The sequence below is a fragment of the Archocentrus centrarchus genome, chromosome 14 (assembly GCF_007364275.1).
Source record: "Archocentrus centrarchus isolate MPI-CPG fArcCen1 chromosome 14, fArcCen1, whole genome shotgun sequence".
Lineage (NCBI taxonomy): Eukaryota > Metazoa > Chordata > Actinopteri > Cichliformes > Cichlidae > Archocentrus > Archocentrus centrarchus.
In genome coordinates, this window is record NC_044359.1 from 16,825,359 (window position 1) to 16,969,176 (window position 143,818).

The following is a 143,818-nucleotide window of genomic DNA, read 5'->3' on the forward strand; positions in this document are numbered from 1 at the left end:
ACAAAATGGAGGCCTAAGCTTTCCTACTGTGTACAAATCAAATTCCCTATACAGACAACAGCAGTGGCCTCACTTTTCTGATAAAGAAAACAAAGACAAGAAGAAAAGGAATAAAACAATCAAACACATTCACAATATTACAACACGACTAAACTCTATACCCTCAATAAAGTTAATCTGAACAGTGTTTTACAGCAAAACAGTACATAACACTTCACATCATAACACCAGGGAATAGTCGGTGACTTACTCTGACTCCAGTGGTCAGCCTGTGCTATAACACACCACCTCAGCCTATCACTGGATTTCTCCCCTCTGAAACCAGCAAGAGCAAACATAAGCTCAGTCTCTGAAAATAGCGCACACACCATGCACGCTGGATCACACGTATATGTTGTGCCTTTGGTCACTTACGCTGCTTCACTGCTCTGGCTTTTCCACACCGTGCGGCAAACAATCGGTTTCTCAAGCAGCTTTGCGGCGATCTGATGGCGTACGGGACATTAGTCTGGCCTCTAGCCTCGATCTGAAATCTCGCGGGATTTCCGCATTCTCGCGAGACTAACCAGCTTCAGTGAGAATGACAACAATGCTCCACCAGGTGGGGCTGTTTAACCCTCTATTTAATCGCTTCCAATTTCACCTGGCTACATTAAAAACACCAGGTAGATAACCTTTCAACTCTCAACTAGACCGTTCAGTAACATAATTGGAGTAAAAGCAAAGAGGCTGAGTCTTATACAGACGATGACCAAGATATGTACCAGGACCATGACATGTTGTGTTGTGGTCCTGGGCCCTTTGCTCCATGTTTGGTGTTTTTCTGTGAGGCTCTGTTTTTTTGTTGTATTTTTGCTGTGTTCCAGGGTTTGTTTTCATTGTTCTCCCTGGATGTTTCCACTCTTCCCTTGTTGCTCATGTGTATATATTGTGTGTGTCTAGTTATGTTCCTTCTTGTCTTGTTGTTTATTGTAAGCTATGTGCATTCTAGTTTTTGTGTTTCCCTTCTGGTTCCCAAGGCTTTCAAATTATTCTGCCCTGGGTTGAGATTTTGTATTCTGAATTGAGCATTTTTATTTTCTGCAAGAGCCTCCAGTATTAAAAGCTACTTTAGAATTAAGCTCAGTCAGTGGCGGCTCTAGAAATATTTTTCTTGAGGTGCTAAGGGGAGGTTAAGCATTTTACTGAGGGTGCTATGAAGGATCATTTGTTCTCTCAGTTCTCAACACACAGACACAAGCTATTTTCTTGGGGGTGCTATGGGGGTGCTATGACTTTTCCAGGGGGAGCTATAGCACCCCCTGGCACCACCACTGAGCTCAGTTCTCACATGTCTTGCTATTGGGTCCAATCCTGCGTGCCACACAGCGTGCACATGACGTGTTGCATGAACTGGAAAAGCTTGTCAACTACAGCATGCATATTTGTACTACAGTTTCTTGTTACTTGCCTCTCAAAATAGTACACATTTGAATGTGATATTTTTCTGTGTAAGTAATCTATTTGAAATACTTTATGTCTTTGGAGCCTCTGAGATATTCAGTAAGAAAACTGAGAAAACATAATAACTGAACTGGTTTAGTTAAGATTAGTTTAAGGCAAAGCATCTGGGAAAATTCAAATTCTTTGTATCTGCATTTAAAATCTTCCCCTCTAATTTCCACAAGTCATCATCAAAACTCGCCTTTTTTCAAGCGCCAGAGTCCAACCTGTAGAATTTGTACAATAGAAATAACAAGCAACCACTCCATAAGTCCATGTGACAGCAGATCAAATCAAACGTTTCTACTCTCTGAGAACAAGGATTTCAGGTATTTATTGCTTTATAGCTAGTATTAACACCAACCAGTATGAAAATACTCCTTATGTGTGGTTACATATATATCACATTTTAGAGCAAGTTTTGGATGTGTCATAGATGAAGTAATAGCACTAAAAGTGAGTGCTCCACAGTTGAGTGCTCTGATTGCTTGAAATTGTGTTTTTCTTGATGGGCCAGTTTGCAGCCAAGTTATCCCCATTGTTGTTTACAGATGTGTTGCTTGTTATTTTGTTTGTATCATTTTCCCTATTACACTGTAAATCAAAACACTCAAAAATGCTCAGTCCTCTTTGTTCTGTACAGCTCTCATCCTTCTCTGGGTCCTCGCAGTTCTGCCCCCATTTATCTCTTCTCTCAGTGTTTTCAGTAATGCCCTCCAGTGATGTAATTGGAGTATTATTTCTTTTAAAAATGCACCCTAGAAGAAAAAAAACAAGGACTGGATTTAAATGCTCACACAAAAAAACATTGCTTCAGGAATGGCTGAAACTGAAAGTAAGATGGTTGACATGATAGTAAGATGATAGCAGCTGCAGATATATTTACCGTTCTCTTGCCTGCACCATGAGGTCAGTCTGCTGATGAGGTCATCCAGGGGTTGCAATGATGTCATCCAAGGAGGTAGAAAGTCCCAGTTTCGTAGTCTAAGTGGCAAACAATCAGGTCTGCGTACCTGAAGAATGTTAACTGCTGCAACAGATATAATCACCATAATGACTGGAACACCAATACCAGTCATCACCTTCCAGCCAGCCATGGAGAGAGCAAACACGAGGGTTGGGAGTAGCACAAAGCAGAGAAGGAGATACGCGACAGCAAACCAGCGGTACCTGTATAGGTGTGTTATTTGGTTTTTGATTTTCCATTAAATTAGCTGCTATCAGATATTTTGTTTTTTGTGGAAAAAAAAATACCTGGCAGTGCATTTGCCAAGGGCACAGGCCATACGTATGGGTAGGCGAGTAACTGGAATGGGATACCACAGCAGGATACCAAGGAGGTTAAAGAAAAAATGACACAAAGAAACCTAGAATAAAGATATGAGAATAAAAGATGCAACTGAAAGACTGCAGACAGAGACAAATTACAGGAAAAATATCAAACATACAAAACCTGTGTGAATGAAACAACATGAGACATTTTCTCGGGAAAATGTGACAAGAAAAGCTTTTTTTCCACATCTCACACCTCCACAGGGGCCTGTCTGAAGGTTAAAACTTGCTTCTTTATTCTTTTTCAAGAGGGAGGATTAAATATTTAGTTTTAACAGTTAGGGCTAGGTTAAGGGGCTATGCAATATTCCCAGGAGTGAACTTAAAAAGATCAAAATACACATAAAAATATGTGTGTGCGTGCGTGCGTGCGTGTGTGTGTGTGTATATACATGTACCTGTGTAGCAGCAGCTAGCTTATCTCCCGGACTAGCTAGGGCTGCTAGTATAGCTGTTGTAGTGGTGCCAATGTTGGACCCCAGAGTCAAAGGGTAGGCTCTTTCAATGCTAATCACACCAATCCCTGAGAGGTTACAGTATGATAATTCTGCATTTAATATAATCAGCAAATGTAAGCAAAATTAAATTGCAAAGCACTAAAATAATAAACGGTACCAGTCAAAAGTCTGGACACGTTCACCCTGTGAGTCCAAACTATTGACTGGTAGTGTACATCAGTAAAGGACGTAGGAAATGTAGCTTTAAGATCTGAGTAATAGAGACAAAAACTAAGTAATCCGTCAGGTTGTGCATAGACAGAGAGGAGTAAAACATCACTTCAATCACTAGACCAAAATATATAACAAAAAATAAAAATAAAAGTTTATACAATACATGAATCTGACTACATTGGTTATAGACGTGTCTGATATGGCACAAATATACAAATGGATACCTTTTTACAAATGTGCTTAAACATGATCTCATGCATTCTCCTGTGGTGGTAGGTTATCATCAGTGAAGTCGATGGCAAACAAAATGAGAATGTTGCTACGATTTAAAGTTACAAGTAGCTTCTTTTATAATAATTATCAGGCGGGGAAATACATTGTGTGAGTAAACACCTTTAGTAAGCCACAATATATATATTAAAATGAAATTCCACAGGTAAGTATAATGTCACTGTTTTGTGTCTATTACCTATTAGTGGAGTGATGGCTGATGTGAAGACAGAACTACTCTGTACCAAAAAGGTCATTCCTGCTCCCACGAACAGAGCCAAATAACCTGCCAGCCAAGTGAAAGGGTAGGGAAACTCTGCAGGACACACAGTGGGGGTGAGGTATCCCTGAAACCATGCTACTTCATGTATTTGTATTTATTACGGTTATTCCCTGGTTTAGGTTTTCATAAAGTAAGGAATGTGGTTAAATCTTGGATAGATTTTAGGTCAGGATAACTGACGAGCTGTGTTATTACCTGTGTTAACAACATTGTTAATGGCACTGGCCACCTGGCCCTTCAGGAGGGAGTTGAGTAGTTTAACCAGCAATATCAGGCAACTGCACAGGACCAACAGCGAGGAAGCCAGGAGGATCAGACCTATGGCTAAATCTGACAAAGAGCAGTCCACAAAGAGATGCCTGCCTGAACGGAAAGAAAGTGATAAGAAACTAAAGAATCACTACTATCTCAGAACAACTGACCAAAAGTTAAATGTAATCAATGCTTAAACAGCAATTCTCAATTACTGATACTTGAGTAATTAAGTACAGTCTAGGAAAATATATGTACAGCAAAGGGGTTGTGCTGAGCCAAAAATAATAAGCCAAAAAGCAACAAAAAAAAATCAGTGCCTCACACACTTTTTGGCACTACTTCTGTTAATCAGACCATCAGGTCTTAAATGGCACATCTTTTGTAATAGAATAAACAGGCCAAATTGGAGCCCCTCAGGTATGAGCCTTCAAAGGTAGCAGCTGAAACAGAAAAATATCAGAGGAAAAAGTACTTTAAAGGCAGCTTAAAAAGACAGAAATACTGAAAAAGTGGCATACATTTTTGTGTTTGTTCTGAAAGGTTGTGTGTTCCCCAGGAAGTTTCATTGACCTGTTAACAATAATAAACAGGCAGAGCACAGATGGGCACTTGAGAGCTGATTAGATAGTTCACTAATTTGACATAGTTTTCAAAATCAGTTTAAGTATACTTTTGGTTTTACAAAATACATAAGAAGCTACTTTTAAAATTATTGTAGTGTCTTTACCCTATTATCTTTACCTTGTTTTCTGAATAACTAGCCTAAATATAGCATGCATAACTTTAAAATGTAAAGTTTCTTAGATCCTATCCTGAGTAAATAAGAAGCCCGGTAGTACATTTTATGAGCATCAATATTGTTGCTGTACCTTCATGGCTGTGGTTTGACACCAGTGCTTCACCAGACTCTTGTTTCTCGCACTCTGGTCTCCTGTAGCAATTGCTGTAATGACTGACCGATCCAACTAAACAAAGAAAAACATTATTTTAACAGTCTTATTGACATGATTACAGTGTGTTTGATAATGTTTAAGATTATCACTTCCATCCATTTTTTTTTCTTTTCTTTTCTTAGTTTGAGCTAGGGCATTGTGTAAAGACATTTGTGTCACTTAATGAGAAATATACAGTGTCATACACAATCTGTCAAGTTCCTGGGTCAGTTTATTCAGTGTTTTGAGTTGTTTTGGACTTTGAGGTTTTGTTTATTTGTTTTTAAGGCCACAGAGAAAAAAAGTCTGACAGGTACCCCAGCCATGCAGCATGAACAGGCAGGAAACTGGAAAAAAAAAACAATCATTTATGCTATCTGCTACAGGCTGGGATATCTTTTGTTTGGTAGCGTTTTAATACATCATTGGCCCCTTTTTGTGTGTGTGTGTGTGTGTGTGTGTGTGTGTGTGCTCATGCGTGGATGTCCCTGTGCACATACGTGCCCATGTTCATGCACTTGTGAAGACATGCATGTGACCCCTTCCAAATTTAACATAGTGAGCCCAACTCATAAGATTTTCTTTTTCTTCAACTTAACAAAAAACCCCAAAAAAACCCACAAGAATAAAAGCACCTCAGTGACGACCAGCATCCAGACCCCTAAACAAGGACAAAGAGAGTATCAGAAACCAAATCAGTCAGTGTGGTGAGTCCAAACATCACAACACAGGATGACAACAAGAACCCAAAGTTCCGCAACCTACATTAAAGACCAAGAAGCAGTGGAAACCCCCGTGCCAGGGCAGAAACATGCAGGAAGGTCTACATCAGTGTCTGAGGCCCAATGCAAAGCCAACAGAGGCCGAGAGCACAACTCGGTCCCACCCAGGCAGCACAGGCACCCAGAAAAGGAGCCCAAAGCACCATACGAGCTGAGGGACAGTGAACAGACCCAAGGCCCAGGAGGCACAACAGCCAGAACAACCCGGGCGCCCAGACACAGCCTCAGCAGCACAGGACAACTCAGCCCACAGGAGGCCCACCCAAGCACCCCCACACCCACCGCCCCCGCCACCCCCCGACAGAGCAAAAGGCGCCCACCCCGCCCCCAGAGAGCCAGGCAAAGGGGCAGGGCACCAGGCCAGCAGGGCAGACGACAAGCCCGCACCACACGGGCACACGCGGTGAGGGGGAGGGGAGCAGATAAACGGAGAGATTGTGGGGCAGGGGAGGGAGAGATTGTGGGGCAGGGGAGGGAAAGAGGAGGAGCCACATAGCCCAGTCAGCAAGACCTATCAACCCCAACCCATCCTCGAGCCGCACCGCCCCCAACGCCCGCATCACCCCCACCCCGCCCACAGATGCAAAAACAGAGCCCCCACACAGATCCTTCCTCCCAGCAGCTGTAAGACTTTATAACCATCACTGCTCCCAACAAAACCACAATCAATAGTATGTAAATATTGTATGGTAATATATAAAGTATATTGTAAATAGTCTGTCCTGTTCAACGTTCAACACACAGGCACACCATGTACATTTTTCAAGTGAATCCATAACTGGTTGTATTTCTGTACAGTATATATTATTATTATCAGTAGTAGTATTATTAGTATTAGTGTTATTATTGTTAATCTTTTTACATATTTTTTTCAACAATGTATATTTATATCTGAGGCTGCTGTTACACCTAAATTTCCCCTGTTTCTCTTTCTTCTTCTTCTTCTTCTTCTTCTTCTTCTTCTTCTTCTTCTTCTTCTTCTATTTCCTCCCTCTGTGTTCCCTTCCTCCTGTGTTGAGTATCTAATGTGTAGTTCATTCATGTGTCTTTTGGTAATCTCACTCTGCCTCTGCGTGTCTGCATTTGGGTCCTCAACGCAACATCCATTCTGCACATCCTGCAGATCATGACACAATCTCCATTAAAGGCTAGAGGTGCCAGTTTTCAAATTAAACTTCACGGCTTTAGAACAAGTTTCTGTTTTTTGTTGTATTTTTTTTTTATCCATTCTTCTCAAACTGCTGTGGAATAATAATACATCACTTTAATAGGTAACCTTTTAAAAGCAAATTCTGTTTAATAGGTGATGCTTTCACCTTTTGGGAGGTCTTTTTTTTGTCATTGGTTGATGTATGCTATTTCCATTTTATGCCAGTTTTTAAATGTAAATAAATGCTGTAATATTTACTAGGAATGTCCATTTATATTAACTATTACAGAGCTGCAATATTATTATTTACAAACAGCAAAAATAGCATTTGTACTCTATCCCTAAACGAATTTATTGAATTTGCTTCTGTTTAATTTCAGATTAGTACAAGAAAAGGCTGGAATATTTATAAAAGTTCACAGGTGCACTGACCTGAATTATCATTTTAGTCAGTGGCTCAGTTAGAACTTTAAGAAGTTCAGGAGCTTCTTCACCACTGCTGAGCTGTAGTGTGTCAACCATAGCCTTTGAGATTTGTCTAAGCAACCCAATCGCAGCTTCCAGAGGGAGAAGCACCAACACAGACAACCAGTTAAAACAGTCATGGACTGTAGCGCCAGCAAATGCCCTAGAACAAACACAATGTTAGGTGTTATTAAAGATAAACATATATATATAAACATATGGCACATAACACACAGCTGTACCTTTCAAACTCTTCTCTCTCCCCAGCCTGCATTAGAGCAACAAAGGTATTAGTCACTGATGTTCCAATATTAGAGCCCATGATGACAGGAATGGCTGACTGCACGTCCAGCACTAAACAAAAACATTGCAATATTGGGAAAAATTGATAATCAGAAGAGATTGGTTGTTCATTGACCATGTGAATTGGTGGTGTTTAATTGACTTTAACTCACAACCAGAAGAAACAAGACTGACAACAATGGAGGTTGAGGTGGAGGAGCTCTGGACTAACACTGTCACCATTATCCCCACCACCAGCCCTGCCACAGGGTTAGAAAGGATAGCATTTTCCTGGACAATATCCCCTGCTATCCTGCCTTTAATGAAACCAAAGAGGCACAGATGGGTCAACAGCTTTGAAATTCTAGATAAAGTGTTGCTTATGTTTATACAGTAACTAAACTATGTGCTTACCTCCAACTAGCTGGAAAGCAGAGCTTAGAATATCCAGAGAGCACACAAAGAAGTACAGAAGCAGGAGAAGGAGGGGAATTTTGCAGAGATTACATGCCACCGTTTTCATTCTCTGTAGTCTTGATAGAGTTCCCATTATCAGATCTTGGAGGGCATCCATAATGGGAAACTGGGCAAGAAAAATGATGGTTAGTGCCTTTATTAATAGTTCTGGAATTACAGTAAATAAACAGTAGAACTTCTAATTGTAATTTTACTTTAAGTAGCAGTAATAACAGTGGAAGTAAATGTAATCTGATTTGTAATTTAGTGATTCATACTACCATTATCAAAATGAAAAGAGTCCAAGAGTCCACAGGTTACAGCAATTTGTATTAAAATAAATGAGTAAAGTAAACTAAACATACCTGTGTTTTGCTGATAGACGCCCCTGGTTCACAAAGTTGATGTTTTGATTAAAAAAGAAACACAAAGAGCATTTTTAATGAAAATAAAAGACATAAACCCGACAAAATGACATGGATGAGAAAGGAAAGCAAGCAAGGACAGAAAGCTACAAAAAGAAAGGGAGGTGCTACTGTGGAGTGTAGATTAACTTTTAGTAAATCATGGATGACTGCTGGGATACTGAAAAGCTCACTTCCTTATTCTTTCTTCATCACTTCACCTGTAAACTATCTGTGTTTTATTGTCTCAGTTTGATATTAAGAATTATGCATAACTATTTGATCTTTCAGCCTGTGAAATCACACACTATTAAACTCATCTTTATTGTGTATGTGTGTCAAAAGACAAAATTGTCCCAATAGTCCCAATTAATACTGCTATATAAAGGTACTATTAAGAAGAAAAAAAATTAAACAGTTGTGCTACTGACCATAGCATCATAAGCATTACCGCAATTTTTCACATGAAAATACAAGAGGACTGCACTTAAACTGTTTTGTTTGTATAAGTTATATTAGAGTTTAGTTCTAACAACCTGATTTATCACACGTTCATCTATAAAGCTCAAGGAAGCAGCTTATGGTAACTTTAGTCATTGCTAGAAACACAGTAGCTTGTGATAGTCATAATGATACTGATAGCAGTAAAATAAATATAAATAAAGGCTTAGAATGCTATTTTTAACAGAACAAAAGAGGAAACAGAAGCAAGGAACTGTGTTTGTTTGGGTGGAGTACGTGTAAGCACAGTCTGGATAAGAAGGTGTAGCATCTATGACTTAGCAGCTTACCTAAAAAGAGGAGAATTACTTAACTATGAAAGATTATGCTGATACCATTGCTTTTCTGGGTCAGTGGGGATGAGAGTCCCCAACTCTAAAGCCTATCTTCAGAACTACAGGTGTACATGAAGAGGAGAAAAGATAAAAAGCTACATGTTCATGATGATTACCAGAGTCTACTAAGTGAAGCAGCTAGTGCGGTGAGTAATGGTGGCTAGTTTCATCTGCATTCACTGCTGTGGTAGTAATAGGTGTCGCGAGAGGTTGTCCAGGAATATATATAGTTGTGCAGCAAGAGCAGAATCTAACAGATTTGCTCTACCGCGCAGTCTATCAGGGCCTGAAAGGGATTCGAATCATTATTGAAACAAAGCATGGCAGGAAGTATGAGACGGGGAGTTACTGACTGCGACAGACTACCCACCAATATTTGGCCATGCAGGGCAGGTCACAACAAAGTGGCCAGACTGCCTGCAGTAGTTACACAACCTAGCCTTCATTCGCCTTTGCCGCTCCTCTGATGTTAGCCGGGCTCATCCAATCTGATTGGGCTCAAGATTGTTGTCACCGGGTGAGAGTGTTGGGCTGCAACTAGTTATCGAATCTCAATGCCAATGAAACCAATTCCTCAAATGAGCCTGGTTCATCATGAGAAACTAGTTGGTCTTTCATTTGGTCATTTATTGAATTTAGAAAAACTCCCTGAAGCACACTTGTGGACTACCCTGCCCCTGCTTCTAAGATGCGGCACTCTATCGCATGCTTGTCCACAGTTTTATTCTCCTGTTTAAGGTTTAATAGTCTCTTAGAAGGCGTGCCCTCGCTAAATGGATGATTGAATATTTTCTTTAATTCTTCAATGAATACATCATGAGTGCAGGTTGAGATCAGAGTCGATATAAAAAAGGCTTCCACCCAAGTGAGGGAAATACCTCAGAGGTATGCCACCACATGAGACAATTTCGATGCATCATCAGGGAAGGAGCGTGGTGATCATGATATTGCCAACGCACAGGAGTAAAGTTCCACAGCACCTAACCTCCCCCGCAAACGGCTCCTGAGAGGGAGTTGTGGCATCTTGGGTTGGCAGTTGGTACAGCCGGAGCCTCCACCATTGAAGCAGGGAGCCAAAGCGGGGTTTGAATGTGCCAGGGTGTCTGTGGGAAGAACTGGAGGAGCATATCCAGTAATAGCTTCAACCAAGATGTTGGTTAGTGAGACCATGCTGCAAGGAAAAGACAGGAGGTTGAAGTGAAGGTCGCAGATTTGAAGACGCCAAGACTTGTCATTGGAAGTGACCAGGAGGGGCCAGGATCAGAAATGAGTATATCAGAGGGACAGCTCAGGTTGAGCAATTTTGGATAGAAAGTAAGAGAAGCAAGTTTTAGGGATAGATGGTTTGAACATGTGTGGATAATGGAATTAAGTGAACTTTCACTTAAGCTAACACAGCTATTATTTGCAAGAAAATGACAGTTGGAGTATGGTTAGGCCAAATAAATAAAAGTTTCAAATAAGAAAATAATTTTATATTTGACATGACCTGTCTGTGTGGTTTGCTTTTTCTCCCAGTGTTTGCATGGGTTTTCTCTGAGTACTCTGGATTCCTCCCACAGTCCAAAGACATACAGTTAGTGGGGTTAGGTTAACTGGTGATTCTAAATTACCCATAGGTGTGAGTGTGAATGGCTGTCTGTCTGTCTGTGTTATACTGGTGACCTGTCCAGGGTATACTCTGCCTCTTGCCCCATGACAGCTGGGATAGGCTCCAGCCCCCCTGCAACCCTGAATTGGAAAGTGAAAAATAAATGGATTTCCAGTAAAACCCCAAAGAACAGACTTAAAACTAAGCCATTACTGTTTTTTCATATTCAAACTGGTTTTTCAGTTTTTTTTTTCAGTTTTCTAGGTAGAAGGGCAAAAAAGCATGAACCTTTTAGGGTTCACTGCTCAGTGTGCACTGTGATGTAATCATTTATATTTTCCTGTTTTACACATGAGCTAACATCACTCTAGAGGTCAGCAGACAGACACTGAAGGATGTGACTTGTTAACTATTGAAGTTTGCATATTCTCCCCATGTTTGCGTGGGTTTTCTTTGGATATTCCGGATTCCTCCCACAGCCCAAAGACATGTAGTTAGTGGGGTTTGGTTAATCAGTCATTCTAAATTGTCCATAGGTGTGAGTGTTAATGATTGTCTGTCTGTCTGTATTACCCATGCAACAGGCTGGAGACCTGTACAGGGTGTACCCTGCGTCTCGCCCTTTGACAGATGGGACAGGCTCCAGCACCCCACCTCAGTGAGCCTGAAAAGGATAAGCGGAAGAGAATGGCTGGATGGACATGACACTCCATTATTAGCCATTGCCATGGTAGTGAAGACAGGTTGATACACAGAGCTTACAAAGACTTACTTAAACAGATAAAATAACAAAACGAGGAGTAAATTCTCAAAACTTGTTTCAGGTAATTGAAAAAAAAAAGAAGAAGAAAGAAAACAGTGAAAGTGATACAGTAGAACCATGTTCATACATTTGTATGTGGTGTGTACAGCACTCTCCTGCACATTATTTGCTCACTAATGAAGGAAAACCAGTTTCCAAAAAATTGCTGAAATGCCTTAAAAACTTGATCAGGTTTGTAATTAACCTTTTGGAACAATACAGTAACTATTTCAATAAAAATACAAAGTCAGATCTTTATGACAAGGGCCATTTCCCACACTCTTGGGTCTACATATCCCTCCTTCTGATGAATAATTTTTATCCCCCAGTGGGGACAAAAATTATAGCCTCCACTAAATGGATTTCAGTAATGCAACTTAAATACTATAGTGCAAGCAGTAAAATCAGGCCTCTGTTCCTATTCCAAATCTACTATAAACCAAGCATAACTTTGCAGCAGTCCCCTTCGCAGGAAAGAAAAAGTGAAGGCGAGTCTATAAAAGCAGACTTTTTTCTTAATCTGACAAGTAGGAAATACTGTTGTGGCCAATTTATTTATTCATTCATTCTGGTCGACAGCAGGTTGTGCTGTTGCACTCTGAAATTATTTCATATCAAATACTGAATTAGCTGACCTGGTTGAGTAGCACTGTATGAGTGTGTAAGTGGGATTTTTTATTTTTATTTATTTATTTTTTTGTAGCAGGTTCATTTGTTACATTATGTTTGATCATGTGCACAAGAGGAAAGGACTAATTACCTACGCCAAGGAGGTTATGTTTTCGGTCGTGTTGGTTTGTTTATTTGTCTGTTTGTCTGTCTGTCTGTTTGTTTGTCAGCAGGATTACTCCAAAAGTTATGAACGGATTTCCATGAAATTTTTGTGGAGTGGTTGGAAATGACAAGAGGAAGAAGTGAGTAAATTTTGGCGGTGATCCGGATCACCATCTGGATCCAGTAATATTATTAATGATTCTTCACTATTGCGGGATAGGGGGTTGGCCTTGGTGGAGGTTTGCGCTCTCTGTGTGCTTCTGGTTAATTAATTTAATTTTAAAAAGAGATATTAAATTATTCTTGCAAATGCAGTGGTTAAGTTGAAGTTGATTAGTTCATAGTTTATAAGAACACTGTGGCTGAATTATTTTCATGATTAAAGACTTTTCAGAAACCACAAACGTCTAATTATTTTTCACAAATCACACCCCGCTGACACCCATATTGGTGTGCTGTGCACACTGTAAGTGTATAATTATGTTTCCTTTAACCTTAAATGCCTCTTGTGTAAATATATAAATTTTTCCTAAAAGTGCACATCCACTTAAAAGGAGATATTGCCGTATATCCCAAAATTAACTCTGCTGCCACCTAGTGGTCGGATGTTTTTTGTCGCTTGAAGGAAGGCCCTCAACCAACATACAGAAAATAAGTGTTTAGCCATGTTACATCTTACATGAACAAGATCCTGGGTCTAATCACAGGCATTTTCCTTGTTTTTGTTAGTTTGCAATAGTATAAAACATGTGCCTGGGGAAACAAGGTAGTACTGTGGTGATAATGAAGTTGATCACAAAAAAAGAAAAATCTTTTTTGTCTTTTCTCTTTATAACAGGATGAAGTGCCCATACCTCACTAGAAATAAGACCCTGGTGCCGTTGGACAGTCCACTATGATTATCTTTTCTGGTCAAAGTAGATGTTACTGCCAATAGATACCATTACTATTGTTTACAGTCCATAAGATGTTTTGTTGTCTAAATAGTTAAAGTTGTTTTATACATAAAGTTTTATAATGAAGACAAAACCTATAGTTTTCCCTTTTTTTGTCTCATTTTAATATTTTCTATAAAATGCACAATTTACTACAATTTACACTGTTTTTCATCTTAATTTGCAAATTTTCATGTAAAATATTGACTTGAAAGTTGTCAATAAAAGTTACAAAATGAGTTGTCATTATAACCACCATTAAATATATGCTTACACTGATCCTGTTCATGCTTTCACTGTATCAGCTGGATAACTGTGTTATCCTTTGTGTAAACACACTCATAAATCCTCGGTAGATGGTAATAAATGTTTAAACAATTGTGCGCAGGTCAGAAGGCTTCCAAATTTCTTGGAAGCTGATTATGCCACGTGACAGTCAAAGCGCAAGATCAGAAAATTTTAACTTTTTATTACCTGAGTATAAAAAGTCAAATGTGGAATTGAATAACTTTAAGAATGTATATAACTTAAAAGCCCTGCTGAGTTTCTGGAATTCTCAGTGGCCTTCAGAGGATCACTTCATTATTTTTTAAAATTCTGGAAACCCTGCGAGTCATTTTTGCTTTGAAGGCTCTTTTTTTCCCCCCCTTTTACAACAGAGAAAGCAAGGATTTAAAGAGATAGGATTCTGAGAGTATGCAGGACTATGATGAAGTCACAGCGTTTCTTGGTCAGTGGGGACATTTCCAACAGACTGTTTTCTTTCTACTCTGTTCCAGCGTGCTGCCAAATGGATTTGCTTTTTCTCTTGTCTTCCTCACTGACATTCCGAATCATCACTGCCTGGTTCCCGATATCAACGTGACGCAAGATTGGCACCAAGCTATCATTCCAGTGGAGGTAAATAAGTTTATAAATTCAAGAGCAGAGGTGCATGTTTGCCAGTTTGATCGATTATCTTAACCACATCTGTACAGCTAAGCCACTCATGCAATCAACACCTCTCTGAATCTATTATTTTCCCCCCAAAAATTTGTTTGTGTTTTTCTTCTTTTTCTTTTCTTCTTTTCAATGTGTGTTCTTCTGAGTTATTACGAAATGTAAGGCAGTGAAATGCAGGCTTTTTTCTTTTTCACTTTGCATTTTCCAATCTGAACTATCAGCAAGAAATGGGAGTTATGAAGCACATAACTGAAAGACAAAGAAAACCCTTCAGATAAAGCAGGATTTGCAGGAAAACTTTAGCTGAAAGACAAAATAGTGTTTCCACTCTGCAGTTTTAATACACAAACTGCAACATCATAACAAAAGTCTGGCATCTGCAAGATAACATCTGCACCCTAGGTCACCAATAGCGCTTAAATGAAAAAAAAATATGAAAAGTTTCCCCTTTTCTTCTTTTTCCTTAACTACACTAAACATGTCGACAACCTCACAAAATATGAACTGTAACCCTTCTGTTCTCTCTATCTGTTCTCTTATGTCTTCAGACTTCTGCATTTTGCCTCTTTGTGGACTTTCAAACATGCATTCTCAACTTTGGTCTGAACAAATTACTTGATTGGCTGGGTAGCTTCATGTGGGATGAGTTACAATGCACGCCACCAGTCTGTGTATTTCCTGTGTGGACTCACTGACTACTGTAAAGACAAAAGGAAAAGCTGAGCAGATTAAATGGCCTCTAGAACAGCATCTGGGTCTGGATTTAGACTGTGGTCCACCTATTGGTGACCTAGGGTCTAAGTGGTTATTATGAGGACTGAGGTGTCAAAATGGTGTCACAGTCCTGGAATTTGAACCCCAGGATTTGTGTTTTTAGACTTTGAATTCTTTTTTATTTTTAAGCATTCTCTATTTTGGTTATGATTTTGAGTTTTGTTGAGTTTGTTGAAAGTTCTTCGTTTATAGCTTTAAGGTTTCTCTTTATCACAGTAATGCCTCCTCTCGTTAGTTATTGCTACTTTGGTATTTTGAATCATTGGTTTTTTGATCTGGCCTTTGCAGTGTCCTCCCGTATCTTGTAAAGTCTTTGTCTCTGTAAAATGATTCCCTGCTGGGTTACTTCCTGTTTGACTCTGGTTGTCTTTTGTCTTGTATTTAGTGTTATTTCTTCCTTTGTCATTATTTCCAGCTGTTTTCTGTTGCCCAGGTATTCCTCTTCCCTTGATTCTTCTCAGTGTGTCTGTGTGTTTATATATAGCCTTAGTTTCTTTTTGTCCTTTCTCAGATTGACTGTTTGTCTCCCTGGTTTGTTCTGCTCATCTGCCTGTATTTTTTGCTTTAGATTTCCTTTGCTTCTGTGTGCTGGACGAATGCTTTTTACTTGTTTTGTTTCTTTTGTTTTTGACTTATTCCTTGACCTGAAAAAAGGTTAGCCTTTCATTATCTTGCCTGCCTCTGAGTCTGCTTTTGGGTTCTTTAAACCTAATCATGGCAAACAGTCTTAAAGTTTAGACCCACAGTTGCAAAGTTTTGAAGCATTTCCTTCACACTATGGTCATTAACACAAAGATGACTTCACTGAAAAATAAGCTACTAATTAAATAAATGCATTGATGTAACTGTGAGGTGGTAAATGGGAAGCTGGAGCTAAGCAGATGCAGCAGATACAGGCTGGATGTGGTCAGAAATCTGTCGGCTTAGAGATATATTCCAGGCCAGGATCATGGAGGCTTGTATGGATGGGTGGAGCTACAGTAAAGGTATCTACCAGTCTACTATAGTCTCTGAGATAAGTGTGTTTGCATTTGCTGATATAGTTTAAAGTGTAGTATGGAAGTACAGTACAAAATGTGAACCATGAAAATTGATTACCTCAGCATCAATAAGTCAGTCATTCAGTCACACAAAAGCTCTGCTGAGTTTCTGGAGTTCTCAGTGGCCTTCAGAGGATCACTTCATTATTTTTTAAAATTCTGGAAACCCTGCGAGTCATTTTTGCTTTGAAGACTCTTTTTTTCTTTTACAACAGAGAAAGCAAGGATTTAAAGAGATAGGATTCTGAGAGTATGCAGGACTATGATGAAGTCACAGCATTTCTTGGTCAGTGGGGACATTTCCAACAGAGTGTTTTTGTTCTACTCTGTGCCAGCGTGCTGCCAAATGGATTTGGTGCTTTTTCTCTCATCTTCCTCACTGACGTTCCCAGTCATCACTGCCTGGTTCCCAATATTAACATGACAGAAGATTGGCACCAAGCTATCATTCCAGTGGAGGTAAATAAATTTATAAATTCAACAGCAGAGGTGCATGTTTGCCAGTTTGATTGATAATCTTGGCAACACCAGTACAGCTAAGCTACACATGCAATCAAAAGCTCTCTAAATCAAATATTTTCCCCAAAGGTATTTAGTGCGTTTTTCTTGTGCAGTTAACTGAGGCAGTGAAATGCAGGCTATTTTTTTCTCGCACTGCATTTTCTAGTCTGAACTATCAGCATGAAATTTGAGTTATGAAGCACATAACTGAAAAACAAAGAAAACCTTCAGATAAAGCAGGATTTGCAGGAAAAATTAGCTGAAAGACAAAATACAATTTCCACTCTGCAGCTTTGATGCACAAATTGCAACATCATAACAAAAGTCTGGCATCTGCAAGGTAACATCTAGGTCACCAATAGGTGGACCACAGTCCAGATCTGGTCTCAGATGCCATGTTGTGCAGACCAATGTCACCATTATGGATGGACCTCTGGGGTTCAGGCCTGCCCAGTAAAGCCACTGGGCCCCTTCGGCTGAATGCTACTGATACAGTTCAACTATAAGTTAAATTAATTCATAGAGTTTGATAATAAAAAACATAAACACCCATATTGCAGGTAAGTTACTGCAGTGCTAACTCAGTTTACTTATTCGGTTCACAGAAGTTTCGTGCTTCTGCAGCAACTCTGGTAACCAGCATGACTGAGGAGGGCACTAAGCAGATGGCTCGATGCAGGTCAGACTTTGCGATGTACCCCTCATGTCTATATTTTAAAACTAAAAATATGTCATTCATCTGATTGTGCTGCTAGCTTTAAAACAAGACTCTCATTGAAAATTGCAAAACAAATGAAAATGTGTTGAGGATATTGTGCACTCACAGTCAACTGTCTGTATGGTGGTATCTCTCTTCCCTTGAATCCCCTCAGTGTGTCTGTATGTTTATATTTAGCCTTAGTTTCTTTTAATTCTTTGTCAGATTGTCTGTCTCCCTGGTTTGTCCTGCTCATCTGCCTGTATTTTTTGCTTTGGATTTTCCTTTGCTTCTGTGCGCTGGACAAATGTGTTTGATTTGTTTGTTCTTTTGTTTGTTTGTTTTGTTTTGGACTTATTCTTTGACTTGGATAAATGGTCAGCTTTTCTTTATCTTGCCTGCACATAGATTAATAATAACAAATGATTAAATGCAGAGTGGTGTATGAACACAAAGAGTGAAAAGTGGTGAATGAAAATGTCATTTGTCATATCTAAAGATGACTTCACTGAAAAATAAGTTACTAATTAAATAAATGCATTGATGTAACTGTGAGGTGGTCAATGGGAAGCTGGAGCTAAGCAGATGCAGGAGATACAGGCTGGATGTGGTCAGAAATCTGTCTGCTCAGGGATATGTTCCAGGCCAGGATATTAATCTCACCAACCTGGAGCAAGAGCAATGTGTGGATGGGTGGAGCTACAGTAAAGACGTCTACCACTCTACTATAGTCTCTGAGGTAAGTGTGTTAGCATTTGTTGATATAGTTTAAAGTGTAGTATGGAGGTAGACTACAAAATGTAAACCATAAAAATTGATTACTTCAGCTTAGCATCAATAAGTCAGTCATTTCAGTCCAAGCATTATATGATCAAAACATGGACATGGAGTCTCTTTGGTCTTTGTATTTTTCTATTTAACTGTTTATGCATGGATATTTCAGTTTGACTTGGTATGCACTGAAGAGTGGAAGCAGCCATTCACTTCCACCATTTACTTCCTGGGAGTTTTAGTTGGATCCTTCTTTTCTGGACAGCTGTCAGACAGGTAAAGCTGAAAACAATACTTTTTTGTCTATTCATTTTAAGATCTGCAGCACGGTGGCGCAGTGGTTAGCACTGCTGCCTCACAGATAGAATACCATCTGGAAGGCCTGGGTTCGATTCCACCTTGGCCCAGGCCTCTCCCTCTGTGTGGAGTTTGCATGTTCTCCCAGTGCTTGCGTGGGTTTCCTCCGGGTACTCCGGTTTCCTCCCACATTCCAAAGACATGCACTTACTGGGGTTAGGTTAATTGGCTACTCTAAATTGCCCATAGGTGTGAATGAGAGTGTGAAAGTGAGTGTAAAAGGTTGTTCGTCTCTCTGTGTTGGCCCTGTGACAGGCTGGCGACCTGTTCAGGGTGTACCCTGCCTCTCGCCCTATGACACCTGGGATAGGCTCCAGCCCCCCCGCGACCCTGAACAGGATAAGTGGAAGCGAATGGATGGATGGATGGATTTTAAGATCTTTTAAATCAGTCATTACATATGAAATGTGTTTGGGGTTTTTTGTAGATGTAGATGTAGTAGATGTTTATTTGTTTTACACTTTATTTCATCAATTGACTTCTCACTGTAGATTTGGAAGAAAGCCTGTTCTCTTTGTAACCATGGCCATTCAGACTGTTTTCACCTTTGCTCAAATCTTCTCACCATCTTGGGCGGTGTTCTGCATCCTACTTTTCATCAGCGGTTTGGGACAAATCTCTAACTATGTTTCTGCTTTTGTGCTAGGTAAATATATAAATGTTTTGTTCTTCAGTTGCTACAACAATATGTCTATATATTATCATTGACCCGTTGGTTTCTGTTGGCTTTCTCTTTTTGCGTAGGCACTGAAATCTTCACTGGCAATGTGCGGGTCCTATTCTCATCTATGGGTGTATGTCTTGCCTTTGCCTTTGGCTTTATGATGCTTCCTCTCTTTGCCTACTTTTTAAGGGACTGGAAATCTCTCCTGCTGGGTTTATCTGTGCCTGGCCTACTTTACATTCCTCTCTGGTGGTAGGTTGTTCTCGAAAAAAATATCATAAAAAATATAAAATATCAATTCTTAATATATAACCTCTTGCTAGGGGTCAAAGACAATATAGGCAATAAAATGTTATAACTTTTGTTCAGCCTGATCCAAGTTAAACCTTTTTGTTTCTTTGTGTTGAATACTGATGCAGGTTGATCCCAGAGTCTCCTCGATGGTTGCTGTCACAGGGAAGAGTGGAGGAGGCAGAGGACATAGTGAAATATGCTGCTAAGAAGAACAAAGTGGAGCCTCCCCAGGTTATCTTTGAGGATTTCAACTTACCAGTAAGTTGGCTTTGACTTAAATCGTGTACATCCATAAAAAGGATCTGTGCAAGCAACATAAATGTCTCTCTCACAGTACACAAAAAATATCCAAGTAGTTATCAGAAAAAAAAAAAATCTGCTGTTACCAAAAACCAACCCTGAAGCAACAGGTATTACTATTCGAAGAGGTCTAATAAAGCTAAAAATTAAAAAATAAATGAATAAATAAATAAAGCAACTGAGACTTGGGTTTTGTATCTTTTAGGCAGATAAGACTCAGGCTAAGGAGCTCCACAGTATCTTCAGCCTGCTAAGAACTACAAACATCAGAAACACATCTTTCATTCTGTGCCTTGTCTGGTAAGTGTTAAATCAAAGCAGTTAGAGTTTAGGTACTAATAACATCCACTGTGTATGATTTCCCATGAATGGTAAGAGGGCAGAAAAAAAGCTAATTTAGTTAAGAAGAGTAGCGTGTATTGCTGTAAACTGACAAACCCTCGATGTCTTATGTCCTGTTCACTGCTATCCCAAAAGTCTCCCAGAAAAGCTCCTCACTGCTAAGTCAAAAGAAGTAATTGGGAAGTGTTGGAACGTTCGATTTACCGGTCGATCTACGTTCCTACCCTCACCTATGGTCACGAGCTTTGGGTAGTGACCGAAAGAATAAGATCGCGAATACAAGCGGCAGAAATGAGTTTCCTTCGAAGGGTGGCTGGCCTCTCCCTTAGAGATAAGGTGAGGAGTGCTGCCATCCAGGAGGGGCTCAGAGTAGAGCCGCTGCTCCTCCACATCGAAAGGAGCCAGTTGAGGTGGCTCGGGCATCTGATTAGGATGCCTCCTGGCCGCCTCCTGGGTGAGGTGTTCCGGGCATGTCCCACCGGGAAGAGGCCCCGTGGTAGACCCAGGACACGCTGGAGAGATTATGTATCTCGGCTGGCCTGGGAACGCCTTGGGGTCCCTCCGGATGAGCTGGAGGAGGTGGCTGGGGAGAGGGAAGCCTGGGCTTCTCTGCTTGGGCTTCTGCCCCCGCGACCCGGCCCCGGATAAGCGGAAGAAAATGGATGGATGGATGGATGGGAAGTGTTGGACTGTAATGTATGGTAATCTAGCACATTACAGAGATTTGATTATTTGTTCTGGTAGTGAGGAGTGTAGTAGTAGTAGTAGTAGTTTTAGTAGTAAAGTCTACTATGACTACTTAAAAGCAGATTCCTTATCAGCCCTACTACCATGTTTTACTTGGCATGTGTTTTCAGGTTCAGTCTCAGTACTGGCTACTTTGGCCTGTCCCTAAATACATCCAGACTCCATGCTGATCCCTTTATCAGCTGTTTCATCTCAGCAGCTGTGGAGGTTCCAGCATATATTTCCAGCTGGCTGGCTTTGCGGTACCTTCGGCGACAACTCTCTGTTATCTGCGTCTTGCTTCTTGGAGGAGTATCACTGTATTTCATTCAACTGGTGCCTCGTGGTAAGCAGAAAAAAGTGCTCCAGATTGTGAGTGTCTGAGGTTTTTCAGGCACAAAGAGTTTTGGCACCATAATAGCTCCTGTATCAAATACCAGCACTAGAAATAGGTGCTGAAGGAATGATGCCAATTAGTATACAGTCTTACAAAAACCTTACACATCTTATACAAAACTTTTTGTTTTTCCCCTTTAGGTCTATCTTATCTGTCTATTGCTCTAGAGATGCTGGGCAAATTTGGTATTACCACTGGTACAGCCCTGATGTTTGCATACACAGCAGAGCTTTACCCAACAGTGGTCAGAAACACTGCAACAGGAATGTGTACTACCGTATCCAGAGTGGGAAGCTGTATTGCACCATTTTTGTTAAAGCTGGGTGAGTAAAGACATTTTTCTCCAATACTGTAAGCATTTTCAACTATATGTAGACAAAGTACAGACCACAAATTCATGTACTGCATACGCTGCGCACAGAGAGGGCCCAGAGCTTACTCTCATCCTCATTTCCCTGTCTTTGTGCAGGTGAATACTTTAAGTACCTGCCTTACATTATACTGGGGACGCTTGCTGTTGTGTCTGCTTTTGCTGCCGTCTTCCTACCAGAGAGTTTTGGACAGCCTCTGCCTCAAACTATTGAACAGATGCATAAAAGAGAAAGGTGAGAACAGTTGGGAAAACACATGTATTTATTGTATGTGAAGCTTGTCGTAAAATACAAATGATTATCCCATATGTGTTTGTTTCCAAAGCCCTCATTGAAACTTTCTATCTGATAACGTAGTAGCCCCACATTAAAAACATCTTTACTTTAAACTAAGAATTTTATAAGCAACACAATGACCATAAATAAGTTGGCTGACTGATAGTCAGTGTAATGCAGTAAACACACGATGCTGGTGATAATTGTTGGTCACACTGAAAAAAACAGCCATTGCATTTTTTATAGACTTCCTTTCTACAAGAACCAAATGATGTTTTCTTTCTCTTTTGTTCCCCACAGAATTAAATGTTCATTCATCACTAGAAAAGGACATTCGAAACCTGTGACGCTTTTTGAAAGTCAACTCTGATTGTTTGCAACTTTAATAACATCATTCCCAAATAAATATTCTGCCTCACTGCTATATTTTGCTGTTCTTTACCTTATAGTTTAATAAACCTGCTGTGGCAACCCCCTGATGCAAAGGTGCTCCTGAAAGTAGCTTAATAACATGGTAATAAAGATGAAGTAATACCATATAATTACAAAATTTTAAACTACAGACAATGGCTTGGTTTTAACAGTGGTTAAAACCAAAGTGGCATTTATGTAGGGGAATAGGTCCTGAAAAATGTATGTTAAAAATGGCTGTGGCCATCATGAAGAAATCCATTTGTTTGTGGATAATCATTGGTTTGAAGATTAGTATTTTGGCTGTCACCGGTTGACCTGTGGAGTGATCAGCAGCTCCTGTTAGTAACAACCTCACTTGGGTTGCAAGATGCATCTGTAATTCACTGTGCTGTTTAACTTAAGATTATTTTTTGCTAGCAAAACGTGGCTGAAAATGTTTGCTAAATTATATATATCAACAGTTTTCAGAGTATAGTGAAGTGAAAAATAAAGACAGAACTGGATATTAATACTGTGTCTGAAATCCCACTTCTAACTGTAAGCAGTACCTATTGGAAAAATAAAAATGTTTATCTTGATGTTACATGAAAAATTCTGACCTTAAAACAGTGTTTTGGCTTCGTGTCTATAGATGATAAACCTTTGTTTTCTGCGCAGTAACAACATCCTTGTTGGTTTACAGAACAGGCCTCTGGCTATTTTGATGTAACGGAGTATATTTCATTTCAAAATCAGTATTTTATTGCATGGCATTTCTTTAATATACAATACTTTGTTTCAAGGGGACACATTTGACAAAATAATTACTTTAAGAAGAATTTTCTATAACTTGCCAGTACACAGTTTTCCCATTATTGTGTTATACTGAAATTATAATTTGAAAAGACCTTTTAGTGAATTTGACATGATGACAGGCTGGAGGATACAAGTCAAGTGCGTAAAGACTGAGTAATGTAGTAATGATTCACTAATGATAAAAACGTTCTCTGTCCTTGCTCCTTTCTCCATTTCTTATGCTACAGTCACACTAGGCCAAACAGTGGTTGAAGACCGCGGCACCAACAAAATTATTGCAACCATGTGCAATGAACTTGCAGTCTTGTTGCCTTTGGTTTACGACTGCTTGTGGTTAGTTGCCATCTTCAGAGTGACTTTGGTGCATTGCGTTTGTGTTTGAGATTGAATGGGGTCAAGTCGGCAATTACATGCAATCTGTTTGTGATAACACGAACTGTCAAAAATGACAAATCCGTTGCTGTTTATTGCAAAACCTAGTTACACTCATCCTCTTACAATATTCTGTTGCTATGAAAGAGAAAATATCTTCAGTTTTGTGGAGAAATTGCATTACAACAGTTATCCAGTCCTCTTGAACTCACATAATTTTATACATCCAGTGACAACATAGCAATAATTTTACCTATTTCTGTAAAGAGGCTCCTTAGTAGAAATGTGTTATGATCAAGTCAGATTTGCATTTTCCTCGTTATTTATGGAGTCTTTCTTTCAGCAGTGTTTTCCTGTTCTTTGCTGCTTGGGAGACTGTAAGGGTTTTTCTGACAGCATCTACAGAGAAAAACAGATACAGAAATTCACAGAAAACATAGTCATACCCACCCTGCTCTTTTTTTTTTTGGTCAGTTTCTGTAGGTTTAAAAGTTAAGCAAAAAGAGTTTTTTAACAATATTAGAAAGATAACATACTGTAATGCAAGAAAACAGAAATTAAACTATTTGAAACTGAAAACATAAGCTTCGTATTCTTATTCTTGTAGCACTGGAAAGTCAAGCTGCCAAACCCAGACTGACAGTAAATTAAAAAGTATGCTGATATAAGATCAAAATATTCTTTTTTTTACCTGTACAAAATGTAAACTAATTAATAATCTCAGTCTATAATAATGTTTGTTTTTTTGTTTGTTTTTTACCCGGGAAAGTACTGCATTTGATCAATGGTCTCAGGCAAAGGCATTCCAAAGCTCTCGGGCAGCAGGAGACTCAGCAACCCTGCTAAAGTTGTAAGGCTTCCCATAAGGATGTAAGGCAGTGAAACAGAATAGCTTCCTGTGGCAACACATCAAAGGGAGGGAAGAAAGTGAAAAACAACCTTGTCTACAATGGCATCAAAGAGTGGTTACAAAGAAAAAGGACAAAAATCCACTAAAGGGTAAGAAACTTGTAAATTTTAACTGAAGGCTGCTCCTTTCTGATTGCTAGCCTTCTATTATCCTTCAGCTAGTGGTGTTTCTTGTTATTTAGTCCTAGTTGGGGCTTTTCTACATTATATTGTTCTCCTTGCATGTGTGATCTGGCTTCCTTCAGGAGTACAAGTTAGTTTAACAACAAACCCCAAATTGCCAAGAAATGTGACTTTGAATATCTAAGTGACAGAAACAAACCCTATGACAGAGTAGCTGGTGCTCCCCAACCCCGGATAGGGTAAATTATTTACGTAATAGATGAAAACACCTGCATACACACAGCTTCATTTAGTATTGTAAGAAACTCAAAACAAACTAGATGTCACAGCAGAATTCTTAGTGTATGTTCAGCTGAGCATGACCATGTGTTTCTTTTTCATGCTTGTGACCAGTGATCAATACTACATGCATTGTTAAGGCGAACAAAACAACTTCAGGGAGAGGACACTTACTTAAGTAAATGAAGAATGGAGCAATGATGCTGCCTATCCTGGCGGCCATGGAACAGGTGCCAAGAGCTGTATTCCTCAGCACAGTTGGGTAGAGCTCAGCTGTGAAGGCATACACCAAAGAAAACGCTGTCGACACGGCAAACTTTCCAATCATCTCCAGTGTTATCGCCACAGAAAACATGTCTACAGGGAATAAAATATTCAATTGTTCAAGTTATTTGTTCAAACAGCTGAACAGTTTTGCAAAAGATTCAGACTGATTTGACTTAGTTGATATGAGAATGACATACAAAAAGGGAACATGTTAGTATAATATGTAATGATGTAAAAAAATAAAAATGAAAGAATGCCAGAAATTGAGCCGGTAATAAAGCAGTTTTAAAACATTGTCAAGTGAAGCGCCGTACATGCTGGTATGAGCTGAATCAGCAGTAGAAACAACCCTCCTGTGCACAAAGATGAGGACAGACTCAGCCGTCTGGAACACCAGCGAAACATAATCCATGACAAAATGTAGGCTGGTATCTCTACTACAGCTGAGAGGAAGCAGTTGAGGTGCACATTCCCATGAAGGTTTGCCGTGTTCAGGGAAAGACCAAGATAGGCAATGGTCAAGGTGTTCCTGTGAAGACATAAGGTGTCATTTTTGTATCCTTATTTTGTACATCTCAATAGTGTGACACAAAAATTCTTTTGTGTTTTTTTTATCCAGAATTATGTGGTGTATTATTGCTGGGTCTTTACTTTAAACTATAAAGCACCTTGAGGCAACTGGTGCTGTGATTTTCACTATATAAATAAAATAAAATAATTAGATTAAATAAATTAAGGGGTGCCCCTGTGGCTAGCACTGCTGCCTCAGTGGTTAGAACTGTTGCCTCACAGCAAGAAGGTCCTGGGTTTGAATCGACCACCACCTTTCTGTGTGGAGTTTGCATGTCCTCCCCGGTTTCCTCCCACCATCCAAAGACATGCAGTTAGTGGGGATACAGTAGGTTAATTGGCGATTTTAAATTAGATGGATGGATAAATTAAGATTAAGACCCTTCAGGTCACGTCAGCTTTGCGGAGCTTCATAATGTTTTTGTTTTCAGACCATCCATTTTAAAGTTTTGTTTAACTGTCAAAAGTGCAGACAGACACAGTTAATGAGTGACTAGCTGAGTGGCATCCTCAAGTGCTGAAAAATGAAGCCAAAACGAAGTGCCAAATGGCCAGGTGAGACTGGCACCAAGAGCATTTAAATAACCAGCTTTACAGCAGAAATTTCCATATAACCCAAAAAAATAAAATTACAAAAGAAAAAGTCTATAGTTCAAAGATGGATGGAGTGACTGTTATGTCATCCAGCAGTTTCTGAAATCCTGTTTTGAAGTCTCTAGATTAGCATTTTCATCTGAATGAATGTGACAAAAGAGGGCACAGTAGTGAAACTGAAACTGTGAAACCAATATGCATCCCATGAATAAGCCACCATTTTGAAACACGGTATGACAATTATTTACAAATTAGACTTTTTATCGAGTATGGCCTGAAATGAATGACTGAGCCCATAAAATCATTAGTTTAGCGTTTGCAGAGGTCAAGTCAAAAAACCAATTTTCCACTAAATTTTTATAGGACCGGAAGTCTTTATGCACTCACAGCTATCTGGTGGCCTCCAGAAAGAATGGAGGTTTAATTCGCTTCTGCATTGTCTTTATTTTTAGGTTGCAAACTGACTGTGGTGAGAAATACTTGCTGACTAGACTGCCAGCTAATTTAAGTCACTGAACTGTAAATCAAGACATATTTGCAGTCTTGGTGTCTTTACTATAGCTCGCTGCATTATTTGTCTGCTTTAATTTTGGTGAGGGATTTTGTTTTTTTTGTATGTCAGCACTAACTAGCAGGTACCTCTGTGCATGCAATGCGCCCATATTGAATTTGGATACACTTTGCTGACCAAGCTAGTTAGCAGTACGTGATACTGTACCACATCTGGATAAAAGGAATAACAAGACTGCAACTGCTAAAATCACAACTTTAAAGCCAAACTAAAGAAGCTATTCATGATGGCTTTGTCCTTCTTTTAGTTTATTGGTGTCTTTGTGAAAGACAAAGACACCAATTCCCACTATGAAAACCCTAAAGCATTTTAAGCAGAAGAAGCAGAAATAAAAAAATTGAGAGTTTTATAATTCAGTTAATTGTAAGAAATATTAAAGGTATGATTGCAGATAAATTCAGACAATATTTTATATGTTTTTTTCTTTAACTGCGAATATTACGAAAAATACCATCTTATCGACTTGCTAAGACCGACTCTGCAATACTAAAATCGAACAGTTTTTTTGATGAAAGAAAAATCCAGCTGCATCTGTTTTCAGACACAGCAAGAAAGCATGCACAGGACACATACAGGCATACTGTGCAGTTACGCAAAACCTGATTTTGATCTTAGTTGCAGGCTTCACAGCACCCGACAGGTCATTATTTGTTGTTAGTGAAACAGGCTGACATGTGGTCGAAGTACTGCATGAACAGGTTAAAACTGTGTATGTGAATGTGAGTAATGGTGTGCGTTCCTCCCTACATGTGTGTGCTCGGATGTGTGTAGCTGTGCGTGTAGGGTCACTGTACCGAATGTGAGGGTCAGGTGGGACAGCAGGGACTCACCAGATCAGCCACAGCATGACAGAGATCCAGCGGATGTTTCGAGAACGAAGCAGGTCACAGATGTGGGCCCTTCTCTTCTCAGGCTTAAGTTCTTCCTGTGGGGCATAAAAGCATGTGGAACAACAAACACTTAACAAGCAGAACTATCAGTCTGGAAACAATGTAACTGCAGAGAGGCCATATTACATATATACATTATATTCAAACATGAGGATTTTAAATTAAAAGGAGGTGAAATGTAGTGTCTCATAATAAAGTCAGGGGCAAAATGTATCTTTATCCCTCGACCACATATAATACTGCTATTAAAGCCCTGCTAATATTTGCTGTAATATCATATTTGTAAGATATACATATCCCCGTGAATTGCTTGTGACAGATGTTTACAATTAGAAAGAGACAGCAGCCAAGTGTTCGGCTTTTTATTCATGAAGAAAAATTACCAGTCCCACAAAAAAATTACTTCGGTCTGCTTCTGTTTGCAGAAATGAGGCCAAATAAATGTTACATACTTAAAAGTTTTAGTAGATCTATATGCAAAAAGAATACAAACCCAAGTCTCCATAATAACATGGGACATTAACATTCTTATTTTTTATTGTATTCCTGTCAGTACCTTCTGTTGGTTTCATCATCATTGTTTATTCTTGTTTGTCACATTTCTAAGTGTCACTGAGTCCTAGCTCCTTGTTTCAGTTTCTGGTTATTTTCAGGAGTATTCTGCCTTAGTTTGTTTTCTCAGTCTCCCCCTTGTGACCCACTGTATCATGTTTGTATGTTTGAGTCTGTTGTCATCTTTTTAGTTGCTTCCTGTTTTATTTTGGTAGTCTGCCACCTCTGCTTTATATGAAGTTATTCTTCCCTTGTCTCATTATCCCTGATCTGTTTCCCCTGTGTACCCCACCTGTTTCCCCTAGCCTCATTACCTTTTGTATTTATTGCATCAGTCTCCCCATTGTCCTTTGTCGAGTAATTAAACATAACTCGACTAGTCTTTCCTAATATTTCCATGCCTAATATAATTATTCCTCATGGATCCTGGTTTTTGCTTTTTGTTTTTGGACTGTGTTTTCCTTTCATTGTTCCTGTATTGGGTATGCAAACAACAACTCCTTTCCACATTGCTGATTTTGACATTTGATTGACTGAGGAAAAACATTTTCTGGCCCATGCTAAGGGTCTTTTATCTCCAAGGAGGACATAGTGTCTGCACAGGACAAAGTTCATGAATGTGCTAATGTGGCTTCTTGAATAAAGTTCACAAGTTAAAAAAACAAAAAACAAATAAATAGTACACAGAGTTCATCTGGATGGAGGAATAGGTTGTGGGAAAGTGCAATAAACGGCTGGATTTATTTCATTTTTCAATCTTAGAAATTTTCAATACCTGATAGCACTACATACACTAAATCCTCTTTAAACTTATTTTCAGTTAATATTGAGTAAGCTGTAGTGTTCACAGGCTCTTTTATAACCTTGCCTTTATTTGCAAGTATAGGTTTAATCACTGTGGTTAAAGTGTAGGCCTCATAGGTTCTGTCTAACCATACAGATATGATTACCTAACCTGTCTAACTTACGCATAGGAACAGTGCACATGAAAAAATGAATTTAAAGTTAAAGCTGAGTGAACATAGTAAACAGCAATAGAACAGAGCTTGGTGTTCTTTCCAGCACAGTGAAGACAACTGAAATAGACTTTCTTCAATAGTTAACAGGACACATTCTTCAGTACAAGAACGGAAGGTGTTGATTAAATCTTGCTGGGCTCTAAGTAATGTTCACTCATGTGGAAAACACGAAAGGATTACATCACAGTGCACACTGAGCAGTGAACCCTAAAAGGGTCATGCTTTTTTGCCCTTCTACCTAGAAAACTGAAAAAAAAAAAAATGAAAAACCAGTTTGAATATGAAAACACAGTGCTTTGTGGTTTTACTGGAAGTCCAGCCATCCATTTTCCACCTATCCAGTTCAGGGTTGCTGGAGCCTATCTCAGCTGCCATGGGGCAAGAGGCAAGGCACACCCTGGACAGGTCACCAGTGTGTCACACTGCTAACACAGAGAGACGATTCACACTCACAGTCACACCTATGGGCAATTTAGAATCACCAATTGACCTAACCTCACTAAGTGCACGAGGAAGCCAGAGTACCTGGAGAAAACCCACGCAGACATGTGGAGAATATTCAAACTTCACACAGAAAGGTCTCAGCCAGATGGCGGGTTTCAACCCAGGACCTTCTTCCAGTAAGGTAAGAGTGCTAACACCGCCCTGTCTCATTTTACTAGAAGTGAAAAAAATATTTGCTCTCTCACTGTCCACTTCATTGCCATTATAGTAGCTAGCTGATTCTTAGAAGAGTAGTTTTCTTTCCAATCATTTATTTAGTGACAGTTACAGATTTTACTCTCCGCTCCCCTGATTATCAGAGCTTTTGAGGATGGCTGAGCTTAATTTGAAAATATTCAGTAAAGTGATGCATAATTTTTATGCATAATCTTTCAGGAGAGCTGTGACAGGTATGGATGAACACCAGAGGTGGGAAGTAACGAAGTACAAATACTTCGTTACTGTACTTAAGTAGATTTTTCAGGTATCTGTACTTTACTTAAGTATTTATTTTTCTGACTACTTTTTACTTTTACTCCCTACATTTTTACACAAGTATCTGTACTTTCTACTTCTTACATTTTCAAACAGACTCGTTACTTTTTAACACGTCAGGGAGAAGTTTGCATTTCCGGTCAGTGCGCCGTCAAACATCAAGCAATCTGAGCCTAAATGGAGGAATAATAACACATAAGAGACAATCGTACTGGCGTATCCTCCATCACCGGTGCTTATCTCGTGCAAAGGGATTAAATACGCAAACCCATATAATTAATGTATCATTTATAGCGCTATAATCAGGGGTTACAGCGGGCCAGACCGAGTCCGTAAGTTGCGCTGCGGCACATAAACAGCTTAGCTAACGCTACTGAAGAGGAGCGAGCATGAAGGGAGTAACATGTGGCAGGTAAATGCAACGTTTCTAAATGCTCAACAAATATCAGCAAACACACAAAGTGTGTGCAGTTTGTCACACAGTGTGTCTGCTAGCTAAAAGAAGAGCTGCTGTATTTCAGGGAGAGCAAAGAGAGAGAAGTTCACTCAGAGATGGAGAAAGAGGACAGGAGAGGAAGAAGAGAGGTTAGAATTAAAGGTAAGGACTGGAAAATAAACTGAAGTATGCTGACTTTGTGTAATTCAAAGATTCTATGAAAATACTGCAGTTTAGTGTGTGATAAATAGGTCAGCTTGTTGTACTGTATTTACAGTAAAGCTCTGTGTTGGTGCACAGTAGGGTTTAATCCCGGGATCCGGGATTCCCGGGAAATGCGATCAGAACCATTTCCCGTTTCCCGGGAAACGTTAGACGGGAAACCGGGAAAAAAGTCGCGCGCGTCGATTTGACTTTCAGAAAGAAAAGAAAGCTTCAGAATGTTAAATTTAAGGAAATATTGAGAGAAGGGTTCGTTTAATGCGAAAAGCATTACTCTTCATTTCAGGCACGTTCAGCCTCCGTTTAAGGCTTCAGCTTCATCTCAAGCGTTTTAATAGAGGTATTACACAGTTGTGCTTTTTTCCTCTTTAATTTGTTGAAATCGTAGGCAATGTGTTTACCCTAAGGTATTTTGTATTATATAATTTTATATTATATATTGTTATATTGCATTATATAGCCTATAAAATATGCCTGCCCTGAACAATAAAGAAATATCTGTTTAATTTCGAGTGTTTCTTTTCCTCGTTTGCAGCCGCTTACTAACAATCATGAATTAGGATACGGGCCTAATGTGTGAAGAAATTATCATGAAATAGATTGCTTTAACATATTTCGCTTTTAAAATGGAGTTGAGTAAAATGTATATTTTTTAGGCTATAAGGATCGGCCAGTTTTTCAAAAGACGATTCACAGCGAACCTACTTTAACCCTCAGACACGGTGTTGTAAATTTGCTGTTGCCAGAATGGCAATGACCAAGTCGTAGTGCATTACTCAAGGCCCTGTGTTATGTCATATTAGTGTAGTACGGTAGTTAACTTTTCAATGACTATTACAGCGTTCCACTGGTGGAGATATAGTGCAACAGATGTCGCCACGACAGCGTGGCTGAGCCTTTATCAATGCTGTGTGGAGATGAACCGTATTGTTTTGCACCAGCAGTTGTAAAATAGCTTGTTATAATTCCATGTACAATGGAGGAATATTCGAATTATATTTGTTAAGGGAGTGTTGAGGAACGATACAACACCGCATAGCTCGAGCACTCCAATGTACAGATGTAGGTTTTATTGTGTTAATCAAGCCGACGTTACCCCCTACTGGGCATAACAGGACATAGCTGGAAAGCTACCTCTACAATATCACAATAGGTTAAGGCCGACACAGGCTACAGAAGGCCTAATTAAAAATAAAAAAATAAATAAACTTTTTCCCGGGATTCCCGGGAAATGGCTCGTCATTTCCCGGGATTTGATTCATGTCATTTTCGGGAAAAATATTAAACCCTAGTGCACAGAGGCTGTGTTCATGGTCAGAGTTACAGGTTACATCAGTGCAGCAAAGATGAGTTTGAATCAAAGCTGCTGATGCTGAGATTCATTCACTGAATCCAACATTTCTACAGCCTGTATGCTGTCAGTGTAGGGGATGGAGATCAGCTCAGACACCTGTGAAATACTGGGTTACATCTTTGTGAGTTCAGTTCATCCACACAGAGCAGTAAACCTCAGAGCAGCAGCAGCAGGTCAGCTGATCACAGCCTGCACACCAACATCATTTACTGCAGCTCACAATAGAAAGCTGTGATTCTTCTCCCCATGCAGAGCCACTACAGCTGATCTTAGGGTTCCTCCACCTTCTGAATCCCACTGTAACCCCTGAGTATCCTCATGTTGGTGTTTAGGTGGAGGCACAGTCACCCTCTACTATGGAGGACACAGAGAATAGAGCTGTGTTTAAATTCCCCTTCACAGTTTGTGTCCTACAGAACAGATTCAAGCTGAGTGTATTCATTAGGATTAAAATTTAGATTGGAATAACGTTTGTATTCTCATGTAATATTATTTTATATTATTACAATAATATATAATGAGGTTCGGTTAGTTTTACACAAAAACAGCAGGTAGAAACGTCCTCCAAAGAACTACTTTTACTTTCTTACTTTGAGTACATTTCAGAGCCTGTACCTTTTTACTTTTACTTAAGTAAAGAAGTTGAACCAGTACTTCGACTTTTACTAAAGTATTTTTTAACAAAAGTACTTGTACTTCTACTTAAGTACAGAATGTCAGTACTTTTGCCACCTCTGATGAACACAACCTAGTGAAGGAACAGGAACACGCTGTAAAAAGAAGCATGTTTGTATTCCATAAGTATTTTAAAAGAACTGACAAACTAAAATCTTAGCTTAGCACAGCACTCAGTCTCACCTGCAAGGGACTGAAGATGACTGACGGAGGCTCAATCTTGTTCTTTTTAGCCGCATCTCTGATTATGGCTTCAGCTTCTTCTACCCTTCCTTGAGTGAGCAGCCAGCGAGGAGACTCTGGGATAAACCTTTCTCATTAAACAACAGAGGTGACAAACAGAAGTTCAGTCCTTTGAAACCAAAGAAAGCAGAGTCCAGACAGCATATAAAAGTCTTTTTAAAACTATTACTTAACTACCGATTAGGTGCAAATGAGAAAATAATATTTTCGCCCCATCACATTTAACAAACTTCATCAAACTTCATCAAAAGGAATGTCTTAAAAATAATTTGCTTACACTAGAAATGCTAACTGTATACAGATGTGTATTATCAGTTACCATAAAAACAGCTCCAGTCACACACAAACACACACCTACCTACCACCAGAAAGGCACGAGGAGGAAGCCAGGCAGGGCCAAGCCTAGGAGGAGCATCCTCCAGTCCCTGATGAAGAAACCAAAGAGGGGCAAAAGCGTGTAGCCCCCAGCAAAAAACAGATTCACACCCGCCGTGGTAAAAATAGCCCGCACATATGAGCTTAATATCTCTGCTCCTTAGAAAAAGAAAAAAAAGAGTTGAAACACAAGTTAAATTATATCCATATATAAGTAAAACACACACACACACACACACACACACACACACACACGAGAACTGAGTAGTAGTAGTACCTAATACAAATGCAGCCACATAGTTGGAAATATGTCCCACCCCGACAACAAAGAACAGAGCGCAGAACACGGTCCAAGATGGAGAGAAGACTTGGATCAATGTGAACAATGTCTGAATTGCCAGGGTAGCAAACAACACTATTTTTCTCCCATACCTGAAATTGATATACAGCATAGGTAACTGAGTAAAGCAGCATGTTTTATAAAATGGGAGGGTCAATCAAATTCATGCCAACACTAATGTCTCATACATGCTCATGTTTTCTCTCCATGTAGGGCCATGAGAGGACGTGCACTTAATGACTAATGACGCTACAAAGAAATACTACTTTACTGATACTGCATCACTTACTACATCTTTTGGCTTCTTTTTATTTACATTTCTGTTTTGCAGCAACTTTACTGTATAGTTCAGCCTCACCACTGTCAATAGCTTCAGTCCAGTTCAAATGGAATAGGTTGAAATCTTGCAGTTGTTACTGTTGCTGCAAGTATTAACTGTTAATTGTTAGTACAATATAAAGCTCCTTACAATATAAAATGCCCTGAGGTGACTGCTGTTGTGATTTGGCACTATATAAAGAAAACTGAATTGAATTGAATACTGTGTCTTCTAGTCCTGTTTTGTGCCTTTAGACTCAAAGGAGTAATATCTATGAATTTCCCCTTTAACCTACTTGGTTTCTGAGTAGTGCTGGAAATCTGTCTGGACTGCACAACCCTTTTTAAGAGGGGTTATGCAAGAATCTGGGTTAAACTGTCAAAACAAAATACAATAACTTGTGAATCATCACACTATGTTTTAGTTTTGAGCCAGCAGCATGTATTAAACGTTGTGGGGCCTACTGACAAGAATTAATCTGGATGTTGCTCCAAAATGTTTGCATATTTTTTGTATATTGAATTGGAGGAACTGGCAAGTTAAAAAGACCCTTTAGAAGTTTACCATATTTACCATTTAGTGACTGACTGAGAAAAAACATTTGGGCTGAAGAGTATAATTAACTTGGGCTGCTATACTGATAAGCTTACTGTATCAAACTGACTTTGTTTGATGGCTCACTTCTCTAGCAGCAGATATGAACATTTATTTTGATTTTATATCTAAATTATAAATGGCATAGCTTAAATTATTAAACTGTTCTTCAGTAAATATTCAAGTAGATGCATTAAGTCATATTTCACCTATTTTTCAGTAACTCAACAGTAGTCTAGCTCAACTGATTTGGTTCAGGCCCTTGGTTGTGAATGGTTGCGTTATAAATACTGAATTAAACTATCTTGTCCATAACCTGTCAGAGAGCTGTCCTGAAATGAAGGAACCAGTGAGAGCTCCACAGAAGAAGAAAGAAGAAGTCAGTGGGTTCTTCCAGCTTTCATCACAAACCAGGTCCCACTGCAAAAACACATAGCGAATAAATATATATATATATATATATATATATATATATATATATATATATATATATATATATATATATATATATATATATATATATATATATATATATATATATATATATATATATATATATATATATATATGCAGTGCAGCTCACACTGAAAGTAAAGAGGGCAAAATATTTGAATTCCTAAGTTGTATTTTCTCAGCAAGAAAAAAAAAAAAAGTCGTGCAATGTGTTCCAGTCTAAAGCATAAAAAAGCATTGTTCCTGTAAGTCACACAGCCTGTGAAATCTTTCTACAAATTACAGCGATAACTCCAAATACTGGTTTTGTGTTATTTGGGGAATTGTTGCCGCATCAATTCTGACGTCGTGATGAATTCCAATGACAAAGGGAGTTTATCCAACATACTTTATGTATACCATAACGTGTAGCCTGTATACAGTCGCTTAGTTGTACCTAACGTAAAACCAGAAGCAGCGTCCTCTAGATTTAGGAAAAGGCGTGTACAGACCTCAGATACGATAGTAGAAATGTAGATGCTCTGGTCATACTCCCATCCGTCCAAGCAGCCTTCTTTCGGCACATTAGACAGATTCACGTCAACGCCGGGCAGCAAGCCTTTCTCAGAGAAACTCAGTATATCATCCAGTTTGTATCTGGAACACCTGCTGCGCACCAACGCGTCACCTTGGCTGCTCTCTTTCTCCAGCGGGATGCTGCTGTTCTTCCATGCGGGGGTGAGGTTGAGGTGCGCGGGTATGAGGCAGTGGTGGGACGGCGTGTCGGCGAGGAACACAGTGGACAGGGCGGTAAAACCGTTAGGGATTATGGTCAGAGAGAGGAGGAAAAACACCTGCTGCTGGAAACGACCCCATTCTCCGAGGAAAGCCGTTGAAGCTTCGTAGTCGGTCATGCTACTGGTTTCTGCTCAGGGTACACACAGTGGACCAGTGTTAAGAAAAATGAACTGGTGACTGGAGTGGGCATTTCTTAAGCAGATGTTTTGTTTCAACTACTAAACCATCCCTCCCACCTCGCGTTGTTTTAATTATTGGCTAGGTTTACCAAATTAACTTGTCTTTAAAGGGACAATCCGTGATGTAAACTACATTAAGACAGTTATAGCAGGTCTATATAACATTACTGATTAATTAATTTTAAAATGATGACAGTAAAATACTTAGTTATATTTAGTCAAATTTCCTTCTGTATGCTTGGATATGAGATCAGTTGGCAGCTATGCCAGTTTGACTCATTGACATGCGGAAGATGTGAAAGATTTATTTTCAAGAAACCAGCAGACACTACAGGAAGTTACTGCTCCCAACCAAGAAAAAATACACTTTAATCGCCTTAAAATGAGAAAATGTCATATTATTTTCCTAAACATTATGACAGCAATATCAATTTTCTCATACAGCTTCATTAACAGTTTATTCATTTAACAAACAGGGGCCTCATTAGCATGTGGAAGAACCATACACAGCCACAACAGCCTGGCACCTCCTCCTCATGCTGGTCACCAGCTTGGTAACACAGTGCTGCAGGATGGCATCCCATTTTTCAGCCTGCATTTGTTGCAAGTTAGCCAATCTTATCTCAATATCTCTGCACTGAGATTGTCTACAATGATGACAAGCCTTGTTGTCAGCACCTGGGGTACCAGAAGCTCAAAACAAGAGTCAATAGCAGAATAAGCTGTTTGGCACTGGCAGATTTGGCCAGTTTTTTATGGGTGCAGCCTACATACTCAACTCTGCTACTCAAACCACAAATGCATTTTCCTTACAAATGTGGCTCCACTTAGAGGGAAATAAACAGGGTTTCCAACAGCGTGATACTTACTGCCAAGTATCATTGTTACAACAAAGAAATAATCAACCAAACACAAATTTCCTTTTTTTTTTTTTATGTTTTTAACCTCACATTAACTGATTTTGTGAAACTTTGACAGTTTCATGCAAATTATATTTGCTGTGTGTGTGCACGCATGCATGTGTAATATAGTATTGCGCTTTCAGATAGAGTGTCTGTAATGTTCCCTCTGCACAAAGAATGGGGTAACCTTATTGCCATATCTTATCTTTATACAAACCATTATCATGAAAGAACAGTCAGTAAAGTTGTCACGTCGCACACAGGTAATCCAGGCCTCTGCAGTCTTTGTGTAAATCTGCAGCTAAAGCTTTGGCTAATGATTGTGCTGATTGCGTTACACCTTTGCTGTAAAGTCGAGGGTGTGCTGTTTTTCACACTAACATGAACAAGGAAATTAGGCAAGCAGACAATGGAGACATATATTCTTCATTATACATAACATCAGCAGTAGTGTTAGTTATTTATTAAATAAATTAGAAAAGCAGGCAGTATATTCACCATCATAAATGCACGATACATGTCTTAAAAGATGTATTTAATCTGTAATAAGTGTTTGTGTTTTCCTGACTTTATTAGGTAGGAAGTGCATTTCACGTGTATGTTGTGTATACTCATGTATACTCAGATGAGCATACATGTGTCACCCGAGGAGCTGTAAGTCCCTTTGTTAAAGAGCTGTTAAGACACTTTATTCCAACTGTTGGACTGTCACGTGACTGTTACAACTTGATAAGTTGTTAAAGGTCATTATGCACTTATGAGAAACTCTGTCTGAATACAGTAAATTACTTGCATTTTAAATTGTCATCTATATATGAGTGTCTTCATTTTGGGTTTATGAGTTTGTCACACAGTTCATCTGTGTACTTTTGATTAGTTTTTTGTGACAAATAAAGACAACAAGCAACCTGCATTCAAATACAGACAGACATGATTAAAAGACTAAGACAAATCATGTTAAAAACAAACACCACATATAAGAACAAATGGAATAATAAAAACAAAACACGATGAGACATAAAACATAGTAAAAAAAACACAGCAAGGCGTTAAAATTTGTTAAAACCTATGGCCGTAGGAACAAAACTGCTTTTAAAATGCTTGGTTTTACATTTGGTCATTTTATATCTGCGTCCTGACGGGAGAAGCTGGAACTCACAGTGCAAAGAGTGAGAAGTGTCCTTTAAGATTGATCTAGAAATCCTCTGTACCTGCCCAGAGTACAGAGACTCTACATTTAATTGCAGCTCTCCCGTCAGTTTACTGCACCACTTTACTATATGGTTCAGGTAATTCTTATTTTTAAGAGACAGATTACCAAACCATATCACAAGCAAAAGGATAAAAACAATTCAATAAAAGCACGATAAAGCATGGTCAGCAGTGTTTTATCATTATTAAAAGACAACAAGTCCTCAACAACTGGACCGTGGTGAGTTTCATTGCCCATCAGCAGACTAACAATAACTGAATCATTTGCATACTTTAAAATGAATCTATCCTCCCTGCTGCTACGGCACATGTTTATATAAAGAATGAACAGGAGAGGTGACAGAACACGTCCTTGTGGGGAACCAGTGGAGGAACAGACAAATAACAAGGCTGTTTATTCCACGCCAATACAAAGATGGTTAATTTGATGATAATCTGATGAGTTCTCATAGAGGTTATATAACTCAAGGTCTAACTGAAGTGTGTGTAGCCTATAAACTAAAATAAATTTAACATCTCATATATCTAAAGCAATGTTAGAGCCTCTGAAGGCTGCATATACACTCACTGGCCACTTTGTTATACAGTATACACCTAACCCAGTATAACCCAGTACTGGGTTGGACCCCCTTTTGCATTCATAACTGACTTATTTTCTAAATATATAGATTCAACAAGGTGCTGGAAACATTCCTCAGAGATTGGATATTTGGATATTTTCTCTTTTTAGGACAATTCTTTGAAATTCCTAGAGATGGTCGGTTGGGAAAATCCCAGTAGAGCTGCAGTTTCTAAAATACTCAGACCAGCCTGTCTACTACTGACAACCATGTCATGTTCAAAGCAACATAAATCACCATTTTTCCCCATTTTGATGCTCAGTTTTTAACATCAGCGTGTCCTTGTTTACGTGCCTGAATGCATTCAGTTGATGCTGTAATTGGCAAATTAGAAAATTGCACAGTCAAACAAGTGTACCTAAAGTACCTAAAGTGACTGGTGAGTTTAGATTAGTCATCGCGTGCAGGAGGAAAAACAGTATTATGATCTCTAAAATGAATGACACTGGTGCTAACGATGCAATCCTTAGATGAGCTTGCCATTAAAATTTTTAAAAAAAAGTAAAATAAAATTTTAATAAACCAAAGACAGTGAAAGAAACAGACAAAATTAATTACTGAAAAAAATATTTAAAAAGAAAAAGCACTCTGCCATTAGTGAGTATAATATCAGGCTTGTTGTTCATACATTACACAGAATCTGCCTGGAGATTTTGTATGGTTTTATTATATGTCTTTCTCTTTTTTCCTTTATTCATTTGGTTCTAGTAAAGAATGTGACTGCACAAAAACATTTCAGGTTTTTCTTGTTTTTAGTGTTTTGTATTTAATAGAGTAAAATAGTCATACAAAGAAAAATGTTTGAACTTTTGCTGGACTTAACATAAAGTTATGTTTGCCTCCACTGAGTATCTTAAAATAGTCCAACTAGAGCCCTAATACTACTTAGCAACATTTAGAGTGCAGGCACGTGGAGGTCTTTGGAGTATTTAATAGTGTGGAATGTTGTTTAGAGGAAATTTCCACAGTAGTGAGGGGGTTGGGTGAGGGGGATGGGTAACTATGAAGCTTCTGGTTATTTTTACTTACAGTAAATCAAATCCAGTCAAAATTACTGAGTGAGCTGTCTGTCATTCCTTAATATCGGATTGCTTTTCTCTCTTGTCAGCTTATAAGAATATGGATCAACAAGAAGTTTCATGTTGAGATGAAAATTTGCCCGTTAGAAAGGAGGTTTAAAACTCTCAGCACTTTAAAGTAAAGTTTTTTCAGTTGTAACTCCGTCCCACCAAGAGACCGGCTCATTCTGCCTGACAGAGAGCTCAACTCCAACACTCTGATACTAAGCTGAAGTGATTAAGAAGAAAACCAATGGGAGACTATGATGAAGATACAGCATTCCTTGGACAAAGTGGTCCTTACTTCTGGACCACATTCTTTCTCCTGAATGCTCTTTTTGTGTCAACTGGATTTAATGGGCTTTACATTGTCTTTGTTGGAGCAGCCCCGAAACACTCCTGTCTGATTCCAGAAGTCAACCTAACTGAGGAGTGGAGAAATGCCATCATTCCCATTACAATAGTGGATGGTGAAGAAGTTCAGAGCCAGTGCAGCAGATATAAGTTGGATGTGGTCAGAAATCTCTCTGCAGAAGGATATATTCCTGGAAGGGATGTTAATCTGACAAACCTGGAGCAGGAGGGATGCTTAAATGGATGGAACTACAGCAAAGATATTTACCAATCCACCATAGTCACCGAGGTCAGTACTGTTATTATTATTGTTGCTGTGGTTATTGTAAAATTTCAGTTTTTAAAGCTTTAAGTTGTAATTTTTTCTCTTTGATATAAACATTGTTCACAGTGGGATCTTGTTTGTGACAACCAATGGAAAGTTCCATTTGCATCCTCGACTCTCTTTGTGGGATACCTTGTTGGGTCGCTAATCTCAGGACAGCTTTCAGACAGGTATTTTACCTTAATTATCCTAAATTTACCTAATTACCTTGAATCCACCCTGTATAATGATACTTAAATTCACTCAATTACAGGACATTTTCTGTCATTTACAATATACTGCAGGTCTGTTAGTTTCTCTAAAACAAGTCTGTTCCTAAAATTCTGGTGACAGCAGTGCTTGAAAAACAAATAAATAGCTTTAGTAACGGTTCAAACACTGCAGCCAATGTTACATAGTGGAATTAATGACAGCAGCCCCATCTACTGTTATAATGGGGATGGTACTAACACTGGGGTATTATAGTTTCACTTTTGACATTTATTTTTATTTCCATTCTATTTCCAAAAGAAAACAAAGGGCATGAATTTCTAAATGTTGAGTATCTCTCAATAAATACCAATTATATGAAATTCCTTTCTAATCAGGTTTGGGAGGAAAAAGGTTGTTTTTATGTCTCTTGGGGTCCAGTGTCTCTCCGTCCTGCTTCAGTCCTTTTCTCATTCATGGAGGATGTTCTGCATCATGTACCTCTGGGTTGGAGCCTCTCAGATATCCCTCTACATTTCTGCATTTGTACTAGGTTTGCAATATAATTTAAACACATATTTGGACTTTTACACAGAAGTTTTCAGTATGATTTTACTGCCTGCTGTCTCATTATATTTTCAGTAACATGCTTGTCACTAAAGATTTATGATTTTATTTTGGATAGGAACTGAGGTTTTGAGTAAAACTATGCGTGTGCTGTTCACAACTCTCGGAGCCTTCCTTTTCTATTGCATTGGTTACATGATACTTCCTTGGATTGCATACGGCATCAGAGAATGGAGAACTCTGCTTGCAGTTCTGTCAGCAACTCCTCTGATGAACATTCCCCTGTGGTGGTATGTCTTTTTTTTTTTATAATGTTCACTGATTTCTTCTCTGAAATTCCTGCATAAATGCAAAGCTGCTATTGCTGCCACAGTAAAGAAAACAGTCTGTTCTGTTGACCTTCAGCAAATCTGTGTTGGTTGGGCAGGTTCATCCCGGAGTCTCCTCGATGGCTGATCACTCAGGGGAGAGTGAAAGAGGCAGAGGCCATTGTCAGACATGCTGCAATTAAAAATAAAATTGAAGCACCACCTGTAATCTTTAAAGAATCTGAGGTGAGGCTCATTAATTGTCATAATAATAGTATTAATATATATGTATGCACTTTTCCAACTTTCAGGTCAACAATTGGTAATTTTTAAATATGGAAAAAAAAATTTAGGGTTACATTTCTGGAAATCTGACAGAATGACAGAATGAGCCACAACATTAAAACCACTGACAGGTGAAATGAACAGCATTTGTCTTTCCAATGCATTATTCTGCTGGAAAACCTTGGGTCTTGGCATTCTTGTGCATGTTGCTTTAACATGTATCACCCACCTAAACACTGTTGCAGACCCACTCCCCACATCGTAGCAACATTCTCCGACGGCAGCGGCCTCCCTCCGCAGGACAGTGCACCCTGCCACACTGCAAAACCTGCTTAGGAACGGCTCGGGGGGGCACCACAAAGAGCCCAAAGTGTTGACCCAGCCTCCAGTCTCACCAGATCTGAGTCTGATCAGGCATCTGTGGAATGCAGCGGAACAAGCCAGATCTACTGATGTCCAAGCCTGGAACCCAAAGGATCCACTGCTAGCATCCCAGTGTCAGACATCACATCCGGGCCTTGAAGGGACAGAGCTGTTTTGTTGGCATGAGGGGCACCTGCGCAATGCTACACAGGTGGTTTCAATGTTGTGGCTGACAGGTGTATTCTGGTAGTTTTAATATTCACAAACCAAATGTAAAAATGTGACTCCAGAGGCCACACTGGATATATTACAGATTTTTTTTCTGCCCCTGGGGAGGGCAAGTGGGGAAGTTCAGACTTTATGTTTTGTCTTGCTGGGGGTTTCCTCTTCCAGTACATGTCTGTCTTTTTTTCTTCTACATAGTCCGAGTAAAAGACTGAGTAAAAGCCAGATTATAGTGATAGTCAGATCCATTATTTCATCATTTCTGTTTTTTAATGTTCTATTGCAAATTGCTTCTTAAATAGAAAACTAATGCCAGCATTTTATAATAATTCCTGAGATTATTATAAAAATTATGGTAAATACAATCTGACTCATTCATATCTGCATGATTTTTTTTTTCCTTCAACAAAGCAAAACTAGAATCTGCTTAAATGTACTGACAATATTCTGTGTACAAGTGTAGAATCACAAGAATCCTCTTCTGTCTCCATTTAATGTCCAGGACTTGCCTGTCTGCAAGACATATACCATGCTTGATATTCTGAAATCCAAGAACCTGAGATGTATCACACTGATGTGTCTCCTTTTATGGTAAGCTTTATGGTTGTTTCCCCACGCCCCAACCCCACCCTTCAGACATTTTAAGGTCTTGTAATCCAACAATTGTGCAAAAAAAATGAACTTTACAAGTCAATGTGCACATATGCCTCTCGACATTCATATTATAATCAAAATAATGGTAATTACTTTTAATTTTTATATTTTCAGGATGGCAATAAACATTGGGTATTTTGGTTTATCACTGAACACCTCCAACCTCAGTGGCAACCCCTTTGTGAACTGTTTTTTATCTGCTACAACTGAAGTTCCTGCCTACATTGTTTCTACATGGCTGCTTAAAGCATGTCCGAGAAGAGCGCTTCTTTCATTGTTCCTCATCATTGGAGGAGGAGTTCTCCTGCTCATCCAGTTCATCCCTGACAGTAAGATTTGTAGCATGTTGTAACATGTAGAATGTGGTTTGGCATTATCTTGCTGAAATAAGCAAAGCCCTCCCTGAAAAAGACTTCATTTGGATAGCATCATATGTTGTTACAAAACCTGCATATATTATTCACCATTATTGTGGTCTTCACAGATGTGCAAGTTACACATTCTAAGCGCACTATCGCATCCCATACCAGAAATGAAATTGGCATTACAACTTTAAAATAATTTTTCAACACTGACAAAGTAAAAGACGAAACCACTTCCACCATTTATTCGTATATTTAAACATATTTCTCTCTCTTTCTCCTCTCCTCAGCCTTTCACCATGTTGCTCTGGCATTGGAAATGACTGGAAAGTTTGGCTTCACCATGGCCTTCAGCATTGTGTACATCTACACTGCTGAGATTTACCCCACTGTACTCAGGAACATTGGCATGGGGATGTGCTCCTCAGCTGCACGTGTTGGCAGTATCACAGCACCTTATGTCATTTTTTTAGGTACATGGATATTAGATATCTCATAAAGATCTTGCACTGTGCACAGTGTGTCATTTTCAGCATCACAGCACCGAAACCTTTCAGATTTGTAGATGCTGAATATCTCATGAACACATACTATACTCATATGCAGGAAAACTGAGAGTATCTAAAAGTGTCATTTTCTAACATTGGCCTTTGATCCTTTGTTGTCTACAGGTACGTATAATAAAGTTCTGCCTTATATTTTAATGGGAAGTCTCACAATCGCCTCCTCCGTGGTCAACTTCTTCCTTCCAGAGACCCTCCATAAAGATCTTCCAGAAACTGTCGAGCAGATGCAAGAATGTCAGAGGTGAGTGTAGTTCACATTAGACTAGATGAGATGAAAGATCCAATCCGCTTACATGTGGTCTGTAGAGCACTTTAGAAGATGACTTTAGTACATGTCCATGTATACTTACTGACAAAGATTTTGTTGGTTGCCTTATTGATGTCTATGTTGCAAGGAGACTCATTTTCTCTATTTCTCATTCTCTGGTTGTCTTTGTCCTTGCAGGTTTTGCAGTGGGCCAAAAAAGAAGAAACATGTAAAAAATGGAGCAATGGCTAACCTGCCCATACCATGTGAGGCCCATTCTGATGGGCAAACTCTCACGCTTTAGTTTCTTTGACATTAAGTGTCTCTTGCTTCAAAGTGACCGTCTGAAATCTGAAAATAAAATCCCACAAACACATGAAGACTTCTTTTGGGTTTAACTTTTCTTTTAATCATTTAATGTGAATTAAAGAATTCCTTTAAGGTATTTGGAAATATTACAAACAAAAACATCATTCAGTTTTTTGTATGGAAGTGAGTGGTCACATGGCACAAGTAAAGAAAAAAGTAACATGAACGCTATTAGCACACAGTCCAGGTTTTTGTCTTGTAATAGTTTTAACATCCTAATGTAACATTGTTGTCTGTGTGATTTTATATTGCTGCTAGCTATAGAAAATTATTGTTTTGCTGTACTAAAGAAGGAAATGCTTCAGTCAGCAGGTCTTAGGCTTAGTTAATATAAAAACCGGAAACTCATTGGAATAGTTTGTGTGACTCTGTCCAAAGGTAGCAAACTTCACCTATCACCATATCTGAAGCTTACTAATTAACTTTTAATATCTTGTTTGTTTAAGAGTAAAGAGCAAAGAGTTATGGGTTGCCCCAACCCCCAAATATTGAAATGGTGAAACTTGAAAGCTTTCACATGTTACAAATCTTTAATTTTGAATCAGTGCACGAGATGGGATTAGATTATATGTTTTGTTCTGGGGTTTTGTTTCCAAATAAATTGTCATTGAATGCTGAAACTGTTTGTTTGCTTATTTGTTTTTAAATATGTGCTTATTATTAATTTGCTGGGCCACTTCATTTCCAAACAGCTGGAAAAGGTGCATCTTAACCAATAAGTTGCATCACTTCTTCTACTGCACTATAATCATCAGAGGATACAAAATGCTCTGAGCAAATCAGATATTATTGGGAGATGGAATATTAAGCAGTATAGCATCACATTCAATTCCTACAATATATTAGAGTTTATGAAGGACCACAAATGAACACCTAGACAGACAAATCCTCTCTTCAGCTCTTAATACTTCCAAAACACAACTCAAGCATAGCTGAACATGATTGTGACATGGTTCATTATCACATGTCTGCACGACAATGATTAACTCTCCTTTATGAAACAACTTTTCTTTCCATGGTGTTATGTCATGATAAACAACATCTCATCATGATGATGTAATTATATTTACTTACAAATGATTCAACAGTAGATCCACTAGAATAAAGGGGTAACAATTTGAGTTTTTTTACAGGAAAGGAAAAAAAAATTATATCATAAGCATGTATGTGCCATTTAAATGTAGTAGTTTCATCTCATTTAAGTATTAATTTTGTTGAGTACACTGTTGTAATATTGACGCATAATTTCTTTGTGTTTATAGTTTTTTTAGTGCGTAAAGAACACTCCAAACTTCTTATTGGACAAGAGAAAATAATGCAGCCTACTCAACTGCATCTGCTCGCTGGTATGGAAGGAGACCAACACTTTTTATTTTGATGGTTTTTCAAATTGTGGCAGTAGCAGCACTGATATCCTCCCCAAGCTGGGAGGTCTTCAGCATTATTTTCTTTGTAGGTGCTGGGGGATTCTGTTTTAGCTATGCCTTTTGTTTTTTTTAACAAAGAATAAAATTTTTGATAGTGCATGTTATGCATGTTCTAAGAGTATGTCTGACCTGGTACTTAAGACAATCATAATTATAATTATAAATCATAATTATAAATCCATACTGCCAATAAGGCAGCCAGAAATTTGAGTGACTAATGAGTGTCTAAAGTCTGATGAGTCTAATGTTCTTCTTGGCACGTTTCCTTTAATTTGTGGCATTTACAAGTTCATAAACTCTACACCTAAAAACCAGAGTGGTCTATGCTCCCTTAGAGTTATTAATGTGCTCAGCTTTGGGGTACATGGAAATGCCTGTGGCAGCCTACTTCCTCCATGAACAATTCCAATGACTGCCTCTAGCTTGACCTACATCCCTCTGTGGTTGTGAGACTGTTCTTATGTTGCATTACAATATGCTCTTTGTAGTGAAAAATTCTAGTAATGTTTAGCTTGAGGCCCTTCTTATGCCATGCATAAGGAAAACCCAAGCTTGCTTCTTTTAAGTATAAATTCAGCCTCTGTGCAGCTTGTGCAACTTTTGTGCAACTTTGTTTTGAAGTGAAATAGAAAAAAAAAAAAAAGTAGAGTCCACACGCCAGCAAAAGCTCCTGAATGACGTTTAATACAATACCATAATATGATGTTTCGGGCACAGCTGCTCTTGCTCAAACATAGAGGACATTACAGGGAACACGCTATATATACACGCCAACATCTACTGTAATCATGATCATGTGATCGTTAATCCCCATCAACCAAACAAAGAAAGACAGACATCCATATAAGCATGTGCACGTAATTATGTATTATTTGATAGAAAAAAAAATGTACAACATTATCATAAAAATATAAATGTGGACAACAAGTCAAAACAGAGTAAATTGATTGACAGATGAAAAACAGCCTGTAAGTCAGTATGCAAACGGTAATGTTTCTGATCTTGAAGTGAAGTAGAGTCATAATGTCTCCTGGTGAGCATTGGGAATGTTGGTTTCCCAGCCACAGTCAGTTTGTGTTCTCTTTCCTCGAGCCTTAAGAAACAGTAATGAGCCCAATATGACATGTCCCACCATGATGTGGCAAAAGGCAGTGAATTTAAAAAGATACACAAGAAGCTGTGAGCAGGCAAATATTGACAAGTAGCCCATCTCATTATGTGTAGATTTGCACTTATAGACTTTATATCACAGTGTTGAGCCGTAAATTAATAATATTCACACTCCACACAATCCAGCATGGAGCATGAACCTAAACTTGATGTTTACTGATTATTGTTTGTCCTAAAATCACCTTATAGGCATAGCGTCTTCAACAACAGGATTGATGTGGAGCAGTAGGGTATGGGAAACATTTGATTATTGATCAAAGTAGTGCATGTACAGTACCAGTCAAAAAATTTGGACACAGTGTCAGAAGAAGAAGCAGGAAAATACATTCTGACAAACTGAAATGAGGATGCAGGAGGGCTTTTGTAACTTCCAGGAATTTACCTAGGCATTTCTGTTCCTGGTGATAATATGTATCCTGACACCAACAGACTGCAGTTCCTGTTGTCTCTTGGCTTAGTTTTGCATTTGAAGTTAGCCTATTTGTGTTAGATCACTTATTATATCACAAAGTGATATAATAAGTGATCCTCTGATCCCTAAATTCAACTTACAAACCAAAGGATCCAAAGTTTAACTACAGCTTCATCTTTTTGATTTCTTCTTCTTCTCCACAGGTTGAAGATGCATTGCCCATAAAAGACAAGAAATATAACATTTTGGTCAGAAAAACTGCAATATTTTCTCTGTTACATTATTCTCTTCATTTCAGTGGTGTGTTTAAATTTTCCTTTATAATTTAAATCCTTAAAGATTTTAAACCAAAAGACTTCTCATTGCTCCTTCTCACACCTGTTTGAAATTAGCACAATCAAGCAGAGTATTTGAGGGCTGCATGATCAGCAGATTTCTGCTGGATTGTCTTCACTCTTGTAGCTTGTGCTTGGATTCTTGCTTAGTTTCTTGCCTGCTGCTCCAAGAAGTTCTTTGTTGTGTCCAGCCCCGCTTCGAAGATTTCTGTAACCTGCAAGAGAAGGACTTACCTGGAATATTCACCTGCCTGCCCACCCTCCACTGCCATTTAGTTCTCATTGGGAACCAGTATCCTTCAGGAGATACCCAAGCCTATACTTTCCTCACTACCGAGTAAGACTATTCCACTCCCTGTCACTCATTCTTGGACATGGTCCTATACCTTCAGGTATAGGACTATGGTCACAATAAACAAGTAAGCATCAAGCATCCCTGGAAATGACAATTAAATGTGTAAGTGGCAGTGGCGCAGTGGGTAGGCGCTCGCCTTGCAGCTGGAAGGTTGCAGGCTCGAGCCCCTGTCCCTGTCCTGCGTTGTGTCCTTGGGCAAGACACTTAAACCACATTGCCTCACGGTAGCGCCGGTCTCTGGCTGCATGACTGCAGATGCTTGTCTCTGGATGAGTGATCTGTAGCCATCATTTTGTTGTGTGCCTTGTGCACACAATGACAATGAGTTGAATCTAACATCTAAATGCATCATTACTATGTGAGGTATGCTTAAAAAATAACTCCTTTCTTAGTCACTTTCGTTGCATTATCTGGGTTACTTTGATTGTCTTTTGTAGAAAACAAAATCTAAATGGCGTGCTTTTCAGAACCTCTCTTAACGCAAAAAATGTCAAAGCTCTTGTGTAACTGCGTAACCTCCCATATCAGGGGAGGCATATAAAACCAGAGCTCAGCTTTACAGTTCACGAGCTCTGAAATCTCTTAGAGCAATAGAGCACGCCCTATCTTGTGTCAGCACTGACAAACCATTGCCTGTTTTTTTGTTTTGCTTTTTCAAGTATGAAGGATTTTGGTGACATAAGGGATAATGTCAAAATCAGAGACTATGACACCATCACAGCTTTCCTTGGATCTTGGGGACCCTTTCAGGTCAGAATTTTTTTAGCACTGGCCATAAGCATTCTCCCGAATGGCTTTATTGGCGGATACATAGTATTTGTAGGTGCTACTCCACTTCATGAATGTTATATCCCTGAAAACTTCCACATCAGTGAGATGTGGAAAAACGTGACAATCCCACTGGAAACTGTCAATGGCATTGCAAAGCGCAGCTCTTGCTCGAGGCTTAACTTGGAAATTGTCAGGAACTACTCTCAAAATAATATTATCCCAAACGTTGATGTGAACGTTAGTGAGATACCTTGGGAGAGTTGTGTGGATGGGTGGGTACACAGCAGAAACATCTACCAGTCAACAATTGTTTCAGAGGTAAGAAATTTGTCATTTATTATTGATCTGTATGTCTAATAAACTGAAATCCTTATCTATATTACAACACACTTTAAGCAGTAAGCCATAATCAAAGTATGTGGTGTGGTCTTTACGTTTTTCAGATAAGAGTTTTTCCATAGACTTTGCATATTAGCCTAATCATGTAATGTCAAAACTAACTCATCAGCAGTAAATGGCTAAACTATGGCAGCCATCCAGGTACAGCACCAACAGGTCAAAATACCAAACTCTTATTCACTACACATACACACCCTGTTCATGGTGTGTAGTATTACCACGAAACGGAACAGCAATAAATAAAGTTCAATATGTAAATGTTTGGACATCGCTTGAGTAAAAGAAAACAGATCGCACCATAAAACACGATCTTGCTTGAAGATTGTTGCAAGAATTACCAAGATTTACTCATCCAATTCAGTGCAGGTTGAAAAAAGGCACAGTGCGCTTGAATTCAGCAACATCCTCGATCATCATTATTCAACTTGCTTTACAATTGCAATGGATTTTAGACTAATGCTCCCAAAATTCACCTGCAGTTCATCAGTGCTTTTCATCTTGATCAAACATCCGTCTCATACCACAGGTCAGGACTTTGTCTTGGCCAATACAAAGGGCTTTTTTTTTTCTCCCCTCTCTTTCCAGGCATTGTGTTTTACATGCATGCCTTGGGTCGTTGTCTTTTTGCATTACCCAGCCTCTCTGAAGTTTGAGAAACAGTTTAGTTCTTCTCCTGAAAAACTTCAATACACTGATGAATTTGTTTTCCCCAATGATTGCAAAGCATCCAGTTATCAAAACACCAAACCACAATGTTACCCCATTCATTCTTCATATTTGGGAATGAATTCTCCATTTTGCTTTTTATGGGCTCAGCATTGGGGCATGTGACTTATTTCTTTTTGCAGCATTGGAAAAAAAAATTGCATTTTAAAAAATGTATATAAAATTGCAAAACATCATGCAAATAAAAAATAAAACTTGACTAAGAGCTTCTTACACTATCTATATATTGTCAGGTGAGGAGTGTGTTGATTTTTGGACCCAAATGTAGAGTCATAAAATAGAGTTAATGAATTAAAAGAAAACACAACTATTTTGGTGTAGCAGAAGCTCAACAGGCAGCAAAAGAACAAATTCCATTTATCCAAACAGGTGATAAAACTCACCAGCTGACAGTCAGTACAATGACTTATTTTTGTCTTCAATTTCCCTGATGGAATCTTCCTAATGGGATTAATAACTACCCATACATGTAATTAGGGAACGGGAGAAACACCAGTGTGAACAACTGAAACTAATCAGAGAAGGGAAGCTAAACTGAATACAGCACACAAGACAAAAAATATCAAAATAAAAACGGAGAACATCTAACACGCTGACAGAGACTTAACTAGACACAGGGAACATATTGGAGGCAGAGTAAACTGAAAGAAGGAATACAATAAAATGGTAACAAACAGTAAGGAATATAAAATAACAGTGACTGGAACAAAAAGCACAAGGCTGAAAACACAACCAAACTAACAGTTAAACTAAAGACAATTAAGAATAAACAGAACTTAAAGGTCCAAAAAACACAACCCAGGACCATGACACATACACCAATCAGGCATAACATTATGACCACCAAACTAATACTGTGTTGGTCCCCCTTTTGATGCGGAAACAGCCCTGACTCATCAAGGCATGGACTCCACTGGACCACTGAGGATGGGCCTCCATGGTTCAGACTTGTTTGTCCAACGCATCTCACAGATCTGATTGGATTGAGATCTGGAGAATTTGGAGGCCAAATCAACACCTCAAACTTGTTCTTGTGCTGCTCAAACCATTCCTGAACCATTTTTTCTTTATGGCAGGGTCACATTATCCTGCTGAAAGAGGCCCCAGTCATCACGGAATACCGTTTCCATCAAAGGGTGTACATGGTCCGCAACAATGTTTAGGTAGGTGATACGTGTAAAAATAACATCCAAATGGATGGCAAGACCCAAGGTTTCCCAGCAGAACATTGCCCAGAGAATCTCACTGCCGCCACTGGCTTACCTTCTTCCCATAATGTATTTTGGTACCAAGTATTCCCCAGGTAAGTGACACACGTGCACCTGGCCATCCACGTGCTGTAAAGAAAATGTGATTCATCAGATTGGGCTACTGTACCTTCTTCCATTGCTCCATGGTCTAGTTCTGATTAGGGTTTAATATTTTTCCCGAAAATGACATGAATCAAATCCCGGGAAATGACGAGCCATTTCCCGGGAATCCCGGGAAAAAGTTTATTTATTTTTTTATTTTTAATTAGGCCTTCTGTAGCCTGTGTCGGCCTTAACCTATTGTGATATTGTAGAGGTAGCTTTCCAGCTATGTCCTGTTATGCCCAGTAGGGGGTAACGTCGGCTTGATTAACACAATAAAACCTACATCTGTACATTGGAGTGCTCGAGCTATGCGGTGTTGTATCGTTCCTCAACACTCCCTTAACAAATATAATTCGAATATTCCTCCATTGTACATGGAATTATAACAAGCTATTTTACAACTGCTGGTGCAAAACAATACGGTTCATCTCCACACAGCATTGATAAAGGCTCAGCCACGCTGTCGTGGCGACATCTGTTGCACTATATCTCCACCAGTGGAACGCTGTAATAGTCATTGAAAAGTTAACTACCGTACTACACTAATATGACATAACACAGGGCCTTGAGTAATGCACTACGACTTGGTCATTGCCATTCTGGCAACAGCAAATTTACAACACCGTGTCTGAGGGTTAAAGTAGGTTCGCTGTGAATCGTCTTTTGAAAAACTGGCCGATCCTTATAGCCTAAAAAATATACATTTTACTCAACTCCATTTTAAAAGCGAAATATGTTAAAGCAATCTATTTCATGATAATTTCTTCACACATTAGGCCCGTATCCTAATTCATGATTGTTAGTAAGCGGCTGCAAACGAGGAAAAGAAACACTCGAAATTAAACAGATATTTCTTTATTGTTCAGGGCAGGCATATTTTATAGGCTATATAATGCAATATAACAATATATAATATAAAATTATATAATACAAAATACCTTAGGGTAAACACATTGCCTACGATTTCAACAAATTAAAGAGGAAAAAAGCACAACTGTGTAATACCTCTATTAAAACGCTTGAGATGAAGCTGAAGCCTTAAACGGAGGCTGAACGTGCCTGAAATGAAGAGTAATGCTTTTCGCATTAAACGAACCCTTCTCTCAATATTTCCTTAAATTTAACATTCTGAAGCTTTCTTTTCTTTCTGAAAGTCAAATCGACGCGCGCGACTTTTTTCCCGGTTTCCCGTCTAACGTTTCCCGGGAAACGGGAAATGGTTCTGATCGCATTTCCCGGGAATCCCGGATCCCGGGATTAAACCCTAGTTCTGATGCTCACATGCCCACTGTTGGAGTTTTCAGTAGTGGACAGGGGCCATGCAAGCTCTGTGCACAACAAACTGAGATGCACTGTGTATTCTGACACCTTTCCATCAGACCCAGCATTAACTTTTTGATATACAGTGGCTCGTCTGTTTGATCAGACCACACGAGCTCCCCACGTGTATTAGTGATCTTTGACCACCCAAGATCCTGTTGCTGGTTCACCGCTGTTCCTTCCTTGGACCACCTTTGATAGATACTGAAAACTGCAGTCCTGGAACACCCCACAAGACCTGCAGTTTTTGAGATTCTCTAACCCAGTTGTCTAGACATCACAATTTGGCCCATGTCAGACTCACTCAGATCCTTACTCTTGCCCATTTTTCCTGCTACTAACACATCAACTTTGAGGACAAAATGTTCACTTGCTCCCTAATATATCCCGCCCCCTTACAGGTGCCATGAAGAGATAATCTGTGTTATTTACTTCACCTGTCAGTGGTCATAATGTTATGCCTGAGTTTATATGTACATATTAGTTAAATTTAGGTTCTATTTTATTCAAAGACATATTTGCAGGAGATTTTTTTTTTTAATTTTTAAAAATTTTTGTTTATTTTGCAGTGGGACTTGGTTTGTGAGAATGCATACAAACTTCCACTTGCCAGCTCCATTTATTATGTTGGTGTGCTAGTGGGATCGTTGATCTCAGGTCTGGTGTCTGACAGGTCTGTACTGTACACAGCATTATTTGAACAGCATTTGTATTGATGTAGCCAACTAAACTGTGTTTCCTTACAGATATGGAAGGAAACCAATACTCTTTATCATGATGGTGCTTCAAACTGTGTCAATCACAGCGCAGATATTCTCCCCGAGCTGGGAGATCTTCACCTTTATTTTCTTTTTTGTGGGTGCTGGGGGATTCTCCAACTATATCATTGCATTTGTGCTAGGTATGTTTTCCCAGCAAGGAATGTACTATTTGACACTCTTTAATATGCACAGATATTTTATAATCTGTCTGTGCATGAAGTATGCCATTTGCAGTTTCGCTTGTATAATGAAAAAATGCCACTTTAAAGGTTGTTATTTCTATTAATGCAAATGTATCACAGATGTGAGCTGTTTTGTTTTTTGTTTGTTTGTTTGTATTTTGGGCTTTTCTTCTATGCTGGGGCAAGTTACTGAACCCCAGGTTGCCCCTGATGCATGTGACTGTGTGTTAGGTTAAAAGCACTTGCATACAGAAGAAGGTGTTATGGTACTGAGGCTTGTAGTAAGAAAGTGCTTTGAGTTCTCAAACAGAGTAGAAAAGCACTATACTGTACAAGTACCAGTCCATTTCAAGTAAAAGTCGCACCTTTTGAAACGCGTGGGTTTCAGGAGTAAAATTTGAGAATAGCTAAATCAAAGAAGAAACATAAATTATCTATATTGAACCTCATTCATCCCTGTTACATAGAGATATGTGTGCTACTTTTGCACAGCTCTTTATAGAACCCCTAAAACCTGCAGATGAATTATACTTAATCCCAGAACATAATGGTTTAACTGACTTGGTAAGTACGATAGATTGTACAGTCAGATTCAGAACGTTTGTTGTGATGGCATTACCAGTTTCCCTAAAATGTTGTTTGTGAAACTTGTGACAATTACAGGTTCAGAAATTCTAAGCCCAAAAACCAGAGTGATCTTTTGTTCTCTTGGAGTTTTTATGGGCTCAGGGTTGGGGTACATGGCAATGCCTGCAGCAGCGTACTTCCTCCGGGAATGGCGGTTGCTGTTGATTCCAATGGCTGCATGTGGATTGATCTATGTTCCTCTGTGGTGGTGAGACTATTCATTTGTCACATTTTAGCTTGGCCTGTGTCCTGAAAGTTGCTTGCAACTAAGGACAAAGAAATATAATTTCTTTAATGTTAAAGGGAACATGCAAGTAAATATTATATGGATTTATTGCCTAATTGTAAGATAGCAGAACACCAGAATTCATTTCACTTATTTTTTTTGGGGGGGGTTGTTTTTGTTTGTTTGTTTGTTTACTTTAAATTTAAGGGGGAAAAGAAGAAATTTTCATTTTTGTGTTACTGACCAGTGATTCCCAGTCTTTTCAAATGAAAAACAAAAAAAGGAAGAAAGTGGGGTGCTTTTGTTTTTGTTTTTTCCCCTTCTCCAAACAAAAAAAAATGCAAATATGATTTATGAGTTCTGCCTGTGGGAGAGTTACTCTTCCATTACATGTTCAGAGTTCATAGCTTTTCATAGCACTTTTCCTTAACATAAACAGGTCAACCAGCTCTTGTCATGTCTGCCCCTCAGATACCAGGTTATTTCAGTCCTTTTGGGGGGGCTTCCTAAACAAAAATGATTAGTCATCCTCAACCAATAGGAAGTTTTGGCTACACCATAAACTCCAAAATATTGGGTGTTATCTCCAGAGGGTCTTGGCTTAACACCAGATCACAGTTTTTTGTTTGTTTTGCTTTTTTGCTGAAAATATTGTTATTTCTCTGTCTCTGTTTGTCTGTTAAGGATTGTCCCAGAGTCTCCCCGTTGGCTGCTCTCTCAGGGCAGAGTAAACGAAGCTGAAGCTATACTGAAGGATGCTGCCAAGAAGAATAAAGTGGAAGCCCCACAGGCGATTTTTACACAAGCTGAGGTATGAGCTTCAGCAAGTTGGTGATTTGAAATCAGAATGTGTTTAGAGAAATCTGAAAAGACTTGAAATTCCTAAACCTTTTGACATTTATACCATGATTCCTCTTGTCTGTTAGCTTAATTTTGCATTTCAGTTTAGCCTGTTTGTATTATACCACTTTGTATTATACGTGCAGAAGTCGTGTTTCATTCACTGATCCAGAATATAAAGTTTAACTAAAGTTTTGTCTGCCCACACCCACACCCACACCCCACCCCCAACAGGTTGAAGATGCACTGACAAAGAAGGAGGAAAAAGAGGGAAACAACATTTTGGTCATCGTGAAAAACTGCAATATTTTCACTGTCACATTAATATGTTCACTTCTGTGGTACATCTAGAATTTGCTCATATCACTTAAGAAATTAAAAGATTAAAACAAAAACACTTTTAAAATATTTTGTTTTGATTTTTTTTTTTTATGTGAAATTAACTGTTGCTCTGAATTTCTCTGTAGGATCATCATCACCATTAGCTACTTTGCTTTAGTCCTCAACACTTCCAACCTGAATGGTGACCCTTACATAAACAGCTTCTTGTCTGCTGTGGTAGAGGTTCCAGCTTACATAATTGCCTTGATACTGCTTAAGTTCTGCTCGAGGCACTTCTGCCAGTCTTCCACACTCTTTCTCGGAGGCGTCATGATCCTCTGTGTCCACCTCATTCCTATAGGTAATAATGATGCTTTTCAGCTGGGTCACTGATTAAAGGAAATTCACTTGAGTTCACGTCATCAGATTTTTGCACTTTGTCCCAAAATATGTAAAAAGAATGAATCCTCATTTACTTACATGGATAAAATAAGAAATATGGTGTGTGCGTGTTTGTGAGAGAGATCAGACCAATTTAAACACCTTTAGCTTTCGTTGTGACCAGATGAGATTCATGTGTAAGTGCAGTCTGTTCAGCAGGGCTGCATTGTTTAAAAAATCATATCTAAATAAATCCTTAAAGTTATTGACTGCTCATCCATATATATCACTAACACAGAATCTAAGTATGATTGTTTAGCTTTAGTCCTAATCTGACTTTTTTAGGTTGTGCTCTAATGTTAAACTGTTTTTTACTTCCATAGATTTACCCAGTGTGGCTGTTTTTCTTGAGATGTTGGGAAAGTTTGGCATCACATCAGCATTCTGTGTTGTGTATGCTGTCACATCAGAGCTCTTCCCCACAGTTATCAGAAATACAGCAATGGGGATTTGTTCCATGGCTGCACGTATTGGCACTATCATCTCCCCTTTTATTATTTACTTAGGTATGCATTTATTTCAGCCCACTGTCCTATACCATGGTTATTTTTTTTAGACTAATAGTAGCAGCGTTACGTATCTTAACCATGTTACTTCTGTGGGGTATGGAAAGCCTCAACGTTTAGCTTCCTTAAACCTTAAACTTTAGTGAAATTTAACAAGAAGGAAAAACTTTTTTTTTTTAACCGGCATAAAGTCAGTTTCTGTTTTGTTGCCCTGCTCATTTTAGTTTTGTATTTTCCATTTGCAGGACAACAATTCAAGGCACTCCCTTACATACTGATGGGAGTTCTAGCCATATGTGGTGCTGTCTTATGTTTTGTGTTGCCTGAAACTTATGGAAAAACATTGCCAGAGACTATATCACAAATGCCACAGATATGCAGGTAAGTTTATACATTAATATATCATCTGGCTTTACATTTAAAAGCTATTTTCACACACTTTTTTCTTTATGCTCTTAACAAAACAACAAATAAATTTAAAAAATCATTAATTAGTGATTTTTGATGAAACTGCTTACTGTCCCACTGTTGCTAATTGACTCCTTGTTGTTCAAGCAGGAGAAGAGGAGAAAAGAAAAAGGATGAAAATGAAGCGAGACCATCTGTTTGCGAGTTCAAAGAATCCAAATTATAGTTAGTCAAGCTTTTTTCTCACCGCTTTATTATTTTTGTGCAATTCTGTTTTACAGCTTTTATCTTGAACTTGTAACAGTCCTCGTTACATACCATATGTGGTTGTTTAACTAACTTATGTTATTGTGAAGTCTGTTATCAGCTGCCTATCAAATGCACTTGGTTGATTATCAGTAAGTGTGACCACCTCCATGAAAGCCGATGTTTTGGCAATTTGCTGCTGTGGAGCATTTATGTGCGTTAATGCTTTAACGGCAAGTGTATCATATTTGATACATGCGTTTTTGTGAGTTTTTGAGACATCTACATCATTGGTTTTATTTTATTCCCAATGAAAAACCTAAAAATAATTGCACAATACATTTTTAAGTAATAAACTGCAAAAGAAAAAAAATGCCAGATGTAGATTGAAAACTCAAATATGCAAATATTTAATTTCTGTTTTTATTTATCAGAAGGTTCAATAAACACATTTTCCAAATAAAAAAAATTCCTTCAATTATTTCATGTTTCATGCTTTACAGGGTTAACACAATACCAAAATCTTCCCAGGAGTGGACATAGTAGTAATATCAGTCCAAAATCTGTGCAATGCTTAGAAAAACTGCAGGAAAAAAAACAGAGGGCTTCATCTGTACAGGCCTCAGTTAGCATGTCAAAAGTTTATGCAATCAGAGTGAAAAAATATGAGTTGTTTGGAAGGGCTGCCAGGAGCAAGTCTCTTCTCCCTAATAAAAATAGGGCAGCCAAGATTTCAAAGTTGCATCTGAACAAACCACAAGACTTCCGGAATAATGTCCTGTGGACAGATAAGACCAAAGGACAGATGTTTAGTCATAATACACAGCACCGTGTTTGCATTAACCAACACCTGAAACCACCACTTGTTAAGCACAGTGATGGAGATGTGATTTTGGCTTATTTGGCAGTCACAATACCTGGGTACCCCGATTAACCATGCACTCCTCTGAATAAGTCTTCTAGAGTCAGATGTGAGGCCATCTGTTCAGCTGCTAAAGCTTGGCCAAAACTGAGTCATACAACAGGACAATGATCCCAAGCACAGCAGCAAAACTACAGACAGCTGTGCATTAATGAATCACCACAAACCCCAATGAACTGAAGCAATGTTGTAAAGAAGATTGGCCCAAAATTCCTCAACAATAATCTGGGAGACTGATAAAGTCATACAAAAAATTACAGAGCCCTGTGAAATCTTTTTTTTTTTTTTTACATGTTTGTATATGGCAAAGTAATGTGCCTATATGCAATATAGTATTGCTGACAGGCGATAACTTGTTATGAATTACCTCTACTAAAATTCTTCCAGCTGCTTTGTGTAGAGTTACAGTGTTCATCCAAACAAGAATAGCACACCCACTGGTGGCTCAGCAGTGTTATTGCTGACACCAAAGGATGCCTATAGGCTACGTGAGGGCAATCTGAGGTCAATTCTTGTTTGTGAGGTAAGAGATTCTGGCTAGCTCGTTTAGGTTGATACAGCAGACAAGATGCGGTGTCGGTCAGGACACCGGAATGATGACAGGATATGACGTATTTGCCAGCAGGTCAGATGACTGCAGTGATTTATTGCACACTCAGTGTTGTCATATAGTTCTGAAATAATAATAATAAATCACATTGTCACCATCTCCATAATAAAGGTATTCACACAAGTAGAAAAAATATACATGTCTTTCCTTTACATGTGCAGAAAAATAGTAGCTTAAATAAACCAACAGGAAGGCATATTAACCACACTAGTAGGTTAACTGGGTCATAGCTCCCTCTACTGGCTAACTCGGGTACTAAACAAACAACAGCACATGGCTCACATGGCCGTTCTCCAGCGGAGTAACGCTAATTAACGACCCGATCTAATGGCGAGTTACAGCTGTTAGCTCACTGGACGTTTAAACACTTCTAACATCAGCATTCACATTATATTCATACACAAGGTTAAACAATAGACCTCCGCTGCTGAACGGCGGCAACACGGCAGCGATGCTTAGCTAGGTGCGCCATAATAAACACACTATCTATAGGCTATATGAACAATACTCACTTCGTGCATCCACTTAACACTCGGAGTGCCACAATAAAACACTCTCCAACAAAAACAACCGTGTTTCAGGCGAAATATACTTAAGTCCCCACAAGTGCGTAACGGTGAAAAAAGGAGGAGGAAAGGAGGAAAAGTCTGCAGATCAACTTCCGGCTGTGCAGCTCACTGCTCTACTGGGGGTGATTGCGCCACTTCCCTAGCAGCGCACCTTCAAAATAAGAGCCTTTGATACAATTCTATACACACAGTGTGGTGCAGATCGCTTGTAAGATGCTTTTACACATTGTCATTTACAAATTGCATGCAATAATGAATTACTAAATAATTTATTGTTGCATGTCTCCATTTAAAAGACCACGGCATTACACAGGCTACAGTTTTACGCTGTGAATGGTGAGGAGTAGCGATTTAAAAAAGAAGCGTCATCTGTTTCCGGGGAAAGTCCACCAATATTTCACTTTCAGTTCAGATCTGACGGGCAGCTTTAAATGTAAACACATGAAATTGTTTTTTGCGTTATTTTGGCCTGAAGGTGATTCGTGGTTTTCGGAACTTTTTGTAATTAAAAGGCTGGATTTATGAAGCTGTAAACTGATCACAGCGAGCGAGAACGCAAATGGGAGTTCGTGTTCGAGACTTGCGTATTTCGCCTGAAGCGCTGACCAAAATAAAAGTGAAACCACCGGAGGAGCAAAAACCAACCGTCTGATTCTTTGTTCAGCTTATTCGACCTTTAACTCAAACGGCAATGGATTTTGTTCAACTTCAGTGTGGGATAAGTTGACGGAGGCATGATTTAAAGTGAGTCTTCTCTCTCCCTTTTTTTTTATCTGCATAAGCGCATCCTGTCGTCCTAGATGGCGGTGACTCTGGTTTTTCACGACAGCCTCGATGATACTGGAATAGCAGTACATCACTTAATTGATTTAAAATCGGGATTTAATGCAACTCTTTCTATATACATTTCTTAGGCTGCTCGTAATTTGGAAATTAAATGTGATATGCACAGAAACCAAAAGCACGATTACAGACACAGAGAGATGGATATCGTGCTGCTTCATAGACACAATGCTAATCACTTCTTTCCTGCCTTATCGATTCCTCTCGGTGCTGCATCTTAAAATCTAATTTTTATTTATTTGTTTATTTTTTACTGTGGACTGTACTCTGTATCAAAGCCCACTTTGACATTTTAATGCACACGTCTTTTATGCACATTTTGAACAGCTGAAACATCTGAGTGGTGGCACCTACTCTCATTGTGACGCTTTAAAGTCTCGGAAATTCGGGTAATTGCACGCTTTGCCTTCAACTGCTGAACTGATTCATCTGACTATTCCAAAATCTTAAGATTACAATATTGGCCTCATAGTTTGTGTGTGTGTTTTTTTGTTTGTTTTTTTTATTCTAGCTGTGATTGTGTTTAAATGGCTCCTCAAAGGCAGGCCACTATCTTTTATATTTATTTATTAAGGAAACAACTTGTTAACAAAAACAAAAACAAGGATAGAATGAGGAACAGAACACAGAAAGAGAAAGGCAGGCCGCTATCTGTATAATGCTACGTGTACCGTTGCATTATAATATATATTTGACCACTAAGTGTCGCCAAAGTCATCAATTTCATGAATAACGTTTTTTGTTCGTTTGGTTTTTTGTTCTTCGTAATATATCTGAAATATTCCATGTGTTTAACTTAGGCGTATTAAATTAAATTGATTGATTTTATGTGAATTTTTACTTGTGAATTTTTTTCTGTTATGCCTAGGATGTTCAGACTTATTTAGACTACATGGCACATTTCACATTTTAAAGTTTATGAAAAAAGTCTAAAATGTTTTTAGACAAAAATGACTGTTTATACTGTAATTACAACATTTGCCTAAATATTCAGCAATTAATTCATATACAGTTTGGTATTGTGTTTAGAGCTGGAGCAAAATTATGTATTTCATGTTACACAAAGTTTTTTTCATATATATTGTTTACTAAAACAACACACTTTTGATATTATTGGTTTAAAAAATTAAATTTTTTAAATGAGATATTTGGTTAATTAACTTTTTATGCAGAAAACCTACAAAATCTGAACAATACCATTTCCAAAAAAAGATGGGACACTGTAAAATGTAAATGAAAACTCAATGCAATGATTTGCAATTCTCATAAACCCATGTTTTATTCCCAATAATAGAATACAATGGAATATAAGAAACACATCAAATGTTTAAACTGAAAAATGTACCAATTTAAAAATGTACCTTTTCATTGCATCTCTGATGGTTTCAGTACTGGTACAGTAAAAACTGGTACATTTTCTCAGTTTAAGCACTTGATATATTTTATGTTGTGAACAAAATTTGAATTTTTGTTGCCAAATCATTACATTCTGTTTTTATTTACAATTTACACAGTCTCCCAACTTAGTTCCAACATATTCTCCCAACTTATTTGGAATTGGTTATAACTGAATTTTACATAACGTAACTTGTAGGTAACAGGGTGATTATAATGTTTTGGCTGTGCTCTCTTCTACACTCTATTGTCCACGGGGCTGTGCAGCTAGGCCAGGAAGTCTGAAACGTGAAAACTAGAGATATTTTTTTTTTCTTTTTCTTTTTAATTACCTGATTGTTAGACGAGCTTTTTTTTTAGTTTGGTGGTGCCAATATTTGGGATACTTTATTTGAGTATCTCATTTATCTTCCATTCATCCATCTTCCCTCTTCCACTTATCCAGTTCAGGGTTGGACTGGGGCTGGAGCCTATACCAGCTGTGAAGAGGGGTACAGATAGGACAGGTTGGTTGTTTATCGCAGGGCTAACACAGAGACACAAACATTCACCAATATAGATTCACCAATGTAGATTCAAGTTTTTCAGTCAGGTTTTAAGGCCCTGCACAGTACGGAGTCCGCATTAGTGAGAGTTTTTAATTATATATTTAGGGCAAATGGTGCTGGGGAATATGTTGTTCTTGTTCTCCTCGACCTAACTGCAGCATTTGACACGGTGGACCACAGTATTTTATTAGCTCGTTTACGGACCCAGTTTGGCTTCAGTGGCAGCGTATTAGAGTGGTTTAGGTCTTATCTGGAAGACAGTCTGTAAGGTTAGCCGATTTTGAATCCTCATCCACTCCCCTACTTTATGGGGTCCCACAAGGTTCAATCCTCAGTCCCCTGCTTTTCTCACTTCACTTGCTCCCATTGGGCTCAATACTTAGAAAACATGGGATCTCCTTTCACTATTATGTGAACGATAGCCAGATATACATGCCTTTAAAAAATGTACATACTCGATTAAGCCCCTATTGCTGTGTCTTGAAGACATTAAGGCATGGATGGCTTTAAATTTCCTAAATTTTAATGATAAGAGGACTGAGGAAATGGTGTTTTGTCCCAGTGGCTCCTACATAACATCTTCCATTCACTTGGGGCCCTTGGCATCTTATTTAAGGCAGACGTCTCAAATTTAGGTGTTAAATTTGATAGCCACCTTAAATTGGATTTGTAGGTCAGGGCAGTGGTTAAGTCCTGTTTTTACCATCTTAGGCAGTTGGCAAAGATTAAACCAATCCTTTCAAAACCACATTTTGAAACAGTGATCCATGCCTTTATTACATCTCGGTTCAACTACTGTAATGCTCTTTACCTTGGAATTAGTCAGTCCTCCCTTAAGCATCTTCAGCTCATCCAAAATGCTGCTGCACAGCTTCTGATGTTGGCCAGAAGGAGAGAGCATATCATTCCTATTCTGGCTTCACTACACTGGTTGCCAGTGTGTTTTAGAGTTCATTTTAAGATTCTATTATGTGTTTTTAAATGTTTACATGGTCTTGCCCCATCTTATCTCTCTGAGCTATTAAACCCATACCTCCCAGCTCGTTGCCTCAGGTCAGCTGATCACCTGCTCCTGGAGGTACCGAGGTCAAAGTTGAAGCTCAGGGGTGACAGAGCTTTTAGTGTTGCTGCTCCTAAATTATGGAACGATTTGCCGTTGCATATTAGGAGCGCTCCTTTATTATCGACTTTTAAACCTGCTCTTAAGACACATTTTTATTCCCTGGCTTTTAATACATGCTGAGACTTGCTTTATTTGTGTTGGTGTTCTGTATTGTTGTTGTTGTCATTGTGATGTGTATTGGCTATTTGATTTTTACCTGTACAGCACTTTGTTGCAGCTGCTGTTGTTTTTAAAGTGCTTTATAAATAAATTAGTAGTAGTAGTAGTAGTAGTATTTAACTTTAAATGCATGGTTTTAGACTGTGGGAGGAAGCTAGTGTACCCAGGATCTGATCCAGATGTAAATGCCTGGAAATAAAAAGCTGAGATGTAGATCTTTTGTTTCATATTGATGTTTTTAAGAAAAATTTTTTATGTCAAACACAATTTTTTTTCAGTCTACAGTAGAAATAAAGAGATTGGTCTCATTATTCCAGTGCTTTTGGAAGGGTGTGTACATAAGTGCATATGCTATGATCATTAGAGTATGATAAATTCTTTTGCTAATTTATTAGGTTACATTTTCTTGTCTATTTATAGAAATTTCTATTTCTATTTGTATTCCAAGAGGAATTAACACTAAAGTAACTTAATCATACTTGATTATTTTATTAAAGTTTTAGATCTCCTCAGTTTGACTAAAGTCTTGAATTGCTTTTATTGTACCACTCATTCCTCCCACAAGCCAAACAGCCAACTTCATGAATGAACACCAGATGTCACCATTGGTCAAATTTTAAAGAAACTCAGCACCATGAATAGCCAGTGGGTGGTGCCAAAGCTTCTGCTATAACTAACATGAACTTGCCTGTGCTCTGTTTATGACGTGAAAAGGAAGTATTGTGGTTTCACTGTTAATGACTGGCTGTTTGTTATCAGTTCATCTTACGTTGTATTTTGCATGTATGCTACCATATGTACAAGAGACTCAGGCCCAATAATTCACCACAGAGAACCAGTTAGTTTAAAGCACACAGTTTTCTATTATAATCACTCTGCAGAGTGGCTAAATGAGTGTCCTACATTAAAAACAGGAAATGAATTGTCTGAACTGGAGCAGTGATAGATGTGCTACTTTGAACCCACCCAGCAACTAGCGGCCTTTACATAACAGAGTTACAGGAACCTTTAAACCACACAAACACAAGATGAACGACGCTTCCCCATACCATCACTGGGCAAAACAAAAGCCATGCAAAAGCCATGCAAAGTAGCCAAAATATATTTGATGTAGCAAACACACTTTACCTCCAGTAGACTGTATCAGTGTCAAGGCATAAGAATGCTCGAGCCTTAGGTATGCTTTTGTTTCATTTCCACAGAATCAGATTTGCAGTGGAATACATCTTTTATCAGCTATCATCAGAGAATGCAAGCAGATACCAGGAGGCCACTGATTCCTACAGACAGCTTTTAAGTCCTCAAAAGCAAAGCAAGCGAGTGTTTTGTTTGTTTGTTTGCTTGTTTGTGCATGTTTTATCAGCTTAAGTTTGCGACACCCATAAGTCAATACAACAATACAACAGTTCAGCCATTATTTAAATGTGAATGTGCAGCATGCTTCACCCAAGAACATGTCATTGAACCCTTAAAGTTTTAAGTGCTCTTTGATGTTCATCCTCGGTGACACCTTAACTCAGAGACACACCACAAATGAGTAACCGTGCAGGTCATGATTTTAAGCCCCATTAGGTCCTCATGCAAAGGGTTTACCCTGATTAGGGCTTGTTTAGTAAAACCATAAGTTACAAACAGCTGGGTGTGAGTGGGTGGCATTCCCCCACAAGTGCTAAAACATGAGAGGCTCATCCACGTACAACAAGTTATCAATTTTAATCTTGCTAACTGGCAATGTGTGTGCAAACAGTCATAAATATGACTCTTACGGTAAAAAGACCTATGCATCAACTGTCAAGTGTCAACATGTGGTGATATATCCCCTTGCCCTTAAAGATACTGACATTCTTGAATAAGCCAGTAGACTGGACTAGAGCCAAAGTTCTTGCTTAAGGCATGTGTCTTTTAATTTTTGTTTAATTTTTTATTTTATTTTTTGTCACAATGAAATAAAAGAAAAATTGATTGTAATTTTTTCTGTGATATTTCATAAACCACCAAGCAACTTATAGTGATGCCATGATGCCGGGCACTCTGATAAGTCAAACAAACACAGAGAGTTTTTTTGCAAGTATAATGTAACCCATATCTGATAGGCAGAGAGCAAACTTGCATCTGCCTCTCATCTTCACTAAAGGTGAAGAGGAGCTGTGGCTCTTCACTAAAGATTCACAAAATAAGAAGTTTATCAAAAGAATAAAAGTGAAAGATTCATTTCCCTTAGAAAAAAGTAACCCTCATGTGAAAAAATGCTTTGAGATTAGTTTTGGTTTGAACGCTTTGGTTTCTGTGGCTTCTTCTTACAAAGTTGCTGCTTTAAAGTCTGGTGCAAAAAAAATGTTCCATTGCGGCTAAGCCAGGGCAAGAATGGAAGTGTGAAAGGTGAAGGCAGATTTCCCAACTCCAGGCAGATTTATTAGAAATGCCTCTGCCTCCCTCTGAGCAGCACCATCTACTGGTCAGAGGACAGAACTGCACAGCTTTAGCTTCTTTCAAGTCACGTGCTTTCACAGAAATCGAGCCTACAGTTTAGAGCAGGTCACATTGAGGTTGACAGTCAGACAGAGAGTGAAAAGGGCTTGACTCAGCAGGTGCTCTGTTTTTTATTGCATCGGGTGTTTGTCCAGTTTTATTTCACTTATCTCATGAGTTATATGGGTCATGCAGTATGTCTTAAAGCTCTGAAATACCTCGGAGTCTGCCACAGGTGGCAGTTTGGGGTGCAGCATCTTGTGGCTTCCGCAGAGTGGGTGGGGTGTTAAATCAGAAGTCCTAATTGGGGTTTAGCTAATCACTTTATTTTTTCCTGTAGTATTTTTGCTGTGCATTCAGAAAATGGTTATTTGCCTAGTATAATAAAGTGCATTTTTAATGTCTCCCTATTGGTGGCTAACATTAAGGATATATTTGTTTAAAAAGAAAATAATTGGAGGGGTTAGTTTACAGTTGTGCCCTTGGTATCCAGCCTGAGGCTAACATTAATAGCTTACCGCACAACAAACAACACCTGTGTGTGATAAGTCCAAACAAACAAAATTCTGTGGCATGTTTTTGAACCTGCATGTTTATCTCCTGTTTGCTGCCTTTGTTGTTGCTGTTTTGGCTTTGTAGCAACAGCCTGCCTCACCTGTGGCCACACCTATGCCAGGTGGCAGGGCAGCACAAAGACCTTTTGAATGGTGATTTCAGGTAAATATGCTATTTATTGTACACACCAGCTCTAACGCAGACAGACTGTATTATATGAAATAAACGCTATTGAAAAGTCAGAGCGCGATTCTTTGCAGTCAGAGATTCCAAAGTGTGGACTAAGCATTTGCTGCTGTGTGGAGGATAGTATATTCTCTTGGAAGACAGAGGAAGACTTTTTCACCCCTTAAGTAATAAATTCCTTTGGGGCTATCACTTCCTTACTCAGGAATGCCAAAATTGTCCAAGACAGTTTACACCCTGCCACATCTGCACAAATGTTTCTGCAGATCCTGTATCAGTCATAGTTGTTTGTTGTAGCAGGTCTGCAGCATTCTCTGGCTGATGAAACAAAACATTTTTTTTTTTCTGTCTTTGCGTGTCAAATTAATGAAGAGATGGTGGTGTTACTTTAAAACTGAAAAAGTACAGTAAGAGGGCATCACAGGAGATAACCCGCTGTCACTGTTGCAAGACATTTATCTTTTTTGTAGAGGAAATGTAAAACTTTATTGAGAAGATCCAGATGGCATATTAAGTTTTTAGCTGATGGTAGCCCTAGAAAGTATAGTCATTCGTTCAAGTTTTTTTTAATGAAGCTTGTTTGACTGGTAATGTAAGATTGCTATTTTAGTTCATTATTGTTTGCAAGGTGCATTTTTAATGAAAGAAGTCCACAAGATGTTTTTCACCTATGGCAACCACATGTGATTAGTGATTAACATCCACCAGTTGGCTGGGCAGAGTAGCATTTATTTTGCGACCTAGTGTGGTTATTGTGGCCATTAAATTATCCTGCCACCGTATGACATTCACTTCCTTTTAAGTTTGTGTGAGAGAGCAAGAAGCAGAGAGAGAGAGAGCAGCAGAGAGGATTCTGGTCTTTCCAGTAAATGAGCCAACTCTAGTAAACGGCCTTCAGCTTTGTTTTATCTCTCACTGATGTAGCTACCCTCCCAACCAAAAACAACTTGCACATGCACGCACACACACACGCGCACACACACACACACACACATGCTTGCAAAGCATCAAACCAATACAAAGACGGCCAAAAAACATGTCAGCTTCCTTGGCTTATCACACTCTCTTATCCTTCCTCAATCCATATCTCTTTATCTCTTTCACCCACGCCTGTAATGCTCCCACTCCTTTTCACCCACGTTTGCACATCACCAGCTTTTCAGCAAACAGGTAACTCCTATTTACAAAGGTATGACAGTGAAGCAGGATATAATTACACTAAACATAAATGTATGCATGACTTAAGGCTCTAGCCACAAGTTCTGTTTAATAGACTTGAATTCAATTTTATTTAATTACAAGGCACTCTTCTACTGTAAGTAAAAACCCGACTACATTATGGAGAAAAATTGTTCCAAAAATCCCTTATTTGCAAGTACTCGACCAAAGTACCCAAACCAGACTTGGAAAAGGCATCCTTCTGCCATGGCTGTTTGGGATTAGGTGAAAGTAAAGAAAGAAAAGAAAAGAAAAAACAAACAAACAATACAAATTATTCTCATCTTTACTAGTACAGAAATATTGCATTTGTTCTTTTTAACTTAAACTTAAATAAACCACAATAAAATGACTCAAGTTCAAACAACTGACCTTAATTATAGTGTTATGTATCATATTATTAGATTGTTATGAGTGATGCAATTATGTGTAAATGGTGTTTTATTGTACTGTTGCGGCAGATAAGTGGTACATTTAATAACTATGCAAATAACTACGAGTAGTAGTAAGTATAAGGAGTATTAATCTATAGAAAACAGAAAATAGATGGTCAACAGCTATTTAATATTAGGCAATTATAGTACTTGTAAAGACTTGATACTGTGTATTCTGTAAAACTTATAGTGAGCATAGTGTGTTTTAATTTTAATACCAAAATGGAAACAGTGATGAAGTTCTTCTCTGTCTGCCACTGCTGATTAAACTGGTTAACAGATGACATTCTGTATCATTTTTTACAGCTTTGGTTGTGGCACTGAAGAATATATATATATATATATATATATATATATATATATATATATATATATATATATATATATATATATATATATATATATACTTCATCGTCAGTTCTCCCACAGTGTTAAATCTGGGTGTTCATTTTAATCAGTCTTTCAGTTTTGATGACTGTCTTGTACAAACTTGTTTTTGACATCTGCAGAACATTGCCGATCTTTAATGTATTGTGTTTCAGTGTGAAATGGAGCTGGAAATGGAAGCGGAAATGATAATATATGTTTTTGTTTTATCGTGCCTCAATTATTGTAGTATGTTTTTCCTGTGCCCGAGCGAATCATCGCTGGATCACCTGCAAATAGTTCAGAATGCTGCTGCAAGACTTCTAACCAGGTTCTTCTTAAAGTTTAGGGTTCAATTTAAGATTTTGGTGATGACTTTCAGAGGTCTTGAGGGTCAGAAGCCTCCCTGTATTAGTGAACTACAACATCCATACATAACTGCTAGGTCAGTTGATCAGTATTTATTGGTGGTATCTAGGTCCAGGTTAAAGACAAAAGGGACCTGTGCTTGTGAGGGTATGGCTCCCAAGTTGTGGAACCAACCTCCATTGGACTTGAGATCTGTGGACACTTCTGATACCATTAAAAAGAAGCTTAAGATGCATATGTGCAGGATTGCATTTAATTAGTTTTATTTATTTATACTGTTTACTAATTGTTGTCTTATTTTTTAAAGCACTTTGTGACAGTGAAAAGTGTTGTATGAATAAACGTTAGCCACTTACTTCTGTGGCTTGCCCCCCATGTGGACGGTCAGTGATCATCTGCAAGTCAGCAGTCTTTCCCCGTGTTTGCAGTTGTGTGTATTGAACTACACTGATACACAATATTTATACTGTTTCAATAGTAATTTACTCATACAGAAAATGAAATATTCTAATATTTAGAGTTAATAGATTTCAGATTTTCATGAGTTATAAGACATAATCATCATAATTAAAACAAAAAAAATTGAAATATTTCAGTTTACAAGTAACAATTACAAATATATGGCAGTTTCTCTTTTTTGATTAAAAAATGAACTTTTTCATTATATTCAAATTTTTTTTGAGTAGTCTAGGCGCAGAAAAGCTTCTTTGTAAATTGAGAGTTAAAGTGTTTAAAGCTACTTGGCCCCTCATAAATGTGTAGAGCACTCACACGTCTGTAAACTCTGTCACCTTTTTTTTTTTTTTATTTACCCATCTGTCAAAGTTTTATCACATCTAACACTTGGCAAGAGGTGATGTACACCTTTGAAACTTAGGTCCCTTACATGAACCTTGTATTCACACCTACAACCACCAAACAAAAAGGCCTTCTTGCTGTGAGATGGCAGAGGCCACCTGCTCACCACCGTGGCTGTACACAAACTTTTCATTTTTACCCAAAAATATGCACTAAGAATGTAAATTAAAACGAAGTCAGTGCAGAGTTGCAGAAATTTTGAGATGAGTTTTTCTGCACAGGTGCTATAGTCAGTGAGTAATATCCATATTGGAGGGAGCAGTTTTTAGCAGCTTTTTACTTTGAAAAGCTGTAGCTTATACACAGTGTAGTGCACTTGCTCTGCTTTTTCCATTCTGTTGTCATCATATTTGACCCACTTGCCTAGTTAAAGGTTAAACCGTTATGTTATAAAATGTAAAGCCTTGTCTGGTTTAGATTAAACATGCAGAGATGATACAGCTCATATTTTTTATATATATATTTGTTGTCATATACTGCAAGTTTACTGCGGTCTTCTTTTGTTTGAATGAAACCACAGGCAGCTCTGGTGTTTCCAGTAAATCAGCAGGCTAATATTTCACTCTCTCTAACACACAGTCACTCTCTCACTCTGTCTCTCCTTCTCCTTATCTCTATCAGACACACAGTCACAGACACCGGCATACCCGCAACATGTATAAATCAGTCTCAGTTAACGCTTTCCTTTTTTCTTCTGCTTTAGCGTTCGAGTCTTCACATGTGACCAGCTAGTACAGCTCAGTTTGATTCACAGCAGTTATCTCGGGGCGCCATCAGCCTCGACCAGTTGAGGTAAAGGGAAAATGAAGAGGGAAGAAAAGACTTACAGAAACAACAGAAAAAATAATCATAAATTATTTATAGGTGAATGTTCATTCATCAGTAGATTTATCTTTACAAAACAACAGGTCCCTTCATGGAGATGTATTGATCCGCTTTGAAGGTTTTCAATCTGTGTGTGCTGGAAGAAATTTCATAGAGACCTAAGTGTTTTTGAGATTATCATGGTGTGTTTCATTGTTTTTACAATAGAAACTTTTATGAGAAACTTTTAAAAAAAATTTATTAAATTATGTTAATTGTATAGTGACTTGGTTAACAAAATCCTACTTTCTATGTTCACTGACAATGGTGACAGAAAAGAAAGTATATCAAATGCAAAACTGTTAATAACAAATTCCAAATAGTTATCTAACCAAAATGCAACACCAAGGCTCTCCATACGTTTGCTGCATTTATTTTTTCTGATCACATTAAATTTAACGCAAGCGAACAAACAGATCTGACCAATCAGAGCGCTGCATTTAGCAACATTCAATTTAATTTTATTTTATTTATGTAGCGCCAAATCACAACAAACAGTCGCCTCAAGGCGCTTTGTATTGTGGATAAAGACCCTACAATAATACAGAGAAAACCCAACAGTCAAAACGACCCCCTATGAGCAGCACTTGGCAACAGTGGGAAGGAAAAACTCCCTTTTAACAGGAAGAAACCTCCAGCAGAACCAGGCTCAGGGAGGGGCAGTCATCTGCAGTGACCGGTTGGGCTGAGGAGAGAGAAAAAAGACATGCTGTGGAAGAGAGCCAGAGATTAATAACAATTAATGATTAAATGCAGAGTGGAGTATAACAAAGTACATAAGGTGATTGAAAAGAAACAGTGCATTATGGGAACCCCCCAGCAGACTAGGCCTATAGCAGCATAACTAAGGGGTGGTTCAAGGTCACTTGATCCAGCCCTAACTATAGGCTTGATCAAAAAGGAAAGTTTTAAGCCTAATCTTAAAAATAGAGAGGTGTCTGTCTCCCGAATCCAAGCTGGAAGCTGGTTCCACAGAAGAGGGGTCTGAAAGCTGAAGGCTCTGCCTCCCATTATACTCTTAAGTATCCTAGGAACCACAAGTAAGCCAGCAGTCTGAGAGCGAAGTGCTCTGTTTGGGTGATATGGTACTATGAGGTCTTTGGGATAAGATGGGGCTTGATTATTAAAGATTTTGTATTATTGTATGTGAGGAGAAGGATTTTAAATTCTATTCTAGATTTCTGGATCTATTCTGGAGCCAGTGAAGAGAAGCCAGTATGGGAGAAATCTGCTCTCTCTTTCTAGTCCCTGTTTCTAAGATTTGTGGGGCCAAGTACAAGATTTCAGTTTTATCTGAATTTAGAAGCAGGAAATTAGAGGTCATCCAGGCCTTAAGGTCTTTAAGACATTAAACCAGTTTAACTAATTGATGTGTGTCATCTGGCTTCATTGATAGGTAAAGACTCCCCATTTACATGAACAAACTGGAGTCTATTAGATAAATATGATTCAAACCACTGCAGCACAGTATCTTTAATACCTATGACATGCTCTAATCTCTGTAATATAATGTTATGGTCAACAGTATCAAAAGCTGCACTGAGGTCCAACAGGACAAGCACAGAGATGAGTCCACTGTCAGAGGCTCTAAGAAGATCATTTGTAACCTTCACTAATGCTGTTTCTGTACTGTGATGAATTCTGAAACCTGACTGAAACTCTTCAGATAAACTATTCCTCTGCAGATGATCAGTTAGCTGTTTTACAACTACCGTATTTTTCGGACTATACGTCGCTCCGGAGTATAGGTCGCACCAGCCAAAAAATGCATAATAAAGAAGAAAAAAACATATATAGGTCGCACTGGACTATAAGTCGCACTTTTTTGGGGGGGGGGGGGGGGGGGGGGGGGGGGGGGGGGGTTGATAGAATCCGAGACTCAGAGCACAAATTCCATCTTGAACGGCAATTTAAAATAATAATGGATTAAAGAACAGGACGAACACGGTTACACCTACGTTATGCTAACGTAGCACATTCAGCTACATGACGCACAACGAACACGTGTTCGGTATTGTAACGTTGTAAACACACTTCCAAAGTCGGCGATATTCACAACAAAGGTCGTCTTTATTAACAGAAAAACGGCTGCTGTAGGCCACAGCCACGCCCCCCACAACTACAACAGCGGAACAGCAACACACACACAGGCAAGCTCTCGGTCTTTTTCTCTCTCTCCATGCTGCCTTCACGAACCTCCCGAACAGTCCGAAATCCCACAACATCAACACGCTCTCTAACTAAGAGAATCGCTACAGTATGTTAACGTAACATTAAGTTATTCAGATAGCCATAGCATAAAGAACATACTAACAAGTTAACCAAACCATCAATCCATTGAATTCTTCATCCTCGGTGTCACTTCTAAACAATTCCGTACACTCCGTAGACGAAGCGCAGCTTCCTCTTCTGTGTCGCGTTAGTCAGACTCGTCGTCAGCTGCAGTTCCAATTATTCCAGCCTTTCTGAATCCCAACAGGATGGTTTGTCACTGAAGCCCATGTTTTCTTGATCCATCCAATGACTTCCAGGAAAGTTGGGTGGCGCATTCTCCCAGTTGCCGTTAAGCTGTGCTCTCCATCCACTGCGCCCACAGGTTACGCAAGACTGCCTTAAAGCTGCAGTTCACGGAGATGTCAAGTGGCTGGAGTATTTTGGTTCATGTGTTATAAATGTCACATATACGTCGCTCCGGAGTATAGGTCGCACCCCCAGCCAAACTATGAAAAAAAGTGCGACTTATACTCCGGAAAATACGGTACTCTTTCAAGAATCTTTGAGAGAAAAGGAAGGTTGGAGATTGGCCTATAATTAGCTAAGACAGCTGGGTCAAGTGATGGCTTTTTAAGTACCGGTTGAATTGCAGCCACCTTGAAGGCCTGTGGTACATAGCCAACTAATAAAAACAGATTTATCATATTTGAGATAGAAGCATCAATAATTGGAAAGACTTCTTTGAACAGTCTAGTAGGAATGGGATCTAATACACATGTTGCTGGTTTGGAGGAAGTAACTATTGAAGTTAACTCCAAAAGATCAACTGGAGCAAAAGAGTCTAAACAAATACCAGCAGTGCTGAAAGCAGCCGAACATGGAGATACAGTGGCTTGCAAAAGTATTCATAACCCTTGAACTTTTCCATATTTTGTCACATTACAACCACAAACATAAATATATTTTACTGGAATTTAATGTGAAAGACCAACACAAAGTGGTATACAATTGTGAAGTGGAACAAAAATGATTCAAAACATTTTTTACAAATAAAAAACTGAAAAGTGCGGTGTGCAAAAGTATTCAGCCCCCCTGAGTCAATACTTTGTGGAACCACCTTTTGCTGCAGTTACAGCTGCAAGTCTTTTAGGTTATGTCTCCACCAGCTTTGCACATCTAGTGACTGAAATTTTTGCCCATTCTTCTTTGCAAAAAAGCTCAAGTTTGTGAACAGCAGTTTTCAGATCTTGCCACAAATTCTCGATTGGGTTTAGGTCTGGACTTTGACTGGGCCGTTCTAACACATGAATATGTTTGGTTTTAAACCATTCCATTGTAGCTCTGGCTTTATGTTTAGGGTCGTTGTCCTGCTGAAAAGTGAACCTCCGCCCCAGTCTCAAGTCTTTTGCAGACTCCAACAGGTCTTCTTCCAAGATTGCCCTGTATTTGGCTCCATCCATCTTCCCATCAACTCTGACCAACTTCCCTGTCCCTGCTGAAAAGAAGCAGCCCCAGAGCATGATGCTGCCACTGCCATATTTGACAGTGGGGATGGTGTGTTCAGAGTGATGTGCAGTGTTCATTCTCCACCACACATAGCATTTTGCATTTTGGCCAAAAAGTTCAATTTTGGTCTCATGTGACCAAAGCACCTTGTTCCACATGTTTGCTGTGTCCCCAACATGGCTTCTGGCAAACTGCAAACAGGACTTTTTATGGTTTTCTTTTAACAATGGCTTTCTTCTTGCCACTCTTCCATAAAGACCTTATGTCTGTGTAGATTCTCAGTCATCCAGGTCATAGTAGTCTCTGGAGCTTGAAAAAGGCGACTGGACTTCTTTTTGTTTCTTGAAGACGTTTCACCTCTCATCCGAAAGGCTTCTTCAGTTCTCAACCAAATGGTGGAGAGACCCAGGTATTTAAACCCCTGTGGGCGTAGTCCCCTGGAGGTGGTTATGACCCTCTATTGATCATGTGCGTGAACACATGTGCCCAGGTGTGAAGGGGGCGTGGGTCATATTTAATCAGTGGTTTCAGTTGAAACCAATTTAGGACTCCGCTCCATTGTTTCCTGTGGCCTATTGAGGTCACTGGAACAAAGGTGTGAATGGGGGTTGAGACGTCTGGGAAGGGAGCTCAGGACAGCACTGTAAGCGGGGGAAAGTTGGTGACGTAATCCACCTCCTCTGTTCAATGATGGTTGTTCACAGTGGACATAGATGGCTTCTTTCACTCCTCTTTCAAACCATCTGTTTTCCCTGTCCAAAATGTGAACATTGGCATCCTCAAAAGAGTGCCCTTTTTCCTTCAGATGCAGATGTACTGCAGAATCTTGTCCTGTTGAGGTGGCTCTTCTATGTTGTGCCATTCGTTTGTGAAGAGGCTGTTTGGTTTCACCAATGTAGAGGTCCGAGCACTCTTCACTGCACTGAACAGCATACACTACATCGCTGATCTTGTGTTTGGCGGGTTTGTCCTTTGGATGAACCAGTTTTTGTCTTAGGGTGTGACTCAATAGGCCACAGGAAACAATGGAGCGGAGTCCTAAATTGGTTTCAACTGAAACCACTGATTAAATATGACCCACGCCCCCTTCACACCTGGGCACATGTGTTCACGCACATGATCAATAGAGGGTCATAACCACCTCCAGGGGACTACGCCCACAGGGGTTTAAATACCTGGGCCTCTCCACCATTTGGTTGAGAACTGAAGAAGCCTTTCGGATGAGAGGTGAAACGTCTTCAAGAAACAAAAAGAAGTCCAGTCGCCTTTTTCAAGCTCCAGAGACTTCCATAAAGACCACATTTCTGCAGTGCACGACTAGTAGTTGTCCTGTGGACAGATTCCCCCACCTGACCTGTGGATCTCTGCATTTTGTCCAGAGTCACCATGGGCCTCTTGGCTACATCTCTGATCAGTGCTCTCCTTGTTCGGCCTGTAAGTTTAAGTGGACGGCCTTGTCTTGGTAGGTTTACAGTTGTGCCATACTCTTTCCATTTCCGGATAATGGATTGAACAGTGCTCCGTGAGATGTTCAAAGTTTGGGAAATCTTTTTATAGCCTAAGCCTGCTTTAAACTTCTCCACAACCTTATTCCTGACCTGTCTGCTGTGTTCTTTGGACTTCATGATGCTGTTTACTCCCCAATATTCTCTTAACCAATCTCTGAGGCCGTCACGGAGCAGCTGTATTTGTACTGAGATTAAATTACACACAGGTGGACTCTTTTTTTGTCATTTGCAGTCATCAGGCAACTTCTGAATGCACTTGGTTGCACTCAGAGAAAAGGGGGCTGAACACTTTTGCACACCGCACTTTTCAGTTTTTTATTTGTAAAAAATGTTTTGAATCAGGTACAATTTTCGTTCCACTTCACAATACCACTTTGTGTTGGTCTTTCACATTAAATTCCAGTGAAATATATTTATGTTTGTGGTTGTAATGTGACAAAATATGGAAAAGTTCAAGGGGTGTGAATACTTTTGCAAGCCACTGGAAATCTTTGAGATGGTTTTGAATAATTTTTTCTCTAATGTCTAAAATTTTATTTGTAAAGAAATCCATGAAGTCACTACTAGTTAAAGTGAAAGGAATACTCAGCTCTACAGAGCTCTGACTCTTTGTCAGCCTGGCTACAGTGCTGAAAAGAAACCTGGGGTTGTTCTTATTTTCTTCAATTAATGATGAATAGTAAGATGTCCTAGCTTTACGGAGGGCTTTTTTATAGAGCAACAAACTCTTTTTCCAGGCTAAATGAGCATCTTCTAATTTAGTGAGACGCCATTGCCTCTCCAGCTTACAGGTTATCTGCTTTAAGCTGTGCGTTTGTGAATTATACCACGGAGTCAGGCACTTCTGATTTGAAGCTTTCCTTTTCAGAGGAGCCACAGTATCCAAAGTCGTACGCAGTGAGGATGTAAAACTACTAACGAGATAATCGACCTCACTGGGAGCAGAGTTTAGGTAGCTGCTCTGCACTGTGTTGGCACATGGCACTGAAGAGCATAACAATGAAGGAATTAGATCCTTAAATGTAGTTACAGCACTTTCAGAAAGACTTCTACTGTAATAAAACCTGTTCCCCACAGCTGTGTAATCCATTAAAGTAAATGTAAATGCTACTAAGAAATGATCAGACAGGAGGGGGCTTTCAGGGAATACTGTTAGGTCTTCAGTTTCTGTTCCATATGTCAGGACAAGATCCAGAGTATGATTAAAGTGGTGGTGAGCTCCTTTACATTTTGAGAGAAGCCAATTGAATCTAACAATAGATTAAATGCAGTGTTGAGGCTGTCATTCTCAGCATCTACATGGATGTTAAAATCACCCACTATAATTATTTTATCTGAACTGAGCACTAAATCAGATAAAAAGTCTGAGAAATCAGACAGAAACTCTGAGTAAGGACCAGGTGGACAATAGATAATAACAAATAAAACAGGTTTTTGAGTTTCCCGATTAGGGTGGACAAGAGTCAGGCTTTCAAAAGAATGAAAACTTTGTCTGGGTCTTTGATTAATTAATAAGCTGGAATTGAAGATTGCAGCTAATCCTCCTCCTCGACCTGTGCTTCGAGCATTCTGACAGTTACTGTGACTCAGGGGTGTTGATTCATTTAAACGAACATATTCATCCTGCTGGAACCAGGTTTCTGTTTCTGTTGACCAATCATAAATCCCACCCACTCTACAACACAGTGATGGGACACAGGAGCACATTCAGTGCAAGACTCATCCCACCAAAATGCACCACAGAGCGCCACAGGAGGTCATTTCTACCTGTGGCCATCAGACTCTATAACTCCTCCCTTAATAGGTGACATTGTGGTTCATCAGTGTCATTCACTTATCAGTATTCAATTGTACATAAAATTGTTTAAATTTCCATATACATTGTACATACACTATATACATTGTACATTGTACATACACGTATACATTGTACAAAAAAGGACTGTGCATATATATATAATGACACCTATTTAAAAATTTTTGCACTCACAATTCTCATATGTTTATAGATTTAGATGTGTATATAGTCAAAATATCTCTTTAGTCTTTATACTTTTATGCCTTTAGTGTATGTTATTGTGTTTTAGGTTTACTCGTTTAAATGAAACGGTTGCAGCTGTAACAGTAGTAATTTCCCTTTGGGATCAATAAAGTATTCTGACTGACTGACTGACTGATTTACTAATAGGGACTTGGAAGAGAGAGACCTAATGTTTAATAATCCACAATTAATTGTTTTATTCTTTGGTGCAGTTGAGGAAGCTGTATTATTTATTGTTTTTGAATTTTTATGGTTTAATAGTTTTTTGCTGATTTTAGCTTTGTTTTTTTGGTGGTCTGGGAGCAGACACCGTCTCTATGGGGATGGGGTTGGGGGATGGCAGGAAGAGAGAAGCTGCAGAGCGGTGTGTAAGACTGCAACTCTACTTCCTGGTCTCAACCTTGAGTAGAGTTGAGACCAGCTTATTGTGCAAAATGTTCACCGATACACTGAATATACAGTGAATTGGGAACTGTAAAATCAGTTTTACCTCAGACACCCAACTACGCGCTGCTCCAGGTCAGCCGGCTCTCTGAAATTACTCTCTGCCTCCTCAGACGTGATCCCAACTGTGCCAACAAGAGCTCAAACTGCCCCCTAACATCCTGAAATATGCATGAAAGTGGCTGTGATGCAGCTTCATCACAGGATCAAACCATGAAATTCTTCCTGCTGCGTTCCTGTGAGTTGGGTGAATCCGGAATTTCTGTTTCTTCCATCTCTTGTTTAGAAATATCAGGACCTCATTACGTCATTGCTTGATGTAATAATAATTAAATAGGTAGTGAGTACATAAGCAATTAGTCTCAGCTCAAGTCCATTGTTAACCAAATAATCTCAAATGGGGACTGCATTTCCACAACAACACACACACTCAGAAGAGCAAAGCAGAAGTCATAATAATAATAACTGAAGCAGATACAGTGTGTTGGATGATGAGTTGTGGGCCCAGTTTTGTTGGATCTGTGTCCAAAAGTGTCAGAAAATACCTCAGAGTTGGGATTTCTGCAATCAGATGTCAGAACATTAAATCATCTTAAAAGTAATTTTAACCCAGCGTATCATGAGAACAAAATCTAGTAACCCAAGTTTTAGTAGCGGATGTTAAAATATGTATGCATCACTAAGATAAGCCCTCAAATTGGCTGCTCATTCTACTTCCTGCCATTGTTTTCAGCTCTCTCCAAATGAAAATGACAACTTTGGCCAAACAAGTTCTGGGATACAGAAGTTATGCCTACATAGTTCCTCTAGTAATATTAGTTAAGGTTAATGTGTGTAATAAAAATATTCTACAATCAACGTAGAGCTGAAATCCAGCACTGGACTGAAAAACTGACCTTGAATTATTTTATTTTTGTTCTACATCCTGTTTCACTTGTTTTATACAAAAATTAGGTGGGGCAAATGTTTCCAGTTGACAGTGCCAAGTATGAGTGATGATGGTTTTGGAATGTGTGTGATTTATCAGTGTAGTGTAACAAGACAGCAGAGCCTTCAAGTTTGAGTCACTATGAAACTAATGCATAACTGCTTAAAAAACTGGTTTCTTTTGGTGGGTTTGGAGTCTGAGTGACAGTTGAAACACTAATTGAAAAGACAACGAAGAACGATGAATATTTCTTTTGTTTTGCGTCTTTTTATTACACGAACAAAGCCAGCTGTGTAAAAAATACATTCTCATTTAATTTATCAACAACATACATTTCTACATACACAAACTAATAAGAGCAGAAAGAAACACTTCGTGATTGTTGAGTAATTACAATATGGTCTTTCATTTCCCCTTTTGCACTCTGGCACAACCAAACCCTTTAGTTTATAGTAGTTTCTCTACAATAGAATAAAAATAAAACTATTTCCAAGGATACACTTTATTACTTCTCACAAATACCACGTCAGTCATTTCAGCTTTTGTGACAGATCTGCCATCATCCAGGCATGTTTTCTCTTTGCACTGGTATGTTATGCATGTGCCCAGACGCAGACATTAGAGCTTAACGCTGACATTAAGTCATGACATTACCAAACCTGAAAATCCACCCCTGTGGGTTGTTGTGTGTTACAGATGTTTTTCTTCTCTCCTTTTGTCTTCACAGTTCAGGTAGTAAATATTTAATTAATTCAGGAACAGTATGTACTCTGGCACACCCTTGTTTGATTAAACCTTCTGCTGTTATTTTTGATATCTGGTTAATAAGGGTAAATTTTATAAACACTGGCAGCTCAGTGATTAACACTGTCACATCACAGCAAGAGGGCCCTGGTTTCACACCTGGGGCTTGTGTGTGCACTTTGTATGTTATCCCCAAGCTGGAATTCTTGCAAGAGATATTGTTACTCTCGAGAGTTTCACTTCCTCGGTAAATGAATGAACTTGTAACTCATCTTACTCTGGTGCTGCAGAATACTAAGAGTGTAAGCTGGTGTGAAAAGCAAGTGATCAATTTCTTTAGGAGGCTAATCACTATCAAGTCTGCATTGTGTTTCTTGAGACATACTTAGATACTTGTTTTAACCCTAAATCAATGTCAGTTTCACTATAATTCAAATGCTGGCCTTCAGCTATCTAGAACAATCTTTGTTTTTCTGTACTACCATGCAAACCATGCTAGACAGGTTACAACAGTTACTCATAAGACCAAATGTTATGTTTTCAGGTGTGAATCGGCTCTGCTGAGAGGTGGCTCAAATAACAGCCGAGCAGTGACCACAGATGCTAATGTTGGGCTTCCTCAACGGCTAAGGTAACCTAATTCTCACAGTGAAAAGAAGCTCTAATGTGGTCTGATTATTATGTGACAAAACGTGACAGTTTTTTATGTAACAATTTGGTCCACACTATGGGTCATGCTTTTTTTAATTTGGTACCCTGAGGCAACTCTGCACATTTTTAGTGTACGGTGTGTGTTGTTTAATAAGAAGGATGTTCAAAACATTCACACTTTAGAGCTGCTCAGACCATCTCTGTGATTCAAATAAGTATGTCTTTCATTTGAATATGTTTGATGATTTGGAAGATTAGGTAACAGAATTGTGACGTTCAATTAAGTAAAATGTTCACCAAGCTCATCATCACATGCCTGAATAGTTCTAACAGAACTATTTATATTTTGAGCCAAAGTGTAAAGAAGAAGCTATGAGCACATTCAACCTACACACTGAGGGAAAACGTTTGACTAACAGATGAGTGATGCCATTTCCTGTGAGAGAGTAACAAATAGAGGGCAGACTCCCATTTGAGAAACACTAGTGGGAGCGTGACCGGAGCATGTAAAATTTTTTAAAATCTACAAAGAGTGCAGCAGTTTACCTACTGTTGATTTGCATTTCATCTTCTCATTATAAACAGTTCATGTTTATAATGCAATAACTAAAGTGGAATACATGCAGATACTATTACACTCACCCACCAGCCAGCACTGCACCCACACAACTCCTGCATGCAGTCAGTGTTGCACTCTTTGGCTGTTGTGTCACATCCATAATCAAAGCAACTGTAGATACAGTCACAAAGCTGTTAAGTGCATATCTGTAGCTACACATAATCACAGCTACAGAGACCACAGACAAAGCTGATGAACATGCTTCTCTTTGCAACAGTGCAAAGAGACTTTATCAGGCCAAGCAAGCTTCCCTTAGGCAGTATTATTAGAAAGCATTGCATCAATTTTCATTGTTATGCAGGTGATACTCAGCTTTATCTATTGATGAAACCAGATGGCACACCTCAATTAGTTAAATTGCATGAATGTCTTAAAGACATAAAGGCCTGGATGACCTCTAATTTTCTGCTTCTAAATTCAGATAAAATTGAAATTCTTGTACTCGGCCCGACAAATCTTAGAAACATGGTGTCAAACCAGATACTTACTCTGGATGGCATTACCTTAGTCTCCAGTAACACTGTGAGAAATTCTGGAGTCATTTTTGACCAGGATATGTCCTTCAATGCACATATTAAACAAATATGTAGCACTGCTTTTTTGCATTTGCGCAATATTTCTAAAATTAGAAACATCCTTTCTCAGACTGGTGCTGAAAAGCTAATTCATTCATTTATTACTTGACTGTTGGGTTTTCTCTGTATTATTGTAGGGTCTTTACCCACAAAACAGAGCGCCTTGGGGTGACTGGTTGTTGTGATTTGGCGCTATATAAATAAAATTTAATTTAATTTAATTGAAGCAGCCACAACACTTGGTGCAGTGATACATCCAGCAACACTGGTATATTGTAAGAGCACATCTCAGTCTTTCTCTGTTAATTAGAATGAATGTAAAATGTCTTGTAGCTTTAGAGACTATAGAGATTATCTATAGAGCCCAAAACTATTTTTTGTTCACTATAATCATGCTTATTAAGTTGGGCATATACATTTTAACATTGCCTTGAATTTTAGCCAATTCTATGTTGGTTTCATTTACCTGCTGCAGAGTTTGCAGCTTGATTGTTACAAACAGTGGGGGAAAATACTAATATGTGCCTTTAAGTAGTAAATCTGTCATGGATAAATTGAGTTCACCCGCTTAAGGAAGAGTGCTAAGAAAATGTTAATAAATTGCAGAGTTTTTGCTTATATTTGACTACATTTTTTAACCTCAACAAATCTAACCCCATTGTGCAAATATGTAACCAAAACATTATAAATATGAGTCTATCTAATACAATATTTCCAATATACTTGTCAAACCATCAAATATTGTGTTAAGTCTCTCAAGCAGTATAACTAATTTCCTGTGCTCATATGTCTTGGGCTATAATTGGATAATGGTTCATTTGAGAAATACTGCAGATATTTCTAAGCCTTGGTGAGTGATTGGTCCAACTCTTTTCTTCACAGAAGCTAGATTCTAGCATTGCATTTGGAAATATTTTTCAGATCCTGAGCCCAAACAAAATACATTAAATGAAATATAAAAGCCTAGATAAAGTAGTCAAACATACTTAATACTGAGGCAAACACATTTTGATATTTGCAAAGAAAGACATTAAGTAAATGGATTTGTTCTTATACTGTATAGCGCTCTTCTACTCTACTTTGAGCACTCAGAGCAATTTATACAACACGCCTCATTCATACAAGCACATCTTTTTACTGCTAAGTGTTTTCTATCTAACATTCAGACACTTAATGTCTGACATTCCCACTCTGCAGCCATCAGAGTGGGAATGTGTCTAACATTCAGACACATTCCCACTCTGATGGCTGCATCGGAGAGCAACTTGGAGTTCACTATCTTGCCCAAGGCAAGATACTTTGGCTTACAGACTAGACCAGCCAGGGATTGAACCACCAGCCTTCCAATTAGTAGATGACCTGCTCTACCTCCTGAGCTACAGCCACCCCTGTCATACAGATATGCATATAAGTCATACATATATTTATCTGTATTAAGTTCAGATACATATATGTGTGATGAATTTGGAAACTCAGCTGACTGAAACTCTGCAGTTTTACAACTCCTCTTTCAGGTATTTTTGCAATAAAAGGAAAGTTGAAGATTGCCCTATAATGAACTAAGACAGCTGGGTCAAGTGATGGCTTTTAAAATAATTTAATCTTGTTTACAGCACTTTCAGAAAACTGTAACAGCAGTGGGAAAGTTATTCCCCACTCCTGTGTAAAGGCTTTCAGAGTAATTAAAACTCTGTCTGGGTCTTTGGTTGATTAATAAGCTGGAGTGGAAGATTCCTATTAGTCCTCCTCCTCAACCTGCACTTCAAGGATTCTGACAGTTAGTGTTGGGGGTATTGATACTTTTGAACTGTGAGCAGATTTCTGTTAAGCAGAATAAATCAATATGATGATCAATTTTTAAATCATTTACTGTCAAGAGAGAGACCTAATGTTTAATAATCCGCATTTACCTGTTTGGTGCAGTTGAGGATGCTATATTGTGCTTTCTTGGTGAATTTTTAAGCTTAAATTGTCTTTTCCTGAGCGTGTACAAAGTACACCAGCAGGTTATAGAGCAACCTTTAGCTGCAATCACTTGAAGTAATTGTTTTCTGTGTGATTTTATCAGTGTTTCACATCACTGTGGAGAAATTTTGGCTCACTCTTCTTTTTATCATTGCTTCGGTTCATTGAGCGTTTTAGGCATTTGTTTGCGCAAAGTTCCCTTAAGCTCCCGCCACAGCATTTCAAGTCGGTTGGGGTCTGGATTTTAATTGGGCCATTGCACATCTTGATTCTTTTCAGCTATTTCAGTTGTAGATTTAATTGTGTTCTTGGGCCCATTGCACTGTTTCATGACCCAGTTTTCGGCCAAACTTTACCTGTTGGCCTAATATCTGACTCTGGAATACTTTGGTACGCAGAGGAGTGCCCAAGTTTAGATGCTGCAAAACACCCGTCCATGACCATGCTAGACAGTTGATATGAGGTGCTTCTGCTGATAAGCCCTGTTTGGTATGTACCATGCAACTTGGCACTGTGAATTATCACCAGACATCTCCATTTTGCTCTTGTCTATCCAAAAGACTGTTCCAGAAGTTTTTGTGTTTGTTCAGAAAGAAGCAACTTTGCAATCTTAATCTGTGCTGCTATGTTGTTTTTAGAAAGAAGAGTCTTTTGCCTGGTACCCTCCCAAACAAGCAACACTTGTTTAGCCTTTTTCTAATTGTATAGTCATCAACTTGAACATAGATTTCTTTCCTCCTTGGCATTGTCTTGACACACACCTGAATTCTCCTGGCTCCAAATGCCACAACTTTAATTAATTAATCAAGTGTATTTGATTGGCAGCACCTGGCTGCAACTTATCCTCTTGAGTCCTTCAAAAGAAGAAAGGATGTGCTTAGTTTATGTCCTAACTTTTGTCAAATAAATAATGACACGGTGTAATATGTCATGTTTTATAGTTCACCTGAGGTTTCATTTATATAATGTTAAAACCTGCTAAGGACCAGATTATTTGTATTGACAACTACTATAGTGTTAATAACTGTTCATTTTTGAGTAAGGTCAGCCATTGTCACAAGACTGAAAACTTAGGGAAATGCCAAGCCAGCTTGATTTTACCCTACTGGTTAATGTGGTATGCATGTGTCTGCGAGAACTAAGAGGAAGTAACCTAACAGACATAACTGTGCTGTTTCACAATTTAAAAAAAGAAAAGAAAAAAAAAATCATTGTGCTAGGGCAAACATGCTCAGCAACTCGGGTTGATCTTCACTTTGTAGTGATTCAGGATGAAGCATCATTAAAATTAGCTCAAAGCAACTTTGTACTTGTTAAGTGGAAAGCACCAGAGATTCACCAAGTACATTACAACACACAGAGCTCCCCTCCCTCCTCAGCCCTCTCTTGTGGTTTTTGCATGTTAGAGCTTTTCATGGCCATCTCATCTGTGTCAGGAGGAAGAGCTTTGCATTGTTTGCATCCCTGCCTCAGTGCTACGCCCTTTCTCAACCTTAAAGTTTAGCTCCTAAATTTCGAGCAGCACCTTTAATGTTTATTTTTCTAAGTTATTTTTCTTCACATCCTATTAGAACCCATTGTCTCTTGACCAAAAATGTTCCAACCCAGCAGGCCCTGTCTCAGTTTTGCTATGTTGTCTAATACCAAAGATGATTTTATTGATTATCTTATTTTGCACCTGATATACTTTTTCTATACTTTCCAATAATTTTCTTGGAGGAGGGGGAGATGGCCCTGACATGTGAGCACCATGCCAAAGCTTTATTTGTGTCTTGTAGCTGTTTACTGAGTCATTGCCTATATGTTCAGAGCCAATACAAGAGAAATACAAGTACAGTGGGGAAAATAATGATTTGATCCCCTCCTGAATTTTTTAAGTTTGCTCACTTTCAAGGAAATGAACAGTCTCTAATTTCATAGTTCTTTGTAAGTGAGCAAACTTAGAAATTCAGCAAGGGATCAAATAATTATTTCCCTCACTCTACATGTGTCTTTGTACTTGATAATACAGGCAGCCAAGTCACTTTTTACAGTGAGCCAGCTTGCTTTTTAAAGTAGTGCACACAGACTTTGTGGACTCACTCCGACATAAGTTAAATTAATGTCTGAGTTGATATACTGAATGTAATTAAATTTGTTCAGCTACAGACATAAACAAATGTCTTGTGTTCATTTTCTGTACATCTTATAGGTCAGGTTTTACACTCACATTTTAAATACTTTGTAATAAAGCAGTACTATTATAGATAAGGCTGGAGTTCCTCCTGAGCCCTCAATAGGAACCTAAGAGCCTTTATCAGGAGCTCAGTGGGGATGTGGAAAACAACATTAGATTGCACTAGAAGAAAGCAACACTGAGGACAGCTACAAGTACCTTCAAATCCCACAGGCAAATGGCAACCATGAAGAGGGTGCTAGGAAAGCTGCAAGGGAAGCAGGTTTCTTGTTTTGATGTCAGTGGCTTCTATCTCTGCTTTTGACCAGCTTATTATCCTAGCAGGGTATGTGATGACCAGCAGGGCATAGGTGTTGATTGCCCGGATCTTGTTCTTCCCATTCAGCTGACTCTTCAGGACTTTCCTTACTCTCTTCAGGTACTTAGCGCTACACTATCCAGCTATATTATATTGCCAAAAGTATTCACTCACCCATCCAAATAATTGAATTCAGGTGTTCCAGTCACTTCCAGTACCAGGTGTATAAAGCCAAGCATCTAGGCAGACCACTTCTACAAGCATTTGTGAAAGAATGGGTCACTCTCAGGAGCTCAGTGAATTCCAGCATGGTATCATGATACCATGCCACCTGTGAAACAAGTCCAGTCAGTATTAAGCAGTCAAATGTTAGTTGTATATAACAAAGTGGAATTGATTGGGAATGACAGCAACTTGGCCAAACAGCGGCAGGCCATGTAAAATCAGCAGATTTTGAGGCGCATAGTGTGCAGAGGTCGCCAACTTTCTGCAGAGTCTATCACTACAAACCTCCAAACTTCAGGTGACCTTCAGATTAGCTCAAGAACAGTGTGTAGAGAGCTTCATGGAATGGGTTTCTAGGAAGGTGCCTGCAGAGGTGTATACACACACACACACACGCACACACACACACACACACACACACATATATATATAACCTTTTTAATCTGAATTGTGTTCTAAATGTTTTTATGATTGGCTTGAAAGATATATAGCAACTGTAGGTTGAAGAAATTTTCTGCATGAGCTTTAGAGAATGATTGTTGAATGAGTACAGCATCATCTCATTGCTTTTACAATAAATTAACAAAATGGTAATAAATAAACAAATGTTTATTACCTTCACAATTGCAAATAATCATCAAATGGCAATAATTAAGGGGAAATTAATCCATACTAAATTTGTTTCTACACAGTAATAAGATGTAATTTTATTCCTGAAGTTTTTTGACTGTAAAAGGAATCAAGAATTGCCAAGTCATTAGTTTCTTCCTCAAACGTGTCAGTACTTAAGCATTATAAAATGATTCTCTAAGTTATATGAACATTTTGTGGGTGGGAAACCTGAAAAAAGGGTACAAATCTTGGAGTTATGGAACCTGTGACCATGTCATTTGTTTGTTAAATGCTAACTTATTGCAACGGCCATTTAAACTACCAGTTTATATTATTTGGACTGAGGGCCACAGTAGACACTCTTCTCTATTGTAGGGGCCCCTGCTGAGGGGAGGTAATAGTGTAAGGAGTCCCAGCAAGAAGTCTGATTTGACAATGCATTACTTACACTGTACTTGCTGTGTCTTTAGTGCTTTTCTTTCTTTTCTTTGAAGTGTGGTTGCTTCGTCTTTGACCTCTGTTTGTTTTGACATTACATTACAGTTTATGTTGATATCAAGCTGCTACCATTATTTCCTTTTTATAGTTGCTGCTGGCATAGATCCCCTTTTATTTGGAGACACTGATAACAGTTGCAGTCGCATACACGCGATTTAACATGAATATTGTCAGTATGACATAACAGGCAAAATGGAAAATATTCTTTTTTTACATATGAAGTTAAAATAGAGAAAACGTATGTTGGTGATGTTTGCCACAATTTATTAAGTTTTCCATAAGATAAGGTAGAAATGTGCTTAATCATTACTCTTTGTTCTCTCTCTCTCTTGCTCTTGTTTTTTTTGTTTTTTGTTTTTTTGTTTTTTAAGGGTAATCTTCAATGCATCAAAAACAATCTGGGAATGGTTCACCTCTACTGTACATCTAAGATCAGACAAAAGAAGGACAAAGTGATGGCTGTCTGCCTACAAAAGAACTAGACAGCAACAGACTGGGAATTACACAAACATGTGTCCTGCAAAAATATATGTTTCTTTCGACAGCGAAATGAAGCCTATAGTCTGTATTTAAAGTTTCACATCCTTTTTCTTTTGGTTTATTTCACAGTTGTTCCAGTCTCGAGTATGCCAACCACAGAAGCTCACGCATTTTCTTGGATATTTTCATGGAGTAGATGTTTACTATTTAAAAAACTACAGACGTGTTCACCGCTGCTGACCACATATTTTCATGGGACTTCGCACTCATAAGAAAATCATAAAGCAGCTGTCATAACAAACTTTTAACAAACATCAAGTAAAGGGACCGGTTCTTCTGTAGCACTTTTCTGCTCGGGCGCAACATGCCTCATTCACAGCAGCACATTTTCCCTACACCTAAATGCTTTCTATCACATTTATACACATACACACCGCCCTCCAAGGAACACATCTTGGGTTCAGCAACTTGCCGAGGGATACTCTGGCACGCAGGAATTGAAACACCAACCTTCTGATTAGTAGATGGCCCGCTCTCCCTCCTGAGATGCAGTCAACCTGGCCTCTGTTTGATATGTGTATTATGTAGTTAGTTTGTTACGTGACAACATCACACTGCCACGTAAAGCCAGTTTTTTAAGCAAAAAAAGTATGTTATGTAAAGTATGTAAAAAAATTTTAAAAAAGCATTTGAAAGAACTCATGAACATGTTTTGATGAAGCAAATCATGTCCTGCTACCATCCTTTGAACAACAACAACAGTTATAGTTGTTTGTTTGGCATGATGAGCACATTTACTGTAAAAGCAGGTAAGTGCAGATATTAATGTTCAGTATATACATTTTTTTAAATACATATATGCTACCAAATGTAATGTTATGTAAAAAAAAAATGTAATGTCCATGAAATGTAATAAAGTGGCAAAAAAACAGCATACCAAAGTCTTGTGTTCTTACAGTAACAAGGATTTAGTTTGTATATTGTGACGTGTAAGTGAGAGTGTTTATGGATATAAATCTGCCTCTAAAAAATTAGCCACAGTTTTTTTGAAGGTGAATAATTGTGTAGGTTTTCTTTGAGTTGTTTGGCAACAGCCTCAAAGGCATGATCCTCCCACTCAAGTAGGAAAAGCAACATTTTGAATTGCCTCTATATCCAGATGCATCAGGAAACGAGGGTAATAACTTTCAAAAATCTTCTCCCTTTCTTTGCATAACTTCTATTAAATCAGGAAACTACATTTAAAACGAGAACTCAGAGAAAATCATTAATCATCTATAGAAAAGTCAAAAAGTACAAGTCCGAACGGATTCAGTGCAAGTTTGAAAATCATTTTTAATTCAAATAATAACACTTCAAAACTGATCCCTTAGTTTTACCTTCAACCAGATGAGCTTTCTCCTTGAAAAGGCCTCGCTTGCCTCAAATGAAGTCACATGATTAACTGTAAAACAAGTCTATACAGGTCCCAAACCAAAAATAAGGTCATTGCATTTTCATCTTGAAAGATCTTTGACAAGCCTGCTTATACAACCTGGATAAACCTGAAAATGTACATGAGATAAATGTAAAGAATCCTGTCTCTGTTTTCTGCCACAGCAAACGTTGCTTATGGCCACACCAGTTTAGAGCATGTTGAGCATGCATGTCAGCATGTTGTGCAATGACAGTATTTCCTCGAAGATTTTTAGGGGATTGTTGGGGGAACCCGAGATGAGGAAGAAAAAATAATACTATTGCAGCTTCTGACAGTAGCACATACCACGGTTGGTAAATAACAAGCTTTTTCTGCTCTCGAGACTTTTCAAGGGTTTAAAATCAATTAAATATGTAATCAGCAGCATATTGTGATCATTCGGTAAAGATATTTTTATTGTCATTGCACAATACAATGAGATTTTGTTGGTGCCATCCTCCAGGTGCTGAAATAATAAATACAAGATAGAAATAAGAAATATAAATAAAATAAAATAAATAAGGATCTGGTATTAACAGTGAGCAGAGGGAGTATGATGCAATATTTACAGTGAATGGCAGTATAAACTGCAATAAACAGTTTATTTACAACTAAGGGCAGCGTGCCAAAGTGGTGCAGTGGATGTGCAAGGGGATTGTCTGTTGGGTTTAACAGCTCTGTGTTTGGACCAGTGTAATTAGAATTTTTCGCAATATTTTACAGTCTACTTTTACTAGGCCAAATTTTAGTTTACCTTGCTCAAAGAGACTTTACCAGGAGGTTATTCTTGTTGATATGAGGCTGAAAAATGGTCTACAAATAACTAGTTTCATAATAGAAGAGACATTTGAAGTCATTCATCTCCATGTGAAAAATGAAAGCCACTGCTTTTAAAAATAAAGAATCCAAATTCTTTTACAGTTTTCAGATTTTATTAAAAAAAAACAACAACACACATATATACAATTAACAACACCTTAAGCGCCATGGGATGTTTGTCGAGCAACAGGACAAAGATGCAGGTTTTGGTCACTTAAACAAAAATTCCCTTTAACATATAACGGAAAAACCAAAAAAATATGTGACTGGCATTTTTTTGTTTTGCTATTTTACACTATACATTAACTACCTTTTGCACTGAATCTGAGCATATTTGCACTATTGACTTAATGTTAGCTTTGTTGTAATTGCCAGTGGTTGTGTAAGATGATGGAATTACCATGCCTGAGCTTAACAGAAAAAAACAAAAACTATGGTGAATTGAACCAGCCAAAACTATAGAACAATGTTGAGCATGTAATTCCTTTTACAAAACAGCTGACTTCATTCCATTCACAACTTCACATATAGGAATGAGAGAGATGAGGGTGGCTCTGCAAAACTGCTTCCAACATCAAACAAACAGCACAAATCGGGTGGGGATGGCGTGAGAGCTTAGGGTGTGAAACCCGAGGGATGATGATGATGACTTTGCTGAGCGGAGGTCTCAGATGGGAGGAGATTGTAGTTCAAAAGTCCAGTGTAAAAGAATTGTCCTGTAATGTCCTTTAGATTTTAAAGCAAAAGCGGGAGCTGTTGGCAAAAGTCCAGATATCGTCTGTGCTGTTTGGAAAGTCTGCAGAGTTGTGTACTGTGGCCGTGTGTCGTCTAGTTCGTCGGCTGCAAAGCAAACCATGAAACCCAAGGTCAGTGAAGGTGACAAAGAGCATACTTTAGGAGGATGTGGCTTAAAACTGATTAACACTGCTCTGATTGTTAATATCTACAACAAAATCTAAACATATTCATTGTATCGGCAGATTGATGTTGACTAGGTTTTGTGATTAAATTCTGACATGGACCGTAGTATTAAAGCAACAGCTAAATGACGGCCTCCAACTAGCAACATTTACCTGATGAAGAATCACTCCACTGGCTTCCTGGACTGGTGCATGGTTCATTGCTCAGGAATCCCCTGTCGCCTAAACTGCTTGTCATCCAGTGTGATGATTCTTTCTCCAGTTTTCTGCAAATCTGAAAGAATAACACTGGATTGAGTATGGCTATATTTGGCCCAACTACGTTGTCAACACAAAACATGCTTGTTAGTGTTTTGGGTATTATTACATGAGCCAAAACAAGCAGAATAAGACAAACATGGGCATTCCTGTCAATGAATAAATGCCTACTAGCTAGGGTAAGACCTGTAGGTCATGCTTACCTCAATAATGTCTTCTGGATAGTCGTAATCTGCACGATCACAGCGATGAGAGAGGAAAAGAAATAGAAGAGCATATTAGTACTGTTTAGTGATATCAGCATATCTAAATGTAATTTAGATTCAAATGTAATTAAGCCCAAATCATTTACTAGCAAGTATGAGGTATGTGTTGTTGTCTTACCGGAGCTGTGATCAGGTGAAACCTGAAATCTGCTGCTGAAGGTGTCAGGCCCAATCTCGACTGATGAAGACCATTCAGGTACGTCAGTTTGGAAGAAGAAATCTGGAAAAATCAAAAACAATCACACTGAGTACACTTGGACTTTTAGAATCAAATGTCAATATAAACAGTGTTACATAATTTACCTACTTATCTGAGCATTTTCAGCCCTGCTTTTTAAAGTTTCATGCTCACCTGGCTGGTCTGTCTGCACTGTGCTGTCGACTCTGTTTTCCTGAGTGTTTTTCTGCCACTGGTGCAGGTATGGGAGACTGAGTGTCGCTGTAGCTGTCTTCTCTCTCCTCCATCTTAACTGCTGAACTCTGCAAGGAAAAAAAATCAAAGGGATATTAAGGGAGATGTTTGAAATGAAAGTTAAGAAATTCACGTGCATGTCTATTTCCTGCACAATGTAACATACACATACAGTATCTAGGTCAGTGTAAATGAGGCATGATTTGAATATTCTATGTAAAAAACAAGTGTCACTCTAGCTACAGTAAAATGTTTACAGCATTTACCTTCTTCCTTGCCTTTGACTCCCTCCCTTTAGTCCGTTTATCTGTGCAGAGGAAAGAAAAACATTTTGGTCACTTAACATGTTTAACACTGTGCACTATAGAGCACATGAATTCCAGGCTAAAATAAAAAAAAACAAAAACAGAAAAAAAGATACTGAATGTTAATTCACACACACACACACACACAAAATAGCTTGTTCACTTCTTGTCAGTTTTCTCACCTCTAGATTTTTGACTAGCAGGCAGCATCCTGAAGACACGCATCGCTTGGTGGCCTTTGTTAATGCTTTTGTCTTTCACCTCCTCGATGTCAGGCAGTGAGTTCATTGCACAACGGAAGTTGGCTTTCCATGTCTTGGGGTCACAAACTTGGCCCTCCACATATTTCCCTGTGGAATGCATTTGCACATGCAAGTTTAATACACTTTTTCATCCTGTAAAGAAGAATTGTTTTGAATAAGTGGTAGGCTTTTTCAGGTTTGCTCACCTGTGTGTTTGGCCCACTCTTTGAACAGACATGCGTCCTTGTCCACCTCCCAGCCGTGTCGAGCTGCATGTTTCCAGGGAATGGAAAACATTGTTTTCTCCTGGGAAATATATAAAAAAATAAATAAATAAATAATGAGTTGGATGATAGGTAGCCACACTTTTATTACAGAGCCAACTCAAACATGAAACTATTATGCAACTCAAAGACTATTATTGTTTTTCTGTTGCATATGTAAAAATAATAATAATAATAATAATAATAAAAATAATGTTTGGCACAAAGGTGCCAAGAGAATACAATGTGATATCCGGCAAGTAGAGACTAGACTTCCGTTCAGCTAACTCATGTCTATTTTCACATGTCTGAAGTGCCACAGGCTTAGCCGCAAAATGTGACTTTAACTATAACATCCCTCAAAGTAACACAGTGCATCACTAAAACCCATCCCAAGATGGTGCTTCAAGTCAGGTCTGAAAGTAACATGCAAATATTGGATGCACAGCAAAGGGACAAAGAAACATCAATAAAAACAGATCTTAGTCACTTTCTTAGGGTGAGATGCATCACTCCTACAACTAAAACAATTCAAAATGTCTGTTCTTGTGCTCCTTATATTCACTACATATTTACAGGCAGTTCCTATTTACACGACCAAAGTAAGTGCATTGTAGGATTATTGAGAAAAAAAAAAAAAAAAAAAAAAAAAGCTTCTCACTTTATCAATCCAAGCCAAGCCCCAAACTGTATTGGAGTCGATCATCTTCTCCAGCCATGGCCTCATCCTCATTCTTGATACTGGCATGTTTGCCTAAAAATTGCAGCAACAGAAGAAAGTGTTAAGATAAATGTTGGAATGTTCTGTGGGAAACCCAATAGTAAAAGCAACGAAAGTCCCTCTTCACCTTATTTTTACTACTGCTTCCTGGCCGCGCGGGAGGAAAGAGTTCATGTCAAGGGCAGCTAGCACGCGCAGGGAGGCGTTTACGCGTTAGAGTTAGAAAGGTTAGAATGAACAAGAAAAATACGGAGTTTTGAAAAACGTTTTTTTTGTTTGTTTGTTTGTTTTGTTTTTTAAAGAAATTTGAAGACCCGGGTCTCGTCCTGCACTCCTTCTGCAGTGCAGGAAGAGACCTGTTTGCCGTTTTTTGCAGCGCATAGGCTAAAAAAAAGAGGGGAGTCTGAATCCCTTATTAAGCCCAATTCAGCATGAGGTGAAAACTGCGCATAATTAACCATTCGAATTTAAAGCGTGCGTTTAAAACTTTTACACCTGTGCAGTTATTTAATATCTACGGTACTCAATAAAACAGAGCAACAATAATAGATAATAATAGAAAATGCATCCGCCTAGCCTTCCTAAAAAACCCTTAAACAAATACAACAACAATGTTAAATTAATATCTTGATACTTACAGATTTATTTACTCTCTGATTTGAGAAGGAAAAAATGCAACAATAATCCTGCTGGTTTAAGAGAAACTTCTTCTCGTCTTTAAGTAATCCTTTCGCAGACCTCTCTTGAGTCCAAGTAGGTACTGACAGCTCAGTGTGAAGCGCCTCGTTTTATACACTCGATCGCGGGTATTCCCCGACAGAAGAAGGCTGTAAAAAATATCCTCAAAAAAAAGTGAGAGGTCTGTTTTTCAAGCCACTGAATATGTACTGGTTATTTGACGATAACTTTAGAGTTTGTTTTTTTTTTACAACCAGTTCATTTGTGTCATATCAAATTACCATCTCAATGTCATTTGAAGGCTTATTATAAGATGGACTAGAAATATAGTTAGGATAGGACCAACATCTTTTACAGTGTATTAGAGCATGCGCTTTGATCCTCTGCCTCAGCAACAGGAGCGTTTCCGAGAAATCATGCCGTTGAGAGCTAGAAGGAAGTTAATAACAACACGCGTGGATTACAGCGGATTGCTGCACGTAGACTAGATCATCAAACTAAATGACCCAACTCGCGTGTCACTCGTTTTTTTTTTTCTTCTGTTTTTTGCAATCCACTTTACAGGTGGTGCTTTTTGCAAAGGTTTAAATGTCAAAAATCGCAAAATACATTTGACAGACATGAAAAGCACAGCAGATGATTGCTTTATTGTTCTGACCTCTTGTGCAATTCAAGTATACTGTTCATAATATCATATTCTTATAATAATGCTGTTTGAAATTTGTGCAAAGTTAACATTTTTTAAAATGAGAGCGTGCACACACGCACGCGCGCACGCGCGCATGTCTCCAAAAGCCAAAAGTCGTCCCTCAAATTCTGGCATGACAAACATGCGCATGGGACCAGCCCTTTAGTATAAACAGCAACCTCCCTGAGAAGTCTGGCATTTACAAGAAATGATGTAGTAATTTTCGGTCGTCGGTGGAGGCAGTGTGGTACAGCGGATTAATGTGGGTCATACAGGGAGATCTCCTGTAGTGCTCGTGACAGCGGGAAAAGGGAGCAGTGTCGGAAGCAGCCGTCCGATACTGTTTATGAGCAAATAGAGGACCTGCGGAACGTTTTACACACGTTATCCTGCAAGTGTGTGGCGATATCATATTAGGCATTCACTGCACAAACCTGCAAGGGGTGAATAGAAATATTGTAGTCTCATCCTATATCCTGAATTGTGGCGCTTAGTCTTTTAGCTTTATTGCATCTAATACATACTGAAGGCCATTGCATTTAATATTGAGTTCATTTGGAGGGAAATTTGGCAAGGGGTTAATATAAGCATGACCATGAGTCATAAACTGCATTTTGAATTTTGGCTCAGAGTCTTTTAGCTTTATTGCACCCAATGCATACTGAAGGGTATTGTATTTAATAGTGTGAGTTCAGTTGGAGGAAAATTGGGAAACCCCACACCTCAAACCTTGTCTCATCTCACGTTGATGTCCTTTTAGGGTTTTCCCGGGTGGTGTGGAGCGTTTGCGCGCTCGTGCCGGCTTGACGTGACGCTCGCGTGCGCGCATCTGGGAGGGAATGGCAGGGAGTTTTTCCTGCGGAGTTTTCACCGGTAGCGGGGGGCCGTGGGATTTCCCAGACGAAAGCAAAGATCTGGATCGAAAATGGGAAATCATCCCGTTTTCCCCAGCGTTGTTTCTTTTTATTTGATGGCTGCCAAACCGGCAGCGTGGAAGGAAACGGGTGAACAAAACGGAGTCGGTTTTTGCTCTAACTCATTATAGTTTCGTGAAAAGGACCTCTTTAGGTGTCTAAAAATAATGTTTCGTTTTCAAGGAACCACTTGAAGTTCATGAGTTGATATTATATAAGCAAATTAATGTGAAGCACACACACACACACACACAACAACAACAACAACACACCACAACAACAACAACACACACACACACAACAACAACGCAGAATATATTGCACTGTGTGTGAGTCTGATTATTAAGGGCGTCTACAGGAGGGGAGGAAGTGTAATTTAAGGCTTTGAAAAAGCATGAAGCAAGCAGCTTGACCCTCCAGTGTCCCCTTAGGATATTGGCTTTTACAAGTCACTTAGACTGGATCAAGTCAAAGCCCTCATTTGTTTGCCACACCATTATACTGCAACTCTATAGAGATGGGAAGGTGCAAGCTGATTTTTAAAGTGAAAAACTAACAGCTGTTTTGTTAAATTGTGACCTCTGGGAGGCATATTGTGTATTTTAGAATTGTGTTTGTTGCAAAGAAATTTTACTTTTTTTTTGACTGCAGGCAGTTCTTAACCTTTAAGACTTGTTTTGTGGTTTGTTTGTTTTTTGGTGGTTGTTTTCCTCTTCTTTTCTCATGTGAGCAATGTGTCAAATGACATGTCAAAGTACCTGCAGGTCACACTGCTGTTTAGGGAAGCAACACCTGTATTCTGTACAAAGCACCTGCAAATTAAAGCAATACAACTATATAATAGAAGACAATCAAAGGGGAAAAAAAAAAAAGAAAAATGTTTTGCCACAGTTTGGTAAGGGAGGGTTCGCTTGTATGTGCGCAAACATGAGGAAGCATGTTGATTTTCTATGATCTGGCCAAATTTCAGCCCTGAGGCCAATCACACACAAGTTGGATGTCTCTTCAAGTTTCACTCAGACAGCAGTGTTGTTGTAGAGCAGGGCTATTCAATTAGCGGCCCGGGGGCCACATCCGGCCCGCGGACCCCCTTTGACTGGCCCACCCCCCGACTGACCCAACGTAAGCTGCAAAAACGCAATTAAATCATATTTGCTGTTACAGTTTTAAAAATTCCCGCCCTTCCTCTTGTACTTGAACGCACCGCTTCCGGTATCGTAGCAACGCCAGCCCAGAATACGCTCTCCAAGTACGACAACCGTGAAAATATGTCACTGACAGGTCAAAAACGTAAAATTGACAATGAAAATCGCCATTTTAACCCTGCTTGGACTGACAAATGTGTTTATTTTACCCCAAAGACTGAACTTTAAGACTGAACGCATTAAGTCAGCATTACTTTGAATATGCAAAAGAAGCTTTAATTTTACAGTTATTAAATGTTCACTTGGTGCAGTTTCTTTTGTTGAAATATTTAATGCACTGCCTCAGTTGGCCGTTCTAGTTCAAACAAATGCACTTTACTGTTGCAAAAAGTTGTTATTATTACATTGTTTTGTTTTTTAATTAAACATATGTGTGGTGAAATTTGCCTTGTTAAAAATATTCTAGTCAAGGTTTGGGCCAAATGTTAAAATTTGCAATGCACTTGAATTATTTTGCTCATCAATAAACGATGCAGTATAAAGCCTTTATTGTGAATTCTTTTATTTATTTTTATGATTTAGTTCAATTGGTAGCATATTTAGAGTTAAGTCTCAAGAAATAATGTAAGTAGGGGTCTTCGGCCCAGTGGCATCTCAAAATTTTCAAATCTGGCCCAGAAGAAAAAGTAATTGAATAGGCCTGTTGTAGAGTTTTACACAGGAGCTTTTTAGAGTTTAGCACCCCCATCAGCCCGGTCACTTTACTGTTTGTAAGAGTGTTGACACAGTAGCAGGTCACACTATGCTTTTTAGGCTTATCAGGACTACAGTACTTTTGTCTGAGATGTTACACCTGAGTTGGAATTTCAAATTATAGTTACAGTCAGGGACAAAAAAAATAATAATGACACAATGAAAGTAGAGCTCAGAGCCTTAGCTTAAATAAAAGTAACAATGCAGCATACTTTAAAAAATATCCAAAGAAAAAATAAAGTTTTAAAAGTAACAGTCATTTTGCAGGAAGTCTCCCCTAAAAGAGACAGTTTATACTGTTGAATTCTACTGTAGTAACTGGTAAAGATGGCGCTTCTTTGAAATGTTTTATATTGTGTAAATTCCTAGAAGAGGTTCCTAGCTTAAGATACATTTGAAGGATATGAGTCACAGGAAAGGAAGAAAGAAAACACACTGGATTCATTGTTCAGTTTTCTCTAATCTTTCCCTTTTTGTCAAGTATTGAAAAGTAGTACCTTTCAGGGCCTCCAACGGTTACTTGAATTAAACATTCTAAGCTGTTATCATGGGGAAACCACTCTCAAGTTGAGATGCTTTTATCTTGACAGTTTTCAGAAACATGACAAGGGAGCCTAACTAGATAGTTTGCAGAGTATTTTATGTAAAATCTAATGTAAGCTATTACTGAGCTGTCACTTAAAAATCACTTAAAAATTTCAGAGGTCATCAAAGCACAGGAACAACACTAGTGCAGGACTGTAATGATCTTCTTATGGTGTCTGTGCTTGCCCTGCTTGACCCAGGTAGAGTATTCGATTCTGTTTTCTTGATTCTGAAAGGCTAAGGTTAGTGTTACACAGAAACATTGTGTCTAATCAGATCCTTTCTCTGAATGGCATCGCCTTGGCCTCCAGCACCACTGTGAGGAATCTTAGTCATTTTTGATCAGGATTCAGTGCTCACCTTAAATAAATATATAGAACTGCCTTCTTTTATCTGCACAATATTGCACAATATTGCCAAATTTAGAACCATCCTGTCTCAGAGTGATGTTGAAAAAGCCAGTTCATGTATTACTTCTATTCTGGACTATTGTAATACCTTATCATCAGGTTGTTTGAAAAGCTTTCTGGAAAGCTTCCTGAAACGAGAATCTGTTGAAGCACTGACTCGGCTTTTAAGATTAGGCTTAAAACTTTACTTTTTTTGAAGTTTCTAGTTGAGCTTGAATCAAGTGACCCTGAACCATCCCTTAGTTATGCTGCCATAGGCTCAGAGTGCTGGGGGACTTCTGGTGATACACTGAGCACCTCTTTGCACTCCCCATATGTTTTTACATCACTGCTGCAAATCACTAAATTTAGTCTTGACTCTCCCATAGCTTATGTTTTGTCCTTGTCCTCTTGCTCTCTTTTTTCACTCATTCACAACCAGTTGTGAGAGATGACTGCCCCTCACTGAGCCTGATTAGACTGGAGGTCTCTTTTTGCTGAAAGGGAGTTCTTCCTCACTGTCACCAAGTGCTTGCTCATAGGGGATCATCTGATTATCAGGATTTTCTGCGTAATACTGTATGGTCTTTACCTTCCAATATGGAGTGCCTTGAGGTGCCTGTTATTGTGAATCGGTGCTACATAAATGAAACAGAATTGAATTGAATAATGTATTTTTTATGTTACATTTTGTCTTAACTTATCAAGCAACTATAGCTGTGAAAAGTATCTACTACTTTATTCTGTATACTTATAAAGAATTATAAGTATACACCATCCATCCATCCATCCATTCTCTTCCGCTTATCCGGGGCCGGGTCGCAGGGGCAGGAGCCTTAGCAGAGAAGCCCAGGCTTCCCTCTCCCCAGCCACCTCCTCCAGCTCATCTGGAGGGACCCCAAGGCGTTCCCAGGCCAGCCGAGAGACATAATCTCTCCAGCGTGTCCTGGGTCTACCATGGGGCCTCCTCCCAGTTTGACATGCCCGGAACACCTCACCCAAGAGGCGGCCAGAAGGCATCCTCAACTGCCTCCTTTCGATGTGGAGGAGCAGCGGCTCTACTCTGAGCCCCTCCGGGATGGCCGCACTCCTCACCTTATCTCTAAGGGAGAGGCCAGCCACCCTTCGAAGGAAACTAATTTCTGCCGCTTGTATTCGCGATCTTATTCTTTCAGTCACTACCCAAAGCTCATGACCATAGGTGAGGGTAGGAACGTAGATTGAGTGGTAAATCGAGCGCTTCACTTTTACACTAAGCTCCCTCTTCACCACGACAGACCAGTGCAGCGTCCGCATCACTGCAGAAGCTGCCCCGATCCATCTGTCAATATCCCGCTCCCTTCTCCCGTCACTCGTGAACAAGACCCCGAGATACTTGAACTCCTCCACTTGGGGCAAGAACTCGTTCCTGAGCCGAAGAGGGCACTCCACCCTTTTCCGGCTGAGGACCATGGCCTCAGACTTAGAGGTGCTGATTCTCATGCCGGCCACTTCACACTCGGTTGCGAACCGTTCCACTGCGAGCTGGAGGTCACCCCCTGATGAAGCCAACAGGACCGCGTCATCTGCAAAGAGCAGAGATGAGACTCTGAGGCCACCAAGGAAGAAGCCTTCCGCCACCTGGCTACGCCTAGAAATTGCTGTCCATAAAAATTATGAACAGAATCGGTGACAAAGGGCAGCCCTGACGGAGTCCAACACCCACAGGAAATGAATCTGACTTATTACCGGCTATACGGACCAAGCTTTCACTGCGGTTGTACAAAGACTGAATGGCCCGCAACAACGGGCCAGACACCCCATACTCCCGCAGGACCTCCCAAAGGATACTCCGAGGGACACGGTCGAATGCCTTCTCCAAGTCCACAAAGCACATGTAGACTGGTTGGGCACACTCCCACACACACTCGAATATCATTGAGAGGATAAAGAGCTGGTCCAGCGTTATGCGACCAGGACGAAAACCGTATTGTTCATCCTGGATCCGAGGTTCAACTAACGGACAGACCCTCCTTTCCTGGCATAGACCTTACCAGGGAGGCTGAGGAGTGTGATCCACCGAAAGTTGGAGCGCACCCTCCGGTCTCCCTTCTTAAAGATGGGGACCACCACCCCAGTCTGCCAATCCAATGGCACTGCCCCAGATCTCCACGCAATGTTGCAGAGGCGTGTCAACCAAGACAGCCCTACAACATCCAGAGCCTTCAGGAACTCAGGGCGAATCTCGTCCACCCCAGGGGCCCTGCCACCAAGGAGTTGTTTAACTCAAGTCATCTCCCTCGTCCCCAGACTCTGCTTCCACTACAGAAGGCGTGTCAGTGGGATTCAGGAGGTCCTCAAAGTATTCCTTCTACCATCCAACTATACCCTCACTTGAAGTCAGCAGCACCCCACCCGCACTACAAACCGTGTGAGTGGAGCACTGCTTTCCCGTCCTGAGTCACCTGACGGTTTGCCAGAATCGCTTCGATGCCGTCCGAAAGTCTTTTTCCATAGCCTCACCGAACTCCTCCCACACCCGAGTTTTTGCTTCGGCCACTGCCCGAGCTGCATTCCGCTTGGCCTGCCGATACCTGTCAGCGGCCTCCGGAGTCCCACAGGCTAACCAAGCCCGATAGAACTCTTTCTTCAGCTTGATGGCTCCCTTCACCTCTGGTGACCACCATCTGGTTCGGGGGTTACCACCACGACAGGCACCAACCACCTTGCAGCCACAGCTCTGAGCAGCAGCCTCAACAATGGAGGTGTGGAACATGGTCCATTCAGACTCAATGTCCTCAGCCTCCCTCGGAATGCTGTCGAAGTTCTGCCGGAGGTGGGAGTTGAAGATTTCCCGGACTGGGGTTTCTGCCAGGCATTCCCAGCGCACTCTCACAATACGTTTAGGTGCCCCAGGTCTGTCCAGCATCTTCCCCTGCCACCTGATCAAACTCACCACCAGGTGGTGATCAGTTGACAGCTCAGCTCCTCTCTTCACCCGAGTGTCCAGAACATATGGCCGCAGATCTGATGATACGATTACAAAATCGATCATCGACCTGTGACCTAGGGTGTCCTGGTGCCATGTGCACTTATGGACATCCTTACGTTCAAACATGGTGTTCGTTATGGACAAACTGTGGTTTGCACAGAAGTCCAATAACAAAACACCATTCGGGTTCAGATCGGGCAGGCTGTTCCTCCCAATCACGCCCCTCCAGGTGAGGGCGTTGAATTCTCCCAGCAAGACTATGGAGTCACCAGATGGAGCACTCTCCAGCACCCCGCCCAGCGACTCCAAAAAGGGTGGGTACTCTGAACTGTCATTCGGCGCATAAGTGCAAACAACAGTCAAGAGCCGTTCCCCAGCCCGAAGGTGCAGGGAAACTACCCTCTCATCCACCTGTGAAAACTCCGACGTACAGGCAGCAAGCCGGGGGGATACAAGAATACCCACCCCAGCTCGCCGCCTCTCACTGAGGGCAACTCCAGACTGGAACAGAGTCCAGCCCTTCTCCAGGAGACTGGTTCCAGAGCCCAGGCCATGCATTGAGGTGAGCCCAACTATATCTAGCTGGTATCTCTCAACCTCACGCCACTAGCTCAGGCTCCTTCCCCACCAGAGAGGTGACAGTCCATGTCCCAATAGCCAGCTTCGATAGCTGGGGATCGGTCCGCCAGGGCCTCGGCCACCGCCTGACACACACTGCACCCGACCCCTATGACGCCTCCTGCGGGTGGTGGGCCTACAGGAGGGCAGGCCCATGTAACCTCTTCGGGCTGCGCCCAGCCGAGCACCACGGTCTAATGCCCAGCCACCAGACACTCCTCCTCGAGCTCCCTCCCCAGGCCTGGCTCCAGGGTGGGGCCCCAGTAACCCTATCCCGGGCAGGGTAAACTGTTCCCTTGGTGTTACGAACATAGGGGTCTTCTGAACCGCTCTTTGTCTGGACCCTCACCCAGGACCAGTTTGCCATGGGAAATATTCAAATGTGAAATATTCAAAATTCACTTATTACTTGGGCAAAATTACTGCAAGCCACTATTAAGAAGATTATAAAACATCCATCCAACATTGTAAACAATTTCTTAAACTCCTCAACTTCTCAAACTTAAGAACATTTTGTCTCAAATTTGATGGTATTAAAGAGAATATTTCTGGATTTTAAATTTACTGACACTAAACAGAGAAAGTGAAAATCATGAGGTTATTCAAAAATAAAAAAGAACGTGTCATTCCCAACCCTAAAACAACAAAGTACCACTATGGAAAGAAGTTCTTCTGCAATTTTCTGCCCATGACAGTGAGACTAATATTGTTTTGACATTATACGCATGCATGTGTTTGTGTCATCATGGCAAAATATGGTCCTGAAGACACCTCCTGGAGAGGTAAAGACCTCCCGCTTATATAATTTCTTGTTTATCTAATCTATTCATCACCTTTGCCCCATTCTACATCTGGGCCTACGTTGTTGCTCTCTGTAATCTCTTGTAATAATAATAATTTTAAAAAAGATACTGATTTATATGAATTCTGCAGACAGCTGTTTCAATAAAAAGAAACAACTGCCATAAACTGCATTTATAACTGCACTTAATTATATCTGGGGCCTACAGCATCTCATCTGGTCATTTAGAAGAAATGTCACCTGTGCTCTTATTAATAAATACAGCAAATGATTAAAAGACAACATAATAATAATAATAGCAGTGATTGATAAGGAATTTTATCTTTACTGCTTCAAAGTAAAATATATGATTAGATAATGGAACTTTTATTTTCTTGCAGATTAAAGTACAATCTATAAATTTCCATTCCTTTTAGCATCACGCCAACATCTTTTTCTATCCATACATTTTCTACTACTTATTTGGGTTTGGGTCAAGGGGGCTGCAGTCTAAGCAGAGAAGCTCAGACTTCCCTCACACTGGCCACTTCTTCCAGCTCATCCAGGGGAACACTGAGTATTTCTCGAGCCATCTGAGAGATGTAAGCTCTCCAATGAGTCATGAGTCTGCCCCGGGGCCTCCTTCCGGTAGGACATGCCCAAAACTCCTCACCTAGGAGGTGTCCAGGAGGCATCCTGCTCAGATGCCCAAACCACCTCAACTGCTCATTTCAATGTGAAGGAACAAAGGCTCTACTCCAAGTCCCTCTCAAATAATCAGGCTCCTTACCCTATCTCTAAGGGAGAGCTCAGTCACCCTTTCATAGATTTTAAGGTGCTATATAAATAATGTTTACTTACTTACTACTTACTACAACTACATTGTTCCTCCTGAATTTGGGGTTCACCATGGGGCATCAGTAAAAATGCTATTACTTCTAGGCTGGACTATTGTATTTCATTACTATCAGGCTGTCCTAAAAGCTCCCTCAAAAAAAGCCTTCAGTTGATTCAAAATGCTGCAGCTAGAGTACTGACAGGTACAGAGAGCCTATTTCTCCCATATTGGCTTCTCATCTTTGGCTCCCTGTTAAATCCAGAATTTAATTTAAAATCCTTCTTTTCACGTACAAGGTCTTGAATAATCAGGAAGTATGGAAGTATATTATTATATTCCATAATAGTACATGCTAACTTTCGATGATTTTGCAGTGTTATCCTTTAGCTACTGAACTGTTTTTCTCTTACTTTTTTCTCATGTGTGTACTTTGATCACATTGCAAAATAAATAAACTAAGTAATTGAGTTCAGTGACCTCACCTAAAACTGCTTTCATGCTCCTTGTGTCCTGCAGCTGACACACCACAGGTTACTTGATTAGGTTTTACAGGCTACACTGAGATAAAAAAAGACATTCACAGTCTGTAATTTAATTTTATCCTCCATTTCTGTATTTACTTTTTCATTCATCCTCTGTGAATGAATAGTTTGTCTATTTATCCTTAGTATGTTGGCCTGCTCTTTCCCTCTTGTGTGTCTCTTCGCTGTAGGATCAAAGGAGGAAGAGAAAAGGGGAAGAGAAAAGGGGAAGGTGGCGAGTGGCATTGCTGGGAGTGACAGATTACTGATCCAGAGGAGTGACCCATTTAATAAGGTTAGTCACATGAGTAAGACAGTGAGCAAGCTGGTCACTCCAGTAGTGCCCAACATACATACTTAGTTTAGTTTTGTGTGAAGCTGTTATCAGAGGGTGTTATAAGAGTTATGAGGGTTTCAGTGTTAACTAAACACATAGATGCACAATTTTGCAGAAGGGTCAAATAAAAGTCAAAACAGCCAAAAATTGTCTGTAGTGTGTTCACATATGAAGATGCTTAAAATAGGATTCAGTCATTTTAAAGAGTGTGAGCAGTGCCCTCTCCGTGTCTGATCGTCTTGTCACTCGCGCAGCCTCTGTCTCTTTGTCAGCCTTTCCTCAAGGTTACTTTAGTTCATTGGGAGTGTCTTATTTGGACCACGTGATCCTGATGCAAAGTTACTCTGTGTCAACGCTGTGCTCAGCTGCAGGGATGGCGTGATGTACCAAATTACCCCCCCCCCCCCCCAAAAAAAATCAATATTTAAAAAAAAAAAACAATAAAAATTTGCTCTGACTTAAGCTTTACCTAACAGCGTTTATTTAAGTTAATACAAATGTGCACGACCGAATTGCATCATGGTGCAGATGCAGATTTAGACACGTACATGATGTAAATGTGAGGAATAAATACTACACACTTGCAGCGAGAACAGATAGTTCATCCCCAGTAACCTTGGTGTCGAGCGGATCTTCCAGCACGACCTACAAGCCCCTTACGTGCAGCAGGGGAGTCTGCCATTGCGCAGCAGCCGACTGGGTGAAGGTGGAAAATCCGCTAGAAGGAAGGATGCTTCTATAGGCAGTCGGGGTTTATTTCTTCAGTCAACACTTTCAGTTTTTTCAGGCGAAATTTACACAGAGAAACCTGCTGGAAATCGCCATCCCCTGCCCTGCTCTCCCACTGTGGTCTGTCTCAGTTATATTGTCGTTCCCTTATCCCCCCCCCTCCTTCCTCCTTAATCTCCCAGATTGTCGGCGACTTGCTGCAGTCGACGCTGCAGTTCTGAACCGCTCCTGCACCGGGACAGCTGACTCAATGAGAAAGACATGCTCGCATTCGTTTTGGTCTCTGGGTCGCTCTGGATTATATTAGGTGAGTTGTGGATGTCTCTTTGTCATTTTCATTCATTTGCACGATTTAGCGTCACTGGGCTGGGGGCCAAAAAAGCGGATGCACCTGCCACGCAGTGGGCCGAGACGCATCGTGTCTCATTCATTACCGGCTTTTTTAATTTTCGAAGGCTGCGGTGGGGTATTTCTAGTTTTACAGACGCTACTTCGCGAGAGGCTTAATGGAGATCAATCGCTGCAGTTGGCGCTTCGCCTGCACCGAATGACGCGGTTGACATTTTTTAATTTTCTCCGGCTACACGTGTATTAACTCGGCCCCCGGGCAGACGTTAAAATTTCGCTATAGAGGGTTCTAGCTTTAAGCACAGGGCTTTAATTTCTACTCAAGAACTCCGAGATTATCGGGCCAACATCGAGGGATGCTTTCAGGTGGGTATTAGCTACCTCTAATCAGGTAGGAGAGGGATGGACGAGCTGCCATGTGGCTGGATCCATGCTATTTTTCCGGAGATGAGTGGTTTAATTTGAACGTGTGTGTTTCGTGTTTAAAACCAGCTATTAAAGAAATGTTAGGCGCTAGAAGGGATGAAAAGGATACATTTAAGGCTGCTAAGGTCGTGTGACATTGTGCGTAGAACCCGGACACACGTCATTTAGCCCCCCCGCGCACCATTAGCTCCCATCACAGCCGGCCTTTCAGACCGCTCCTCTACTTATACGAGGCTAAATGAATGTCCGCCTCGATTACATTTATTTCATATAAAACACGTCATATAAGGAAGCCGGTTGTATAAGGCAGCGTTTTGCTCATAATGTCGTCCTCCATGCCTCAGTCGTGGAGGAAGAGGGGATGGGGAAAGATGACGCGCTTCAAATGACTACGCTGATTGGACGGAGCTGTCCAGGAGTGAGCGGTGCTGAAATTCTGCGGCCTACCGGCAAATCACGGAGCACAGCATGCTCGCTTTCACCGACACCACCCGCACCCCGTTTTACACGCCAATTTTTAGGGGTGTTGGAGCTGAGCAGAGACACGACTGTTTGACTTCTGATGAGATTATGCGAAAAAAAAGATCTGTTTCCAGCTGTGTTCGACAGTGATATCAAATACTGATCGCGTTATAAGGCACGACAGCAGATGCTTATACTATCGCTTTTCTTTTTCTTTTTCTTTTTTTTTATGTGCCTAGTTTGATGGCAAATAGCCGGAGATGAACATTTTATTAATTCTGTGAAGAACTGGTCGCATTAATATTACAGTTTGTTGTTACACGTTTACGTGTGCATTGTATTGAATGACTGATGCTGCCAATCAGAGCCTAAGAGCAAAATTTGTGCAAGAAATTAATCGTTCGGTTTAAAAAGGTGCCCTTGGGAGGACTCACTGCACCTTTCACCTGTCACCACATCCTAACGCCCTGCTGCTCCTTAGAATAAATAATGCATTTTAATCAACGTCTAGTGCAGCCCTACACATGGTGTAAGCCTATTCGTTTTCCTGCCTTAATATTTAATTAAATAGATGGGGGCAGTTTCACACCGCCCTTTGGCAAGAAACAGCCAATGGTTTTTTTAGTAGCCAAGCAGAGGCGCTGCTCTGTTTAAAGTAACGCAAGCCTTGTGCTCACCAGAGGAGTGCTGACTTGTATGACTTGTATGACATGCTCCTTTTTCGTCATTTTTAAATTAGAAACCTCAATAAGAGGGAAGTTACACTGTGAAAATATTTAAATTTCTCAAAGAGGTACTGCATGATTGCATAATGTGACTGGATAAATCTTGAGAGTTAAGTAATTCCTGCTGTGTTATAATAACTGTCACTGACCACTTTCACTGAGTGCTAGGAGTAATGAGGCAAATTCCAGGAAAGCGAATTTTTCTTAGAAGATATATTAAACAAATACAACACTCTAAGTCTTTATTCATAGAGTCAGTAATAATAATATTAGGCAGTCTGGGTGCTCTCAGAGCCATATGGCAGTGTGGCTTATTGCTGTTTCAGCAGGCAGTGCACACTCTTCCTCATATTGTGGGATGATGGCTCAGCCTAAAGTGCTTAACCAGGTCTGTCTGTCTGCCTCCTTCTTTCTCACATGCATTTATGTCTTTTAAGTGGTGCAATACTGTACTGTTAAAATGTTCCATCTTTGTTGGTTGCGTTTTGCTTGTCATGAGCCTTAAACGAATAATCTCACTTTCTGATTAGAGATTTTAAACAATTATTGAACTAGAAATTAGAAACTCACACTGTAGCAACCTGCAGTAAAAGTGCAGGAAATTTTAATAATGCGCAATATTAAGAGGAAGTCAGTGTGTAAGCTAGTCAAGAGTTAGAGTATAACAATGTTGCCTCATTATTCAAAAACTGTATGTGTGATTTTAGAAGACCTTCACTAAGAAGTAGGGAAGGTGTTTGTCTTTGCCTGGAGTTCATCTTTTGTTTTTTGTTCTTGGCCTCGAAAATGAAGCTGTACAAACATGACACTATGCATGTACACAGTGTGTGTGTGTGTGTGTGTGTGTGTGTGTGTGTGTGTGTGTGTGTGTGTGTGTGTGATCTATATATGTATGTATTAATCAACCTACCCCACCCCCACCCCCACAAGCTTGAAACCTAAAAGCCAGCCTTCCCTCACTTTGATAGTCAAATCAAACTGTCAGCAGCCTCATTTTTCTGTGTAATTTTTTTTTAAATATGCAAGCACCAACAAGTTTATTTGCATATAGGTGCATACACGTGTGTGTGTGTTTGTGTGTGTGTGTGCGCGCGTGCGTGTGTGCGTGCATGCATGCATGTGTGTCATTTTTTTAAGGAGAAGTTGAGTCTGAATGTTTAGGCAGTGAGAGGGAGAAAGAGACAGAGAGCAAGAGAGAGAGAGAGAGTGGAGGAGGGAGGGGTGGGTGGGTGTGGTGAGAGTGTGAAGCGTCTGTTGAGCTCAGGGTGGTGTGATACGGAAGCCAGCCAGGCCCAAACCAGGCCAAAACGCATCTTGCTTGCCTCAGCTTAATCTGGCCATTGGCACTGCGAAGGTAATCACTAGTTTGCACCGGGCAATGTGATATCCGCCCAGTACCCCTTTACACACCATACACACACACACACACACACACACACACACACACACACACACACACACACACACACACACACACACACACACACACACACATACACACACACGCGCACACAAACACACACCACACAGGCACACATCTCACCTCACCGGCTGCCTGGCTTCCTCAGACGCCTTTATAAGTGCCGCTGCCTAGACCACATCTGCTTTAACCCTTTGGTGATAGCTAATAGTTTAGATCTGTTGCCTACTTTGTTTATTCTATATTTCTCTTTTTTATTGCAGGACTGCATATTTTTATGTTCTATGTTATATATACCAGTCCCTCCTGCTCAGTGCATCCATATTACCCATTTATTCTGCAGCTTATACCTTTACCTGTTCTTGTTTTATGAGTAGTGTCTGCAATGAAACATTTTCCAGTTCATGTGCACAGGATGTTACAGCATCTCTGCAATTATCCCTAAGTGAGGGTGACAGGAAAAAGTTGTGGTTTTAGTCATGAGATGTGGGCTAAGTAGAGGAATGGCAGAAAGAGATAAGAGTGAGTGGCTAAAAGAGAGTGAGTGTGAGAGAGGGTAGGTGGTGTTCAAGGATGATTAACCATTGATGATCGAAAAGAAAAGCATGAACAAGAAGAGGGATACAATGCACTGATGCAAGTGATACTACAAAAGAATTTAAAGAATAAGAGAACGCTGAGCAGGATGTCTTTAAATAGAATACTGTAGTGAGGTTACTGCTGGTCATCTGTCTCTGTGCTAATAGGCTGTAATCTCCCCACGCTGGACTCTAATCATTGGTGATCGCCCTCAGATGGGCCGATGGGGCGGGACTTAAGGATGAAGGGTTGCGTTTCCTTCACTTTAAGCCTCAGAGGTCACAGGAAGTCTAGCTGGCCCATTCACAAGCCCTCATCACTGCATAGTTTGCAGTACCTCTGCACCAAAGTCTTTGCTAAGTGGAATCTTCCTAAGACAGGAAGAGAAGGATCCTCTGGGGTACGGATGGCACAATAAGGAGCCACTGCTTTGGATCTGCTTTAAACAATTTCACAAATCTAAATAGTTAAATAAAGCAGTGTGACCCCTTCACATTCATGGATTATGTCCTTCCACCCTATTCAAGGGAATTCTTTGCTCATTGTAATTCATCTTCCAATGAATAATACTTAAATACTTTTGCTTGAAAATTTGTGCCTCACTATATCCAAGTGAATATGTATATGTGAAAAATTTGAATGTTTATTTTTGCAACCCAGCTGTTCATGCACAGCATGTGCACTAGATGTTTTGTAACAGATATGTTACAATCTGTTATGCTGCTTCAGTGCTCTGACTGTGCACATCTGTCAGGCTTGTAGCCAAGTGTATGTCTGCTAATGTCCTCTCATTTTTTTTAACTTAATTTTCATTCATCAATATTTCCTCCATTTTGCACTCGCTATTCATTCAGTTTTATCTGATAAATTACAGTAGGCTGCTTGCTGTCTCGACAGATCTCACTTTAGATTAGATTGCAGTGTTGATTGCTGATACTAATCCTGATCCTGTCTCCTACATTTCAAAAAGTGACATGGTCACTTGATGGTCTGAATCTATTTCATATGGAAAATCCTAAGAGGTCATCAATAAATTGCATGTTATAAACAATGCTATCAATTAAACTAAACAATTTTTTTTTTTAATTATGTAGGTGTAAACACTTTGCTCAACTTTTTTAGAATGATCAACTATAATCAACACACTTATTAAGAGATGAATCTTTTTACAATACAGTATAACCTAATTATACAACTATGCTATCTCCATGACCAATGAAAGGTCATCTACAGCTTTACAACATCTCAGTTGCAATACATTTTACCACTATTTCATGGTTTAAATCTGTCTGCAAACTTCCCTCGTAGTGATTCAAATCAATATTCTTCCATCCTCAGAAGCCTGAGCTGCAAATGCAACAGAGTTTGAGGATAACCGGCATGGCTTTTTGTGGTGTGATGTGTTGTACCAATTAAACAGAGAGGCCTTTGAGTTCAAATGCCGATGAAGGTCACTGGTGTTGCTGATGGGGATTCTGCTGACCTGCTGTTATCCTGTCACAACAGCTGAAGCAACAGTCTCTGTAGGAGGCAACGGGGATGAACTTAAAGACTTGTATGTGGATGTGTTTATTTGTATGCCTATATGTGTGTGCATGTGTATGCAGTGGGTGGTTGGGAGGTTCTTTATTGAGGTTGCCACAGGATACCAAATAGAGCTCTAGGCTATAGTAAAGAGTTGACTCTTTATGCAAAATAATCATGCAAAACGAAGCACACAGCCTTATCCTAACTACTAAAATGCATTTTATATTCTGTTTGGTAGGAAGAGAAGTCACCTTAAAATTCAATTTGTTACTTGCCTGTTGAGCAAATGGATGTCGTGAGAGTGCTGAGAAAGAAATTAAGATATTTCAGGGGTTGTGATTACAGATTAGGTTGAACCTGCTCCATCTCCTCCTCCACTGTGTGCCAATAATTCACCTTGTGTAAAGGACACTGCTTATTATTTGAATAAGAAATTGAGAAAACAACATTTATTGGAGGAGCCTCTTGAATAATTGGCTTTTTATTCTTTATAGGACAAAGCCCAGTTTTATTGTAGAGGGGGTTTTTGTGTTTTTTTTAGACCTTTTGCTGCCTCTCAAACATGCTCTGTCACTCTGTACTCTGGTCAGATATTGTCAGTGAAAGTTACAGATGAAATTATCACAAACTGGTGCTCTGTCATGGTGTTGGGGTCTTGGACCCCAACACCATGACTTGTGTTGGACCCAGGATTTTTGAGTTTTGGGACCCAGGATTTTTGAGTTTTGGGATGTTTAGGGTTTTTCTGGTTTTGTGTATTTGTTGATCTTTGTGTTTTGGTTCCATATTCTGCATTGTCATTTAGCTTTCTGGTTATGGTGTTACGTTTATGTTCCTTGTGCTTATTATGATCCTGTTTTTTGTGCCTTTTGTCCCCTGCTGGCTGATGGGTTTGTTAATCTCTATTGTATTCCCATTCTGTGCGTTTGATCTGACTCCGTGTAAAGCTCAGGTGTCTTAGTTCTGTCCTCAGTGTTAGCTATTTCCTGTTTTATTTTGGCAACTCGTCTCGTGCTTTGTTCAGTTCAGCTTCCCCTGGCTCCTCATTTGTAATTAGTTTCAGCTGTTTCTCCACATGTTTGCCTCTTCCCTCATCAACTTGTTTGCCTATATTCTCTGCTTTCATCTTCATTATAGCTCCCTGTGGTATGTTTTTATTGAAGAGTAATAGTTTTGGCTTTCTTGTTCTTGTTCTGCTGCATTTTTGTACTTTGGTAAAAGTTCAGCAATAAAACTGGTTTTAAGCTTACCCTTTGTTTTTGAATTTTGCATTTTGAGTTCAACCCCTGCCTGCCACACAGGTGACCTTGACATTCTCAATTTTTTTGCAGGACAGACTCAGGTCTAAAAATGTCATGCTGTACTTGGTTTTATATTGTTGCCTTCATATTTCATGTTATATTGACAGTCAAACACAAAAATACAGAAGAGAGCAGAATGAAGAAAACAAATAATAGTGATGTGCAATTATACATTTGCATCTTTACTGGAGGCCAAGTAGATATCTGGCAGGTCACCTGCAGCTGTCAGGCTATTTCAGGTGATGTGGCATGATAACGTGTGTGTACTAAAGCGTTCATTGCTTTGCTTAAACTCTGCATGCAAGGTCGTGCCTCCGCAAACTGGTAGTATGTGTCCATAAATGATGAGCATGTAAATTATTTGAAGATGCAGTCTCGTAGCATTGTTTTCAGAAATGTCCATCAAAAAAAGTGTGTAAGCTGTCAACTTATTTTACGTGTTCTACGTATTTATTAGCATAGAGTATGACTACATGCATTTAACAGGATTTTCTTAAGCTGCTTCACAGAAGACAGTGGAATGAATAAAATCAGTACAAGTTAAAATTGTGCAATTTTAAATGTATTGCATTTACATCAGTATTAGCATATTTGAATTGCAGTACTGAAACTTGGTTATAATTTTAATGCAAAGTGACAGCATTAGTAGTGTCATGTGTGAGCGGTGTGGCAAGCAGGGCACACGGCCCAGGACCATGACAGGTAGAAGGGTAATTTTAGCCTTACATAGTAGTATTTATAGTAATATTCATCCACCTTCAGAGTTCCCTCTTCTATCTAGTCCTCTTCATTGTCTCCAGATTGAGATGGTGTGTGTCATTGTGTCTGCACAGTGATGCTTTTGTAACCAGCAGCACTCTCCTTCCAGCTTCCTCTATTCCAGCTAGTTGCACAGCGGTGTCAGTGGGTTATGGAGTCTGTCTATATTTAGAGCTGGTCGAATGCTATTTCCCCTCCTCTGCCTCTCTTTGCAAACACCGCTCCACCAATCCGCTGCGACACATCGCTGCAGCCAAGCCACATTAGGCACAGGACACAAAACAACGCATTCATGATACCGCCCCCTTTTGATCTAATTACTAGCTTGATGGTGTATACATGTTTGCAGAGATCTTCTGGATGTTGATTACTAAATCTGTCAACAAGCTGTCATGCTCAGTCACATGATGTACTTCAGTCCCCCAGACACTGTGGTGGTGGATTCATTAAATTTCAACCAGATTTGGACCAGTTTGAAACTTGCAACCTTTATTTATAAATTACAGAGCAAATAAACAAGACTGTGCCAGAACAAAATCTTTTCAGCTGTGATCTAAAGGTACTGGCAGACATAAATTATGTGTTTCTGTTTGTTTCCCACCCCCGCCACTAAAGTGCATCATAATACTTAACAGACATGCATGTGTCAATTTACAGTTTTTTTTTTTTTTTTTTTTTAACTTTTAAAATGTCATGTCTGTCTTGATTTTTCACTGTCACGCATTCATTCACCTGAAGCTGTTTTAGATTTTTTTTTTTTTTTTTTTTAACATCTTCACTGAGCTTGAGTCTTACTGAATCCAGCCACACATGCTACACAACTAAGTGGGTCTGGGCATTTAATTATAGAATTAGCTCGGACAGTCTAACTGCTTCAGTATCCATACAAATGCGAGCAATGAGTGCAATCTAGTTTAGAGGCATTATGAAGTGGCTGCTTTTACTTACTATCATCATTTCCCAGCACTTAAGCTGCTTTAATTTCCCCATCATTATTACCGGAACAGCAGAGATAAAAAAAAAAAAAGGACAACAGAAAGAGAGAAAATATCTGAGAAGTGCTGCAGAAAAAAAAGAGAACCACAAACTATTGCATTATTACAGGCCCAGTACTGTTTTCAGATATCAAGGGGATGCTGCGGTTTCTCGGTTACAGGTGATAGTTTCTGTGTGAACGAAACTGGACTCAGTGAGGAGAATTCAGGCCAAAAAGAAATCTGGGATAGCGGTGGCAGAAGCGATGAAGGTATTGTGCAATGGGCTTGAATCAAAGCAGAGAAAGTGATGAGCAACGGCTTACTGTATCTTAATGTGATGACCTATGCCAGTCGTGCTTTAGAAATGACTGTAGCTGATGACTGCTGTTACCATCAGTGCGTCAGTTTTTTTTTTTTTTTTGTGCATGTATCAACTGAAAGATGATAGAAAGATGATACTATAGAGAGTAAGTGTGGTCACGGTGTTGTAGGAATATCTGTGGGCATGTATTCATAAATAGTAAGACTTTGAAACATTATGATTGTGATGACTTTGTCATGGCCGTGGTAAAGTATATCATTTCAGTTTTTAACAGTAATGGATCTAAGCACATCAGCATGGATAAGGTGTTTTGCTGAATTTAAGATTCATTGCTTTATTTGATTAACCATATGCTTAATGGTACACTGACAGTCAGCTCTACATCTGTGCAGGAAGCAGTGCACATTTAATGTTAAAACATCCAGCACGTGTTTTCCCACCCTCCAGAGTCATGAAGCACTAAGCAGCAGAGGAATGTTGCTTACAAAGACATTAAGCTCCATCATGTTTAGCGCTGCTTAATTAAGGAAACTCACAACGGATATTATGTGTTACTTTTTTCTTTATAATAACGAGATTTAGTTCTTGGTCATCGGCCTTTTGAAATGACTCACGCTAGTATGACTCATCAGGTGCATTGGCACCTACTGTAGAGATAATATCGCTTTGATGGGAATTTAGGGCTGTAGTAACTCAGTGGAAACATGCATTATGCAGTGATGAAAAACTAACACTCTGATTTAAGCTTTTGTCAAGTCAAGAGATTTAAAAAGTCTGTGTTCTTTATGTCAGTATGAAGAAATAGATAAAGGATTTATGAGATAAATAGAAAATGATGCTAATTATGGTGCTTATTTTATGTCTTCTCAATTAATTTAACTTTTGGAAAGTTTTTAAAGCCTTCCGTGGGTTTATGTGATTCAGCTTCAGTTTAGTGAAGGAGTGCACAGAATAGTGCTTCTGCTTTAAATAACAGATGGATGAGGAAGTCATTGTTCCCACGACCTGATATATTTATACCCGTCCGCCTCATTGTCTGTTAGTGTTTGTGACTATGCGTGCAGGTGGGTGGGAGAGAGAGAGAGAGACAGTGAGAGGAGACAGTAAGTGATTCTGATTGGCTATGAACTGTTGCACTGCCCCATTGCAATTCACTGGATCAGGTGGCGCTGTCTCTGACTCATTTCCCAAGGGAGGGAAGGAAACCCCCACCCCAGTCAGCACCACAGTCGGCTTCCCCCTCGGATAAATTATGCATTTCTTGATATGTGTGCAAATTTGTGTGTGTGTGTGTGTGTGTGTGCGTGTGTGTGCGTGTGTGTGTGCGTGTGTGTGTGTGTGTGTGTGTGTGTGTGTGTGTGTGTGTGTGTGAGAGAGAGAGAGAGAGAGAGAGAGAGAGAGAGAGATGAAACTACTGTCCTTTCAAGTCATACCACTTATCATTACAGATAATCTGTCCTGCCCTTCTTTTACACTAAAAAAGAGACATGTAGGGGGGAGACCCCTCAGTCACCAGCTTTTGGATGTAAATTAAGGGTTTGAGGTTAGTTCACTTTTGTGAAGGAGTGGTGAGGCCAAATATGCCCGCATATGCCCATAAAACCCCGTTAAGACTGTCATAAAGTGATGGAAACACAAGTCTGAGAAATTTGTAGGAGGGATTCATTTTGTAGTTGCATTTTAAATGTATCTGTCTTTATCTTAGCAAGCTGATTCACATATCAAATTTTTAAAAAGGCTTGCATTGTCTCATCCCAGACAAGCCTTTCAGGTTCATGAAATATGAAATACCCATCTTTTAACTGGTTAAATAAGTGAAGAAATTTGAGAGTCTAAGGCTAGAACTCCAAAATATTTTTATAGTTTCTAATCTTAAATAATCTTAAAATTAAACATTTTACTCCTTCACATAGAAAAACCGTAACAAACTGGGATAAAAGAACCTCACATTTAGTCCAAGAATGTACTTAAACACAATTTTCATAATACAGTTTGTTTGTTTGTTTGTTTTAATGACAACAGTGGTTGTAATTTAATAAAATCAGTAAACTGACAGAGGAAAAACAGGAAGAAAACAAAATGAAAGTTTGCAAAATTAGTTTCATAGCTTGACTGTGGAAGTGAAAGATTAAGTATTTTGCCCATCTTTAATGTTATGACCATTGCTGCAGACCACCGTCAGCTGACAGACAGTGGTTTTGTCTGTTTTAATGCCTCTGCTTCCTTTTTTCTCTTATTGAAGTCCAGACATTCTGTGTGGAAAATGCACATGTGGGTTTCCCTCACATGCACTGCAAAAAGCATAGCTGCCCTATGTTAGTTTAAAAAAAAAAAGATCAACTTGCAGATGTTAGTGTATGTGACAGATAGATGCTGCAGTCAATGGAGGTTTATTTATAAGCAATGCTAACTGCTGACATTGTTATGAGGATGCAGAAGAGAGAGACATCATCTGAAGTGGTGACAGAAATATGAGACCACATCGGTGTGGTTTACCCTCTTCCTAAGCATTTTTAAGAAAAATGCATGCAATGCATGCAAATAAAACATTTTGTTTGAAAAGTCTTTTCAGAAATCATTAGTAAAAGACTGCCCTTGTCCCTCCCGCAGAGCTTAGTTCCACCCTGATGGAGAAGATGCATGGCCAGGAGATGATGAGCGGCCTGAGGATACCAGAGATGGATGAGCTCGGCCAGTTCTTCCGCTCTCTTCCGACATCCACACTTGTGGGCATCGGCGCTCTGACAGCTGTGCTGGCGTACTGGTTAGCCACCAGACCCCGTCCCATCAAGCCCCCCTGCAGCCTTCTGCACCAGTCTGAGGAGGTTCCGGTAAGACATCCCTTACAAAAATTCACTATGGTTTCCTATGATTTTATGGTTTGCAAAACTAAGTGTCACTCTAAGTAGAGTTTCGTGCCTTGTTGCTATAACAGTAATATGCCTAATTCTTTTGTACTGTAATTATCATCTGATGTGTCAATTTGATGTATTATTTTTTTAATTAAAAGACATCTCACTGTTTCTGAAACAAACCAGGCCACATATAGTGAGCAATCTCTCACAAACATACATACACTACTTCCTGTATTTAAGAAATAAATAGCTAAAAGACACAGAACAACCAGCAAAGTCTGCTCAGACTTTTGCTAATTATATTCTACTTTTAGCCTCTTTTCCTCACTGTATTCAAAAGCTATAATCAAAAATGCGTCTTGACATTTACTTAATGCTCAGACGCTATGGGAAAATTGGGCCCTCGGTTCCATTTTTACTGGTTTAAGCTCACCACCACCCTCCCAACCAAACCAAACACTTGGTTTTTCACTCAGACCTTACACCACAAGCCTCTTACTGACAGGTAACGCTGGCAGTGTCACATTGTAGTCAGTGTGAAACCTCTAGAGGTTTGTTTATTTTCTAACATACTTGAGATACAGGCACAGACTGCAGTACAAGCATGTACTGTACAGTGTATCTTGAGCGCTGTGAGTTTCATGAGGCCTCCTAATCTGTTCAATCTTTTCAAACCAAAACGACTCATTTGCAAAGTGGAATTTGCTTCAGCTGTTGTTTTCCGTATGAGACCGAACTCTAATCGCATAGAATGCATCTGCCGTGTAAACACAGAGAAAGCTTCACAGCTCAGATATTTTTATAGCCATTTGTGAGTTGACAAAAGAGGCGGATTATCACTCTGAGAGCGAGTTAAACAAAGTTCTTTCCCCAGGCTTGGGTATCTATTTTCATGTTGGAGAGGAATTAGATCTTACACCCCTAGAGTTCAGAGGAAAAAAACAATAAAAATAATTGATGGTGTTACACTGTTTTCTTTCTCTTTCTCTGTGCATCAGCGTGAAGATGGGGGTCGCAGGTCTATGATGGGTGACCACTCCAAGCTGCTGACTCATTACCATGATGATGCCCGGACCATGTATGAGGTCTTTCAGAGAGGCCTGCATATATCTGGTGGGTAGGCTGTTCAGTGGAAAAGCGTCCTCATTGCTGTAACGTGCTGAAGCATGCCAACTTTCCAAGTCACTGGCTTGGCATTGGGATTGGCCTTTATATAAAGCGTTTGTAGCCTTAATGACCACTCAAAGTGTTTTACATTTCAGTGTAGCCTGTGTTTCACTGAACATGGTCAGCTTTTCCCATACAGAATTATTCCTTTTTTTATTCATGTTTATAGCCAAAACCCTGGTTTTGGCTATAAACAGGGTTTTGGCCTGGCTATAAACATCTGTGGGAAAATATGTAATTCAGCTTTAAGAATGCAGCAAACTGCATGCCTCAAATTCTCACAGCATGATATTAAGAAGGCTATACATGGTATACATTTAAGAACAGAAAAATACTCATCTGATCTAAACTCGCTGTCAAGTCAAGTCAAGTCAAGTCAAGTTTATTTATAAAGCACATTTAAAACAACGACGTTGACCAAAGTGCTGTACAAGATCTGTAACCCCAAGGACTATACTAAATAAAAATAAAAATATATAAATAAATAAATAAATAAATAAAATAATAAAATAAAAATAAATAAATAAAAACATTAAGAACAATAAATAACATAAGAAAATTAAAAATTAAAACGTTTAAAACAAGTACCATAAAATACCATAAAACAATCATCTAAAAGGAGGTAGCACTGCAGCCAAATGCCAAGGAAAAGAAATGTGTTTTTAATAAAGATTTAAATGTGTGTATCGTCTGAGCTGTGCGGATATGGAGAGGTAGATCGTTCCATAGCTTTGGTGCTGCTGCTGCAAAAGCTCGATCACCTCTCTGTTTTAGTCTAGTTTTAGGCCTCTGTAAGAGCAGCTGGTTCGATGACCTCAGAGCTCTTACAGGGGTGTGACAGTGAAGCAGCTCAGACAGATACAAAGGTGCCAGTCCATTTAAGGCTTTAAAAGTAAGCAATAAAATCTTAAAATCGATTCTAAAACGGACAGGGAGCCAGTGAAGGGATGACAGGACTGGGGTAATGTGTTCATGCTTTTTTAAACCGGTTAAAAGACGAGCTGCCGCATTCTGGACTACCTGCAGGCGGCGCACAGATGGTTGATCTATGCCAAAGTACAGAGAATTACAGTAGTCCAGGCGGGAAGTAATAAAAGCATGAATAACTTTTTCCAGGTCCTGCTGCGGGAGATAAGGTTTTACCTTGGCAATGACTCTGAGTTGGTAAAAACTGATTTTGGTAACAGCACTTACTTGCTTCTCCATTTTAAAACTACTATCTAAAATGACACCCAGATTTTTCACAGCATCACGACAGTGAGGAGCCAAATGACTCGGAGTGCCAGAGGAGTAGCTTGAGGGGTCAAATTTACCAAAGCATATGACCTCGGTTTTGCTTTCATTAAGATTTAGGAAATTGTTTCTCATCCAGGACTTGATGTCACTTAGACAGTTCAGCAGGGGTTCCCATGGATCTCTGCTGTTCAGTTTGATGGGCATATACACCTGGATGTCATCAGCAAAACAGTGGAAACAAATATTATGTTTCCTAAAAATCGACCCTAGAGGCAACATATACAATGAGAAAAGAATTGGGCCCAGAATGGACCCCTGAGGCACTCCACAAGAAAGCTTTGCTGTGGTAGAAAAACAGTTTCCTAGATGGACAGAGAAACTTCTATCAGTAAGATAAGATCTGAACCAAGTCAGAACCGTGCCTTTAATGCCAATTTCATGTTCTAGGCGGGATAGAAGGATCTCGTGGTCCACAGTGTCAAAGGCAGCTGACAGATCTAGAAGTACTAAAACTGCAGGACTACCAGAGTCCACAGTTAAAAGCAGATCGTTAAAAACTCTTAAAAGAGCCGTCTCTGTGCTGTGACGCATTCTAAAACCTGACTGAAACTTTTCCCACATTCCATGTTCACTTAAAAATGCTTGAAGTTGCTTAAAAACAACTTTTTCAAGAACCTTGGATAAAAATGGTAATTTAGAAATTGGTCTGTAATTTGAAAGAACATCAGGGTCAAGGTTCTTCTTCTTGATTAGAGGCTGTACAACTGCATGTTTAAAGGCAGCTGGAACACAACCAGATGCAAGCGCACTGTTAATCAGAGCGAGGATAGTTGGTCCCACTGAATCAAAAGCCTCTTTAAAAAGGCGAGACGGAACACAGTCTGTGGGAGAGTTTACAGGTCTCATATTGTGAATCACCTCCTTTAGTGTGGAGAGTGTGACAGGCTCAAACTGCTCAAAGACAGCTCTGCTGGGAGGAGGTGCAGATGAGTCTGTTTCAGCCTGAGGTGATGAAGGCCTGAGGGCAGAAATTTTTTCCACAAAAAATTGCTTAAAGTTTTCGCACAGTGCAGGACAGACCTTCGCTTGGTTTACATTACAGCGAGGATCAGTGAGTGAATTAAAAACACTAAAAAGAAAATGAGGCCTGTGACTGTTACTTGAAACAATGTTAGAGAAATAAGCAGACTTTGCATATTTTACTGCTTTCTGGTATTTCAATAAACAGTTACGCAGGATCTCTAAGGAGACATGGAGCTTATCCTTTTTCCACCTTCTCTCAGCGCGTCTGCACTCACGTCTGAGAGCGCGGGTTGTCTCATCCAGCCAGGGCTGGGAGGAAGGTTTGGTGCGTTTGGTTGTAAAAGGGGCAATACAGTCCAGTACAGCAGTGCAAGCAGATATAAAAGAGTTAGTGAAGTCCTCGGTATTCAGGCTCAAGCAAAAATCCAAATTGCTTAAGTCAGAGTTTTTAAAAGCAGCTGCAAAATCAGCAGCGCATGAAGAGTTAACCAAGCGCACACGACGTGTAGAGGATACTCTATTTATCCCAGAGCTGGGGAGCGCTGCTGTAAATAAAACAGGAAAATGGTCCGATATACCACAGTCACGTATCCCTGTGATGCAGACTCTAAGTCCATAAGACAGCACCAGATCCAGTGTGTGACCTTTTTCATGAGTGGGACCACACACGAGTTGTGTTAAGTTAAAAGAGTCAATAAGCGAGGCAAATTCTTTAACCAGTGGACCACTCCGCTGTCATAGCACAGGAGATTTCAAGATGCTACACTTGCAGCAAAAAAATTCCCACACATACATACACATAGAGGTGAAAGCAGCACAGTGTAGCAATGCAGTGGCCTGACTGTAAAACCTCCAATTATACTGTATCCTGCTGCTGGAGATAAAACGAATTCTGTGGTTGCCACGGCGAAGGTCAGCCCTGCTAATGGTAACAGCGTCAGGGCTCTTGGCCAAGGAGTTTAAGAGACATAAATGAGTGACTCACAGTGCAGAGATATTGCTCAAACCACACCTGCTCTATTAGTTAGTACAGCTAGGACAACCACAATGAAATGAGTCAGTCTGAAGTAGAAACGCATAAAGTAATTGTTTTGCACAGCGCGTGTAATGCGTTTCAGTTCACTGTTGGCACAGAAAAGTCTGGCAAAATGTTTTTTTGCTTTAATATTCAATCAATCTGTGTAATTCACAACTATTTTTAGCATTAAAGTGTTATTTTTTAGATTTCTTTGACTGTGAGGTGTATTACCATTAGATTTAAAATCCTAAGGATGCTTAATGAAGTTCCCTCGCATAAGTTAAAAACTGTTTTGTCTCCTTTCTCCGTCCAACAGGTGATGGACCTTGCTTAGGCTCACGACTCCCCAACCAGCCTTACAAATGGATGTCCTACAAAGAGGTTAGTGCCATTCAGGGGACCTCTTATCTCCTCATAACAGCAACAGCTGAGAGGAGAATACAACAGGCTTACCTCTTAAAGAGAAAAGCACCAAAGACTAATGCTACAAAATGCCCCCAGACTGCTGATAAAGCATAATTTAGAGATCTTTTTCTGTCCAAACATCATTTTCTACATCCCACACTTCTGATAAATGTCAAAATTAATCATTACTGTCTTTGTAATGGCATTTGATGAACTACAGTATAAACTGTGCAGACTGGTCTTTCTGTGTAAGTCTGCAGTGAAGTTTGCAGCCTTTGCACCGCATTCTCTGTAGCACCCAGTCTGCCTTACAACCAGATTTGGCAACATTATCAGCGCTACCGAATAACCACAGTCTGCAAACCTTGCTATATATATATATATATATATACACATCATGACTAGGCTTAAAACATTTTCACTGTGTATGTGCTATAGGTCAGTACTACTCTAAGTCAAAGAATAGTTTCAACACTATGACTTACTTCCTGTGACATTAACGGCCATTTTTTGACTGACTGTTTAATGTCTGGATGGCACACTGATCAGATCACTATCCTGCCTGCAAAAGCTTTGCAACCTGCTTTGCAGAGGTGTTGTTGGCTTTGTTACAGCTGCTGAATAAGGACATTGTCCTTCTTAACTTGGTCACTGGAGGCACCGTTTCAATGCACATATAAGTCTGTGTAGCTTGAAAAAAGCGACTGGACTTCTTTAAGTTTCTTGAAGACATTTCACCTCTCATCCGCAAGGCTTCTTCAGTTCTAAAAATACAAGTCTGATTATATTCAGAAGAACTGAAATATGAAATATATTAATGGCAGCTTAATGTGTGATTGGCCACCAATATTAACCACATCAGTTTATTGACTTTTAGGACTTTGTACTGTACTGCAGCTGTTTACAAACATCAACCTTAATGGCTTTTGGATAAAAAAAAGCATTTTTTTATGTATGAAAAATTAAATAACTAAACCCTTTTTTTGCCCACTTTAATATTACAGTAGCAAAGAAGAACATGTCTGGAGTTTTTGGGTTGTGCTTTTTTTTTTTTTTATGCCAGTAAATTTAGATAGTAGATTACGAATTAATTAATCAGCAAAATAATTTCTCTCATAAACAAAAAATTTCCACATTCCTCAATTTACTCCATGTTTATGTAGGCAGTAGAGATATTTTTCCCACAGTCATTCCTGTATATCACTACATTTGATATGTATCAATATCATGTGATATTTGTAAGAGTGGAAGATTTAATCCCTTATGCCATGAGTCAGTGAGGATGACATCATTTACCATAAATAGAAGCTCAATCAGTTGACTAATATATGACTATTGTTATATATTAAGTTCACAGCCTTGGTCACTTAATATATGACAATATATGTGGGGCATGTATGGATGTGCTCCCTGGTGATTGCAGCACTGTTGGCAAGACATGTGGAAATGCTCATTACATGCAGAATTTCCCATCATCCTGTAAAGCAGTTTCACTTTCAAACAACTCTGAGTACAAGAGACAAACTGGAATGCTTTGGAAAGTCACTGAAGTAATGTTGGTAGCTGGAGGGAAATTCTGTTTAATGAGTGATGCCAAAATCCATAAAAGGCAATATGAGCATTATGCCACCATCAGTATTTAGTAGTGACAGCTTGGTGTTTTACAGAAGAAAAGTGGGTGGAAGGTTTGTTTTTGGTTTTGTTTTGTTTTTTTTGTTTTTTTAATTCACTATGATTCCCAGCAAAACAGCCAAGCAAGTCTGGACTTATTCACAGACTCATTGAGAGACTTATGAAGCACAGTGACGTTTTTTTCCAACATGGAAAATAAGGTGCAAGGCCTTTGCTGAAACATGTCTCTACGCGCTTCGAGTGAAGCAGTTTTAATCCTGGATTTCTCCGATGTCTTTCACAATCACGGTAACTCGTAAAATATGATTCATAATTTTGCACAATGGAACATTTCTTCAATTAGTCTTTCCAATAACCTCAGGGTTTTTACTGAAAATAAAAATATATCTATGACTAACACAAGCTTGTCTCTCCCATTTTTCAAAATGTGATCAAAAGTGACCTCTAATAAAGTGCAAAATATACTACCAAAAGCTAATGAAGCCAAATACAGAGCAGTAATACTAAGCTTCTCAAAAAACTTAGTTTTTTTCTATACTTGGGAGATTAGCGCAGCATTTTGTATGGTTTTGATCCACTTGGTCAGTTCTCCCATTTTTTTCCCACTGTGTAGGTGACAGCCCGGGCAGAGCACCTGGGTTCAGGCCTTCTGCACCAGGGATGCCAGCCCAATCCAAACCAGTTCATAGGAGTGTTCGCTCAGAACAGACCCGAGGTGATTGCTGCTCTTTATTTTGATTTTTGTTTTGTCTGTTTCTCGCTGGTCGCAGTTTCTCTGCATCACTGTTTCACACTGAAGCTTGAAATATGCACATAAACCATTTTACAGACACACAGACTTGCATAATAAAACAAATGAATTAAATCTGACCCCTGTTTTGTTTTTTTGTTTTTTTCTGTGTGACTGTAGTGGATAATCTCAGAGCTGGCTTGCTACACTTACTCTATGGTGGTGGTTCCCCTTTATGACACGCTTGGCCAAGATGCTATACGGTTCATTATAAACACTGGTAAGAACACACACATCACACAAAGACAAACTATTCGTATCAATATGAGGTGGAACGCATGCGTGCACACTCACACAGGCACGCAGTGGCATTTAGTCAGTCAGTCTTGTCTGAATTTGCTAAGTTTTAAGTCTGAAATGTACATTTAACAGCTGTAACTCTGTAGGTAAATAACTGAAGTGGCCTTGTGAGACACTGATGTTTTTGCTTAGAGCACAAACAGTGTGTGCCTGGATTTTTAAACAGCAACTCATATCACTGTGAGCTGTGGCGCTTCCCCTCACTGGTGACTGACTGCATCTTTGTCACAGTGATATACAGTGCTACTTCCTGGATTTAAGCTTATGTGTCATTTGCTAATTGTGACAATTAATAAGTCTTTCTGTTGCAAATGAGTGGGTGCCAAGCCATTAACATTAAGAATAACCTTATTAACTTTAAACTGAACTAAATTTGAATTTAATTCCATGTAATGGGAAAAAAAAGGGCTGAACCTACAGTAAGCTGGAAATAGAAAGAAAAGCCAGAACAGTAAAATCATTGTAACAGTAAAATAAATGAATGAGCTGCAGTCGGAGACATTAAATCTTTAAATTGAACATATATATATTCAAGATTTTAAACAGTGCCCCAAATAATAATGATGCTTTGGTCTCTGTAAACCTTTGTAAATTAGAAATATGACCAAAATACGACTGATTTCCAACTCTGCATTTGTTTTTGTTCCTTTTTATCTCTTACTTTGATGATATTCACACAAGGGAGCGTGTGCTCTTGTGTGCTTGTTTCATTTCAGCCGACATCTCCACAGTCATCTGCGACAAAGTGGAGAAGGCTCGGGTGCTTTTGGAGAATGTGGAGCGGAAAGAGACTCCTGGCCTGCGACGAGTCATCCTGATGGACGCCTTTGACTCTGACCTCATGGAGCAAGGGAAAGGCTGCGGCGTCCACGTACAGGCCATGCAAGAAGTGGAGGTAAGACATGTAACGGTCACTAAATCAATGGTTCTCAAAGTGGGTTCCACAAAGGGGTACTCAAATACATTTTCTAAAATTGTACATTAATAGTTAAAAGTGCATATCTACAGATGGGGGCTACTTACACCAACAAAACAAGCGTATGTGGTCCTTTGTTCTGTGGGCCAATAGAAACTCTGATAAGCCTGTGACACATCACAACACATGTATGTCAAGTATTTAAGCCAAGAAGAATACCGGTAGTGCTTATAGTATATATATGTACACTAGCGGAACAAGTCAGAGCCGGGCTGGGGGCGGGGCAAATGACCGGGCCCTTTATACCCAAATAATAAAGCTCATCATAACATCATTTTATAACATACACATGCCCAGAACAGCGGGAATGTGTATGTTATGAAGTGCCACTCATGTTAGCTTAGTCCATAAAAATGCTCCACCTAAGGCCTTTAAGACCGTTTCACACCAGATGCAAAATTCGCAAAAACGCAGCGCGTCCGGTGTGTATATAGGTTACACGACAAGTTCACATCCGAAACATTCGAAATTTCATGTCGTTTTTACGCAACGCATCCGGTGTGAAAGGGCCTTTAGAGTGAAAATAAAGCCAGTCATGCAGTACAACAGCTTATTTAATATTTGACACCTACTACATCACTAAAGTCAGTTGGTCTTGTAAAGTTTTGAGCAACCATGACTCAGTCCTGACTGTGGCAACCTTTAAAACCCCCGTGTAAAACATGAATGATGGGTGATGTATAGTGGGTTGTATACTGTGCACATTGAGCCATGCATATTGCGATATAATCAAGACAGGGCCCTCCTTCTCCACCTCGCCTCGGACGTGACAGAGGTCTGGCTACCTGAAATCTTATTCTCCTCTCCTCTCCCCCATCCGGGCCCCCGCTAGCCCCGGGCCGGGGGCGTGCTGCCCTCCCAGCCCCTCCAGAAGCTCCGCCCCTGTATATGTATATATTATGGGGGGATCCTTGATCCTTGGGAAAAAAATCCCCAAATCTTTTAGAAGCTCTGGTATAAAAGGGTCACTGAAACCAGTGCAAGATATTTTTTAAATGATAGTGCATGTGTACATACAGTATATGAAGCGAGCCTTCACAGAGGCGGGAAGATAATCATGATCGTGATATGAATTGCTCTTCTTTTTGAAATATCTGTTGTAACATGTTCTCCTGCACCATTGTCAGCAGCCATTTCAAGGATTGCTGCTCTTTGGTTTCATCTAAATGCAAAACTGATTTATGCTTTTACACCCACATTTGCATTGGCTGACATACATTACTTACAGAGTAGATTTCATAACCAGTTTCCATCACCTGGTGATGAACCCAAACCCCTGCACTTTGACTGTCAGTAAAACTGCATTTAATTACAGCATGTGCGCTCACGGTAATGGCTGTTATGACGCCATACATTTCTAATCTGATAACGATTAAGAGTCTCAGCTATGCATAAAAAAAGACATGTTATATACAGGCAGTCAAAACAAACTGATGTTTAAATGTAATGAGCACACACTGGGTGATATTTTTATCTGCTCACCTCTTGTTGTGCAGAGTTTAGCAAAATTAGAACTTCATAGGCACAAACTGGAAATCAGGCATGTGTTGTACGACTCTCGTGGGTGTGATATTTGCATTTAAAGTAATTTGACTGCTCTTTTCCTTCTGGTGCCAGTCTTTGTGTCATTACTTCAAACATGAAAAATAGACATGTGAAACTGGTCCTGCATAGCAAAGGTGTCAATCTTAAAGAGCATTTTAACATAAATGCTGTCTTCCTTGCTTTGTTAAAAAAAAAAAAAGAAAAAAAATCAAAGAAAGTATGCAATATATGCAGCACATTAGCTGCAGAAAACTAATACATTCCCTGGCAAGATAAACTGGGAGTCCCATGTATGATAAATTGACTGGTTCTTATAAAGCACTGATTACGCAAAGCACTTTACACAGCACGCCTCATTGACACAAGCAGTTTTTTTCTATGCTTACTGTAAGTGCTTTCTAACCTGTACACGTCAATGACTGCATCAGGGAGCAACTATAGGTTCCATGTGTTGCCCAAGGATACCTTGGCATGCAAAGGGGAGGAGCCAGGCATTGTCTACCTCGACTGGCTACCTCCTGATTAGTAGGTGACCTGCTCTGCCTCCTGAGCTACAGCCTCTCCGAATGTAGATGTTGAATAACATTGTATGCTTGTTTTTGTCCTCCAGCCCATCCGGTTTACCAGGTGCTTGACAGTGATGAACAGGTTGAATGACAGTTTGCTGTTGATAGCTGACCTACAATCACAAACTCAGCAACAAAGCATATACAAATGCACGAGGGTTGGCAAGATTACATTTAACTCACCTGTTACCAGTATGACCCATACTGATCATAATTCCTTCTTTGCAACCATGTAGAACTGCAAACGTTTGGGCTTCTAGCCGATTTATGACAAATGCTGTGGTCATCGGCAGACCTTAAAAGACACATTACGCAACACTATAGGAAATCACACTAAAGCTGTGATATATTAAAGTGATTTATACATGTGGAGTTCACCAGTAATAGTTATTTCCATGTTGTTTCTTTACAGGCTCTGGGCCGAGATCACTACAGAAAACCTATAGTAAGTATGACTACTTCAAAACTCTGCTGTATGCTGAGTGTACTGTACAACAATTTTAGCCACGCTAGTAAAGTTTGTTATTGGGCCAAATGTGTCAAATTCTGATTTTGGTTTTATAAAGCTCAGCAAGCATCACATGCTGAATGTGGAAGCTGTGCTAATTTGCTTTGGCCACACTGGCAGTCTCATGCACGGCCCTGAGGCCTTGGTGAGTGTGCTAAATCTTGCTAAGCTTCATCATTGTGAGCCGATGTTCCTAAATCTGCAAACATTATCACATTTATGCAAAAATGTAACACTCTGCACAATCAATCTCGCTCTGAATTCCCAAAGAAAAAATATTTTATCTGCTAATTTCCCAGGATTCCCCTTTTGAAATCAAAGCAAAATTGGCAGCTCACCAGCAAAGCTGGTTAAAAACCTTTAGTGGACAGGAACTGCTTACACATAGGTCTTTAGGGGGGTCTTTAAGGATTCTGGGGGAAAAAATGTGCCAAACAACAAGAAGTATTTTAAATGAACTTCTGGGTTGATTATTTTAAACCAAACTGAGGCTAACATGGCTGTAGAATGTCTTATTTTGATTCTAAATGAAGTTCATGCCTCTTTTTAGAACAAATATATTATGAACTCCTGTCGAGTGATTTATGTAATAATGGGCCACATTCACTTATAAAGGGCTCACACAATAGCAAAGCAGCTCGTCTTTGCTGATAGCATTTGTGTCTGTATCTTGACAGCTCGTGCAGCTTTTCATCTACCTGGTGTTGACAGGTAAAAATTTGAATACTGACATGCCACCACCAGCCCTCCGGCTACCAGATACTGACCAGTCAAGCTAGTTTTTACCCTTTGTTCAAAATTAGAGACAGACGGTTCAACGGGGGCGCCACCGAGGCAAGCTCTTCCTTCCAGCTTTCTCTCCACTGTCCTGTCAAAAGGCTAAAAAAAAGCTCCCCAAAAAATAGAGACAGCAGTTTAATCTGGATTCAACATACAGAAATCCTTGTTCTGCACTCATGTGTGTTCAGTCAGCTTGCTGCTGAGAAAGATGCAAGAAGGAGAAATTCATCTCATGGCAATATGCATGTCATCTGATTGTGGTTTTTTTGTTTGTTTGTTTTTTTCTTCACAGCCACCATCCCCTGATGACTTGTCTATCGTGTGTTTCACCAGTGGAACCACAGGTAGTAAATGTGTAATATTGTATCATGTGACTATATGTGTGACTTTTGACATTCATGATTTGCAGGTTATGAAAAAACAAAAAATGCATTATTAGGTAAAAAGTTATATAGGACACCCTGCTGTCGCCTGGCACACAAATCACAAGTGTGCACCTTTCAAAATGTCTAAACTAACAAGTATCTTTGGATTTTTAACATAAACTTTCAGAGAATATTGTTTAAACAAAATTATTCAAAGTGTTTAAGTTGTAAAAGCCTTTTTTTTTAAAGAGAAAGGTGTACAGGAGATTAAAAATCTCACCATAATGCAGTATTTCACAACTTTTGTCATGCAATTGTAAATGCTCTACTTTAAAGGGTGTCGTTTACTGTAAACCCAGCTTCTTCACTGCACCACAATGATCTGGCAGTGAGAGAGTTATTAACCCTTTCCCCCAGCCGCCTTCATTACATAAATTTCGTGAGTGAGACCATACTGCAGCCTTTTCAGAAGCAAAAACCAACCGCTTAAACCAAGAGTAGAAGGAAACAAAAACAGGGTCATGTGAGGACCCACTAGTTTGAGACTGCAAGCAATACCAGCTGCAGCTTCCACATTTAGGATCCCTTGAAATTCCTGCCTCCTGCTGGCAATGAGAAGCCCATGCAGCCTCTCCAGCAGAAGATTCGTTTTCCCCACATCACTCTGCATTTCTTGAGAATTCCCTCCCCCAGCTATTGCAACATCTAGTCTGCTCTGAGCCTATGAGATTGCCTACAGCTGTGAGAGTCAGGAAGAGGAACTATCATTGCTTATAACCACCGTTTATGATTGTGAAGAAAGGAATGTAATAGAATTACATTAACAGTGTTTTATAGGAAATGCCAAAAGATGAGAAAAAAGTGAGAAATGTGATGTAATATTACTATACACTTTTATACCATGTAGTTTATTACATATGTATGGTTTGTGCAGACTGAACATGCTAAGGTCCTGTAGTGCAATGCATTATGAAACAACTTGCAGCTCTGTGTAGCCGGGGCCTTTCTGTGTGGAGTTTGCATGTTCTCCCCATGTCTCCTTGGGTTCTGTCAAAAGAAAGCAGCAGATTTCATCAGGCAGTAGCCTATCACATTTCAGTATCGCATATTTTCACAACTGGATTATGTTTACAAGCTAAAAGCACAACACATAAGATCATTTGTTAACACAAATTATTTTTGGCTACCAAGACTTGAAATATGAATAAACCCTGCTGAATCAGGCATATCTTTCCAAATTCTTTTGTCTTCCATTTGATGACTTTGTATCCCTCAGTCAGGTGAGGAAAGTCTGCTCTGCGTGATTTCATTGTGAATTGTTTTCCTTCTTTTTACACAGGAAACCCAAAGGGAGTCATGCTCACCCACGGGAACGTGGTGGCCGACTTCTCAGGATTCCTTAAAGTAACAGATGTGAGTCAGAAGTGAGACTTATTAGTTTAGGTGCAACGTGTGCATTTTACTTTCCATACAAATTCTCAAATGTCATTAAGTATCTCTGTTGCAGTATCATCTTAACTCATCTGACTGTGTCTCCTGTGTGTCCTGCAGAAAGTAATTTTTCCCAACCAAGACGATTGCCTCATTTCCTTCCTGCCACTGGCTCACATGTTTGAGAGACTTATTGAGGTAAATGTGCTGAACTGTTATCTGTAATCACAGGAATGGGGTAGTAATGAGTTTGAGCATGTTGGCAGGAGAGGAAGAAGAAGCTTCCTGTAATCTTCCTGAAGGTGGGCGTTAATATGTGTAGGAGGAGAAGAAAAAGGGGGGAGAGAAACCACCCTCACATTTTCTTTCATAAGTCATGCTTTCAGTCTTTGTAAATAAATGTTATTCCTGTATTTTACAGCAAGTGGTGACATGTTGCGTCCTTTCCTACACACACGCAGACACACATACACTCACATTAGTAAAAGGTTAGCTAATCAGGGATGCACCAATTTACAGGAATAGCACAGTTTACCTGCACTTGGTCACTCATTATGGTTCTCCTTTTTCTTATAATCTATCAGACTTTAAGTGAAAGCTGGCATATTTAGTAGAATTTATTCTGCTGCAGCCTAAAAGCTGAGTTTTTCTGGAATGTTTGGACTGGCAAGCGCTGCTGGGTATTGCAGTATATTTTACAAAGAGTCTACTGTCCACCTGCGTGAAAAACGTCCAGTTTCATTTTCATTTTTAGTCTCGTTTGCATTTAGTCAGCTTCCGAGAAGTCCCAGCCATCCTTGTCCCAGGAATATTTTCCCTGTCTGGAGGTTTGATTTTCATGGGCAATACTCCCAAAAGAAACCCACTTATTTCTTGGAGAGTTTCCAGCCCAGAAATGAGGAGGGTTTTTTTTTTTAATCATTACCAGCTGCTGGTTTACAGTTTAACAAAGCTGATTGCATACATGTAAGTGTTTTGGTGTGGAATCTTCGCTTACTTGTAGCTCTGTATTTTCATGTATTTATTTTTTTTGTCTATTATGGGATCGCTTTCATTTATATACCAGATTTTATTATTGAAGCCTTAACTAAATGCTGACAACAAGGAAAGTAGTGACAGTCTCGGCTTCACTGAGACAAACTGGCAGTAAAGTGGCTGTCTACCAAGAAGCTCTGAGTGTGTGTGTTTTTGCTGCTTCTCATTATCAACTTAAGATTCATCTTAAAGCCTAAAACCAAACATTAAATGGCTGTACAGTGAAACTTTAGCTGGGGGATGAATGTGTACTCATGTTGATGTGCTTGCCTTACACGGTTAGCTTGTATTAGGTAGAACCAGTCTGGTAAGTTGTGTTGTCTGCAGCATGTTTGTAGACAGCGTGAGACTCAGACACAGGAAACCACCTAATCTTCCCAGAAAGCAGTGCATCAGATCACACAACACAGTCAAGTTCAGCAGCCTCAGACAAACACAAACACCCAACTCTATATCTGATGCTGGTGTAGTCTCAGCCAAAGAGAAAACAGAAGGTGGTCCCTGTGTTTTGCATGCCCTTAGATGGCTTCAGAAGCCACATGTGATGCCCTTTTTTTTTTTTTCTTCAATTCAACAACAGAAGGAGGCGCACCGAGTTTGTGGAAGTGTCTCAATCTGCAGATGCTCTAGAAAAGGAGCTTGCGGTGGTGTGTGCGCGTGAGAAAAAAAATATTGTGACAGTCAAGTGATCTGAGCGTTCAGTAATTCTCTTTAAAATATCTTGTGTATTTCTATCCCGTGTTGTGCTAGAATCCAAAACAGTTTCCAAGATACACAACTGCACACCAGTTGTTTAACTTGTTGAATCTGAACTGTTAAACCATTTTCTGTGAAACCACTCAGATGCATCAGTCAGATTGTTCACTGACAGCTAGTGACTCATTAGTTCTTTCTCTGCTGCTAGCTATAATTATTTACACATGAGAGCCAACACAAAGGAGTCATACCTCCATTAATACAGATCCTATTGTTGCACATCAATAAAATGATCCCAGGTTATTTAAAGCCACAAAACATGGTTGTCCACCACTTTGCTGTAATTTTTTGTAGTTGCTGGAAACATGACATCACAGCTTCACTCTGTTTCAGAGGGAAATATAGCACTCTTGAGCAGACAAGAAAAAAATAACCTGCAAGTTGAGAAGTTCCTCTTTTTGTTAAATGACATGAGAATTGCAACTGTGGGAAAGACAACCCAGACCCTTCCGGCAAGGATGATGACTGATACAGCCAGTATTTCACATGAATGCCCATCAAGTACCAGTATTGTTATCAGAATTTACCCATTAGTGCATCTATTATCATCTGTATTATAGTTAGTAGGGTGATATATAATAATATTGCAACTTAGCACTCAGTTTCACCGGATCATATGCAGAATTATAGAAATAAAGCTGTTTTTTTTCCCTCATGAATGCTTTATTCAACTACACAATATAACTATAAACATCATGACTTTATTTTTAATATTTCATGTCTGAAATATCCACTTACAGTACTGAGTTTTTTGTCTGCAAAGACATTAATGTTCATAACTCACTTTTTGTGTTATGTGTGTCTGCAGTCCGTGGTGTACTGTCATGGAGGACGGATCGGGTTCTACCAGGGCGACATCCGTCTCCTCCCAGATGACATGAAGGCCCTGCGGCCGACCATTTTCCCTGTGGTGCCTCGACTGCTCAACCGTATGTATGACAAGGTGAGATGAACAGATACAGAGAGAGATTTTTAAAGATGCTGTTGTTTGTTAAGCTTGGTCATTCCACTTAATTAAAGATAATGAAGTTTAGTCCAGTTCGGGAAAACTCCTAATTTGACTAAAAGAAATTTACAGTTTAAAAACTAAATATAAATGTAGTTTCCACTATTTCAAGTCGGGTCAACTTTTAAACCTCTAAATTTCAAGGACAGGTGTTAGGGAGAGTAATGCGAGTAGAGTAGAAGCCAACGCATACGTTGGCGTTTCTTTCTCCCAAATGATTCTATTTGTTTAAATAAATATCTGCACGTGTTTTCAACAGCTGCAGCAGCTGAGACGGGGCTGTCTCCAACTACAAAAAGTCTATTTTGTCTTTGTTTCTTTTGCAGATTTTCAGCCAGGCAAACACCCCGCTGAAGCGTTGGCTGCTCAACTTCGCTGCCAAGAGAAAAGGTGCTGAAGTCAGCAGCGGGATCATTCGCAGTGACAGCATCTGGGACAAAATCTTCTTTAGTAAGATTCAGGTAAATAGTGGTTCCTGCCCCTCGACACTGCCCTGCTATGAGCTGTCTCAATAGCAGTTAATTAATTAATTAATTAATCAATATTGAGGTCAAAGCCAAGCATACATATAATATGTTCCCGTGTATGTTTAAGAGAAAATTCCTGTCCTTCGGGTTCATTAGAAAAATCTAGGTTACACAAGCAGGTTAATAGGACATGTAGCAATAAGTGTCTGTGTTTACACTGAGTAGTGCTTCACTGTTGCATTAAGCCTCTTGGTATTTATGTTAGTTATATAACTGCCCTTGAATATTAACTATTTACTTACAGAATTAAACATTCTTGGTTAAGATATAAAAAAAGACAAAAAAAAACTTATTTTTATATTTTATAACATATTTTAATCTAATCTGCTTCTTCGGGACTGTGTTGATGTGTTGTGTTTACGTTTGGCCATGCATTTCTAGTCATTAGTACTGTGTACAAATTAAAGCATGTTTAATCCCAGGTTAGAGAGGTTAGTGGGAAACACTCCTGTTAATTTAAAAGTGAGAAGTCCAGCGTGGTCTGTGTCCTGCTGTGTGGTATATGTGACAAAGGATAACCTTGTACAAAGTCCCAACTTTGTTCTCCTCACATTCTTTGTAGGTCATGCGTGAAGGTCGAGTGCGACTACATCCTGGCGGGTTCCATGAAGCTTTGTGTTTTGTTTTATTTTTCCGACAGAAAATAATGACTCCTCTGCATTTATAATGTCTCTCTGCAGGCTAGCTTGGGAGGAAGGCTGAGGATGATTATAACAGGAGCCGCTCCTACCTCACCCACTGTCCTGGGATTTCTCAGAGCAGCTCTAGGATGCCAGGTCAGGCCCATTCAGTGTGTCCTTATTTCTGGTGTAACAAACCACTTTGATATTCAACGTTACATGTGTCTGTGTTTAGGTGTATGAGGCATATGGCCAGACAGAGTGCACAGCCGGCTGCACCTTCACCACACCTGGAGACTGGACCCCAGGTGAGTTTCAGTGATTGTGCACATGCGTAGAAAAGATAAACGGATCCTTATCTCTCTTTAAAGTGCTGAACTTGTATACGTGACTACAGACTCAGTTCAAAGGTCTTAAATTGCTGAGACTGTGTAATGATTTTAAGGAATGACAGACTTCCATACCTGAATAGGCCTAAACTCAATGTGAAGTTCATTTCATATTGTGCACCCTAATTACCTATTTAATTGTGTGAGTGAGCACACAGTTTCGAGCTGACATAATGGCACAGATCCTCAAGGGATCTCTGTCCTGCAGTCAGGTGGAAAAAGGCTGAGAAAGGAAAGTGTAAGGACAGGCCTGGAAGTATGAGCAAGACAGGGAGGAAAAAGCTGCTAGATCATACTGTAAGAGTCACACGGCCTGTTTAGGTGATTTCCAACATCAACGAGCTCATATAAAAGACCAGTGGCTGCGATAAGGGCTTGTTTTTACTTCTGGGTGGGTGCGTTAAGGGTGTATTATTTTTAACACCCTGGCATTGAAGGTATTTTCCAAGTAACCTCTACACATTTATATATACTTGCAGCTCCTTCAATATACCGAGGATGTTTCTCTGACAGGTAGATATAGTTCAAGCAGAACAGTCAAAAGCAGTCAGAATCTGTTCATAACTAATATAGAAACAATATGCATTGCACCCTTTCAACAATGCAACACTAACAGGAAACAAAGTCCGTACAAAGAACAAAAGCGACAATAGAAGGGGGGGGGGAAGCGCGTACGCGTGTGTGTGTGTGTGGGGGGGGGGGTGTCAGCACGAAATGAAGAATAATAAAGAAAAAATGTTATAACTGACAGATATTAAAACAATGTGCAAAATCTGCTAAAAAGAATTAAACTAAACTGACAGTGTTTTTATAACTAATGAACTGAACATTACAGTTATATATTATTAATATGTGTAAAACTAATGAGTTTAAAACCTTCATTTTGAAAAATAAAAGCTTTATTATTTGTTATTTTTATTATTTTTATTTTATATGACTTAATTTTTGAGCAGTGCAGCACAAACACACTGCACACTGCATTGTGTATGTGTACAGACAAATGTACTATAAGCTGTGTGCCTCAACTTCTTGTGAGGCAGTGTTCAGTAATCAAAATACAGTCACGCAGCGCCCCCTGCTGCTCACTTCTGATATCTCACAGGATATCGCTACTTGTATACCAAATGATGATGACTGGTTTTCTTTTAGATTTCATTAGTCAGTAAAATTATTATTAAACTATTTTTACTTCTCACATAAAAGCATTTATATGACAACTGTGTTAACTTGCTTAAGTTTTACCATTTATTCAATTCACAGTCCTCCTTTGTGTCCACCAGTGGGAAGAAAGCCAAAGAACTTGTATCAAATGTGGGGAAAAAAAGGAAATTGAGTTGCTGTGTTTATGATAGATTTTCATGTACCTACCAATAGGGCACGTTGGGGCTCCGCTGCCATGCAACCTCATTAAACTGGTGGATGTACCTGAGAAGAACTACTTTGCCTCAAAGGGGGAGGGCGAGGTAAGCAAAGTGATTTCAATAGAAACATACCTGCATATGTAAGGATGTCTGTAGTAGGTGTGTTTTCACTATATGTCAGAGAATGACTTTCATAGCTTTGACTTTGATCCTTTTTGACGCTTCCAATCTGTCAACCAGGTTTGTGTAAAGGGGCCAAACGTGTTTAAGGGCTACCTCAAAGACCCAGAGAGAACAGCAGAGACACTGGATGCCGACGGCTGGCTGCACACGGGAGATATCGGCAAATGGTTGCCTGTGCGTACACACAGCTTACAGCCAGCTTATGCTTTTAATAATGCATTGTTTACATGAGGACTTTTCATGATATTTTCTTTGAGCTTACATTTTTGCTGTTCTGCAGAACGGCACGCTGAAGATCATTGACAGGAAAAAGCACATTTTCAAGCTGGCACAGGGTGAGTACATCTCCCCTGAGAAGATTGAGAACATCTACATTAGGAGCGAACCTGTGGCACAGCTTTATGTTCATGGAGATAGCCTGCAGGTAAGAACACTTACTCAGTCATACATGTCTCAAGGAGTGTAATGTGGAGTAGGCTTCCTGCTCAAACTTAAGCTTTCCAAAGGCCCGACAGTAATCTTTGGCTCCTAAGAGCCTGCAAGTATATTTGGGTGTTGTGTTACTGGGTGTTGATTTTTTAGTTTGGATTAGTATCCAATGCACTCTCCTTTTTTCAGTCCTGTTTGGTAGGAATAGTGGTTCCTGACCCTGAAACCATGCCTGAATGGGCCAAGAAGAAAGGTATCCTGGGCACCTACAAGGATCTATGTAAAAACACTGTAGGTGACACATGGCTGTAACACTTAGCCTCTAATTAACGTTATTATTGAAACCTACTGGAAGCAATTCAGAAATTTACCCAAGATCGCCCTCTTCTTTGGTCAACAGGAGTTAAAGAAAGTAATCCTTGAAGATTTAGTGCGTCTGGGAAAAGCCAGCGGCCTCCACTCTTTCGAGCAGGTAAGTAGGAACTTTTGTGTTTGGTCTTCACTATTTTGTAAGTTTTGTTTTTTTTCTTGCTGCCTTAAGATATGAAAGATAACCTTCTACAGTATCTCCATAAACAGAGTGTGCCACAGTATATCAAGTAAGAGCTGTTTGATTGTGTTTTAATGTCTATGAATAACCCAGTTATTCACAAATCCCTCCAAACAAGCTCAGTAAAAATACAGTACAATCTTTATACTGCAGTAGTTCATTTTAGTCCAAAAAAGAATTGAGCTTTTGCAAATTTAATTTTTTATTAATTGTGTCAAAGGAAATTAAACTAATATAAATCAAACAAAAAGGCTGTTAAGATAAATTCTTGTTTCCTTTGATAAGCTATACTTTATACTATGAGGTGTTGCTGGTCTTTTGCTAAGACTTGTGTTTTCTATAATAATATTGCCCAAATTTACACTAACAATGCCCTTGTAGCTATTATTACATAAACTTCTTCATCTCATTCACCATCTTTTGTTCTTGTATCCTTCTAAAGGTGAAGAATATCTACATTCACAATGAGATGTTCTCCATTGACAACGGCCTCCTGACTCCAACGCTAAAGGCGAAAAGACCGGAGCTGAAGGAATTTTTTAAGGCGAAGATTGACGAGCTCTACAACAGCATCTCCATGTGAAGGTCGGCGGACCTCAGTTTTCTTAAAGCGACCCAACGCCAAGAGATGCTTTGTCCAGTGACCTGCAGTGAGACAAAGATGTGTCACCTGACGCTTAACGTGCTTTCAGAAAGCAAACCAAAACTGGCCCAAGAAGATTAAAAATGCCTAGATAAAAACAAATTAAGGAAAGAAATAAAGCGAAATACAGTGCACATTGTCATATGTATTTCCTTTGCATTCACTGTTTCATAATTAAATTAAAACATACTTTACATAGGTATTTATTTCATTTTTAGTCTGTAGCAACCAAGTTGTTGTCCATGTGGCATGAATTTCCATATCGCATTCAAAACAGACAAACAAAAACCATTTCAGGGTTGTCCAGCAGGGGGCAGCAAAGAGTTACAAATAATAAGTGTAAGTCATTTGTATTGGATTTTATAAGGGGCTGCAAGAAGCTTATTAGAGATGGAGACACATCATCAATGCCAAATTGTTTTCAATCCTCCAATCACAGGGGTGAATGACTCAGTCATTTTGGGGGTGGGGTTGACTTTATCATAGCTAAGATGATTTGTGGGGAGATTACTACTCACTGTAAATTCAGTTACATACATCAGCTTGGCACAATTCACATGCTGTACTGACAGGAGTCTGTATTAGTACATTACTAATACAAATATAAACTGATTTTTTTTTTTTTTTTTTGTGTAATGAAGAGCCCAGTGTGTCTGTCAGTCAGTTTGACATATGCCCATTAATTTTAATGTGAGATGGAAAAATCATGTCACCGAAAAACGTTCCCTTAAGTTTTTCACGAGTTTAGTTTTTAACATTTGTTTCTCACTTTATGGACATGCTCATTGTATTTAAAAAAAAATTTAATAATGTACAAGAAACAGCGTGTGCTGTGTAATCCATTTTTGGGGGTTTTTTTTTGTTTGTTTTAATTTAGGCATTGAAAATCTTCTGCACATTGCTACCTGCTATTCACCCAAAACAAATACGCCCGCTCCCCAGCATCAGAAATTCAGCAGCACGTGAACACTGAGCACTTCACTTCCATTTCCTCTCAAGCTCTTCTTTCCTCTGCCTCTTTAAACGTACCATCCAAACACAACCCATCTGTTTTACAAGAGTAACACAGTCATACGACAGCAAGTGTGATGTCTTAGTGTATAGTGTAGCTCCAGGAGATGTCAAAATGTATAATAATGCTGACACCTTGTAGGATTGTAATGGATTTTATCCCCAATGGAAAATAGTAGAGTTTCATTCAATGAAAAATCTGCCTACATCGGCACTAGTAGGGAGGCCAATAGATCACCCCAAACTGACACAAGCATTAAAGCTAGGTGTAACCCAAGTATGGTGCAATTAGACAAAGTAACACCCTTCTGTTTGAAGGCGGATTTACGATAATAAGGTTAAGAGAGTAGCAGCTTCTGCCTTTCAAATCATCGCTGTCCATCATTGTAGAGCATCTCAGTGTCTGAGCCACACCCAAATTACACTTTGTCATGTATTTGCTCACTCATTCATTAAGTCATTTCTACATGGATGCAGTCAGAAGCTTAGCATGCATGCTCCTTGTTTATGTAATCGACTGGCGCACTGTAACGGTCATCAAGGTTCAGACTTCTTTTTCACTCATCTTTGCACAAAAAAGAATGTCAGGTAAAAGAGAACAAAATATCTAATGCAACACCAGGGCTCGGGGCAATGCATGCAATTTGCCCTGAAATGCTGGGACCATTGGCGTTTGATGAGAAAAAAGACAAGCATTTCTCTGTGGCCATTAATAGCCAGTTGTATGCAGCTGCTGACAGCCACAGTTGCAAGTACAGAAGAGCCAATGATGAATTCTGCTAGAACAAACATCAACCTTTAAACAAAGGATACCATGTTTTTTTTAAAAAAAAAAGGTTTACACGTAGGAGTAATGTATATGCTTTTTAAGTTGATTACCGTCCCAAAGCATAAACAATGCGGATGTACATAAATGAAGACAGCTAGATGTAAGCATATTTATTAAATCAATGGTTTGAATGGATTTTTTTTCTCTCTTTTTGCGTGTAGTGAGATGAACTGTACTTATTTATTTATCTATTCTGCTGTAAAATGGAATAAGCACCATATCCTTGTAATGACCGAGTGCAGCAATTGGGATGAGGGAGGATGGGGAACAGGACAAGGGCAGTGAAATAAAAGATATTCTGGAATGATTTTCAACTAGTGTCTCATTCCTTTTTTAATTGTGTTGACTGTTAATGTGCATAGTCATTTTGAAAGCTGCTGTCACGATGGTGGCATGAAAAAGAATTTGGACTGTTCTCCAGATTAGCAGTGGTAAGACATACTCATAATGTTTACTTGAGTTACAGTACCAACCATGCACTGCTTACATTATACCTATACATATATTTTTATGTTTTAAATTATGACATTAGTGCCTCCAGACTGAGAGTTACAGAAAATATCCAGTGAGCAGCACTTCTCTTGATGAAAAGTCCATGTTGATGTCAGAGGAGAATGGCAGACTGTGTCAAGCTGATAGGAAGACGACAGTAACTCAAATAACCACTTGCTATAACCAAGATATGCATAAGAGCATCTCTGAATGCGCAGCACACCAAACCTTGATGCAGATGAGCTACAGCAGCAGAAGACCCCACTGGGTGCCATTCCTGTCAGCTAAGAACAGGACGCTGTTCAGCAAAACCTGGACAGAAGAAGACTGGAAAAACATTGCCTGGCCTGAGTCTTGATTTATGCTGCAACATTTGAATGGTAGGGACAGAATTTGGCACAAACAACATGAAAGTATGGATCCATTTTTTTCCCTTGTATTTAATGGTTCAGGCTGCTGCTGGTGTAATGGTATGGGGTATATTTTCTTGGCATTTTCTTGGTGGTAGAACCACCTCAGCATCATTTAAATGTCACAGCCTACATTATTGCTGATCATATCCATCCCTTTCTGACCACAGTGTATCCATCTTCTGATGGCTGTTTGCAGCAACACGCTATTTCATAAAGGTTTCACAGAGCTGAAAATACCTTCTCTGTACTCAAATACTTTCCAGCATCTTGCTGAAACTATGCCATAAAGAATTAATGCAGTTCTTAAGACAAAAGGGGGATACTAATGAACTGTACCTTATAAAGTGTCCTGTTGTTATCGATCTACCTATCGAGAGTAAGTTATCTTAGTCTTCTTTAAAACGGACATCTGTCAAAGTTGGCAAGCAGGAAGGGCGACGTAAGGCCCTATCGCAGCTTTCGATACTTTCAAAATAAAATACAAAAAAATATATAGGGTAAACTTCGTCATTAGCAGCTGATCACGGATTCTGCAGGTGTGCTTGGTTGCTAAGTGCCGCACAGAAAGGGGACAGGGGACGATGAAGTCTGACGAGTCTAACGCATTGTAGGGTTGGATTAAAGTTATTCTGTCCCAGTTGCATTTTTACCGGTAAATGATCAGATAAAGCAATTTCATAGCGTAGTAGTTCACCGAGGGGCAAGTGATTTGATCGTAAAATCAGTTTCGTTGGAAATGGATCAATACAAGCGCAGCATCGGACTCCGCTCTGACAGTGGATCATCTAACAAACGAGATACACCCGTGAAACCAGCGCTGGGCAGACGACACAGTAAGAAAACCGTGTAATACATATTTCATCGCAGCCTACATTCAAAAATTGAACATCAAGTAGTTTATTTCAGGTTTTAACTGCTTTTCTAAGTCAGTTTACTTTAAACCTTTTTCAGTGCAAACCATACCTAAGAGGATATATCTGATTGTACACTTTATCAACGTGCAAATGCAGGTAAAGCCATTAGCTGCATCTTGTTCTCTGCATCCCTGCCTCTAACCTTTCAGAGCATAGGAGACTTCTGCTCTGCAAACGTTATGAAGCTTTTCCAGAAGAACCTGAGGAGGAGGTCATGAATGACTCCACTGTCAAACCAAAGAGCCCAGTGTCTGTAAGTGGGATATTAATAATATCATATTATTATGGTTAACAGTCACAGGTTCACTAGTTCATAACTGAAACCTCAGCATGCAAATGGGTGACAGGCCAAACCCTGAAGAGATCTGTGTAGAGGAAAACAAGTGAATGCTGATGTTTCATCAGCAGTGCACTGCATTTTAGAATTAGGAAATTGACATAAAGTCATACTCTGTAATACTGAGATGGCGAGTTCATCTTTGTATCAAGATGACAAGAGAGAAAGATCTAAGTGACTCTGATCACCTTTTCTGGGATTAAAGCCACTCCTTGAGCACTCTTTCTGACTGAAACCACAAAGAGTCCAAGACTGGCTAGAATATACAGTTACCAGTCAAACGTTTGGACCAGGGTTATTATAGTTAACGAAAACGAACGAAATAACGAAAACTGAAATTGAAAACACATTGTCGTTAACTGAAATAAATAAAAACTATAATTAAAAGGAAAAAACGATAACTAACTAAAA

General features: G+C 39.4%; 8 protein-coding genes and 2 long non-coding RNA genes across 10 annotated transcripts in view; 6 read left to right on the forward strand and 4 right to left on the reverse strand.

The window, feature by feature from the left end:
• Positions 1–1,653: 1,653 nt before the first annotated feature.
• LOC115791977 (sodium-dependent phosphate transport protein 2A-like) lies at positions 1,654–8,842 on the reverse strand. Its single transcript, XM_030746292.1, has 14 exons — positions 8,726–8,842; positions 8,319–8,487; positions 8,078–8,221; positions 7,865–7,976; positions 7,590–7,785; positions 5,163–5,258; positions 4,812–4,863; positions 4,234–4,401; positions 3,955–4,071; positions 3,213–3,337; positions 2,737–2,849; positions 2,369–2,652; positions 2,124–2,240; positions 1,654–1,709 (listed from the first exon to the last, which is right to left on the reverse strand). Exons 2-14 carry the CDS (start codon positions 8,476–8,478, stop codon positions 1,654–1,656), a joined length of 1,740 nt encoding a protein of 579 aa, XP_030602152.1. The 5' UTR covers positions 8,479–8,487; positions 8,726–8,842.
• A 7,868-nt stretch (positions 8,843–16,710) lies between these two features.
• Positions 16,711–22,553, forward strand: LOC115791597 (solute carrier family 22 member 5-like). The gene is made up of 11 exons (XM_030745726.1): positions 16,711–16,917; positions 18,213–18,395; positions 18,600–18,703; positions 19,276–19,430; positions 19,529–19,700; positions 19,868–20,000; positions 20,248–20,342; positions 21,242–21,456; positions 21,648–21,830; positions 21,977–22,112; positions 22,455–22,553. Exons 1-11 carry the CDS (start codon positions 16,711–16,713, stop codon positions 22,522–22,524), a joined length of 1,653 nt encoding a protein of 550 aa, XP_030601586.1. The 3' UTR covers positions 22,525–22,553.
• Positions 22,554–23,783: 1,230 nt separating this feature from the next.
• Positions 23,784–36,406, reverse strand: slc22a21 (solute carrier family 22 member 21). Its single transcript, XM_030745724.1, has 10 exons — positions 35,990–36,406; positions 35,362–35,465; positions 34,070–34,224; positions 33,780–33,951; positions 33,358–33,484; positions 27,879–27,973; positions 25,628–25,842; positions 25,221–25,403; positions 24,496–24,631; positions 23,784–24,134 (listed from the first exon to the last, which is right to left on the reverse strand). The coding sequence occupies exons 1-10, from the start codon at positions 36,389–36,391 to the stop codon at positions 24,059–24,061; spliced, it is 1,665 nt and encodes a 554-aa protein (XP_030601584.1). The 5' UTR covers positions 36,392–36,406; the 3' UTR covers positions 23,784–24,058.
• Positions 30,001–45,638, forward strand: slc22a5 (solute carrier family 22 member 5). Its single transcript, XM_030745725.1, has 11 exons — positions 30,001–30,134; positions 40,297–40,889; positions 40,992–41,095; positions 41,513–41,667; positions 41,800–41,971; positions 42,109–42,235; positions 43,365–43,453; positions 43,631–43,845; positions 44,169–44,351; positions 44,550–44,685; positions 44,890–45,638. Exons 2-11 carry the CDS (start codon positions 40,500–40,502, stop codon positions 44,993–44,995), a joined length of 1,677 nt encoding a protein of 558 aa, XP_030601585.1. The 5' UTR covers positions 30,001–30,134; positions 40,297–40,499; the 3' UTR covers positions 44,996–45,638.
• Positions 45,639–49,419: 3,781 nt separating this feature from the next.
• On the forward strand, positions 49,420–58,007 carry slc22a4 (solute carrier family 22 member 4). The gene is made up of 10 exons (XM_030746916.1): positions 49,420–49,848; positions 53,900–54,003; positions 54,077–54,231; positions 54,937–55,108; positions 55,811–55,937; positions 56,201–56,307; positions 56,434–56,648; positions 57,052–57,234; positions 57,480–57,615; positions 57,790–58,007. Exons 1-10 carry the CDS (start codon positions 49,420–49,422, stop codon positions 57,866–57,868), a joined length of 1,707 nt encoding a protein of 568 aa, XP_030602776.1. The 3' UTR covers positions 57,869–58,007.
• Positions 58,008–58,348: 341 nt separating this feature from the next.
• LOC115792451 (uncharacterized) lies at positions 58,349–60,088 on the reverse strand. Its single transcript, XR_004021034.1, has 3 exons — positions 59,933–60,088; positions 59,178–59,484; positions 58,349–58,666 (listed from the first exon to the last, which is right to left on the reverse strand). It is a non-coding gene; the product is annotated as an uncharacterized LOC115792451 (long non-coding RNA).
• Positions 60,089–60,378: 290 nt separating this feature from the next.
• LOC115792427 (uncharacterized) lies at positions 60,379–89,535 on the forward strand. Its single transcript, XR_004021029.1, has 3 exons — positions 60,379–60,733; positions 81,306–81,392; positions 88,990–89,535. It is a non-coding gene; the product is annotated as an uncharacterized LOC115792427 (long non-coding RNA).
• Positions 89,536–91,226: 1,691 nt separating this feature from the next.
• On the reverse strand, positions 91,227–95,288 carry irf1b (interferon regulatory factor 1b). Its single transcript, XM_030746060.1, is given in 12 exon segments — positions 91,227–91,934; positions 91,937–91,975; positions 92,209–92,329; positions 92,517–92,545; positions 92,698–92,799; positions 92,932–92,996; positions 92,998–93,059; positions 93,258–93,298; positions 93,479–93,646; positions 93,745–93,844; positions 94,463–94,555; positions 95,161–95,288. Coding segments are annotated over 11 exon segments (885 nt in total). The 5' UTR covers positions 94,550–94,555; positions 95,161–95,288; the 3' UTR covers positions 91,227–91,863.
• An 11,083-nt stretch (positions 95,289–106,371) lies between these two features.
• Positions 106,372–141,565, forward strand: acsl6 (acyl-CoA synthetase long chain family member 6). The gene is made up of 21 exons (XM_030745619.1): positions 106,372–106,776; positions 117,926–118,146; positions 119,169–119,283; positions 122,931–122,995; positions 125,265–125,366; positions 125,562–125,661; positions 126,458–126,636; positions 129,241–129,273; positions 130,409–130,460; positions 131,821–131,894; positions 132,033–132,110; positions 134,512–134,646; positions 135,036–135,170; positions 135,917–136,012; positions 136,092–136,164; positions 137,620–137,708; positions 137,847–137,963; positions 138,070–138,213; positions 138,408–138,509; positions 138,619–138,690; positions 139,211–141,565. Exons 1-21 carry the CDS (start codon positions 106,731–106,733, stop codon positions 139,349–139,351), a joined length of 2,169 nt encoding a protein of 722 aa, XP_030601479.1. The 5' UTR covers positions 106,372–106,730; the 3' UTR covers positions 139,352–141,565.
• A 1,138-nt stretch (positions 141,566–142,703) lies between these two features.
• Positions 142,704–143,818, forward strand: part of LOC115792528 (uncharacterized) — a 6,826-nt gene continuing 5,711 nt past the window's right edge. The window contains exons 1-2 of the mRNA XM_030747093.1: positions 142,704–142,989; positions 143,220–143,323. Coding sequence (XP_030602953.1) covers positions 142,893–142,989; positions 143,220–143,323 — 201 coding nt within the window. The 5' untranslated portion in view covers positions 142,704–142,892. The remainder of the gene's footprint in view (positions 142,990–143,219; positions 143,324–143,818) is intronic.

Coding starts and splice junctions, on each gene's coding strand:
- LOC115791597 (XM_030745726.1), top strand. CDS start 16,711: ATGCAGGACTATGATGAAGTCACAGCATTTCTTGGTCAGTGGGGACAT. Junction 18,704..19,275: donor TCTGGACAGCTGTCAGACAG/GTAAAGCTGAAA, acceptor TTCTCACTGTAG/ATTTGGAAGAAAGCCTGTTC. Junction 19,431..19,528: donor TGTTTCTGCTTTTGTGCTAG/GTAAATATATAA, acceptor CTTTTTGCGTAG/GCACTGAAATCTTCACTGGC.
- LOC115791977 (XM_030746292.1), bottom strand. CDS start 8,478: ATGGATGCCCTCCAAGATCTGATAATGGGAACTCTATCAAGACTACAG. Junction 5,259..7,589: donor TGACTAAAATGATAATTCAG/GTCAGTGCACCT, acceptor TTCTTTGTTTAG/TTGGATCGGTCAGTCATTAC. Junction 4,072..4,233: donor TAACAATGTTGTTAACACAG/GTAATAACACAG, acceptor TGTGTCCTGCAG/AGTTTCCCTACCCTTTCACT.
- slc22a21 (XM_030745724.1), bottom strand. CDS start 36,391: ATGACCGACTACGAAGCTTCAACGGCTTTCCTCGGAGAATGGGGTCGT. Junction 25,843..27,878: donor GTCATGCTGTGGCTGATCTG/GTGAGTCCCTGC, acceptor ATGTCTTCACAG/GAACACCTTGACCATTGCCT. Junction 25,404..25,627: donor GATTCAGCTCATACCAGCAT/GTACGGCGCTTC, acceptor TATTCCCTGTAG/ACATGTTTTCTGTGGCGATA.
- acsl6 (XM_030745619.1), top strand. CDS start 106,731: ATGCTCGCATTCGTTTTGGTCTCTGGGTCGCTCTGGATTATATTAG. Junction 135,171..135,916: donor TCTTCTTTAGTAAGATTCAG/GTAAATAGTGGT, acceptor GTCTCTCTGCAG/GCTAGCTTGGGAGGAAGGCT. Junction 138,214..138,407: donor TTCATGGAGATAGCCTGCAG/GTAAGAACACTT, acceptor TCCTTTTTTCAG/TCCTGTTTGGTAGGAATAGT.
- slc22a4 (XM_030746916.1), top strand. CDS start 49,420: ATGAAGGATTTTGGTGACATAAGGGATAATGTCAAAATCAGAGACTAT. Junction 49,849..53,899: donor AGTCAACAATTGTTTCAGAG/GTAAGAAATTTG, acceptor TTTATTTTGCAG/TGGGACTTGGTTTGTGAGAA. Junction 56,649..57,051: donor TGTCCACCTCATTCCTATAG/GTAATAATGATG, acceptor TTACTTCCATAG/ATTTACCCAGTGTGGCTGTT.
- slc22a5 (XM_030745725.1), top strand. CDS start 40,500: ATGGGAGACTATGATGAAGATACAGCATTCCTTGGACAAAGTGGTCCT. Junction 41,972..42,108: donor ATGAACATTCCCCTGTGGTG/GTATGTCTTTTT, acceptor TTGGTTGGGCAG/GTTCATCCCGGAGTCTCCTC. Junction 42,236..43,364: donor TAATCTTTAAAGAATCTGAG/GTGAGGCTCATT, acceptor TTTAATGTCCAG/GACTTGCCTGTCTGCAAGAC.